Genomic DNA, 124,352 nt, shown 5'->3' with positions numbered 1-124,352 from the left:
TCTCCTAAGATATCTGCTATTTCGCAAACCAATGTCCTTAAATTACTCCAACCATCATCTGCATTGTCAAATTCTAAATTCTTCCCAATCGGAGAGTGACTCTCAAATTCTTACTATAGATTGTGTTAACGTCATAGACCGCTGAAAGGTAGTTATTCTTCCTGAATTTCGGCTTTAGGTTGGTTCTAGACGCTATCACATGATGTTTTTCACTTTAACCTCAAAAACCTTATTATACTCAATCTCCTAAACACCCTAGATTGATCATGCAAATCTTTGATTTGTTGTGACATAATCAATAAAGTTAGTTGTCTTACTATTATGTGAGTACCATGTTACCAGTGAGCCATTTTATGGTCAAATACCGCATTAGTTATAACTAAATTATTTTGCCCACAAAATTGAAGTGGTCTATTACCATCACTATTTTGCTTCTCCTATCAAATTTTCTTGAGCTAAGATAAGATCTATCCCTATTTGTACTAATCTGGGCATTTAAGTTCCCTAACCAAAACATCATTTTTTGACGTGGAATCTTGTTTATTTGTTCGTGTAAGAAATCGACATCCTGCACGAGCCATCTCATGCCTATTCCGACTCATTATAGATTCAAACTTGTGAAAATTATCACGAAACAGGTAGGCAACTTTTATAATAATGTAGCTGGAAAGAGGCTATTCAGTCCCAGAAAGTCCACCAAAACAAACCTAACCTAGAAGAATTATCATTCACCAAATTCAAGTGAAATGGTTTTTTGTTTATTAGACTATAATTTCCCCCAGAAGTAACCCTAGTAGCGTTTACCCTGCAGTGTTCGCTCGAACATCACTATGCCGCTTTACTAGCAGAGTTTTACTTCCGAGGATGGGGATGGAAGAGGAAGTCTATACGAGAGGGGAGCTACAGAGCCATATTACAACACTGGAAACCTTTCAACATATTATTCCAGACTCTTCTTTTCAGGGCATTTTTCAAGGTTAAAATTCGAATTTTGGCCGAATTTGACTTCTTAATAAATCCAAATTCTAGTATAGTTTAAGTCAAAAGTTCCTTGGCATAGGCTACGAACGTCTCGAATTCTTATTTCCACTACTTATATAACTTTCCGAGAACCAAAAATTAAGAATAAAAAAGCCAGCAAATGGCAAATCTTCAAAAGTTTCATGACCAAAAAAATAAAATAAATAAATAAATAAAAAAAAAATCTAAACCTTGCTATCTTCTGAAAGGACCTGACCTTTTTCAGTTCTCTAGTTTTATTTTCAATTTATTTTTTGCACCCTTTAGGCTGAATCGTTCCCTCTAAGTCTTGAGACGTTATTAAGCATTTTAGAAGCAGTGGCCCCCGTAAGGCATACAGAAAAGTTGAGAAAGATTGTTAAGCTGAAGCTGCCACCCGGTTTTCCTGTGAAAATAGGTAAGACTCCATTTCATATTTATGAATGATCCGTAATTAAAGAAAACATGTACATAGTTTTGAATGTACAATGCTTTCATGTAGAGCGGATAAAAAAATGCTATGGAATTGTATTTTACCACTGAGCTACACAACAAACTTTCTGTACATGTAGACATGTCTGGCCCTCAGGTGGAAAGGAGGAAGTATTTCTCTTAAGGAAAAACGAACTTTATATGTTTGTACTTGAAAGTGTAAAAGATTAATAATTTTGGCTACTATTTCTAATTTTTTGAGGGAGGGGAGGGGGAGAAGTTGGATGTTGGGGTGAGGGTCTCTCTTCTCCCTCCGTTTCTTCTTGTGTGCGCATATACCTTGCAAATAGTGTATGCTACTAAGAAATAATCAGGATATACCTTCTTTTATTTGTCGGCTGAAAAAGGTCCCTAGGACCTAGTACTACCGATGTCTCATTGAATATCAAAACAACAAGCATATTTCGATATAATCAGTGTAATATTATCTAATAAAAAATCGGCTAAATTATCGCAAACACTGCTTGGAGTTGTGGCTGGAATGCCCGTTTCCTTGTTCAAACAATTTTAGAAATTTCTTCATCTACGAGTTAAAATTTCATTATAAGCCACTTGGTGCATCTATAATAGTAATCAAAAATAATTTGGTCCCAAATTATCTCTTTTTGTATAAAGTTTGGTTCTGATCGAAGAATGTAAATTTGGCAGAGGCCCATTAGATTTTACTAATACATTAAAAATGAGGTTTTATTACTAATTGTTTTATTTTTGATGGATAGATAAGTGTTTATCATTATCATTTGTAGATTTCTTCCATGAAATCTAGTATTAATCCAATAACTATTTATTATGATACTTAAACAAACTCATAAGTGTACCACCATTTCAGATGTGCCAATTTGGCCCACAGTCACAGCACGTGTCACATTTCAAGACTTCAAGTTCTCAAACACGTTGTCCTGCTCAGATTTTGATATACCTAGATTTTATACGAAGGATGTTACTATGTAAGTAAGATTAGTCAATTGAAATGTTCTATTATTTTTAAACAAAAACTCTAATTTTAAGAGAACTATTTTGTGTGGCCGCGTCTTGTACACCGTGTGCGGTACCCAGGGCGTATCTTTGTCATCCAGCTTGACTTTAAAGTAAGCCTCGTTGGTGCGATTTATAAATCCTCTGATGTTCTTCCTGTCCACTGACAACGTGTAATCTCAGCAAATGTAGCAGAAAACATCCCTGAATGACCTGATGACCTCTGATCATCCTGAATGACCTGATCATCACTGAATGACCGTCGCGCCGAAGCCATGCCAATCAACTGAAAGAAATTGAACGATTTAGAATCAATTTGATTGGTAAGGGTTAATCAAATAACCTTGCAATCACGCATACACATATGCAGCTACTTTAAAGAATTAAGTTAACGAAGTAGTTCGATATATTCTTCATGGAAAAATATGATTGAACTCAGAACCCCTAATATTAGCATATGTACAGCTCATCAGGTAGGCCTATAGCTGTATCTCAAAAAGTGACCTGATAGAGCAAAATGAATTTGATATTCGGACTCAGAACACCATTATTAGTCTAAATCAACTAAGAAACCCCTTACGATTTTTTGGCTGTTACCCAGTTTTTTTTTTAAGCAAAGACTCTAATTTTGAGAGAATTGTTTTGTTTGGTCGTGTACTGTAGCGTTTGAAATAATTTTTTAGGAGATTTTATCCTATATAATAACAATAATAATAATTTATTTATGTCCTCTTTACATACAGAAGATGTACACAGAGGAGTATGAAAAGAAAACTGAAAAATATAAAAATTACACTTCTAATGAAAATCAGTAGATCATAGCTGGGTTTTTTTTCACATAACTCAAAAAACCATTCACAAAACATGAACCATAAACAATAACATAACTCACAAACATAACTCATAAAACAGCACCCATAAACATGACGCATAAATATCTATTTTATTAAAGAAATGACGACAAAATTGTTTTTCCATTAAATGAGACAATTAAGGGGAAATTAATTCTATTTTCTCTATATCGTCTAAGAAATCGGTCGTATTGTTGATCCATTTTAACAGTAATATCAAATTTCCCGAATTTTCGTATAATATACCTATTTATTAACCATAGTGGAATTCCAAGAAAATATTTGCAAAGCCGGAAAAAGTAAACGCGGATACATTTTTTATCACGTTTACTCAAAAATTTCATAAATGGAACAATGAAAAATACATGAGGTGCAAATAAATGCAGATAGAATGCGGAAGCCAATTGTTTTTGGTTAATTGAAACCATTACAAGGTGAAGATTGTTTCGGTAGATAGCAGAAAAATGAAATTACATGTGATACGTGTTTTTTCTTAATGCTTTTTTGTTGTGAGATGTATTCTGTGGAATTGACGAATCGAAGTCCAAAAAAGTTTAAAGTCGGAAAACAACATGTGAAAAGACGTTTTAAAACCATAAAATAAAAACAAAAGTTATTACGATAGAACCATACATTCTTGGTGGACCCTTTTTACGGTTTGGGAATCAAATGCCTCAAAAGGGTATTTTGAACCAAAATTTTGAAAGCTTTCCCAAGGGAGGAGGGATTTTGGTAAATTTTATGGATATTTTCCTGTTCATTCATTTGTTATCACTGTGTCTATGATGTTTTGAACTATAGAAAATTATGATTTTACTCATACGAATATTTGCTTTTAGCACGGTACGCAATTGGTTAATCTAATCAATCGTGCTATGGTTATAATCCTGATTTTTTGTTTCTTTTTGAGCTTTTGTATTATCTTGAAGATTCAAAAATTGAAGCTTCTGATATCATGTAAGAAGAGTTGCTACAGAAATGGAGGTTCAGTTCCCTAAGTGATCTTATAAAAACCTTTTTAGCAGCATAATTTCAGCTCCACCCCAACCCAGCAAAGAATGCTGACCGACTATTAACTAAATGCTGTCCTTTGCAGGAATTTTAGGTTCCTAGACGCAACATACTCGGCCAGGACGAGTGGGTTGGTGCGCTGGATTCGGGATCCCTTGTCTGAGAGGACGCGGGTTCGAATCCCGGTGTACCCAATTCTTCAGTTTGGGACGGGGGTCAGTGGCTTGACTCTGTAAGCTTAGCCAGAGTCGACCCAGCTCTAAATGCGTACCTGGAGAAATCTGGGGAAGGTAAACAGGAAGGGTGTGCGAAAGCACAGGATGGCTGGCCCCCAACCCCCCATTGCACTTCCTGGCTGAAGGGCCAAGAAACGGAGATCAGCACCACCGGTACGGACTGTAAAGTCTAATGTCGTATCCTTTTTAAACGCAACCCATATCCCTCGAGAACAGTAGCTTCGAGGAATACAAAATAGGACTGGAAAACTCTTTTCGAGCTCCTGTGTTCAGGCTTGACAAAACCTACGCTCCGATAGAATCGGACTCTCGAGGGTCCGAAAAATTAAAATTTTAAATAAAAATTTAATTCTTATTAAATTTAATACCCATCTTCTGAGATTCTGTCAAGCCTTTCCAGTATGTAAGAACAGGAAATCACCTTTTGATGCCCTTTTTTTTCAGTTGGTTTATGCCCAAGTGATTCATTGATCTAAAACAACTAAAATTTCGCTTCTGGAGAAGTGGCTCATGTGACGGAAAATCCCATTAGGTACATACAGTGTTGGTTCCTACTTTTTAAAATAATTAAAATAAGTTTATTTCAAAACCCAAAAGAATACAAAATTCAAGATTCATTCAATAAAAACAGCTATCATAGTTACGGCTAGTGCCACAACCAATTTACAATATCTTTTGTAACACAATAAATACCAAGTAGGATGTATCAAACAGTTTGTGGTAACGAACTGTAGTAAGGAGCGACCCGGCTCAATAGTAACCAAAAGTCTAAAAAACGAAATTTTGGTACCAATAGCTACATCAAAAGAATCGCATTTTAATGCTGATTTTAAATATATAAGTTTCATCAAGTTTAGTCTTACCCATCAAAAGTTACGAGCCTGAGAAAATTTGCGTTATTTTAGAAAATAGGGGGAAACACCCCCTAAAAGTCATAGAATCTTAACGAAAATCACACCATCAGATTCAGCATATCAGAGAACCCTACTGTATTAGTTTCAAGCTCCTATCTACAAAAATGTGGAATTTTGTATTTTTTGCCAGACGGCAGATCACGGATACGTGTTTATTTGTTTGTTTGTTTGTTTGTTTTTTTTTGTTTTGTTTTTTTCAGGGGTGATCGTATCGATTCAGTTGTCCTAAAATGTTGCGAGAGGGCTCATTCTAACGGAGATGAAAAGTTCTAGTGCCCTTTTTAAGTGACCAAAAAATTGGAGGGCACCTAGGCCCCCTCCTACGCTAATTATTTTCCCAAAGTCAACGGATCAAAATTCCGAGATAGCCATTTTATTCAGCGTAGTCGAAAAACCTTATAACTATGTCTTTGGGGACGACTTACTCTCCCACAGTCCCCGTGGGAGGGGCTACAAGTTACAAACTTTGACCAGTGCTTACATATAGTAACGGTTATTGGGAAGTGTACAGGCGTTTTCAGGAGGATTTTTTGGTTGGGGGAGGGGCTGAGAAGAGGGGATATGCTGGGGGAACTTTCCATTGAGGAATTTGTCATGGGGGAAGAAAGTTTCCATGAAGGGAGCGCAGGATTTACTAGTGTTATAAAAAAAAAACAATGAAAAAACAAATATGAAAAAGTTTTTTTTCAGCTGGAAGTATGGAGCAGCATTAAAACTTAAAACGAACAGAAATTATTACCCATATGAGGGGCTCACCTCCTCCTAATACCTCGCTCTTTACGCTAAAGTATTTTTAACAATTTCAACTATTTATTCTACGGTTTTTGTGATTAAGGGGTCATTCTTAATGAATTGGGACAAAATTTAAGCTCTAGTGTAAAGAGCGAGGTAATGACGAGGGGGCGAACCCCCTCATATATGTAATAAAAACATGAGAATAAAAAAAAACTTCTTTACGTAAGCTAATTTATAAGTTACGTATATCTTTTACTAATAAAAAGATTCGTAAAAAATTTAAAGTTCTAGTTGCCTTTTTAATTAACCAAAAAATCGGAGGGCAACTAGGCTTCCTCCCCCGTTCTTTTTTTCTCAAAATCGTTCGATCAAAATTATGAGAAAGCCATTTAGCCAAAAAAAAAAAAAAATGCAAATTTCGTTTTAATTATTTCTCTGCGGAGAGCCAAAATCAAAACATGCATTGATTCAAAAACGTTCAGAAATTAAATAAAAAAACAAGTTTTTAACTGAAAGTAAGGAGCGACATTAAAACTTAAAACGAACAGAAATTACTTCGTATTTGAAAGGGGCTGCCTCCTCATCAACGCCCCGCTCTTTACGCTAAAGTTTTTTACTGTTTTAAACAGAAGAGTTGAGAGAAAGAGTTAAACTTTAGCGTAAAGAGCGGGGCGTTGATGAGGAAGCTTTTTGCTGTTTTACTGATGATGAGTTTTTTACTGTTTTAAACAGAAGAGTTGAGAGAAAGAGTTAAACTTTAGCGTAAAGAGCGGGGCGTTGATGAGGAAGCAGCCCCTTTCATATACGAAGTAATTTCTGTTCGTTATAAGTTTTAATGTCGCTTCTTACTTTCAGTTAAAAAAACTTGTTTTTTTTTATTTAATCACATCAGTAAAAAAATAACAAATGAATTAGTAAAACAATTCATTCTGCAGTGCACTGTTTCAAGCTTGTTCTTGTGGCATATGTCTCTGTTGACTTCAGCGGCAGGGGGTAAAAAGGAATAGTGTTTATCACTCAAGAGCACCGAGTGTTCCAACTTACATATGGTATCTGCGTAGGATTGGGATTTGTAGAGGTATGAGGGCAGATTTGTAAGTGATAATCTTGGCTCTTAGCATGATTTTTAAGGGTCTTTTTTGCGCTGTTTCAGTTTACTGTTGAGGTAGTCGCACTTGTGTTCCCCAAGCTCGGCATGTGTGTTCAAGCATACGATATAACAAGTGTATGTGAGCAGTAATTGCTTTATAGAAAACCCGAATCGAAGCAATTTGGTTGAGAACTGCAGATCGTAGTTACCCTTTCTTACAAGGCTCGTAGCGTGTGGACTAAATGCACAATTGTCACTTAATATCACACCAAGGACAACGCCAGTGGAAATGGTTGGGTACAAGGGGTTAGGGTAATCAGTGTCTCTTTTCAGAGAATTGAATCTTATCACTTTGATCCTATTAACTTTATTCTGAAGCCTATTTTAACCTCCTTGATCAATGAATTTGTCTTTTAGGTTACTATCGAACATGGGCATTACTTAATACCCCTCAATGAGGTCGTATTTCAGCAGGGCTGACGAATCATTCACAAATCTGTATCTTTCGTCAGTATTGCCACATAAAACATAGGTAATGCCGACTAGAAACAAGAGAGCAGCAAATTTATGTGGAGTGCCGTATGTTATTTCCGCCCATTTAGAGTCAAGATTCCCTGAAAGAAAGTGCATACACGCACTGATGTCGGTGGCTCAGGAAGTCTATTATCAGCAGTAGAATGGCACTTCTAGCGCCCATCCGTTTCAGGTTTTGTAAAACTATGTTGTAGCGTATTAAATTGAACGCCTTGCTATAGTTGGCTAAAAGCAGGCTTATTTGTCACAAAAGTTCATGCTGTAAGAATTAATCGGTCACTTTGGCTAGATTGGGGATTATTGGTATGAGTCAGAGATCATCACAGAATTATGGATATTTTACCATAGGAACAAGGCAACAAGGAACAACATAGGCACAAGGAACAAGGCATGCGTAGGCTTTCTTCTAGGCTTGCGGAAACTTTTGCCCTTTTAAACATCGCCAAGGAACTGGACAGGCAGCTCACTTGGCTACGGAGCACAGTTTCTTTTCGGATTTTAAAGCTCTTTACTTACCTTATATTTGGATATTTCTACAATTCGTTCGTCAGGAAAGCCGTACGAGAGTTTTCAATATGTTCTTCAGTGAATGACGGACAAGTGGTACATATTGCTGTGAAAAACAAATTTACTTCAGTTGACTATACTAAAGAATCATACTCTTTCTGAATCTTCAAGTTACTATTAATGATTTTTCTTGAGAAGTGTTTTACATCAGTGCGCCACTTACGAGGGTTAGTCGTCAGTAATGTAGTCACTTTATGACGAACATATGCTTTTTTAGCGGCTCTCTTTACTTATATGATTACAGACCTTTTTTGCTGATGCATATTCGTCTATTGAGTGGAGCTGGCATCGGGTTCTGATTAGCCTTTATCCAAGGCTCATCACTGTCACTCATAATAGTTTTGACTCAACTTTGAGAGCTTCAACTTTGAGGCTAATATCTGATATTTAGAAGATATCATCGAAGTCAAAGGTTTTGATCCAGTGTCCGAAGGAACAGATACTTTCTTTTGTCGAAGGTCGGGTCTTTACATTAGTTTTCTTCGCTTTTGGGATGTTGGCTTTAGTCTCCCAGAGAATTACAAAATGGCTGGAGTTTTGCAATGGGCCTAGCAAACATAGTGGTAACTAATGGCTGGAAAGTTCCATCAATATTAGGTCCAGTATGCTCCCACTTTGGTGGATAGGAATTGTCACTACTTGTTTCAGGTCAAGCATATTCGCCATCCACTCCTTATTTGGGCTTACTGAAGTCTCTGGCAATAATAAAAGTGGAACTGCATACTGTTGATGAACATCGTCTACAAAAGCTTGTAGAGATTTAATCAAATTTTTCCTGTTCTTTGCACTCTCGGGATAATACATTACCGCTAAGATGAGACACGAGAACTTTCTTGACAAAAATAATGGTTTGCACTCGGCCAAAATCACGTCGTAACAGGAAATATTAGACTCACTTAATAAATTCCTGTTAATGTTTTGTCGGATATACAAACCTCTACCTCTGCCACGGCGCTCTAGATCGCGATCCTTTGAGACAGCAAGTTTGTTTCAGCAAGACTTCAAGCTCGTCCATTTTATTGTTCAGTGAGCGGGCGTTGCTGCGTAAAATGTTCGGTAGTCTTGCCTTCGCTGAAAAGCGCTCTGTTTTAAGTGTCGGAGGGTTTGCAGGAACTGGAGGAAGCATCGGTTTGTTATAATATGGTCGATAGAGCTGGGGAAATTTCATAAAGTGGTTTACAGTTAACTAGGGTCACAGTTTTTGACCTATAAAAGCAAAATAAAGAGCTGGTAGTTCAACTATAAGTTTTCAATTTATTGACAACTGCATGGTATAATTTTTCTTTTACAATAATGCTTCTGGCTTGAATTTATTTGAGGTTCAAAATTTTGCTCTGCGTAAGTAGAAGAATCATCTTGCTAACTTCAGTGTTATGATTTATTGGTAAAATATAAATGAGCTCCCAAAGTTTGAACTGCTATTCCTTCGTTTTTCACAGACAAGCTAATCTTTATTTATAATCTCTCTTTGGGGAGACACAGTAAAATACTCCTGGTGAATTTGTGGAAATTAAAATCTGTATGAAGAAAAAGGAAATATTAGGATTTAAGGAACAGTGGGACTGTTTCACATTGCATGTTTAAAACATAATCTTATATTTCGATTATATTTGATCGTAATTTATCTTAATCTTATCTCAATCAGTCTGTTATTAAGATTTAACTATTTTTGAGATTTGATCTGTTATTAATCTAATAATTAATCTAATATACTATTAATCTATTTATTTTCTCAAGCTATAATTAATCTTTATGTTTATTTTAATTTAAAATATATGTATTGTTGCTATCTCTTTTGTCAGAATTACTTGTATATCTCCTTAAATTTAGCGTTTTTTCTAATCTATTTCCTAATTATTCTTTTTTCTTCTTATAGGTTTAGAATGGGCTGACTAACATTCATCGATGTCTCAACTATAAATTTTCGACGAAACGTGCAGGCTGTAGTGTTGAATTTTGAAGGATTTTTTTCTGACTCGGAAATCACACTATTGCTCGACTAATTATTTTCTTCTCTTTTTTTTTTACTTTTATTTTGTGAGGTGTATCAGAAAAATGGACTGTTAGCTCGGTAAACCCAAAAATTATTTAAACTAAAAGTGCATCGAAATTGAAATCATATTGTTTGTAATTGTTGGTTTATTAGCGCTTTCTATTCTGGATTTTTGCATAGGGAAGTCAACAAAAATATGTCTGTAAAATAAAACGAATTGAAAATGGCTTTTAATTAAATCGACTTTTTTTAAGAAAATGTTGTTGATTCTTACCCAGTGACTTTGTCCGCTTAACCTTATTTAAGAATATCTACTACTAGACTTCAAGTAATAATTAATTTTTTATATAAAGGTGTTTGTAGCTATACTCTAGGCTCAGTTACGCTTCTAGAATGTGCAGTGGTGGTGGCCAGTTTGTGTAATTAAACATCTCTACAATCAAGTCCATTTTCATAATCTTCTGTCTAAATTTTTTGTAAACTCTCTTTAGTTTACTGCGATTTGTTGCATTTTTGAAGGAGTGAAAATGTGTATTATGCTGTATACCGTCGTTGTTTTCTGTTATAAATATGACCTTTAAATTAATTATGTAACTTAAACCTATTATTATTTCTATGAGGCAATATACTGCTGAAGCCAATTTAGAAGGGTGACTTATTATAAACTAAGTACTATAGTGAATGTGTGCCATTTAATTAAGGCTTACTATATTAAAGCACATTAAAACCTTAAATTTCGGGATACTTTTTTTCTTTCTTTTTCCACTTTAATTTCAAACATTTTTTTTTCTATAACCAAAACGTCTGATGGCGAAGCCAGTCATCTCACCAATTGCCTGGCCTTTTGTCGATCAACTAAAATAGATGTTTCGGAGGAAATTTGGGATGTCATGGTAAAATAGTTTAAAAAAAAATTAATAATAAATACTCGTTTCTTTGGGTGTTATGTTTGCAATAGAAACAATTGAATTTTGGAACGCTTAGAGAAGAGGGAGGGGCTCCTGTTCCATGTGTAATATTCATCTGTCTAAGACAGATACATCATAACCTTGCTATCAAAAGCCCCGGAGGGCTGATTTCAAGTTTCGGTGTCCATAAATAGAACAGGTTATATATGTCCATAAACTGTCCATAAACAGAAGATTATATATATATATATATATATATATATATATATATATACATAGAGACCTCAAAAGGACTTTTAAAAAAAATAGAAAATAAACGAGGGAAAATATAAAACATTGGCTGCTTCTATACCAAGTACCAATACGACAGCAGGTTCCCAATCATGAAGCCCCCATTTTGTAATGTTGCCAATTTCACTCTATGTTTTCGTATATTTTTCAAGTAATTCTGTAATCCTTTTTCATACATTTGGGCCATCCCGAAAGTATACCTGCCCCTACCAATAAAAGTTGTGTCCGTTTTTGTTATTTATTCTAGTCAATCAGGATACAAGTAACAGGAGGTCTTGTCTGGAAATTTAAGTGGATGCAGTTTAATTTTGGTTGAGCACTTACGGAAAAGGGGGGTGGGATACTATTTGCTACCATAAATGGTAGAATTTTATGCCGCTATTTTTAGGGTGGGTGGGCTAAGGCTGGCCTCGCATCAATTTACAACGTGTGTTATTATCGTTTTTTTCCCTTTCATTATCATATTTAGTTTTGGAGTTGAGCTTTGGAGTTTTAGAGTATAATTCCTGTGCTTTTGTTTGTCGTTCTTTGTTTATCTAATTTATGAAGAATTAAATGTGTCCGCTTTTCATTACCCTATGTCTTCCTTAGACTTAAACATAATTCTACTTACGTCGGCCGGCAAACAAGATGACAACGATGCCTCTCCATGACAGCCTTTGTCGATTTTTTGCCACAGGTCTTCTATATATGGTATCGCCCATTTAGAATCCTTCTTTAGACATCGGTGAAGTGCCGCTTGCCGTGCAAGTCTTCTATTATCGGACTGGGGGCAGCACTAAAATCTTAGGGTATTCTGTTATTATCCATATGAACTATTGGGCTCCAGTGCCACTATCTACGACTCTGTTGGCTAATTAATGGATACTTGTGTTTTTGCACATGACGGTTTTCATAATTCTGTGAGACTAGTATTTTCTTGGGATACGCCAGAGACAGTTGTTTTTAAGACCTTGACTTCGTTTGTCTAGCCGTTTTTTAAGTAGCCAGGCCTCGCATCAGCATATACGTCTTTCAAGTCGGGTCGTCATCAGTGCATCATCTGGAGACATAAAAAATAATTTTACAATAGAAAAATGGTTATATATTTTGTTCCTGATTGTAAGCAATGTACCTTGAGAGAGCAATGCCTCTTTCTGTTGGTTTCCTTAAGATGAAAAGTAGGAAAAAGTGTTTGCTATGCAGGAAATAATTTAACTATTTACTGAAGTGCCGTGGCAGTGAATGGCAACAGTAGAAAGGAATCTTACTAGGAATTAGACTTTCACTCAAGAAGGGTAGTAGGCTATGAAGTTTAAGTTTTCACTTCCCAAAAGCTGCTTAATAGTCAATTAAGAATAAAAAAAAAGATTTGCTTCTGGTTTGGGTTGGTCTAAACTATTATCGCCCAATTGATACTTACTCACAACTGTTAAGTGAATTTCCGAAAATGGATTTGGGGCACCACGTGCAGCTTACCACAAGATGATTGGTAGCACCTTCTGCTAAATATCATGAAACAGGTACTTTTTTAAAAATCGTCATCTTAAGAAATATATTTATGTTTCGTAAAGCAATGTGATGAACAGATAATTAGATTTAATAACTACAGAGTCTTGTAACTTGTTCCCTTCCCCAAAACATTTCCTCCCCTTTTTTTTATTTCGTGTGAAATTTTTATTTTCATTATTTTTCTTTCAAAAAAATTCTTATTTAATTTCAAACAGTGTTTGGCAATGAACTGTAATTATGGTGAGGAGCTGTAAGTACACTCCTCTTGCTGTGCACATTAAATAATCACAAAGCTGACATCCCCTTGAATTAGAGACCAATCCCAATGAATGGTGGCAATCAGCCCGCAGTCAAACCAAATATCAAGAATCCTATCTGAAAATGCATGAAAATAAAATCTAAAAATAGATAATATTTATCAGAATTAGCTGATTTTCCTGTTAAGATTGTTCTCCCTCTGAAAAAAGAAGAATTAACGAAATAAAAGGCCACACATTCGCCTGAATGTGATCATAGGACTGTAAGCGAAAATCTGGCTCTTGGTTTTTGATAGTCAATAAAAAGAGAAATTTGGCGATGAAATGAAACAAAAATCTTGGTGTTCAATAATCGATGAAAACGAAAATTGTGCCGTCATATCGTCAATAAAAAGGACCAAATCGTTTCCCATAATTGGTGGATTTTCCAACTAGATTGAAACATTTTTTGTATTATCATAAATTGCCTCCATGTGTCTAAACATGTTGTAACTAAATTACTGAATTTAACTGTTTTGATTGACTTGGTTTGTATAATGAGCTAGTGCAAAATTTTAAGTATGAGCACAGTAAATCCTAACTTTGACGAGATACTTGTTTTTATGGTTTTTTTTTATTATTTCATAAAATTTGAAACTGCGTTTCCTTTTTTGCGATACAGTTTGATAGACATGTTTTCTAAGGGAGTCATCAGCCACACCCCAAACCTTCCTCCGGTCTGGTCCATTTTACAATTTACCCCATAATTGCCATGGATATGGCTTGCTTAGACACATTTGATCCCCATCTCCTCCACTCATACATCCCGTAAGTAAATTGTGGTAGTTCTTTTATCTAGTTATAGGATTGTCAAAAACAACTAGACTGATTTAGCATGACCGTCAAAGAGAATGGAATTTCTAAAACCTGATTGTCAATTTTAGAATTAATTACACCAAATAGTGTGTGGTAGCAAACTATAAATTCCATGCTGCAACAAGAACCTTCTCTCCCTTCCCAACTCCGTATATACGGGATAATTTTCAGTTACTTTTAACTAAGAGTTTCGTTTTAGCTAAGGTTTCGGCTAAGAAAAGGCTAATGGCTTTGTCCTTTGTAATATATATATTTTTCTCAGAGATGAACTGCTTATCTTTCGTATCCATAACATGTATAATCTAAATATTTATATTTTTCACCTTATGGATAAAGCTACGCTCGGATCAACCGAAATCGTGGTTCAATCCCGCGTGTCGCAAGGAGTTTTATCATTGGCCGTTGGTGCTTATTCATCTAAAATATTTTTTTACTAGAATATCGAAAATAGTGATAAATTAAAAAAAAAATGTAGGCAATATTTGTGTTTAGGTGTATAGGCTGCACTTGGCTCTATAAATTTGCTTGGTAATATTAGACAACGTTACAGCGGTAACTTCAACTTAGTAAAGGATGAACCTTTGTAACCATTTCAGATAAAAAACTGCTCGATGAAAGGGTTTTCTCCCATATATAACATAACAACCAAAGCCCGAAAGAAATTCAGGATTTTTTTTCTTAGAGATTTAATGACTAGACTAGAAGACCAAGAGATTCAACAGTGAGGTGCTGCCACAGTTGCTTCGGCTATTTTTTTTCTGTAGAATTTCTGAAGAGAGTTTTGGTAAAGAATTTTATATCACGCTAAATCTACCAATTACATATTTCAGAATTTGGATTCAGGTGCGAGCTAATTGTCTACCAATTTTAACAAATTGGAGGGATATTACTTTAGATTACAAATTTGATCGCTATCAGTGGCAGTTCTGGCACATCTTTTACCCGGGACAAATTCTTTATTAGCACCTCCCACCTCCCTCTGTCTCCGACTAATTTTCAAGTCAAATTCTAGTAAAATGTTTATTTATTAATAAGTATTATCCAATTATTTTAATAAAAATAAATTTCAAAAATTGCAAAATGATCACAACCGTTAGATTGTTTATGTTAAATTTTGCGTCCCTATAATTTCTGCGCCCGCGGCAAGTGCTACCTCTGTAACCTCCCTAAAACCACCTCTAGGGATGAAAATTGTGTCTTAGAAGATATTTGAGAAGCAAAAAAAGACATGTAAAACTAAATATGTTTAAAATCTAATTTAAATCTATCAGTCTGTCGTGTATATATTACTGCACTGTTCATCCAATCACCAAGAAACTTTGAGAAATTATTGAATACAGTCTTGCATAGGTTTTAGGCATACCCCCCCTCCCCCTCCCAAAGCCATCTAAGTACTTTTGAGGCTAAATAAAATTCGAGACCCCTGAACACAGATGCTCAACAATGTCTTTAATTTTTCATACTTTTAAATTAAAAACTACTATTCTTATTTTAAATGTGGGGAATTTTTTTGGGAGGGGGCTATTGGTGGGGGGTCCATATGGTAAAAGTTTCAGGAGGGGATATTCTGTGTGAGTTGGGGGGGGGGAATTTACAGATTAAAAAGAACTTGGTTTGGTTATCTTTTTCTTACTCTTTGCATATGGAATAAAATCAATTAATTAGACAGTTTATATAAATGTGTGGTAAGAGAAGCTTATTCTGTCTTGGAGAAATCTATTTTAGAGAGCAAGGAGTTTGAAAAAAGTCGATGTTCGTGTTTATCGATTCAGTACATCGTCATATTTTTCAATTAATGGATTCCTATCCCTAATAAAGGGAAATTGTCGGGGAGGATTGGGGGTTCATTGGAGAATCATTTTGCGTGGAGGGAAACGTGGCGATATTCTCTTCATGGGAGGGAGGGGGATTTTGATAGCCTAAAAATAAAAAATGAATGGAGATTCATGCGGTGAGCTAGATCATAAAACCGTTGTGTGGCTTGACATGTTGCAAAAAATCTGTTTTAATGATAAAAAAGATGATCGTTTTTTTTGTATAAATCCCAGATGTCCAAACCAAAAGATTTCTCTCGGCAATCCTGTTCATGTGTAACAGATCCTTTAAGTTTAAATACAAAAAAAGTCCTTTGGGAAAATCGTACAATAGTTCATTTCTAAACATTACTGACAACTGCGTAAAAACGGCTTTGGAAAATCTTTTCCACGTATCTTCAGGCAGGATTCATTATATTAGGTTTGAATACGGGATGGTGGCCATCATGCAACAGAATTGGTCGCGGACTCCAGAGGATGTCAGCTTTGTGACCGTTCCAAGTGGAATTATAATATTGTGGATTCGCCAAGCAGGGGTAGCCTCCTTTGTCCATCTCCTGTTCTAAATTTTCATTTCGTTTATTTTCATTGTTTTGGTTTATAATAAAGCAAACAAAAAATTTTATATTAATAAAATAAAATTTTGTTAGTTTCCTTGTTTGGTAGATGAAATATGTTTTCATGATGGGTTGCCTTTGATTCGAGCTTAGCCTTCGGTTGGCTTTATTTGAATATTCCCGTTTGTTTATGTAGTGTTAAGTAAATTTTCAAATCTTGATGAAAAAATGAGATAAAGAGAAAAAAAATGACGGATTGTGGCTGCCATAGCTTTGGTGCACAAAAGTGTTAAAAATTTGAAAAAAATTGAAATTTCAAAATTTGAAATTTTTTTTAAAAATTTAAAATTTGAATTCGCTTGTGCTATGGGTATTGCTTAGAAAAATCGATATTTGATATGATATCATGTGATATTTTTTGCTCAAGCCACTTCATACTGAACATATATACAGACAAACCAAAAATTTCCAGTTATTCCTAAAAATTCTCTCAATATGCCATACCCTTACAAATCAATCTACAACTATTTTTATGCTAACGGAATTTCTGATTTTCAAAACCCCAATAAACCCTCTTTACCTTTTTCAACGCCAAACATTTCCTTTCTCAGACCTCCCAACTCTACACAATCAAAAAAAATTGAATAAATCTTCACCATTCTCTCTATACATCGGACAACAGTAACTACCATTTTTAACCCTTCTGCTATTCTTATTACAAAATGATAAGCAAAAGTAAATAGTCATTAACTGTTTTATACTGTACTAACTTACTCGACACACGTTTCTGTAATTTCAATTTAAAATTCCCCCATGGTTAATGCCCTCGCATGTTAATGACGATCATATTTTTTTTATTTGAAAATAATTATATCACTCTAGGAAATCCCCTCTTGGAAGATTTCCATGCAGATCCTCCTACTCATCCTCCCGTAAAACACCCCTTTGCCTGGAAATTGAATCTATTTTCTTGAATATCAAGACAGTGCAGTAATACACGAATAACGATTTTTTTATTTCAAATGTCATGCTTTCCACAAAACAGTTACCCTAAGCTAAATCAATTTATCCTTTACCCTTCAGTTATGTAAGTTACCCAATGAATTTCTTGTGATTACATATCCAAAAAGTCAGAAATAGAAATACATATAAAATCAATTTTAATATGGAAAATAATTCATAATAATTCATAATTACCCGTCATGCATTGCTACGATCTGAAAAGACAGAGAATCAAAGGAAAATTTTCCGATGAAGATCCCCACATAAAATTCTCCCCCACACAAGATTCGCCCTACCCGTATTAATAACGATTGTATTTTTAAATTTAAAAGTTTTTTGTAAAATTCTACCGTGGCCTATTCTGCCAGAAAATTCACCAGAAAATTCCCACCTATAAAGTTCCCCACCGCCTTGAGAACTATCAAACCCCTTTCCCTATCCTTGGAAAATTCCCCTTCAGTGGTGAATCAAGTTCATAAATCGAAAAATTCTAATGATCACAAAACACGAAAATGTACTGAATAGATTGATAGTTGCATAATATTTTTTTAAACATCAGACTTTTTCCAGCACTTGGGACCTTGGATGTTATAAGGCTCGAGATTTCAACTTGTGAAGGGGGGTCTGCTGATGTAACAGAGTGCTTGCAAACCGGAGAGTACCACTGCATATCTCCAATGGTTGACATCTCTGTAAAGAGTTCATACTCTGGGATGGACATGTTTATGCATTCTATACACAGCCATTTTACACATCCAACGCATAATACGGCTTTAGATTCTGGCTCAAGACCTTGTTTGCAGCCTGCGCAGAAATCTAGAGACTTTTTTGGACTGGATAATTTCCGTTTGCGGTCTCGTTTAGGAGCCATGTTTTTCGCGCAACTTTTTGGATTCACGCTCTTGTTGGTCTTTTTCTTTATTTCTTATTCAGTGGCTGGCGTAAAATAGATCGCAGCGCGAATGAAAATGTAGCGCGTATGAAAATGCAGCACAAATGAAAACACAGCGCAAAATTAAAAATTAATCGCCGTCTTTAAATACTTACTGGATTGGACGTGTGAGAAGTGCAAATACCCGAATCCCCTATCCCAAGCAGTTTAAGGACAAGTATCCAACCGGTACCAATATGGCCCTTCGTGTCCGTTATTGCTCTCTTCTGCACAGGTTTATCCAAATAAAGAAGATGAGCGGCTCAATTTATGTAAGCTGTGGTTCTTTAGAAAGAAACAAATACTTTTTTCAAATTGCCGCTTGCAATTTGCAACCGGCAGCACTGTATCGGTGAAGGAACAGAAGATATGATAATGTTGACCACCAGATTCTCTTAGTTAAACTTACAAACCTTGGAATACCCCCCAAACTTGTATCCTTCATAAAATCCTTCATAGAAAACCGAAGTTTCATTATTTGTGTAGGTTCAGCCTCTTCACCCAAAACTTCAATAACCAAAGGCCTTCCACAGGGTGCAGTCCTGAGCTGCCTCCCATTTTCACTATTTCTGTGGGACATGAACCTCTCACATACCAATCTACAGTACGCTGACGATCTGGTATTACGGGCAACTGGCAATACCTTCGAGATTGCGCATTCAAAGCTGCAAAATGCACTTTTCCAATTTGAAAAGTTCTCCCAAAAGTCCATTTTACCTACTGCACCCACAAAGTCAAAAATTATCCAATTCCACCATAAGCGAAATCATTATAATGCAAGGCTAACATTAAATGGAATACTTATCCCAGAGGACAATCAAATTAATTATCTAGGGCTCATACTTGACCAAAAACTAAACTTCCACCTCCACATCACAAACACAATAAAAAAGTGCTATAGAAAAATAAGAATAATTAAAAGGCTACTAGCCACACCTTGGGGCTGTAATGAGAAAACACTACTCCAATTTTATAAATCATATATAAGACCCCATATTGATTATGGCCTCATAGTTTATGGTGCTTGCGCTAAGACCCACATGCAAAAAATCGAAACGACGCAAAATGATATAAGTCGTCTTATATTTGGTCTTAGGAAACCAACAAAACTAAGTTTCTGCTTACTGACAGTGGACTATCACCAATAAACGAAAGAAGAAGATCTCTACTAATTAATTACCTTACAAAAATTGAAGCCAATGATTCTCATACCCTGCATAACTGGTTAAGAAATCCATCTGTGTTTAGAGGCGTTGCAAATGAATATGCAAATATCCAGAAGAAGTTCCCAGTGCCAGTAAAATCTATTGCACCCACATTCCCCCAAACCCCCCCCCCCTTGGAATTGGTCAAACCCCATAATAAAGACTGACTTCTCAAAGTGGACCAAAGAACTGACCCCCATTTCTTTTATTCAGAAAAAATTTGCCGAGCTAAATAATGTTGCTTATAAAAACTATTTCTAAATTTTTGTAGATGGGTCCAAAATGAATGGGAAAGTGGCAAGCGGAGCATTCTTCCCAACCCATAATATCGCTTTAGGAGAGAGATTACACGATAATTCATCTGTAATGTCTGCCGAGCTAAATGCCATAATCATGGCATTAGATTTCCTCATGGTTAACGAATATATGAGTGTTAATATTAAAAATATTATAATATATTCTGACTCTTTGTCAAGCCTTGAGCTTCTTTCGTCAGCTTCTCAAAATAAGATGGATATTGACACATTTCTTTGTCTTAGGATTATTGATATTTTTGCTTCAAAAGGTATTTTAACTCATACTCAGTATATTCCAAGCCACTCGGGTATAATAGGTAACCATAAGGCAGATGAAATAGCAGAAAATGCTTTAAATATTGGCCAGCCAAGTGGGAGACCAATCCCCATTAGATATATTTACCGCTGGTGACTTACAGAGGTACTGCTAAATAATAAGAATCCTACCCTATCACCTTTCCCAAGTAAGCACCTTTCCAAGATTTATCATAGAATTCGGTCAGGTTCAAATGGGCTAAATTTTCTGGCATTTTCATATCAGATCGATAATTCAAGTGGCGAAGTTCCCTCGTCCCCCCTTTCCAGGTCATGTAATCTTAAGAATGAAACAATAGATCACTGCCTATTTGAATGTAATATGCTGACGTCTGCACAGTACACCCTGCGATGTAAAATGTTAGTTCTCCCAAAAGTCCATTTTACCTACTGCACCCACAAAGTCAAAAATTATCCAATTCCACCATAAGCAAAATCATTATAATGCAAGGCTAACATTAAATGGAATACTTATCCCAGAGGACAATCAAATTAATTATCTAGGGCTCATACTTGACCAAAAACTAAACTTCCACCTCCACATCACAAACACAATAAAAAAGTGCTATAGAAAAATAAGAATAATTAAAAGGCTACTAGCCACACCTTGGGGCTGTAATGAGAAAACACTACTCCAATTTTATAACTCATATATAAGACCCCATATTGATTATGGCCTCATAGTTTATGGTGCTTGCGCTAAGACCCACATGCAAAAAATCGAAACGACGCAAAATGATATAAGTCGTCTTATATTTGGTCTTAGGAAACCAACAAAACTAAGTTTCTGCTTACTGACAGTGGACTATCACCAATAAACGAAAGAAGAAGATCTCTACTAATTAATTACCTTACAAAAATTGAAGCCAATGATTATCATACCCTGCATAACTGGTTAAGAAATCCATCTGTGTTTAGAGGCGTTGCAAATGAATATGCAAATATCCAGAAGAAGTTCCCAGTGCCAGTAAAATCTATTGCACCCACATTCCCCCAAACCCCCCCCCCCCTTGGAGTTGGTCAACCCCCATAATAAAGACTGACTTCTCAAAGTGGACCAAAGAACTGACCCCCATTTCTTTTATTCAGAAAAAATTTGCCGAGCTAAATAATGTTGCTTATAAAAACTATTTCCAAATTTTTGTAGATGGGTCCAAAATGAATGAGAAAGTGGCAAGCGGAGCATTCTTCCCAACCCATAATATCGCTTTAAGAGAGAGATTACACGATAATTCATTTGTAATGTCTGCCGAGCTAAATGCCATAATCATGGCATTAGATTTCCTCATGGTTAACAAATATATGAGTGTTAATATTAAAAATATTATAATATATTCTGACTCTTTGTCAAGCCTTGAGCTTCTTTCGTCAGCTTCTCAAAATAAAATGGATATTGACACATTTCTTTGTCTTAGGATTATTGATATTTTTGCTTCAAAAGGTATTTTAACTCATACTCAGTATATTCCAAGCCACTCGGGTATAATAGGTAACCATAAGGCAGATGAAATAGCAGAAAATGCTTTAAATATTGACCAGCCAAGTGGGAGACCAATCCCCATTAGAGATATTTACCGCTGGTAACTTACAGAGGTACTGCTAAATAATAAGAATCCTACCCTATCACCTTTCCCAAGTAAGCACCTTTCCAAGATTTATCATAGAATTCGGTCAGGTTCAAATGGGCTAAATTTTCTGGCATTTTCATATCAGATCCATAATTCAAGTGGCGAAGTTCCCTCGTCCCCCCTTTCCAGGTCATGTAATCTTAAGAATGAAACAATAGATCACTGCCTATTTGAATGTAATATGCTGACGTCTGCACAGTATACCCTGCGATGTAAAATGTTAGAATGCTTCAAACACCACAAAATTCCACTAACAGCCAAGAGTCTTGCTGACCACACTCTCTCGCAGAGCACAGAGCTCAATATATATTCTCTTATAATTCAACTTCTGGCATCAAAAGATATACTTCAAGAAATCTGAGCAGATAAAAATCATATAAGACAAACCAGCTCCATAGCTCTGTCGATCCCACAGAGTGAGCCAAAAGGAAAAGGGCTAAATAGTATCGACTGAAAAGCCCGTCTGCTTAATAAGAAGAAGAAGGATGCACAACTCCCAAGAGATTTGAAAATGGATCAAATGACCTAGAAGTCTGAATAAATAAAGTCCAACACTGTGGTAGGTCCCTTAAATTAACACTTAAGGTTCCACAAGATTAAGAATAATGCAAATAATAAAGAAAAACCGTTTTATCTCACAGTTTAAGATATATTTATCCAGGGTTCAAATTTCTGCAGCCACATGGGTTTGTTATTGTTGATATAGGCTTAAATGCTTAAAACTTAAATCTCATATCTTTTCTGCACAGATTTGTGTTCTTTTTGCGTCTTCGTTCTAAGATCTTACAGCTCACTAATGCTATTAAAAAGTGTGAAGAACATCATTTTTCTGCCACATAAAGCTATGATGAGAGTACTTTGATTATATACTCATCATTGTTCTTGAGCGCTGAGCAGAATGATGAAAGATGTTTACAAAAAAATACCATAAGATGTAAGATCTTAGTGCTAAGATTTCATCTTTCAAAAGATGTAAGATCTTAGGACAAAGATGAGTAAAAGTACAACCCTAATGATTTTGTGGGTTTCTTATAACTAACGCTACCTATAATGATTGTATAATTAAAGCAAATTATTTGAGATTTTGTACACATGTTATGACACAGGATATTGTATGATTTGATTACTTACTTTATAGATGCTGAAGAGAAATTACTTGTCAACTAGATGGAAAAGGAATAGTTTTCTGGGGCAAAGTTTTTCATCAACAAAGTTGGTCAATAAAAATTTTTTCTGGGGAAAAGTTACTTGCCAACTAGATGATTAATTGAAGTGTTTCTGTGGAAATGTTTGTTTCTAGCTAGTTGGAAAGAAAGTTTTGCTGGGGAGGAATTACTTGTCAACTAATTGGAAAAGGAATAGTTTTCTGGGGCAAATTTCCTTGTGAACTAGTTGACAAATTTAAATATTGGTATAGAGATTGCCAAATTATCCAACTAGATGGCAAAAATATTTGTATTTATAGAGAGATTGGATAGTACCTTTTTATATAGGCTTACATGCTATTTTTTTCATTTGTCAAAGTGTGGTGTCCCTTACTTTATGACTATGGTAAAATTCTAGTTAATTGACTTCTAGCTATCTCAGAAAGGGCTTAGTTTAGGAAAATGAAACTTTCAGGGATGAATCTACAGACTAAAGTATGTCCCAGGAATGTATTTTGAAGCAACTACCTCTAATCCTTCTCCCTCTAGAGGGCCTTCACCTTTGATGACCTTTAAAAATATGTGTGTTATAAAAGTGAAACCTTGCAAAATAAATCTTCTTCTTAATTAAAGTACAACAAAATTGTTTTCAGCTTCATAACTTTGCTCAATTCCATTTTGTAAGGTTTTAAAGATATGCAAATACATTTCCTAATTTTTGAAAAAAAACATTGATATGGCTCAAAATTCTACTCAAATAACAGGAATTGCATTTTCAGAACTAAAGGCAGAGAAAAAGCAGCTAGTAGGCCTAACTGAAAATGAAGGTAAACTGTTGTTTTGTCAAAATTTCAATAGGTACCTGTCATGTAGCCAAATTTCAGGGCCTTCTAGAGGGAGAAGGAGTGGAGGTGGGTACTTTAAAATACCTTCCTGGGACATACTTTAGCCTGTAGAACCATCCCTGAAAGTTTCATTTTCCTAACCTAAACTCTTTGCAAGATAGCAAGAAGTCAATTAACTAGAATTTTACCAATTCTAGTTTAGCTACTTTTTGTTACCTCAAAAAGGTGTTAGATTAGGAAAATAAAACTTTGAATAATGAATCCAGGTCTAAAAACATATTCTGGGAAGGTGTTGCTAAGTTTCTAGGTAAACCCTTTTCTTATTTCTAAGTCTTTGAAGTTTGATTTTTTGACAAGTCTATACAGCTCCCTTGAAGGCCTCCACACTAGGGGGTATGACTGCTTCATCACTTAGGGATTTTCAAAGCCCTACAACTCTATTCAGGAAGAAGTTTCTGCAGCCTGGTGTTAACTTATTTGCAGTACAGCTTCATGGTGTGTCTCCTATCCCTTGTTGACTGGTTAGGTTGACTCTGACTGTTTTTGCAGGGCTGATGATTTTTGAATCATCAGCATAAAGGTTTATTTTTGATTGATTGTGGGGCATTGTTAATATTACCTTAATTACCTTAAATCACAATTTGGAGCAATATAAGGATTATCCATCCTTGTGATGCTCCATGAAAAAAAGAATTTGTTTGGTGTAGATTGGGGCTGTTAGATTAGACTCTTGTGGAGGACTCTTCAGCTTCCCAATTGTAGAGGAACTCATGGCAGAGCCATTCCCTATCAAGATGGGACTTGAACATGTCAGTTCTAGTAGCAGGAACTGTTTCTTCAGAGAGCTGGTTCCACATATTGATGATTCTTTGGCTGAAGAAGTGGCTTCTATGTCTACTTGTGGAATGCTGCATGGAGAGCTTCAATGAATGTCCTCTACTACCAGAATGCAAGGGCTGTGCAAATAGACTGGGAAGGGTGTTTTTAGAGAGGATTTTTTTGGTTAAAATAATGTCACCCCTTTTCCTTTGGTGGGTCAGTGTTGGCAGCTTCAAACGACATAGTCTTTCTTAGGATTAAGCAACTTATGAAGCTGAAAGAAGGTTTCTTGTGCTTTGTGTAAGCAAAAGATCCTTTTTGTAAGGTTTCCTTTCATAACACAAGGATTTTTAAAGGTCACTGCCCTCTAGAGACAGAAGGATTAGAGGTATGTATTTCAAAATACCTTCCCTGGACAGTGGTGTTTCTGAGGGGGGCAATGGGGGCAGGTGCCCCTTCAGTAATTTGAAGAAAAAAACTATAATTTATTAAGTAGTTTTATAACTGTTGCTTGTTTTAAGTGTCAAGTCTGCTCTTTATTTTGAGCAGATAATTTTTTTTAATTAATCCATGCTTTTTTGTGACATATGTAAAATGAGAAAAATAGTAGTCCATTACACATAACATGTTCTACATTAATATTTTTCCAAATAAACTGCTTTTGAAATTTTATCAAGTAAAAACTTGAGCCTTGTTAATTACAAAACTAAAAAAATTTCTATGCTTCTGGTTTTGCCACATTTGCTCAGGTCAATTTCATCCCCTGATACCCTGAATATTGAACATTTATCAGTTCAAAATAACATTCTCTTGTTTTAAAACTTGCAGAAGTGGAAATAAGTATAGGCTCTACATCTGCAAATAGGACAGAAATGGAATCATTGAAGAATAAGGAGGTATATATACAGTGAAAATGATTTCCTGGATGAAAAAAAAAATCATCTAAAAAGAAAATGAGACTTAGCACTTCTTAAAATGCTGATAGTATATCTAGATAGGTCAAAACAGTTGTTTGGACTTGAATTTGGTAGATGGGGGATCTGCTCCAGGAATCATTTAATTTTTTTAATTTCTTCCAGGATTTAATTGAAACTCTTCTCTTATTTGTAATTGAAATGCCTAATAAGAGCTGATAACTTCCTATTCCTTATGTTTTGGATTCACATACTAACCTGCAAATGTTGGGCTGCTGCTATGTAGCCTACAATACTATGCTGACTTCTCACTATTTTTGCTTTTCTAATTATTCCTTTTAACCAACTCTGAAAAAAGAATTGACATAAATTTGCTAAGAATCATGACTGAAATTAGTTGCATCTGACACAACGCCAATGCTACTTGTGGGACTTTTAATCTCAGCATCGGCATGCTTTACAAAATGTCTGCTGAGAATAGAATACAGTGAATTCAAACGAAGCATGTATCTTTTCCTCATAATATAGTAAAGGTATGTGCATGTATAAGCAGTGTCCAACTCTTTGTCTTTTTCTATTGTTATCAGTTATGTCATGCAGCAGTAAGAGACCAAGCTTTGCTGGCAGAGGGAATTATAGACATAAAAACAATATTCAGTCTAATCTCTTCCAGAAATGTATACCACCCATGCCCTGGTTTACACAAGACAAACTTTGGCATAATTTTTATAGAATTTGTTTTTTTAAACAAAAATACAAAGGTTTTTTAAACAAAAATACATGTTCATGTTTTCTGGATTTGTTCATATTTTTCCTTGTCAAACAATACCCAATGGATAACTTTAACTTTTTTGAATACTTTTAAATGTTAAATGTGGGGAATATGTATATGTAACTATATAATGTTACATAATCTGTTGGTAATACTTTGACTTATCCTGTATCTTTACTTAGACAGTGCTATTGCACTTCACATGATTTTTATTTTAACTATGTGGGCTGCTAATCAAACCTAATCAAACCCCACAAAATGTGGTTAAATTAGAATTTTACCCATTCCTTCATGTTTCCCTCTCTTTTTCTGATTTTTGGCTCATCATAGCCTAGTTGATTCAACTTACAGGGGTGAATTTGTACTTTGAGCATAATTTGGCTAGGATGATAGTGAATGTATCACTTGATGCTTTTGTAATTCATTTGTTGCTTCTGGGGCAAATTCCATTTTTAGCCATTTAAGGGCTAAAACACTGCAAAGCAGCTAATAGTCACCAAAGTCTAAAAGCATGTTTAAAAAGAAAACTGGTTAGTGAGAGTAGATTGCGATTTGTAGCTGATTCAGGAATGGTAATTATTATTTATTAATGGTAATTATAATTATTGTTATTATTAAATAAAAATTAAACAAAATGGCTATCTCAAAATTTTGATCTGTTGACTTTGGGAAAAAATGAGTGTGGGAGGGGGCCTAGGTGCCCTCCAATTTTTTGGTCACTTAAAAAGGGTACTAGAACTTTCCATTTATGTTAGAATGAGCCCTCTTGCAACATTCTAGGACCACTTGGTTGATACAATGACCTCAGGAAAAAAAAACAAAAAAAACATGCACCCTTGATCAGTCTTCTGGCAAAAAATACTATGTTCCACATTTTGTAGTTAGGAGCTTGAAACTTTTACGGTAGAGTTCTCTGATACGCTGAATTAGATGGTGTAATTTTCGTTAAGATTCTATGACTTTTAGGTGGTGTTTCCCCCTATTTTCCAAAATAAGGCAAATTTTCTCAGGCTCGTAACTTTTGATGACAAAGACTAAATTTCATGAAACTTATATATTTAAAATGAGAATAAAAATCCGATTCTTTTGATGTATCTTTTAGTATCAAAATTCTATTTTTAGAGTTTCGTTTAGTATTGAGCTGGGTCGTTCATTACCACCAACTGTTTGATATATATATACATATATATATATATATATATATATATGTATATATATATATATATATATATATATATATATATATATATATATATATATATATATATATATATATATATATATATATATATATATATATATGAATCGTATCCCAAAATTTTAGGTTTTATGGGCTTTAATATTGTAAGCCTTCATTAAATGGCACACATTTTTTAATAATTAATTTAATAATTTTTAATAATTTTAATAATTATTGAAATGAACAGAAATTGCTCCGTGTATGAAAGGGGCTGTTGCCTTCCTAACGCCCCGCTCTTTACGATAAAGTTTTTTACTCTTTAATAAAGTAGAATTGAGAGAAAGAGTCAAACTTTAGCTTAAAGAGCGGGGCGTTGAGAAGGGAACAGCCCCTTTGATACACGGGAATAATTTCTGTTCGTTTTAAGTTTTAATGTCACTCCTTACTTTCAGTTAAAAAACTAGTTTTTTTATTTAATATATATATATATATATATATATATATATATATATATATTAAATGTTTTTTTAGAAGATTTTACCCGCTCCTTAATTAAACTATTATAAATTGAGTTTATCCTAAAATCTTCTTCATCTCTATTAATGCTAATACCCCAATAGATAATATTTTTTATTTCTATAATTTTTCTGAAACTTTGCAAAAGTCCTTCAGACATATCTACAATTTTTGTCTGATCAAATAAAATACTGTGATGAGGAAAATGAAATATTTGGTCTGGTACAGCTGCTTCTAACGTTTCTGGTTTTTGATTATGTTTTAGAGAACAATCTATGGCATTTTTATGTTGCTTAACCTCATTTTCTAAATTCTGCTGCTTTCTTCCTGCATCCCACAAGAGCATGGAATTTTGTATGCTCCCTTTTGTATGTTTCTTAGAATCTTGTTTTTTCCGTTATTTAGCTCAGAGTTTGTCCTGATTTAAATGCTGTTTTCTATTAAGTTTTTTAATTCTCTTCTTAATTTCTGTGGTAACATTGGGATATAAGGCAAAGCTATGTAATTTGTTTCTAGAGTTGACCCATCTTCTCCTAATATTATTATTATTATTCATCTAATTTCTTGGGTAGACCTTCAACCCTGCTTCTTGTATGCACTCTATTGCTTTTTTTTTAATGTGTACCTAAGTGCTTCTTTAAGAGTCGCTAAAGATGACAATATTGTCCAAATAGGCACAAGTAAATGCCTTTTGGGGCTCTAAAACCTTATCTGTACAGCACTGAAAAGTCTCGGGAGCACCATTGTAAGCCGAATGGCATGACCAGAAACTGATAGATCCCGGAAGACATCTGTAATACTGTCTTTCCCTAGCTACCTTTCTCCAGCTCAATTTGCCAATACCCTCTAACCAAGTCAAGGACACTAAATATTTTCTTTCTGCCAAACATCTCCAGGAGCTTGTCTATACGGGGTAAAACGAGATATTTTTTTAAGCCCATGAAAATCTAGACAGAAGCATAGTGATCTGTCCGATTTTTTTTTACCATGATGACTGGAGAGCACCATGAACTAGAAGATGGTTTGATGATGCTCAAGTCGAGCATACAGTTGACTCTCTTTAATGGTGACCTGCCAGATTTGTGGGATGCGATGTGACCTCTGCCTTGGAAGTCGTCACTCATTGGTATCAATCTGATGTTTCACATTCGTAGTTCTTCCCAGTGTCCTTGAGGAAGTTTCTCTGAAATCCACTGATACACAGAGACCTGAACAAACTTCGCTGTCACCACCAGATGAGTGTTCATCCAGTTTGCTGTCAGTGGCTGTCATCAAAATTTCTGGTAATCTCCTCTGGAATCTCCACAGAAGGTTGATGTGAAACACTGTATTTCTTCCTCACTTTTGGCGTAATTGACCTGTAATTTACTCGGCCAATTTCTGGAGGCTTGCCACCACATTTTCAGCTTGTGGCTACTTGCTGCCAAAAGCACTAGGACTCCATCTCCCACCTGAAGTTCACGAGGCTTTGCACGACGGTCATAGAGCTTCTTTTGTTGGCTTGCTGCTTTTATCCAGTTTTTTTTTAGCTTCCTACATCAGTTTTTCAATGCGAGAACGTACTTGCAATAGCTCAGTAGTTGATCGATTTTGTCTTAGAGTCGTTGGTGCTACCACTGTTCCTTGAGGATATCCAGTGGTCCTCTTGGTAGCCCACCATACAGGAGTTCGAAGGGGCTGAAATCCAGCGAAAACTGAACCGTTTTGCGATGCACAAACAAGCCCATTGGTCTGCAGATGATACAGAGAAGTCTTTATCGCTTTTATACCAAGCATTTTATAAACTTCCCTTAAACTTTTGGACAGAAAGTTTGATCCTTGGTTGGTCAAAATCTCAAAAGGAACTCCAACTCGCCAAAAGAACTGTTCAAGGACCTCCGCAATCTTTCTTTCATTGGCTGTCCATAGAGGTAGAGCTTCTGGCTATCTAGTGGCATAGTCTGAATTTACCAGCAGAAACCGACGACCATTCTGTGATGTTTTTAATGACCCAACAGTGTCCAAAGCCATGTGGCAGAAGGGCTCTTTCACTATGGGTAAGGAAATTAGGGGTGCCTTCTCCTTTGCATTCAGTCTAGCGGTGAGCTCACATGGTTCACACGTTTTAAAGTATTTTCGGACATCTCCTCTTGCTCTTGGCCAGAAGAAACGATGCAAAATCCATCACAAGTCTGCTGGTTAACAGAATGTCCTCTTCATGGTGAGTCATGAGCCAGCTTCATGATGAAGGATCTGTAAGATTAAGGCACAACAAGTTGAAATACCTCCTCACCCATTGACGAAGTCCTCTTCCTATACAACAAGCCATCAAGGATCTCATAGCTTTCACGTAGCAGGGCTTGCTTAAAACAACATACCAAGCTTTTGTCATCCTTCTGTAGTCGTCTGAGTTCATCTGCTTTCAGCTGATCTGGAATTATCTCCTCTGCTGCACCCAACAGAACAGGCTTGTACAAACCAGGCTCTATGCGCTTCTCAGGCCAGAACAGAAGTTGCAATTTACAAAAAAAAAAAAAAAAATACAAACGAATGTGTTTTGTCAGTTTAATATACATACGCTGATATTTATTCATTTAAATCTTAATAATTTTTAATTTTATTATGGCACTTGGTATTAACCAACTGACATATAGCAATCGCAAATTCTGTCAGTCTGTCTGTCTGTCCTTCCCGGTTTTACTACTTTGGGCACCGGTTTTGCTACTTCGGGCGTATCGGGGACCGGACCAGATTAAATTAGGAATAGCCGTTTTCCCGATTTGACCATCTGGGGGGGGGAGTGGGGGGCCTGTCAATTTGGAAAAAATTGAAAAATTGAAGTAATTTAACTTACGAACGGTTGATCAGATCTTAATGAAATTTGATTTTTAGAAGGATATCGTGTCTCAGAGCTGTAATTTTATATCCCGACAGAATCTGGTGACATTGGGTGGGGGGAATTGGGAGGGGGAAACCTAAAATCTTGGAAAACACTTAGAGTGGAGGCATCGGGATGAAACGTGGTGGGGAAAATAAGCACAAGTCCTAGATACATGATTGACATAACCGTAACGTATCCGCTCTCTTTGGGACAGTCTGGGGGGGGGGGGTTAATTCTGAAAAATTAGAAAAAATGAGGCATTTTTAACTTACGAACGGGTGATCGGATCTCAATGAAATTTGATATTTAGAAGGATATCGTGTCTCAGAGCTCTTATTTTAAATCTTGACCGGATCTGGTGACATTGGAGGGGGGAGTTGGGAGGAGGGGGAAACCTAAAATCTTGGAAAACACTTAGATTGGAGGGATCGGGATGAAACCTGGTGGGAAAAATAAGCACAAGTCCTAGATACATGATTGACATAACCGGAACGGATCCGCTCTCTTTGGGGTAGTTGGGGAGGGTGGGGTTAATTCTGAAAAATTAGAAAAAATGAGGTATTTTCAACTTACGAACGGGTGATCGGATCTCAATGAAATTTGATATTTATAAGGATATCGTGTCTCAAAGCTCTTACTTTAAATCCCGACCGGATCTGGTGACTTTGGGGGGAGTTTGGGGTGGGGGAGCCTAAAATCATGGAAAACGCTTAGATTGGAGGGATCGGGATGAAACTTGGTGGGGAAAATAAGCAAAAGTCTTATATACGTAATTTACATAATTGGAACGGATCCATCTTTTGGGGGGGGGATTAATTCTGAAAAATTAGAAAAAATGACGTATTTTTAACTTACGAAGGAGTGATTGGATCTTCATGAAACTTCATATTTAGAAGGACCTCGTAACTCAGATCTCTTATTTTAAATCTCAACCGGTTCCAGCGTCATTGGGGGGAGGGGGCAGTTGGGGGGGACCGGAAATCTTAGAAAATATTTAAAGCGGAGAGATCAGGATGAAACCGGATGGGAAGAATAAAAACCTGTCTAAGATACGTGACTGACATAACCGGACCGGATCTCCTCTCTTTGGTGGATTGGGGAGGGGGTTGAAAATTGAGGCATTTGTAACTTACGAAAGGGTGACCAGATCTTAATGAAATTAGGTATTTGGAAGGATCTTATGCTTTAAAGCTCTAATTTTAAATTCCGACCAGATCCTGTGACATTGGGGGGAGTTGGAGGGGGAAACCGGAATTCTTGGAAAACGTGAAAATTGGAGTAGGACGATGAAAATTGGTAGGCGTGTCAGGGAGCTGCACACATTGACTTGATAAAGTCGTTTTACCAGATTCGACCATCTGGGGGGCTAAAGGGAGAGGAAAAAATAAAAAAAATTAGGTATTTATAACTTACGAGGGGGTGATCGGATCTTAATGAATTTTGATATTTAGAAGGAAATCGTGTCTCAGAGCTCTTATTTTAAATCCTGACCGGCATTAAGCCTCTGATTTTCCTTTTAAATCAATCTATTGATTCTTAGAATTTTGTTAGAGCTCATACCATATGAGCTCTTGGCTCTTAGCTCTTCTTGCCTCGTCAAAAGTGCCATATGAGCTCTTAGCTGTTGTTAAAAATATAAAAGTGAAAATATTTAATTTTTTTGGTAAAGTGCGAATCTAGCCTTGAGACGGCATAGGAGTTGTGAGCTCTGCTCATGTTAATATCAGCCGGTTTTGAGTTGGACTTGGTTCTTTATTTTATTTCTTTTCGTTTTAGGTTTCATCTATTCATACTGATCCGTGATAGTTTTTCCTTTGGTAGATCCTTTGATTCTGTTTTTGCTCAGCTTTGGTGTAATGGACTTATGTAGTTTTCTTTGAAAAATTATTTTTCGGAAAAAGATTACATAATTAATTCAACCACAAGAACAGAAATTACTAGATATATGAACTGGAAAGTGATCCTCCTTTTATCCCAATTATAGCGCAAGTGTCATTTGTACTTTACTGAAAGCAAACATATTTTAAGCAATTTCAAAGCAAAGGCCAAATAAAAAATGGATATTTTGTCAAATAAAAACTCAAGGCTGTATCCAGAGTGAAGGGTTTACCAGGCTTAAGCTCAACCCCTCCCACATCACCCGAAGTATACTTGTAAAAAAACTACAAAAACACAAATAAACAAATTGTGATGTATTTTTAAAGTATTTGTAACCCCCATTGTACAAAACATCCATAAAAAGAATATAGAGCAAAGGGAGCTACAGACTTGAGCCCCCCCCTTCTACTTGCCCAACGGCTTAATTCTACTTCTAAAAAAAGCCACAAAAATGTATATATACAAATTTTGATGCATTTTGTGAAGTTTTAATTTTTGGGGGATGGTTGCCCTCCAATCAATTTTGACTCTTCAAAAGCAAACTAGAAATTTGAGTTTAAATCAAATGAGCCTTCTCCAAAGCTTGTAGAACCATCCGACCATAAAAACTTTATATGTTAGCAAAGGTAACTGGGATATCTTATATACCTTGCCTTGGGGCTGTGGTGAGTTTTGTCAATCCATGAGACATTGTTGTTTGACTTCTTAACTTGTGGGGTGGGGGTACCTGTCCTCCGGCAAAACTCGTAGAAAAGGACTCCGACTCATAAAAAGGACACTAGAACTTCTTATTTCCTATCCAACAAACCCCCTCCAAAGTTTATGCAATTATCCCTTCCATAAAAGCTTATATGTTAATAATTGGCAACAACAATAACTTATAACTTTTTCCTTGAAGGTTTTTTTTTTTTGGGGGGGGGGGGGGTTGACACCACCAAAAACATAATTACTGGACCTTTCAACTATGCTGAACAAAATGACTATCTCAAAATTTTGGTTGAATGTGTTTAGGAAAATGTTGGGTTTGAGATGGTGGCGGGTTGCCCTCCAATATCTTTTGACTCTTAAAAAGGGCACTAGAATTTCCATTTTCCAATTAAATGAGCTCCTTCTGATGTTTCTGTGACAACTCTTTCTATATAAATTGCCTTGGTCAGAACCCCCCCCCCCCAAAAAAAAAAGAAAGAAAGAAAGAAAGTAGATAAGACATTTTACCCACTTCCCTCTTTACATAGGCCTTGCTATTGTGCTATCTATGAAAAGGTACTTGGAGGTATCCAGTCCCCTTTCCACGGCATTTTCAAACTTCCTCCCGCAAATACATCTCAGAAAATTTTGAAGCATCCACTTTGTTCAAAATAATTGAAAGGGTTCAATAGCTTGGCCTCCAGGGGTGGATTGACTCACCAAGACCTTTGGGAAAGGGCTGTAGATCATAAGAGTTGTCAGTTGTTTACATGTATAATTCAGTATTGGAAAAGGGGTTAGTGCTTGATCCTGGGTGTGTCCAAAAAGGTGACAGATATAAAGGTAAAACTTCAGGGAGTAATGAAGTAGGCGTTGAACTAAATAAAAAGAGGCTATGTGCATGCACATTGTCAATACACTGTTTCTACATTCATTCATTATCTTAGGAAGATCCTTGGCTTCAAATTGAAACTTTCAGGGAATGTTGAGGGAGATGTAACGCTTAAACACGAGATACTGCGTGCATGCAAATAACAAGAACAGTGTATCTGCAATACACTGTAACAGCTTAGGGTACTAAAATGAAACTTTAAGAGGATGTTCTGGCATTTATGGAACTAAATCAAAAGTCATCATGCTTGACATCCGTTTTATTCAAAGATGTATCTGCATTATTTCAAGAGCAACTAAGGGTTTCAAGTTTAAACTTCTAGAGAATGTTGAACTAAATCGAAAGACATAATGTGCTTCCTAGTGGTCAAAGAGCAAATTTGCAATATCTCAGAGATTAAGAGTTTGACTCTTTCTCTTAACTCTACTTTTTAAAACAGTAAAAAACTTTAGCGTAAATAGCGGGGCGTTGACGAGGAAGCAGCTCCTTTCATGTACGAAGTAATTTCTGTTCGTTTTAAGTTTTAATGTCGCTCCTTACTTTCCGTAAACTTGTTTTTTTTTATTTAATTTCTGAACGTTTTTGAATCAATGCATGTTTTGATTTTGGCTCAAAATAATTAAAACGAAATTTGCATATTTGTTTTTTTTGGCTAAATGGCTTTCTCATAGTTTTGATCGCATAATTTCGAGAAAAAAAAGGAGCGAGGGAGGAGGCCTAGTTGCCCTCGGATATTTTGGTTACTGAAAAAGGCAACTAGAACTTTTAATTTTTTACGAATGTTTTTATTAGTAAAAGTATATACGTAACTTACAAATTAGCTTACGTAACGAAATTCTGTATTATCATGTTTTTATTACGTATATGAGGGGGTTATCCCCCTCGTCAGTACCTCGCTCTTTACGCTAAAGCTTAAATTTTGTCCCAATTTCTTAATAATGACCCCTGAATCACAAAAGCCGTAGAATAAATAGTTGAAATTATTAAAAATACTTTAGCGTAAAGAGCGAGGTATTAGGAGGAGGTGAGCCCATCATATGCGTAATAATTTCTGTTCGTTTTAAGTTTTAATGCTGCTCCTTATTTTCAGTTGAAAAACCTGTTTCATATTTATTTTTTCATTGTTTTGTTTTAATAATGCTAGATAATCCTGCGCTCCCTTCATGGAAATTTTCTTCCTCCATGACAAATTCCTCCAAGGAAAGTTCTCCCAACGTATCCCCCTCTTCTCAACCCAACCCCCCCCCCACCCAACCGGTAAAACCTCCTGAAAACGTCTGTACACTTCCAAATAACCATTACTATATGTAAGCACTGATCAAAGTTTGTAACTTGTAGCCGCTCCCGCGGGGACTGTGGGGGTCTAAGTTGTCCCCAAATACATAGTTATAAGGTTTTTCGACTACGCTGAATAAAATTTTAGAATTTTGATCCGGTGACTTTGGGAAAATAGTTAGCGTGGGAGGGGGCCTAGATACCCTCCAATTTTTTGGTCACTTAAAAAGAGCACTAGAACTTTTCATTTCCGTTAGAATGAGCCCTCTCGCAAGATTTTAGGACCACTGGGTCGATATGATCACCTATGGGGGAAAAAACAACAACAAACAAACAAATAAACACGCATCCGTGATCTGCCTTCTGGCAAAAAATACAGAATCCCACATTTTGATAGATAGGAACTTGAAACTTCTACAAGAGGGTTCTCTGATACGCTGAATCTGATGGTGTGATTTTCGTTAAGATCCTATGACTTTTAGGGGTTGTTTCCCTCTATTTTCTAAAACAAGGCAATGTTTCTCAGGCTCGTAACTTTTGATGGGCAAGACTAAACTTGATGAAACTTATATATTTAAAAGCAGCATTAAAATGCGATTTTTTTTATGTAGCTATTGGTATCAAAATTCCATTTTTTAGAGTTTTGGTTACTATTGAGCCGGGTCGCTTCTTACTACAGTTTGTTACCACGAACTGTTTGATTCCTTGCCCCTTTTCTTTGCTTTTGAATACATTTGTCAACAGTACCGGTAACAACATCTGAAATAATCCCATCATCTTCAAACATTGTCATTCAATCAACGGGTGCGTTCTCGGCTTAGTCGTTTGAAAAAAGATTTTTCTGTATTTTTTTTTGTCCCATTTCTATAGGAGCCTTTCACGTTGGTGCCCAGGCGCTTAGATTATCCATTCATCTTATATTGCAAACTTACCTCATTGTGATGGTATCAAAGAACAATCGAAAATATTACAACTTACCGAATGCAACAGGCAACGATTGCATAACCTTCCCTTTGACTGGGGTCGCCCCTGATTGGCCAACGGATATCGACGTTTAGTGGCAATCTCGAACTCGACACAGCTTCCCAATGCCTTGCGAAAATAGCAAAGTAAACAAGTTGATGTCTCGTTGCGTTACATAACATTGATAGTAAACCCATCGTTAATTCAATTATTTTAAACAAAATTGAATGGGCGGGATGATGTCCCACTTTCTTCTTTTGGCACTGCCGCCCCTTTCAAATTAAGGCTCTGGATCCGTGCTTGGTTTGTGGTAATTTCTTTTTGTTTCAAGTTTGCCTGTTATTCATTGTAATTTCTAGCTGTTTATTTTAAGTTTTTGCATATCTGTTCATTATAAATTTGGACGATTATTTGAATTTATTTCTGCTTAACTTTGGCTTATTGCAGCTCTTTTAAATTTTTTTTGAAAAACTTTAAATTTTTTTAAAATTTAATTTATGTTCCCTTTTGATTGGCAATGTTTCTTCATTGATTTATAGAAGAAAATTGCAATAAATTTTAATCAGAATTTTACTGAAGAACTTTGGATGGATGGGCAGCAGGAATATTGTTCAAATAAATTAATAGAAAATCTGCTTTATTTATGGCCTTCTACTAGGCTGAGTTAATTCTAATTTCCATTTTGTTGCAACTTTAATTTAGAACAAGAGCTAAGAGCTCATATGGCACTTGTGACGAGGTTGGAAGAGCCAAAAGCCAAAAGCTCATATGGTATGAGCTCTAGCAAAATTCTAAGGATCAATAGATTGCTTTAAAAGGAAAATCAGAGGCTTAATGCCGGTCGGGATTTAAAATAAGAGCTCTGAGTCACGAGGTCCTTCTATATAATAAAATTCACTAAGATCCAATCACCAACTCGTAAGTTAAAAATACCTCGATTTTTCTAATTTTTCCTCTCCCTTCAGCCCCCCAGATGGTCGAATCGGTAAAACGACTTTGTCAAGTCAATTTGTGGAGCTCCCTGCCACGCCTGCCAAACTCGTCCAGAAGCACCAAACTCGCCAAAGCACTGAACCCCACCACCTAACTCCACCAAAGAGAGCGGATCCAGTCCGGTTACGCCAATCACGTATCTACGACATTTATAAGTGTTTTCCAAGATTTCCGGTTTCCCCCTCCAACTCTCACCAATGTCAAAAGATCTGGTCGGGATTTGAAATAAGAGCTCTGAGACATGGATTCCGTCTAAATATCAAATTTCATTAAGATCCGGTCACCCGTTCTTAAGTTAAAAATACCTCAATTATTCTGATTTTTCCAAATGAACCACCCCCAGCTCCCTCAAAGAGAACGGATCCGTACCAATTATGTCAATCTCGTATCTATAACTTGTGCTTATTCTTCCCATCAAGTTTCATCCCGATCTCTCCACTCTAAGGTTTTCCAAGATTTCCAGTTTCCAAGATTTCTGTTCTCCCCCTCCAACCTTCTATGTCCCCGGATCTGATTCGAATTGAAAATGGAGCATCTGAGATGTAAGATTCTTCTCTATATCAAGTTTCATTAAGATCCGATCACCCATTCGTAAGATACCTCGATTTTCATGTTTTCCAAGAATTCCGGTCAAAAATACCTCTTTTTTTCTAATTTTTTAGAATTAACCCTCCCTCCAACTCCTCCAAAGAGAGCAGATTCGTTCCGGTTATGTCAATCCTGTATTTAGGACTTGTGCTTATTTTTCCCACCAAGCTTCATCCCGATCCCTTCACTCTAAGCGTTTTCGAAGATTTTAGGTTCCGCCCCCTACTTCCCCTTCACCGGATCCGGTCGGGATTTAAGATAAGAGCTCCGGGACACGATATCCTTCTAAACATCAAATTTCATTAAGATCCGATCACTCCTTCGTAAGTTAAAAATATCTTCCTTTTTTTCAAAATTAACCCTCCTCCCCCAACTCCCCCAAAGAGAGCGGATCCGTTCCGGTTATTTCAATCACGTATCTAGGACTTATGATTATTACCACCAAGTTTCATCCCGATCCCTCCACTCTAAGCGTTATCCAAAATTTTAGGCCCCCCCCGACAACTTTACCCAATGTCACCGGATCCGGTCGGGTTTAAAATAAGAGCTCAGAGACACGATATCCTTCCAAAAATCAAATTTCACCAAGATCTGATCACTCCTTCGTAAGTTAAAAATACCTCACTTTGTGTAATTTTTCAGAATTAACCCTAGCCCCCCAGCTCCCCCAAAGAGAGCGGATCCGTTCCGGTTATGTCAATCACTTACCTAGGACTTGTGCTTATTTTTCTCACCAAGTTTCATCCCGATCCCTCCACTCTAAGCGTTTTCCAAGATTTTAGGCTCCCCCCCAGCTCCCCCCAATGTCACCGGATCTGGTCGGGATTAAAAAAAAGAGCTCTGAGACACGATATCTTTTCAAAATTTCAAATTTCATTAAGATCCGATCACTCCTTCGTAAGTTAAAAATTCCTCATTTTTTCTAATTTTTCAGAATTAAACCCCTCCTCCCACCCCCCGAACAGAACAGATCCGTTTCGGTTATGTCAATCACTTATCTAGGACTTCTGCTCATTTTCCCCACACATTTTCATCCCGATCCCTCCACCCTAAGCGTTTTCCGAGATTTTAGGTTCTCCCCCCTCTTCGACTCCCTCTAAGGTCATGGAATCTGGTCGGGATTTAAAATAAGAGCTCTGAGACACGATATCATTCCAAAAACCAAATTTCGTTAAGATCCCATCACCCGTTCGTAAGTTAAAGATAATTCTCTTTTTTCTATTTTTTCCGAATTAACCGGCCCCCCACTACCGCCCCCCTCCAGATGGTGAAATCGGGAAGACGACTATTTCTAACTTAATCTGGTCGGGTCCCTGATACGCCTTGCCAAATTTCATCGTCCTTGCTTACCTGGAAGTGCCTAAAGTAGCAAAACCGGGACAGACCGACAGAATTTGCGATCGCTATATGTCACTTGGTTAATACCAAGTGCCATAAAAACATTAAGTGATCATTCATTACAAGAATCTTATTGTGTTATATTTTGCTTTAACTGCTTCTTTGTTTAAATAAATGTATTTTGAGCTCACTTATTAAAAAAAGTTCTCATTAGGTATTTAGAAAATAAAATCAGAAAATCAAAAATCCATGCAACGAGTTTGTTTTCCAGTTGAGGTTCCTATGCTTCTGAAACTTTAATGAAGGTGTCTACAGTGCCTTAAATTTTAAGCAGATAAACTTAAAAAAAGAATATTTTGCACTAAGAATCAATGCAATCACATTTTTCTTCAAACATCCTTTGTCCTTAATCAGCTCCTCTTGGTCCCCCCAAGGGAAAATTTAGACTTTGCCTGATTTCTGCTCCCCCAATATTGGCTCAAAGTTTCAGTTGGATTACATTGACTTTGTTTATACCCTTAGCCTCATATATTGCAGATAACCCTTTTGACAACCTGGATGCATATCCAGGCTGAGGTCACTATCAAAGAATAAATGAGATCCAAAACAAGCAGAAATTACAATGAATTATCAAGGCAGTATTGTAACAAACAGAAACTACATCAAAGAAGAGTAGGGCTATCGCCCCTAAGGTGTCCCTAGACACCTTAGCTTCAACAAAATAAGAAAAGATAAAATTGTCATAAAAACCAAGATTACTGACAAGACCTAATAAAATTTGACTGACGGTTAAATATATTATAATATTCATTCCTGGAAGACTCGACAGTTTTCGATTTGTTAACATTACAAGAGAGAAAAAGTTTAAAATATATTATGTTTTCAGTAAAGCACAAATGACGCTTTGGCCTTTGGAAAGCTTCGAGGCGTTAGCCCTGCTCTTATTTCTGGTGATTTCTGTTCGTTTATATATTTATTTATTGATAATGATTCATTTTATTTTAACTTTGAATTATAATTTTACTTTATTTCTGCTCATCATGGGTTCAAAGTAACTCTATACTTTTCTTTGAGAAAGCTTTTTTTTTTTAATCAATCAGTGTTAAAAGACATCAAGCAGTATCTTCATTGTTTCGTTCGCAAAATTATCAAAACATTGATACATTTTTTTGCTTCTGATGTCCTTTTTGATAAATATACATTGTAAAGCAGAAGTCGGATTAAAGAAAGCAATAAAAAAGGCTGTATAATTCTCCGTTTAATGCACTTTCGAGATGGGAAACTTGCTGCCATCAAAATTACATCCCCGCCCCCTCCCTCTCCCCCTGTTGGACCGGCTGTAGCCCAAGGTTATTTTTGAAACTCTTGCCTATTGTTTTTTTTCAAATTAGCTTTATCTGAAATTACGAACCAACTTTTGATTAGAAATAAGAACAAAAATAATGCAAAATTCTACACTTCTATATCCTACCTCTATAAACTTCTATAGCCTTCTGCAATATGTAGTCTCACTAGAAGGGGAAGGGGCTGAAATTCAATTGAGGCAGTAGTTATTATAATTTGGAAAAAATAACAATTAATGGGGAATTGAACTGTATATTCGTTTTTTCTGTCTGATTTCTGCCTATAAAATAAATTAAGTATTCCATTTTAAGAGGTGAAAATAATTGAAAGACAATCAGCCCCCTCGCAAGCCGGTTGTCGTTACGCCAGCTTCTATAACCCCCAATCATATACGAATGGAATCACTAAGATATCCGTCTTTCTCAGGATAGACAAAAGATCAAAATAATATGTCTCCACAATGACATAAAACCCACCACCCCTGTGACAAAGGTAATAAATTACTAGAATTTTGATGCTAAAAGATACATCAAAAGAATTGGCTTCTAATGCTGATTTTAAATGTATAAGTTTCATCAGATTTAGTCTTTTTCATCAAAAGTTACGAGCCGGAGAAAATTTCCCTTATTTCGGAAAATAGGGGGAAACACCCCCAAAAAGTCACAGAATATTAACGAAAATCACACCATTGCATTCAGCGTACCTGAGAACCCTATATTAAAAATTTCAAGCTCCTATCTACAAAAATGTGGAATTTCATATTTTTTTTTGCCAGAAGTCATCGTATCGACCAAGTGGTCCTCGAATGTTGAAAGATGGCTCATTCTAACAGAATTGAAAAGTTATAGTGCCCTTTTTAAGTGACCAAAAAAAATTGGAGGGCACCTAGGCCCCCTCCCATGCTCATTTTTTTCCAAAGTCAACGAATCAAAATTTTGAGATAACTATTTTGTTCCGAATAGTCGAAAACCATAATAAATATGTCTTTGGGGATGACTCACTCCCCCAGAGTCCCTGGGGGAGGGGCTGCAATTTACAAACTTCGACCAGTGTTTACATATAATAATGGTTATTGGGAAGTGTACAGACGTTTTCAGGGGATTTTTTTTTGTTTTGGGAGCAGGGTTGAGGGGAGGGGGCTATGTGGGAGGATCTTTCCTTGGAGAAATATGTCATGGGGGAACAGAAATTCAATGAAAAGGGCGCAGGATTTTCTAAAATTACAAAAAAAAACAATGAAAAAATAAACATGGAAAAGTTTTTTCAGTTGAAAGTAAGGAGTAGCATTGAAACTTAAAACGAACAGAGATTATTACGCATATGAGGGGTTCTAAAAATACTATAGCATAAAGAACGAGGTATTTAGGAGGAGATAAATACCTCGCTCATTATGCTATAGTATTTTTAGTAATTATACTATTTATTCTACGGCCTTTCTGATTCAAAGGTCATTCTTAAAGAATTGGGGCAAAACTTACGATTTAGTGTAAAGAGAGAGGTATTAAAGAGGGTACAAACCCCCTCATATACATAATAAAAATTTAAGAATATAAAAGTTTGTTACGTAAGTAGTTACGTATATTTTTTACCAATAAAAACATTCGTTAAAAATTAAAATTTATAGTTGCCTTTTTATGTAACCGAAAAATTGTAGGGCAACTAGGCCTCCTTCCCCACCCCTTATTTCTCAAAATTGTCTGATCAAAACTAAGAGAAAGCCATTTAGCCACAAAAAGAATTAATATACAAATTTCATTTTAATAATTTATGTGTAGAGAGCCAAAATCAAACATGCATTAATTCAAAAACGTTCAGAAATTACATAAAAAACTAATTTTTTTTTTTAACTGAAAGTAAGGAGCGACATTAAAACAAACAGAAATTACACCGTATATGAAATGGGTTGTCCCCTCCGCAATCCCTCGCTCTTTACGCTAAAGTTTGACTCTTTGCCACAATTCTGCTTTTTAAAACAATTAAAAGCTTTAGTCGTGTATATGGGTGGACCCAGATGCACGGCGTGAGATGAAACGGTAATTGACTCGCTACCCAGCAGGAGGTTTTGAAAACCAGACCGATTTTTCGGTATTCATCACGTAGGATCGAGAAATTCGATTGCAGACCCCTAATAGACCGACTTAGATTTAATAGATCGTCCGCGTATGTAAGTAGCGACACATTTATATTCTTGGAGATACATTGGAGAAACATTGACACATGCTTGGGCATTTAAAACACTGTTACTGTACAAACTTGGGGATAATAATGAACCTTGGCGGACACCTTTCTTTACTGGAACAACCTCTGATGTGATGCGATTACCTATCTTTATACGCGCTTCTAAACGGAAATACATATTGTACAGTGCGCTAGTAACACGGAGGTTTATACCTTGCTGGTAAGCGGCTAAAAGGGCCTGAGCCTGAATCGACGAATCAAACGCTCTTCTCACATCAAAAGCACCAATCACTATAAGGTCACCTGATTCGTGAGAATCTGCTAGAATAGCGGCAAGACTGAAGAGAGCGTAAGCACAACCCAGACCCGGTCGGAAACCGAACTGTTGGTCAGGCATTCGGCACGAATATTGAATTTCTTTTGAGGCTAAGATCTCTAGAACTTTACAGAGCACTGGAGCAACAGTGATTATCTGGTCTTGATAGTTGGATTTAGAACGAGTATATATTTCTGTTTATTTTCTGCTAATAGATATCAGCAGAAAATCTGTATATACAACCAATCATTATTAATGAAAGTTTTATTTGTATGAAAATAGTTTCAAGCGCTTTTTATTGTTTGCCCTAGTTATGACCAGATTTGTTGATATTCAGCAATATCTTGTACATAATTTGCACATCCTCATCCATGTTGCATTAGGCTCATTGCTGCTATTTTGTATTCTGGTATTGCAATGTTCAGTTCCACTAGAGCTATTTTTTGTTTTAGCTTTATTTCTGCGATACTAATTATATTTGGTTTCTTTCAGATACAAAAAGTCTCAGTTCCTCAATTTTATTTAAAAGCTGCTCAGCATTATAAGTGGATTAGTTGTATTCTATTTATTTTTCTGAATATATTTTCTGGTAGATTTGTCACTAGGTCTGGTATGAAAAGCTGAAATTTTTTCCCCCGTTTTCTGATACAGAGCAACTGCTCATTGTCTTTTTCGTGTTGAGTTTGCTGGTCTACTTTGGGCAGGGTCTGCAGGTGTTGACACTCTTGTTTTTTTCTAGGGTAATAGGGAATGTTAGGGTGATTCCTGTTTTGTCTAGGGTTTGTCAATATATATATTGTATATATATATATATGCATATATATTGTATATATATATATATATATATATATATATATATATATATATATATATATATATATATATATATATATATATCAAATATATGCCAACTGTTTTAAAAAACGGTTGGGAGGCTCCCTCTCTTTTCACAAGACATTCGAATAATTTATCTTTTAAACTTAATTTCAAATTGAGGCACTTGTATTAATAGTGGTGTGTTGTGCAGTTGATTTTCTGGTGTCCTTTCCTTTCCGCCAAGTCTATTGGCTTTCATAATTATAGGAGGTGAGAGTTGCAGATCAATTTCAATTATACGAATTAGTTGGGCAGTATCGTTATTTCCAGGTAAACATTTTTACTACAGTATTCATTGCTCTCAGTTTTGTTTCCAGTTGATAAAATATTTTCTGTCTCACAGTAATTCCTGTCTTATCAGTTTTTGTGCGGCCTTTGGGTGCAGTTCTGCAATTTTTCCTAATCTGGCATTTAGGTCGAAAAGGGTGGGATCTACACGTTGATGCATCTCGTCAAAACTTGCTCTCATGGCTAGATCTGATTATAGTAGGTTAATGTTGTTTTTTTAGATATCTGTTTGGACTATTGAAATCAGGTCATAAACAAGAGCCAAGAGCTCATGTGGCAGTAGTGAAGAGGTGGGAAGAGCCAAGAGCTTCTTCCCACCAAGTTTCGTTACGATCTCTTCACTCTAAGTAAGTGTTTTCCAAGATTTCCTGTTTCCCCCTCCAACTCCCCCCAATGTCACCAGATCTAGTCGGGATTTGAAATAAGAACTCTGAGACATGAGCTCCTTCTAAATATCAATTTCATCAAGGTCCGGTCACCCGTTCTTAAATTAAAAACACCTCAATTTTTCCGAATTAACACCCCCCAACTCCCTCAAAGAGAGCGGATTCAGTCCGGTTATGTCAATCACGTGTCTAGGACTTGTGCTTATTCTTCACACCAAGTTTCATTCCCATCTCTCCACTCTAAGCGTTTCCCAAGATTTCCCGTTTCCCCTTCCAACTCCCGCAATATCACCGGATACGGTCGGGATTTAAAATAAGAGCTCTGAGACACAGGGTCCTTCTAAATATCAAATTTCATTCAGATCCGGTCGCCCATTCGTAAGTTAAAAATATCTAATTTTTTCAATTTTTCTTCTCTATCCAGCCGCCCAGATGGTCGAATCGAAGAAACGACTATTATCAAGTCAATTTGTGCAGGTCCCTGACACGTCTACCAATTTTCATCGTCCTAGCACGTCTAGAATTACCGATCTCGCCAAAGCACTGGAAATCACCCCCAACTCCCCCAAAAAGCGCGGATCTGGTCCGGTTATGTCAGTCACGTATCTTAGACTTGTGCTTATTCTTCCCACCAAGTTCCATCCTGATCTCTCCACTCTAAGCGTTTTCCAAGACTTCCGGTCCCCCCCTCTATGACACTGAATATGGTCGGGATTTAAAATAAGACATCTGAGTTACGAGGTCCTTCTAAGTATGAAATTTCATTAAGATCCAATCACTCCTTCGTAAGTTAAAAATACCTCATTTTTCTAATTTTTCAGAATTAACCCTCCCCCCAACTACCCCAAAGAGAGCTGATCCGTTCCGGTTATGTCAATCACGTATCTAGGATTTGTGCTTATTTTTCCCACCAAATTTCATCCCGATCCGTCCACTCTAAGCGTTTTCCAAGATTTTAGGTGTCCTTCTCCTTCTCTCCCCAATGTCACCGGATCCGGTCGGGATTTGAAATAAGAGCTCTGAGAGACGATATCCTTCTAAGTGTCAAATTTCATTAAGAACCGATCACTCGTTCGCAAGTTAAAAATACCTCATTTTTTCTAATTTTTCCGAATTAACCGTCCCCCCCCCCCGATGGTCGACTCGGGGAAACGACTATTTCTAATTTAATCTGGTCTGGTCTCTGATACGCTAAATTTCTTTGTCCTAGCTTATCTGGAAATGCCTAAACTGGCAAAACCGGGACAGACAGACCGACAGAATTTGCGATGACTATATGTCACTTGGTAAATACCAAGTGCCATAAAAAGACAGAAAACACCTTCTAATAATGCCCAGCAAAATCATAAACTTAATTATAAGAATCTGAATATAATGTGTGTTTAATGCAATATAATGTTATTTTATTTCGTTTCACTTTAACTTTCGGTATTTGTTCTTATACTCCTTTTTTCTTGTCTTTTGTCAACTTTCTAATTTAGACCTAAATATCCAGAAAAGAGTTTGAAATAACGGTATCTGCCAACTTTCAAATAGCTTCATCTTGGATCCAAAACAGTTGAGATCTTTTATTCACATCTAAATTTTAACGCATTCGAATTATACCCAACTCTGCTGGGTAAAATTCCACTGTCAGAGTGGTGGTGGGAGGGGGGGCTAGTACTTTCAATTACTTCCAATGTTACCATTAATCATGATTGCCTCATTTTAGTTCAAGGTACTTGTATCATAAAAGAAGTTGTTTGCATTTATTTTTATTTTTCTTCTGCTATTTACATTGTCGGACCCTTTTTATGTTATATCCCATTTTAATTTTCCTTCTTTATTATTTTTTTCGGAGCTTGATTATTCCTTTTTGAAACAATTTATTGTTTCATGCTAAATATTTAACCTTTAGTATATTAAGAAAAATAAATATCTTTCTTACTCAGAGTATATTCTTGTTATTTTTCAGGTCCTGTAAATTAGTCTATTGCTGTCTAAGAATGATGAGACAAAGCAACTGCTGAAAAACCGAGTATGGAAGTTGAATATGTTGTTGAGGACGATTATGAAAATGTTCGACTTTTAGCTGGTGAGCTAAATGATTGTACTTAATATCTGCGAATAGATTGTTAACATATTGCTTATAAATTTTGGCTTGTTTGAGAACTGTTGTATCAATTAGGATTCTTATGAAAAATTCTCATGATATTAGGTTTGAAACTTACTTTAGCAGTTCTAAGTCTGTAAAATTGAACGAATTTTCTATACAGGCTTTTTGAATAGATATTTTATGTCTTTGAAAACCATTAATAGCATGATTTGTAAGGTGCTTTGGTGTCTCCAACATGAGGTGGGACATCAACCTTTCAAAGTTTGAAATCTTGAAAAGAAAGTTGACTCCAGCAATTGTAATAACAATGAAACACTATAAAAAGTGTACATATGTTTTGATAACTGAATATTAAAAAAAGATTGACATTTATTCTTTTTCTATTGCATGTTGGTAGGCATCGTCAAAGATTTAAGTCATTAACCCCTAGTAAAATGTTGCAAGTTTATATACATTGAGATGTTTTTTGTAGAATAAACAGGTTTGGAAAGCTTTCCAATTTATAAAAATAAAAGCTTGTCGAAAATTGGCACAACGAGTGAAAAATCAGCCAGTAGGTCAAATTAAAAACTTGCGATTGGAGAACATACTGCCGGTAATTTTACAGAAGGTAAGTATGTTAAAACTTCCAACAGAAAGGGGGTTGGTGACGTGAAAAGGTTTGAAAAGGAAAAAAAAATTCATATCACAAAATTTAGCAACTGTTTGCAGGGTTGTTTTTGGTCTTCTGGATTAGGCTATAGCTGAGAATAACTTCTCAAGAAATTTTTGATATCACGCTCCAAATTTATTTTTATATAGAATCCAATTATTTAAAATGTTTCATCTTGGGCACAGTGGCTTTGATTCGAGGGGGTCTTGTATCTCCCCAATATTTTTCTCTCCCGCCCTAGATTTTTAAAAGTCCCCTTCTTATATTTTAATTGAAATCTGTCTTTTTCTATTAAAAAAAAAAACAAACTACAAAACTATCTCCTAGATTTTGAAAAAAATATGTATGTATATGTCTAAAATGTTTGTTTTGTCCCCATTTTTGAAAATTGATGACTGCTCGGGCACCGTTTTAGATTTTCAAGATAATCTAAGTGTCCTATAAACCACGTGTTTCACAGTTGTTTTTTTTTTAAAGCAAAATCATGTGTGTCATTTTCATATGATTGAAAAATGAACAATAAATCAAATTAAATAATAAAACAAACAAATAAATCCAGTGTTTATTGTTTTTTTTTTCACAATAAAAATCGGACGAAAATCGATAAAATGGAAGTCATATATCTTGTATTAAACAGTTCACGTGGTAACGAACTGTAGTAAGGAGCGACCCGGCTCAATAGTAACCAAAACTCTAAAAAATGGAATTTTGATACCAATAGCTATATCAAAAGAATCGCATTTTAATGCTGGTTTTAAATATATAAGTTTCATCAAGTTTAGTCTTACCCATCAAAAGTTACGAGCCTGAGAAAATTTGCGTTATTTTAGAAAATAGGGGGAAACACCCCCTAAAAGTCATAGAATCTTAACGAAAATCACACCATCAGATTCAGCGTATCAGAGAACCCTACTGTAGAAGTTTCGAGCTCCTATCTACAAAAATGTTGAATTTTGCATTTTTTGCCAGAAGGCAGATCACGGATGCGTGTTTATTTGTTTTTTTTTTTTTGTTTTTTTTTTTTCCCAGGGGTGATCGTATCGACCCAGTTGTCCTAGAATGTTGCAAGAGGGCTCATTCTAACGGAAATGAAAAGTTCTAGTGCCCTTTTTAAGTGACCAAAAAAATTGGAGGGCACCTAGGCCCCCTCCCACGCTAATTATTTTCCCAAAGTCAATGGATCGAAATTCTGAGATAGCCATTTTATTCAGCGTAGTCGAAAAACCTTATAACTATGTCTTTGGGGACGACTTATTCCCCCACAGTCCCCGTGGGAGGGGCAACAAGTTACAAACTTTGACCTGTGCTTACATATAGTAATGGTTATTGGGAAGTATACAGGCGTTCTCAGGAGGATTTTTTTGGTTGGGGGAAGGGGTTGAGAAGAGGGGGATATGCTGGGGGAACTTTTCATCGAGAATTTGTCATGGGAGAAGAAAATTTCCATGAAGGGAGAGCAGGATTTACTAGCATTATTTAAAAAAAAAAACAATTAAAAAATAAATGTGAAAAAGCTTTTTCAGCTGGAAGTAAGGAACAGCAATAAAACTTAAAACAAACAGAAATTATTACCCATATGAGGGGCTCACCTCCTTCTAATACCTAGCTCTTTACGCTAAAGTATTTTTAGTAATTTCAATTATTTATTCTACGGCTTTTGTGATTCAGGGGTCAATCTTAATGAATTGGGATAAAATTTAAGCTTTAGTGTAAATAGCGAGGTACTGACGATGGGGCGAATCCCCTCATATATGTAATAAAAACACGAGAATACAAAAGTTCTTTACATAAGCTAATTTATAAGTTACGTAAATCTTTTACCAATAAAAAGATTCGTAAAAAATTAAAAGTTCTAGTTGTCTTTTTAATTAACCAAAAAATCGGAGGGCAACTAGGCTTCGTCCCCCGCTCTTTTTTTCTCAAAATCATTCGATCAAAATTATGAGAAAGCCATTTAGCCAAAAAAAAAAAAATGCAAATTTTGTTTTGATTATTCCTCTGCGGAGAGCCAAAATCAAAACATGCATTGATTCAAAAACGTTCAGAAATTAAATAAAAAAAACAATTTTTTTAAACTGAAAGTAAGGAGGTATTTTTAAACTTGGAAATGCTTCGTCTTACAATAATTAGTGCTATAAAGATAATTCGCCTAATTCAGATTCTAACTGAGTGAAATCAAGCCCTCTGGCGAGAACCAAGGCCGCCAAATTTCACTTTCTCGTGTTCATGCCTTGTTTTAAATAAAATCAAAACCACCCTATCAAAAAGAGATCTGTAGTCTGGTCGCCCTTGGCACAAAATAGCGTCATGTTCATCTTGGTATTTTTGAAGAGATGACGATTAGAGACAAACTTCACAATACAGGCTTCTAAAATAGGCAAAATAGGTGGAAAACTGCATTCAAAATTTAGAGCATGTGGTTAAAAGCTTTCACATTGAACAAATTGAACATTGTCAGGAAGAAGTTGATTAATATCCTTTTTGACCAAGTATTTTTCTTGGTCTATATATTAGGTTTAGTGCCTTATATATATTTTCTTCCATTTTTTGTTGTTGACTGAATGTCAAAACTAGATGCACCTGGCCTCCTTGTGGAAGGGGGTCAATCCTGGGGGGAATGTAGCACATCTTTTCGATGATGAAGAAACCAGTCATGATGATACCACAGTTACTATGATTGCTGTTGATGTCATCTCCTCTGGTACCAGTAAGCAATCTGATCCCTATGATGGTTATCAGCTATTTGAAAGCAAAATAAAAAGAAATTCTCCAATACTCCACCTAAGATTGTCTCTGAGCCAGAAAGGCTGAGATTAAACCTGAAACCACCCATAATCTCCCCCCTTCTGAAACCCCTTGTGCATTTCACTCATGTTAACAATTCACAACTGTTCACAACTAAAGAAATTTTGTAGATTAGGATGCATGTTTACAAATTATTAAAATGCAATTTTGTTGCAAACATTACAAGGGATGGAGTCCTAGATGTTTTGTTACTGGATGTTAAAGATGCCTAAAAACCTTAGAAATCACTTGCATCAATAACATATGTGTTACAGCTAGTCTAACCGGCGGAAAAACCACAAAAATCGCGATACATAATGTCCGGTCTGAAATACCAATAGCAGACTTTTAGGAAGGCCTAATGGATGTTAAAGATGAAGAAATACCAGTGCTAGAGGCCCACTGACTTGGTAAGCCAAACGAAGCTAGACTTGTTCTCAGTAAAAGTGTCCTGTTTATTTTGCCTGTCTGAATATTGGTATAAAAAATATTTCTATTTGGCCAACCAAAACATTTTAGATTTTACAAAGAAAAGCCAATGCACTGCACTAAATGCATGAAGCTGGTTCATGACTCCGAAAATTGCAAGTCCACTGAAGCCCCATGTGATGTTTGTTTTGAAGAGCACTCACACCCATCCTGCAGCTCTGAGCCTAAATGTGCCAATTGCAAAGGAAATCATAATTCAGTCAACAAAAAAGGTTGTCCCAAATACCTAAAAAGAAAGCAACAAGTGTTGAAAATTTCCTAGAAAGAAAACCTGCCTGTTGGAATAGTTGCAAAATCATACAGCACTATTTTCAAGGAAAACTTTTCCACTTTAAGGAATAGTACTAAGGCTACATCAAGGAAATGGGCCGCTTGTACAATTAGCACGCCACAACGGAGATCCTCTACAAGCAGTATGGCATCTCCATCGACTAGCTCTAAATCACTTCTGGCTGACTTAAATTTCACCGCTTCAGGAGTAAGCTACAAAACTAGTAAATCTAATTCCAAGGCTCAAGAAATGAACTCTGTCCCTTCACCATATGTAATTCCCACTCCTGCAGTATCTACCAATGCTCAGATTTCATTATCCAAGCTGATCCAGTACTTGATCTCAGTCACCTTCATTTCCCAAACAGCAATCCTCAGTATCTTACGGCCACCATTCTTAAAGAAATGGTTGTACATTACTTCTCAAAATCATTTGTTGAAGAAACAGAGTTTTATATTATTAGCATCCTCAACCAATTTGAGGCTCTCCATTATCTCACAGAAAAAACTGACTACTGATATTTCTGTTCCCTTAAAGATACTTCAGTGGAATTGTGCATCAATTAATACAATCAAACCAATGAACCTTTCATATTAGGTTGCACGGATTAATGTTAATATAGTGTCTTTAAGAAACAAAATTTACATAGACAAAAAAAATAATAATCCTAACTGGATATAAGTGGTTTTGTAAAGACAGGGATACAAATAGAAAGTGCGGTTGTGTAGTATTTTTTGTAGATGATACTATTACTCATTTCTCTTTGCCTTCAATTTTTTTATGATTTTGAAGTGGATGTGAATAGAGTATCTGTCAAGTTAAGTTCTGGAAAACATATCAATATTAAATCCTTTTATAACCCACGAGGTGAAACAGATATCCTTAATATTCTTTAGAAAGGAACAAATAGAGGCAATAATCTTATTATTGGCGATTTTAATGCTTACAGCACATTATGGGAAGTAACAAATTATGAAAATAAAGCTGGGAAAAGTGTAGAGCAGCTTCTGGTAAATGATACAAGTTTTTCTGTTTTTACCCATTCGTTTACAGACTTGACTTGACATTTGTAATAATATTTTTTGCACTATTGATCTCCAGATTGGTCCCATGAGTCTTTGTGCAAAGATTCATATTACGAAGGTCCCTGAACTTCTAACAGATCATATAGGCTTTCTCACTTCCATAAGTAACACACTATGTGTGTCCACAAATCCCAACCCAAAGTATAATAAGAAAAAAAGCAAATTGGTCACTTTTTCCAAGATATACTAGCTTCTGAAAATTACTTAGAGGTGTATAACGAGTTGGACACAAATGAAAAAGCTCAAAAATTATCATCATGTTTGATTACTGCAGCACATGCTGCTATTCCGAAGTATAGTAAGAAGAAAAGGTTAAATCTCAAGAAATTGCCTAAGACATGGTGGAATGAAGACTGTGATTTGGCAAGACAAACTAGAAAAAAACGGAAAACATTTCCAGAAACAACCCTCCCTTATCACACATCTTGAACATAAACATGCAATTGCAAAGCTTAAAAGAATATGCAGAAAATAAAAAAAAAACAGCATGGGAAAGCTTATGCTCCCAGATAGACCCCCAAACTGCTGCAACTAAAATCCATCTATATATTAGTAAACTCAATTGCTATAATATACCTATTGATGATAGAAAATATAATATATATATCAATAACAGGTACATTCTTAGTGACGGTGAAAAGACTAAACTGAACAATATAAAGACTAAGCAGAACAATATAAAAAACAAATCATAAGACAGACCCCAAGACAACCTCCCTTTTGCGTTGTGGCAAAATCCTGCTAACATAAACTTTCTCTTGAAAAACCTTTCCTCTTTGAAGAGTTGGAGCGGGCAATCTGACTTAGCAACCAGAGGTCAATTCCTGGACATGGTGACATCCATATGAAGTGGATTACACAAGCTCCAGAGATATTTAAATTTACTCTTCTGCACATTTATAATCAAATATGGACCCATCCTTAAGCCTAACCAGCCGTCAAACAATATTAAATCTTATAGACCAATTTTTCAACATAGTGGAAAAACCTAATAACTAATGTCTTTGGGGACGACTTAATCCTCCACATTCCCCAGGGAGGGGCTGCAACTTACAAACTTTGACCATTGTTTACATATAGTATTGGTTATTGGGAAGCGTACAGACGTTTTCAGGGGGACTTTTTCACGTTTGGGGGGTCAGGGGGAGGGGTTTAAATGGGAGGATCTTTCCTTGGAGGAATTTGTCATGAGGGAAGAGAATTTCCATGAAGAGGACGCGGGATTTTCTAGCATTATTAAAAAAAAAACATTGAGAAAATAAGAAAAAAGTTTTTTCAACTGGAAGTAAGGAGCAGCATGAAAACAAAACGAACAGAAATTATTACGTATATAAAGGGTTCGTCTCCTCCTCAATAACTCGCTCTTGACGCTAAAGTATTTTTTGTAATTTCAATGATTTATTCTACGGCCTTTGTGATTTAGGGATCATTCTTAAAGAATTGGGACAAAATTCAAGCTTTAGTGTAAAGAGCGAGGTATTGACGAGGGGGTGAACACTCTCATATACGTAATAAAGATATACAAATATAGAAGTTCGTTACTTAAGTTAATTCGTAAGTTATGTAGTCTTATTACAAATAACAACGTTCGTAAAAAAAAAAAGTTCTAGTTGCCTTTTTAAGTAACCATAAATTGGAGGGCATCTAGGCCTCCTCCCCCACCACTTTTTTTTATATCAAAATCGTCCGATCAAAACTATGAGAAAGCCATTTACCCAAAAATATTAATATTCAAATTTCGTTTTAAGACAGGACGGGCTCTCAAGGAATCTTCCTATGGCTCCAATGTTAAACTTTTGGAGTTCACCTGACATTCCTGAATTAGTGATTTTGGTGTTTTTTATTTTAACAGATATAAAAAAATCTGGTGAATATTTTGATCTAGTCAAATCTAAAAGCCGATAATTTTTTTTTTTTTATAATTCCGAAATAATTATAAAACCTGTTTCGGGTATGCATTCTGTATTGCTACACTTGACACTTTTGTAGTGGGGTATCAAAAAATTGAGCAAAAAATATTCTATTCAAAAATCAGAAACTTATTTCTATAATATATACTTGCTGGCTGCAGTCCCTTGAAATACTTTACATATTTTTGTTCCGAAGTAAAAAATTTCCCTCAAAAGATTAGATGTAGCTGTAATCAGAAGAATGAATAAATTAGACCAAGGGACTAGCCACTTGGATTGTTCTTGAGCGATTCAGTTAAGTATTATTTTGTTGTAACCGGTTTAAACAGAGTCTGGAGAATAAGTAGCGTGCAGACACCAAACTGCCGGTTAATAAATATATATATAAAATTAAAATTGTATAAATAATTACAAGAAGAGTTGCTAAGGATAACCTGCGTCTAATCGTAATTTTGAGGGAGAAACCCCATAAGTTCAACCTTCTCATGTTTATTTAGTTGAAGCAATGAAGAAAACTGATAACTTTGTCTTTGACCGAGTTGCCGCCTCTGAAAAAGAATTGAATAGGGAGTAAAATTCTTGGACTTCCGCTAGGCCTTAATTATTCAAGTGCTGCCACTGGATCCACCGACTTTGCAAAGTTGTGAAGAAGAAGAAGAAGGTGTTCACTGAATCCGCTGGAGTGCAAACATAGTTAAGGACTGATTCTAAAGAATATTAAATAAAAAAAACACGTTTTTTTAAATGAAAGTAAGGAGCCACATTAAAACTTAAAACGAACAGAAATTACTACGTATATGAAAGGGGCTTTTCCTCCTCAACGCCTCACTCTTTACGCTATAGTTTGACTCATTCTCTTAACTCTATTTTTAAAACAGTAAGAAACTTTAGCGTAAAGAGCGGCGCGTTGAGGAGGAAAAGCCCTTTTCATATACGGAGTAATTTATGTTCGTTTTAAGTTTTAATGTTGCTCCTTACTTTCATTTAAAAAATCTTGTTTTTTTATTTAATTTCTGGATGTTTTTGGATTAATGCATGTTTTGATCTTAGCTCTCCGCACATAAATAATTAAAACGAAATTTGCATATTAATTAATTGCAGTTAATCGGAAGATTTTGAGAAAAAAGGAGCGAGGGAGGAGGCCTAGTTGCCCCCCAATTTTTTGATTACTTAAAAAAGCAACTAGAACTTATAATTTTTTACAAACGTTTTCATTGGTAAAAAACAAAAGTAACTTACGTAACGAACTTCTATATTTGTATGTTTTTATTGCGTATATGAGGGGGTTCAACCCTCGTCGATACCTAGCTCTTTCACTAAAGCTTAAATTTTGTCCCAATTCCTTAAGAATGAGCTCTGAATCACAAAGGCCGTAGAATAAATAGTTGAAATTACTAAAAATACTTTAGCGTAAAGAGTGAGGTATAACGAGGAGGTAAACCCCTCATATGCGTAATAATTTTTGTTCGTTTTAAGTTTTAATGCTGCTCCTTACTTTCAGTAGAAAAAAACTTTTCATATTTGTTTTTTCTTTGTTTTTTCAAATAATGCTAGAAAATTCTGCGCCCCCTTCATTGAAATTCTCTTCCCCTATGAGAAGTTTTTCCATGGAAATATCCTCCCACGTAACCCCCTCTCCCCTCAACTCTCCCCCCTAAACCAAAAAATCCCCCTGAAAACGTCTGTACACTTCCCAGTAGCCATTACTATATGTAAACACAGGTCAAAGTTTGTAACTTGCAGCCCCTCCCACGGGGACTGCGGGGGAGTGAGTCGTCCCTAAAGACATAGTTATTAGGTTTTTCGACTATGGTGAATAAAATGGCTATCTCAGAATTTTGATCCGGTGACTTTTGGGAAAAATGAGCGTGGGAGGGGGCCTAGGTGCCCTCCAGTTTTTTTGGTCACTTAAAAAGGGCGCTAGAACTTTTAATTTCCGTTAGAATGAGCCCTCTCGCGACATTCTAGGACCATACAGTCGATACGATCACCCCTTGAAAAAAAACAACAACAACAAAAAAACAAATAAACACGCATCCGTGATCTGTCTTCTGGCAAAAAAAAATGTGAAATTCCACATTTTTGTAGATAGGAGCTTGAAACTTCTACAATAAGGTTCTCTGATACACTGAATCTGATGGTGTGATTTTCGTTAAGATTGTATGACTTTTAGGGGGTGTTTCCCCCTATTTTCAAAAATGAGGAAAATTTTCTCAGGCTCGTAACTTTTGATGGGTATAAATGATCTTGATGAAACTTTGATGAATGCGATTCTTTTGATGTAACTATTGGTATCAAAATTCCATTTTTAGAGTTTCGGTTGCTATTGAGCCGGGTCGCTCCTTACTACAGTTCTTTACCACGAACTGTTTGATTACAAGGCATTCAAAAAAGGAAAATATCCCTTCGAATCACTAACATAAAATCGCACTGAGACAGATGATATCGGAAGGATCTTTTCGAGCTATTAATCTTTTAATGCATCGAACAAAGAAAAATTTTAGCCTCATATTAAATTAACGCAAACAACTACAAAAAAACAGTAACTGAGCCAAAAATGAAATAGAACGTCCACAGTTAATTACGTCCAAGGTATTTAAACTGGACAAGTTAAGAAGTTAACTCTTTGGACAGGCTCCAGAGTTCACAAAAGTTTTTTATAAAACTAATAGTGCATGGTTATCAGAAAGTCAGTCTTCAAAAATCTTTTCTAAACCGCAGAAACGCTAGTTTTCTTTAGTATACCTTTGCCTTTATGGCTATATGACTCATTTTTCATTTTTCTCAGTCATTTTCACATGACTTGGGAAGATCGGCTCTAGCTTCGCCCCCACCCCTCCAGGATTTTGATGAAGTTACACCACTAGACCTAAGATTGCTGAAACACTTCACGTTACCCAATGACGTAAATCTGGTTATTATCATTTTTTATAGACACAATTGAAGTCGCTGTTTTAGAGGCTTCAAGGATGACATAGGCTGAACCAATAAGTATACAAGTTGAACAAGATTTAAACCTCAATACATAATGAAACAGCCCATATAGAGTACGGTTGCTGGCGTATCCCCCACCCCTCCTGCCGAAAATCCTGCACCAAGGATCAAAGTCACTATTCATATATTTTCATGAACGGTTGAAGTACCAGATTTGAAAAATGGTAATTTCAATCCTGACAATCATATGCTGTTTTCAGTTTTGTTTGACAACCCTTTTTCACTCTCTGGACAGAAACATCGCTATGCTCGGAGATCTGTTCATGAATTCACAGCTTCATAATTAATTAGTTCATCAGCTTGGCAAACCTAATGGCATTCTCAGAGTTTTGCTAGATTTTTCTTTAGTTGGGTCCGTGTTTCCATGTGAATTATTTCGGTGCTTAAACAATATTAGAAATGTAATTTGAAGGGAAGGTAGAAGAAAATGCCAACTGAAAGTTTGTTTTAATTTTATTTTTTACATTTTTTACTAGGCAGAAATTGGACCCTTTACCGAAAGGTGGCCTTCTTTCATAATCGTGCACAGCACGATATGTTTACTGTAGTGAGGGTTGAGAAACCCCTCATTTTTTGTAAGGGGAGCCTCAAGTTTCAGTTTGAAGGGAAAGAATGGACTGTATTTGAAAAATAAAATGTTATTTGTATTGCTATTTTCATTGTTATTGTTATTTTTATTTGAATTGTACATTTGCAATCGAGGCTATTCGCAAAATTTACTACTCAAATAGACATGGTTTGGTGCATGAAGAATATTTTATATATATCATGACCGAAAACAAGGCCTTTAATATTTGGCTTCAAATATTTTTTCAACATCTTAAAATACAGTGAATGCCACCTAAAATTGGACAATTCAAAATAATGAATTCCCAACATAAAGTTTAAGGCTTGTAAAATAATAGAAAAGTATATTTTTTAAACTTCTTTTTGTTCTTGCAAATAAAGTTTCATATTTAAGACGTTCATTCTATGAACTTTACTCTGTCAAAAATTCAGCTCTGTCCACAGACAAAAGGTATGCAATATCGAAATACCTTTTGTCTGTGATTCTGTCTTGTCAATTTTTTCTAGCCCAAATTGTATTTAACCCTGTGGTAGTACATTGGAGTGATGCTCTACTTGACAAAGTTTGATGACGGACTTGCTGCATGTGCCTGAATATCCAGCAAATCAAATGTCGACTACAGGTCTTATGCACCATCAGTGGCTATGGAGGATCTTTGTCCATCTTCTTTTGTTTCCTAAAACGAATTTGACGCTTGTGAACTTTGGATCCAGTTATTCTATTTTATTTTATGTTTCTAATTTTTTTTCCAGGCTTTGTTTTAAACATAATATTTAGCGAGAATTAAAAGGTTCTTAAAGAAAAGCGACTATTCTTTAAAAAATTATATAACCAGAAATATTTACTAATAAAAGTAATTAAATGACTATGATTGACAGGTGACATGATTTCTAATCTATTTCGTTTGTCTCGGCAAATTATTTTAGGCGCATAGACGAAGACCTCTCACTAGTTTCTAATTAATAGTCAAATAAGGAAGATGATTTCAGAGAGGGACTGTTACAAACAGAAAGACCAAGGTATTTTAAAGTAGTAACCTTCCTACAAAAGACTTAAATAATAATCAAAGTGCTCCACAAAAAATCTGCCATTTGTGGGACATCATTCCCCGCGTTGCCTCTTAAGAAACTATTGCAAACCTCTCACATTTTATACATCTGTCGATAATCTGTTGTCGCAGAAAATTCCTCGTTGTAAATTTACTTGAGGAAACCTAAGAGATATGTGATCTTTAGAGGCTGTGCTTGGAGGCCCTCCTGTGTATGGGTATGGCTCTTCAGTAAACAGTAGCAAGTACAAAGATTAATATGTCAGTATTTTCCACCATCGAGTAGTGGGCGTGGGATCCAGCTAAGAACAAAGTATTTAAGTAGCTTTTTTATATAAAGACATCATGCTTGTATTTAACTTTCTCGATCTTTGGAGGTTGACTGTTCACTCAAATTATTCTTAAATAAAATTAAGAAAAAATTCCTTAAGGAATAATTTCTCTGTCTGTGTAACAATGTACTTGATATCCCAAAAACGTGAACATTAACGTTTACATGAAACCTCTTGACATTTTCCAACATTACAATAACATTTCCCAAAATTTTAAAGCTTTACTTTTTCGTATAATTACTTATATTTCCATGTAATTAGTCTGTTTGGGACGTTTTGGCGAAGTTGCGTCATCCTGCTAAATAAGTTCTCATTTTCGTGCCTAGACCAGTGTCATAGATGAAGGTTAATTAATTAGCTGAATTTTATAAGTCTTAATTAGCCGTAATTGGGCTTTCCCTACGGAGCTACAATTTTTCGTGCATAGAACGGATGAGCATTTCCGAAAGTATAAAAGCCACTTTAACTTTGAACGGCAAAAGCTCATTTTTGAGATGTCAATTAGGAATATAAAGTTAAATAAAGAATCATCATGGATATTTTGATTTTGAATAAAAAAATATATATGCCTGAGTACAGACATGCGCCAAAAAAGATTATTATGGAGAATTTTAGGAAAAGCTTGGGAAAATGACAAACCGGGATTTTCAAACAGTTTGTGGTATCGAACTGTAATAAGGAGCGACCCGGCTCAACTGTAAACGAAACTTTAAAAAACGGAATTTTGATACTAAAATATACATCAAAAGAATCAGATTCTTATGCTGATTTTAAATATATAAGTTTCATCAAAATTTAGTCTTCAGAGCCTGAGAAAATTTGCCTTATTTTGAAAATAGGGGATATCCCCTAAAAGTCATAGAATCTTGACGAAAGTTACACCATCGCATTCAGCGTATCAGATAACCCTACTGTAAAATTTCCAAGCTCCATCTATAAAATTGTGGAACTTCGTATTTTTTTGCCAGAAGACCGATCACGTTTATTGATGTTTATTTGTTGTTTTTTTCCAGGGGTCATTGTATCGACCAAGTGGTCCTAGAATGTCGTAAGAGGGCTCATTCTCACGGAAATGAAAAGTTCTAGTGCCCTTTTTAAGTGACCAAAAAATTAGAGGGCCCCTAGGCTCCCTCAAACGCTCATTTTTTCCCAAAGGCAACGAATCAAGATTTTGAGATTGCCATTTGGTTAAGCATAGTCGAAAACCATAACAACTATGTTTTTGGGATGACTTACTCTCCCATATTTCCCAGGGGAGGGGCTTCAAGTTACAAACTTCGACCAGTGTTAACATACAGTAATGGTTATTGGGAAGTGTACTGACGTTTTTCAGGGGGATCATTTTTGTTTGGGGGGTGGTTGAAGGGAGGGGGCTATGTGGGAGGATCGTTCCTTGAAGGAATATGTCATGGGGAAGAGGAATTTAATGAAGGGGGTGCAGGATTTTCTAGCATTAATATTAAAAATAAATATGAAAAAGTTTTTTCAACTGGAAGCAAGGAGCGACATTGAAATTTAAAATGAACAGATATTATTATGCATATGAGGGGCTCATCTCCTCCTAAATACCTCGCTCTTTACGCTAAAGTATTTTTAGTAATTTCAACTATTTATTTTACGGCCTTTCTGATTCAGGGGTCATTCTTAAAAAGTTGGGACAAAAATTAAGCTTTAGTGTAAAGAGTGAAGTATTAACGAGGGGAAAAACCCCGTCATATACATAATAAAAATATAAGAATATAAAAGTTCGTTACGTAAGTTAATTCTTAAGTTACGTATATTTTTTACAAATAAAAACGTTTGTTAACCAAAAAATTGGAGGGCAACTAGGCCTCCTCCCTCACCCCTTTTTGTCAAAATTGTCTGATCAAAACTAAGAGAAAGCCATTTACCCAAAAAGGAATTCATATGCAAATTTCATTTTAATAATTTATTTGGGGAGAGCCAAAATTAAACATGCATTAATTCAAAAACGTTCAGAAATTAAATAAAAAAAACTATTTTTTTTAACTGAAAGTAAGGAGAGACATTAAAGCTTAAAACGAACAGAAATTACTCCGTGTATGAAAGGGGCTGTTTCCTTCTCAACGCCCCGCTCTTTACGCTAAAAAGTTTTGCTGTTTAATAAAGTGGAATTGAGAGAAAGAGTCAAACTTTAGCTTAAAAATCGGGGCGCTTAGAAGGAAACAGCCCCATTCATATACGGAGTAATTTCTGTTCGTTTTAAGTTTTAATGTCGTCTTTGCTTTCAGTTAAAAAAAAACTAGTTTTTTTTAATTTAATTGTAGAAAGAACCTTTGGCTACCTGGCAGGTCGCACTGAAACTTTTTCTTGATCAAGCGGGTTATGTCATTTTCGGAGGGAGGAGTAATAAAATTGGTGGTAGAAGCTTACTGGCTCTCTTCTTAGACTCATGGGAGTGTAACAGTTAAGTATTGATTGTTCGTGACTATGAGTTCCAATTTGTTTCTGGGATGAACAAGGAAAAAGGCTATTACATAACCATTATACTAAAAGAAATAAATAGGGCTATACAGCTATTAAATTACACTATTATAAGATAGTAAACAATAGTGTAAACAGCTCTTAAAGCACCAAGGGAAAAAAGGAAATCTGTTTGTTTGAGAGGGTTTAGTGGAAACTTACAGAACATGTATATCTTTAATAAAATTAGAAAAACTGGGAAATCAATTTTTAACGAAAAAGGCCTCAATTTGTAGTTACGCAGTTTTTGGTAGTAACGCACCAAATTAAACGAAAAACTTGAAGGATAAATCCAGCAGAAGTCAGATACAAGCATACAATCTATTTATTTTTAGTGTATAACGGGCAACACTGACGAAAATATGGTATTGCCCTAACAAGTTCATAATTTTGAAACAACCAGCATACAATTTTTTTAAAATTGGGAAGGTCAAGTCTTTATAGACCTAAGATGGGTCTAGGGGCAAAAAAAAGGTTTTATTTTGATGTCCTCGGTATATTAAGCTTTAAATCCGATTCCTCAGCCATTTACCTTTTTCACACACCGTCCTATAGCAAAAAGAAGCCAGTATTTTTACAAAATCGAAATTTTTCTGTTACTTTTTAGTTACTGCTTCCCCGGTGGGCAAAAAGTTGGGTAGCATAGTCGCAATGCTACTTGGCAGTTTTCAGATTTTGTCGGGAAATTCTGTTGTTATATATAAAAATACTTTTTTGCTCAAAGAAAGCTGTCAAAACACAAGCTATGCTGCTAAAATATCGGTAGCTTTTGGAATTCTGTTGAATTCTAGTACTGGCAGCTTTGAAACTTTTTCCATACCTGCTGCCTATGGTTTAAGAACGCTGATATTCACTTGCTAGGATTTACCTTAAAAAGGGTTTTAAGCTCAGAAATGGTAAGACATAAGAATTTGATTATTATTTCCTTTGAAGAACGGAAAATGTTCATTTTCTGTTTTATTTCATTTTAGTCTTTTTCCCAAAAAACGTCTGATGTAATGAACATTTATGGCGAAAGTCATATTAATTTCAAAAAAAACTATTTTGCTCAGTGTAGCTGAAAGTCACAAGATTATGGACCCTTCCCCAGCTTTTGAAAGAAGAATTTTTAAATTCTGAGTTGTCATCATCATATCTAAACAACACATGGATTTATGTGCCCTAATTGTATTTTCGTTCACTAGTACTTCGTCTCTTTTATACTTTATCTGCTGATTATTTTGTAATTTGACAAATAATAAACCACTAATGATATTTTTTTTCAATATATGCAATAAGTAAGTTAAAATTCATAGATTATCTGAAATACTGTAGCAGTCTTTGTTTCTGAGCAATGGCAAATTAAATTTGCTTGACTGTTTTGGCTTTTTGCTCTCTCTTTTATTGCCAGAAAGCTCTGTTAGTTCTCATTTCATGTTAGCTTTCTCTGGTTTAAAAAATTTTTTAGCAAAAGTATCCCAATCTGATTGATGACTTACTAGAATAGATAGCACGTGGTATTTTTCGTACTAATTGTATTGTCGTTTTAGATGAAGATTTGGATCTGAGACAAGAAAATGATGAAGACAGAGTCGATTATGAAGATGCCATTGAAGCTACTGGTAAATGCTTGTCCTTATCTGTAATTTATTGAATTTGTTTTTTATAGAGGAAGTTTTCTAAAGAAAAGTAATGAGCTACTCTAAGTCTAAGACGAGTGAAAATAAAGTCGAATAGTAATTCAAATGTAACAATAACATCAATCATTATCAACAAATAAATAAAAACCGAAACGAACGGAAATTACGACGAAAAATCATGTTAATCTTAAAACGATTAAAAATACAATAAACAGGAGTAGAGCTAACGCTCCCTATGCCTTGTAAAGACCAGAATGTCACTTGATATTTACAGAAAATAGTTCTCATTCAGAGCTGCGTGTTTCATTTGTGATAACATAAATGTTTATGATAATGTTAATGTATGAAAATGTTAATGTTTATGATAACATAAAACATAAATTAACCAAGATTACTCGGAAGACCTACTGAAGTTCATATATATATATATATATATATATATATATATATATATATATATATATATATATATATATATTTAAGTTTATCGTGATTATTTCTGTTATTTCTATTCTATAATTTATTCTATTATTTCTCTTCTTTTTGGGTTTCACTTATTTATTGATAGTGGTCTATGATCGATCAACGTTTTATTTCCGCTCGTTTTAGGTTTAGTGCAGCTCTTTACTTTTCTTAAAAAAAAACTTATTTTACGAATTTTTTTAATTGATCGGGTTTTTTTTAATTGAAACTTTTTTGTAATTGGTTAATAACAGTAGTAATTGTAAAATTTCTTTCGGTTTTTCTCCTTAAGAATCAAGATTTTGGCTTGCTATTTACTTGTAGAAAAAATTTTTGACAATTTTTGTACTATAAAACTTGGAAGGATAAGTACGTTGCATATTATTCAAATTAATAGATTGAAAATCTACGTAATATTTGCGCTTCTATAGGGTTGAAACCACTTTGGCCACCATCGTGTTACAAACCTGAGTATAGGCGAATGTTAATCAACCATCCTCCTTATCATGATCTAAAAGTTCAGCTTATTTCCCTTAAGCATTCCTTAGACATCGTAGATAAACCCTTTTGACAACCTTGAATGCACATAATGTCTTTTCATTCAATTGATCATTCCCTTTCAATAAGCCCTTCAGACTTTAACTCAAGCGATGTGATCAAACAGTTCGTGGTAACGAACTGTGTGGAATTTTGTATCTTTTGCCAGAAGATAGATCATGGATGCGTGTTTATTTGTTTGTTTGTTTTTTTTTCTCTCGCGGGTGATCGTATCGACCCAGTGGTCCTAGAATGTCGCGAGAGGGCTCATTATAACGAAAATTAAAAGTTCTATTGCCCTTTTTAAGGGACCAAAAAGTTGGAGGGCATCTAGGCCCCCTCTCACGCTCATTTTTTCCGGAAGTTACTGGATCAAAATTTTGAGATAACGATTTTGTTCAGCATAGTCGAAAACCTAATAATTATGTCTTTGAGGACGACTGGCTCCCCTACAGTCCCTGGGGGAGGGGCTGCAAGTTTCAAACTTTGACCATTGTTTACACATAGTAATGGTTATTGGGACGTGTACAGACGATTTCAGGGGGACTTTTTTACGTTAAAGGGGGTCGGGGAGGGGGTTACGTGGGATGATCGTTCCATTTTGGAATTTATCACGAGGGATGAAAATTTTCATGAAGGAGCCGCAGGATTTTCTAGCATTATTTAAAAGAACAATGAGAAAATAAATAAAAAAGATTTTTCTGGTGGAAGTAAGGAGCAGCAATAGAACCTAAAACGAAGAGAAATTATTGCGTATATAAGGGGGTTCGTCTCCTCCACAATACCTCACTATTTACGCTAAAGTATTTTTAGTAATTTCAATTATTTATTCTACGGCGTTTGTGATTCAGTGGTCATTTTATTAGGTGGTCCTGCCATAACCTGTAGAGTTTGAATAAGAGATCTGAATAAAGCGACAGAAAACTAAAAGCCGACTCCTATGCTGGAGATAGAAATATTCAGGTTTAATTAAATCTGAATAATTGGAAAGTGTGAATTTTTTTTTCGATTCAGTGGATCAGAATTTTCTTTTCAAAGTTTAAAAAAGGGCAGCCCCTTAGATGTTCTTGCATAAATGCTAGGAAAATGTTAAAAATCGGTGGAAGTTGAAATAATCATTGCGGAAGCTTTGGGAGTTCCATATGGTTATATCCGCTTTGATTGAAAACCTTGCCGACACAGGAAATATATATTATTTATGCTGTATGTGCATTGAATAGGCAGTAATTTGCTTAACAATTAGAAAAGATTAAATTTTCTTTATTCTAAACTAGCCTCTCGTTAGCTTTTTGAATTGTTAATGTATTCAAGATATCCTATAAACTTTTACTAAAATTTTAAAGAAATATTATTTGAGTAATTAGACAGCTTTGAGAGTTCTAATGTAGTATTAGAAAATTCCCTAATGGTGTTTTTGTCTTTGAGATGGTCAGCCGACACTGAGGCTCGCAAAATTGTGAGGTATAGTATCTGCATAATACCCTTAGCCATTCTTGAGATATTGTAGATACATCCTTTTGACCGTTTTGATGCACATAGGGTCTTGCGATTTCAACAGGCTCCAAAAGTTTCACCTTATTACCTTTAGCCTTATTAATAGTTGTAGCAGTAGATGTACTAGCAGTAATAGTAAGCAAATAGATAGATAGATAAGTGTATTTCAAAAGCCCAAGGGCCATATCCACAAAATAAATAGCAAACAAGCAAGGAAATTAAACAACAGTACAGATTATAAGCACGCACAGAAACAGAATACAACGCGAAAATACCTAATCCAACGACAAAAGAAATTAATCATATAAACTTTTTTTTCTTACTAAGGATTTATCTATATACACTCCCCCTCAAAATATTGTGGCTGGATTACTATTTTGCAGAATACCAGGAAGCATCAAATTAATCTCATTCAAATAATTTTCCCGTAAATCAAAGAACACCGGGCATTTCCGGAGAAAATGATCCAAGTCTTCATTTTCATCTGTACAAAGGGGACAAACATACCGCCTATCAGAACCAACTATCTTTTTTCTTGGCGAATATTAGCTTCGGTTAGTTCAATGTCACCCTTAACATATTCTAGAGTTTCTACAGTTATAGGCTATAGAGTTTTTTCGGGATATTCTAGAGTTTTACTATAGCTGACAGTTTTCATGGAATAATTTTTGGTATGAAGAACCAAAAACTCGTAGAAGATCCATAATGAAAAACAGTTGGCGATCGACAAATTCTGATTTATTTTTTTCTGTTCACCATAAAAAAAAATATGTACCGAAAACATTAGGCAGTTACGATTTTTTTTTTTTTTTTTTCTTTTCTTTTTTTTTTTTTTTATCCTCCAAGTTTTACGAGAACAGAAAAAAAAAACTTCCCAAAAACATGAGAACTGTGCGTGAAGACAACTTCCTGATTGTTTTCTTTTTTCTATCTTAAAAACGTATATTGGAATTGCGTTTTTCTGCTATTCAGCCATCTTTTTTTTTCTATTCTATGTTTTTTTTTCGGTGTTATATAAAGCAGATTCTCATTGATGCAATCCATATACTAATAAAATTCATAGAAGGAAGAGCAAAGTCACCCATCCTATAGATTTCTTTTTATGGAAGTTTGCAACCTACTGCCTAGTCTAGTGTCTTTCAATAGTCTAAGCCTCAATTTCAAACTCTTTCCAAGTAAATTGTCTTTGTTGCGACTCATTAATCTTGCAAATGTTGCAGGATATGGAAGGTTTCACTATTTACTGCTACTCATATGTGGTTGGGCAAACGCAGCGGACGCTGTTGAAATCATTTGCGTGTCCTTCCTTTTACCATCAGCAGAATGTGACTTGAATCTCTCCTCTCAAGACAAAGGTTGGCTCAGTGCCATAGTTTTTGTTGGTAAGTAGATCGTTCTCAGACAAGCACAACAAACCTAAACAGCGATGGTAAGAAATATAAATTGATGAAATAGGCATATATATAACTTTTTCAGACAAGGGAAACAAATCTAAACAACGATGGTAAGAAATATAAATGATGAAATACGCATATATATATATATATATATATATATATATATATATATATATATATATATATATATATATATATATATATATATATATATATATATATATATTTATTTATTTAGAAATTTGTAACATAGTGTATTTTTATACAAAGGTATACGCTTAGTATGGAAAGCCGATTCGTTTGATGAAAAGTCTGAGCTTAAGGTGAAATTATCTATTAACTTCGCTCTCATTCATCTGCGCTCAAGCAAATTGTAAATATTGACTCTTTTTCATCAATAACATGCAACTAAAAAAAGGTACTACCTTACAGTTTTTATTCTTATTCTAACTTGGAGGAATGTTTTATCTTTAAACAATATATTCAATTAGGACCAAAACTTTGCAAAGTGTAATCTGCATAATATGTGGTGAATTTCAGTCATTATCACTTTAACAGTTCAACGAATTATGAAGAATAATGATATTTTTACGAGGGCATTGCCTTTCTTCGGTATTACTTGTTGATTATTTTAGAACCCTCATCTTTGTTGTTGCTTTTTTCTCGTGTGTTAAATTTTTTATTAAATTGTAGCACTGATAAGTGTGACAGCTATATGATAAGTATATATGTATATATATATATATATATATATATATATATATATATATATATATATATATATATATATATATATATATATATATATATATAATAGATATATTTATATATATATATATATATCTATACAAATATATATATATATATATATATATATATATATATTATATATATATATATATATATATATATATATATATATATATATATATATATATATATATACATATATATATATATATATATATTACATATATATATATATATATATATATATATATATATATATATATACATATATGTATATATATATATATACATATATATATATATATATATATATATATATATATATATATATATATATATATATATATATATATAGCTGTTGGGGAGGCGTTTCGCGCCCCCCCCCCCCCAAGCCCCCCCGCATGCGTAAGTCGTTACGCGCCATCTTAGTTACGCGCCATTGTAGTTGTGTCCTTGTGTCCCACCTGTGAATATAGATAAAAGAGAAAAGATTTCTCTTTTCGTTATAGATATATATATATATGTTTTTAACTACGTAAAACTTGCGAATATACAACATTCTTCGATGTCCCATTGTCTGTGCATATAATAGATTGTCAGGTTTACCGACTCTTGAACATGCAATATAAAATTGTCCATGGGAAAACAATCCTTATTCAGATCTATACCTCATTATTCTAATGATTGCCCTTGAGCTTTGTTGATGGTGATTGCTAATTGAACATTCCCTGTGTCCCGGTCGTCATTTATATTCCTAGTATCCCGGTCGTCATTTGTGTCCCAGTGTCCCAGTCTGTAATTTTTCTTTGAGCGTCCCGTTCGTCATTTATATTCCCTGTGTCCCGGTCGTCATTTGTGTCCCGGTGTCCCGGTCTGTAATTTATCTTTGAGTGTCCCGGTCGTCATTTATATCTCCCGGTCGTTATTTGTGTCCCAGTGTCCCAGTCTGTAATTTCTCTTTGAGTGTCCCGGTCGTCATTTATATTCCCTGTGTCCCTGCTTTTAGTTTTCTTTTTCTCCTTTATTTTTCAGTTTTTTTCCTTTTTTTAGTTTTTTTTTCTTTTTCAGTTTTTAGTTTTTTATTAGTTTTTTTATTAGTTTTTAGTTTTTTTTCTTTTTAGTTTTTCTTGTAGTTTTTACTTTTTTTAGTTTTTTTAGTTTTTTTTTCTTTTTTAGTTTTTAGTTTTTTACCTTTTTTTTGTTTTTTTTAGTTTTTTAGCTTTTTTAGTTTTTTAGTATTTTCTTTTTAGTTTTTTTGTAGTTTTTACCTTTTTTAGTTTTTTTCTTCTTTTGTATTAATGCTAAATCCATGGTTCAAACCTGGAGTCTCTCGGACCTAGAACCTGAAACATAACGCTTTACCAACTCAGCTACTTCGGCGTGAATACATTCGTTTTGAGCAGCTTCCTCGGGTGTTGCAATTGTAGGTTCTTCAGTCATTTTACAATTAGAAATTTCTCTTTCAACGATCTTCTTACAATTAAAAATTTGTCTTTGAACGATATTCTTAAATACCTGTGTCCTGGTCGTCATTTATATTTCCTGTGTCCCGGCCGTCATTTGTGTCCCGGTATCCCAGTCTGTAATTTCTCTTTGAGTGTCCCGGTCGTCATTTTTATTCCCTCTGTCCCGGTCGTCATTTGTGTCCCGGTCTGTAATTTCTCTTTGAGTGTTTTTTCGTTTTAGTTTTTTACCTTTTTTCTTTTTTCAGTTTTCTTTTTCTTCTTTATTTTTCAGCGTCACTATGAAATACATATCACCGAACCTTTGTTTTTTTAACTAAAATCTGGTAGGGATTGATGACCTTATCCAAGTCAAAATCCCAAACCCAATCATCATCGCTATCATTTTCAGTTTTGATATGTTTTGACTCTCGCTGTCCAGGTGGATTTTCATCTAACTGCGCGGTTTTGCGTTCTTCAGCCGCAAGCCTGTTTTCTTGCTGTTCTTGTGATTCCTCGACACGCTTTCTTTTCTTACTTTCTCTATCAGCCGCAAGTTTTTTTTGGCATATACTCTTTGAGCAGCTTCCTCGGCTGTTGCCATTGTATGTTCTTCAGTCATTTTACAATTAGAAATTTCTCTTTCAACGATCTTCTTACAATTAAAAATTTGTCTTTGAACGATATTCTTAAATACCTGTGTCCTGGTCGTCATTTATATTCCCTGTGTCCCGGTCGTCATTTGTGTCCCGGTATCCCAGTCTGTAATTTCTCTTTGAGTGTCCCGGTCGTCATTTATATTCCCTCTGTCCCGGTCGTCATTTGTGTCCCGGTCTGTAATTTCTCTTTGAGTGTTTTTTCTTTTTAGTTTTTTACCTTTTTTCTTTTTTCAGTTTTCTTTTCTTCTTTATTTTTCAGCGTCACTATGAAATACATATCGCCGAACCTTTGTTTTTTTTAACTAAAATCTGGTAGGCATTGATGACCTTATCCAAGTCAAAATCCCAAACCCAATCATCATCGCTATCATTTTCAGTTTTGATATGTTTTGACTCTCGCTGTCCAGGTTGATTTTCATCTAACTGCGTGGTTTTGTGTTCTTTAGCCGCAAGCCTGTTTTCTTGCTGTTCTAGTGATTCCTCGGCACGCTTTCTTTTCTTACTCTCTCTATCAGCCGCAAGTTTTTTTGGCATATACTCTTTGAGCAGCTTCCTCGGCTGTTGCCATTGTAGGTTCTTCAGTCATTTTACAATTAAACATTTTTCGTCCACGATCATCTTACAATTAAAAATATGTCTTTGAACGATTTTCTTAAATACTTTTAATGACGTCATCGTCATAACAAACATGACGACAACTAACTTCATGACGACATGATGACATGACTTCACTCGACAGACCCACAGACAAACAATTTATTTATATATATATATATATATATATATATATATATATATATATATATATATATATATATATATATATATATAATATTTTTATATAGATATATTTATATATATATATATATATATATATATATATATATATATATATATATATATATATATATATATATATATATGTAAAATTTATGGATATATATCTAGCTCTACGGCAAGAGCTGCAGGGTCATAATACAGAAGGTCAAAGGCTAGGTCACATTGCTACAATTATTAAATTGTAGCATCGATAAGGGTGACAGCTCTCTCCGCTCTTTGTTAATCCAGGTCAGTCAAAGAAAAAAATTTCTGTTATTGTTCTGTTGTTTTATATCTAATACTCTTACTAGAATGTCTTACTTGTTGGTACTAACAGAATTATGCAATAATTCTGAAATAATTCCAATAATCCGATTAACTCTACTAATATGAATTAATTCCCCTGTGTGATCCTTGCAAGCTGGACTATGTAAACTTTTAAACACTTAAAACGGACGTTTACCATGTAAACGTCCTTCATTAACTTAGTAATCTTGAAACGAGCCGTTTTAGCTAATGGTTGGCACGTTACACTTGAAATCCTGTGTCCGTAAAGGTAGGAGTTTCAGTCCTCGTCTTGCTGATTATTTTGTTTGGAACGGGCGTCAGTTTGTGATGGCACGTGATTTCTTTAAATCAAATGCACTTAAAATATTTACAAGACAAAATTTGGCGCGAAAATTAAAGAAGAAAGGAAGATAGAAGTTTCTCGGCCATTCAATCAAACACTATGTGCTGGCAGGAGTCCAAATTTTATGTAGTCAAATGAAAAGTAATTTTTCTCAAAAATGAATCGTTGAACAATCGAATGAAGACTGAAGGCAGGATTTTTCTTGTGATTGTTGGATAGGAAAGGTTGGAGTAGTTGTTTCCTTATCAGCGGTTTTACCAATATATTCAAATTCCAGACTTGATTTTTTTTTATTTTTTTTTTTTACACACAAACCTTTCCATTTTCTTTGAATATAGGAGGTGGTAGGGAGGTTTGGTTGGTTAGTGGTGGTACGGAAAAGTGGACGGATGGGTGGTAGTGAGGGAGTAGGGTTGTTGGGATTTTTTTTTTTTTTTTTAGGGGTTTTAAGAAGGAGATTGATCTTTTTTTCTTCTTTTTTTTGTATATTTTTTTCTTTTTTTGTTAATATGTTATTAAAACTTATGTTAATATTATGTTATTTTTGGGTGTGTTTAGAAAATGGTTAATCTTAACTACTGCAGACTAACAAAAACGTATGTTTTTCCATCATTGCAGTAGATGTATAAAGTAAAGACTTATAATTGTGGTTATTAATAAAATATCGTATCGTATTTTAATATCCGAATTTCTAGCGTTTAACTCTCTGCTCAAAAGACGTAATACATCATCTAAACCTAACTTACAGACATTTTTTTTATTTTGTAGGAACGATGGTCAGTGGATATCTTTGGGGAAGTCTTGGAGATGCTCAAAAGACCCTCAAAGATGCTCAAGGATTTCTATTTGACTTTTTCTTCCATATGCTTCTTTCTGTATGCTAAGATTCAGGGGTGTAGCTCCAGCATTTTTATCGGGGGGGGGGGGCAAGAGAGGTCTCCATCAAGAGAGTCAAATGGGATGGGCGATAAAAAATTTCTTCTCCTAATTATTGGGGGGAACTGCCCCTTGTGCCTCCCCTCTTATAGTAAACTTAAAAACATTTTTCCATTTTGTAGGAATGATGGTCGGTGGATATCTTTGGGGAAGTCTTGGAGATGCTCTTGGCCGTCGCGGTGTCCTTATGGCAGCAATGTTCGTCAACGCTCTGTTTGGAGCAATTAGCAGTCTTTCGCAAGATTTTGGAACATTCCTTACATTTCGTTTCCTTAGTGGTGTTGGGTAATGTTTCTTACATTTTTTTTTTATATTTGTATCAGTCCCTTCGGAATGTAGTATTTACAGTCCCTTGTTTGGTTATAACATTTTCAAACTATATCGCTTGCAATTCCTGCTAATTCCTAGGAGCAGTAACCTTTTTTAAACGCCGGTGTTCGAGCTCATTTCTAATAAAAGCTGCAAACGAGATTGTTCATTCAATCCAACCTCATGTACCTATTTTCAGTTCAATATGATACCTGTTGTTTTCCCTCTATTAACAGTATCCTTTGCTTCATCAATTGTCCTCTTATTTTTGTCCTCTGTATAATTTTTCTCGGTTTTCTTTTTTCGCGTTTTGGATTTTTTCACTCTTTGCCACTTAAAATGTTTTCTAAGTTAAAATTTACGTTATATTATTTTACGTAAGTTATTTAGTAAATTCCTAATAAAACATACCTAAAGATTTTATGAATTCCGATAAATGCTCATCTATGGTCTTTTTCTTTTTTCTGTGGGGGAACTGGGAACGATTGGTACAAAAAGTTAAACTAACCGAATTTACTTTTAAAGTCAGGAATATAACGAAGAGCAACTTAAGTATATGCATACGAAACCAAAGAAAAAAAGCAAACGCAACAAAGGTGATAACAATAATTAAGCAAGGAAAGTACTCAAACTCATAGACATTGAGAAAGAAAACGAGAACAAAAGAGGGGGAAATGATATATAGGGTGAAGCAATAAGCGGTAATTTAAGCGAATAAAGAAGATTGCGTAGGGAGGAAAAAACATAGGTACAGTGTTGAGCCAATGAAAGGCGAATGAGGCTGTGCTGGAAGCACATTGTCGTTTAAAACGTAAGGTTAATAGTGCGCAACCCCTTGGTTTAGCCAACTCTATAGAATTATCTTCAAAGTGACTCTTGTTCTAGTAAAATTAAAATATATTTGAATTCTGTACAACGATTATTTATAGCCTCCCAGTTTTTTCTTGGGGGGGGGGAAGGGCTCAACCCACGGACTTGCACGTTAAATCATTTTCATTTGCACTGGGTAGTACGAAGAAAGACCGGAGGTGCATACATGACAAAATAAGTCGGCTCACCCATCGAAAAAAGTTTCTCTTGAGTTCTTATGTCCGTTTTTTGATACACATCTCTATTGTGACTGTTACAGCTGATTTTGTCATAAATGTTTCTATTTCCAGACACAGCAAGAAGTGACAGGGTCTAATCGCTATTTAGTATATTCCAGTTAGTTTAATTCCTGAAATTTGAGTGTTTTGTACCCATTCCATATTAGAAACTTTGCTGTGTCAACTCAGTGGCAACTAGTTTTTCTACCTTGTTTTTCTAGTAGATGTTAGATGGCGCAGGAAATCCTTGGAATCAAATTCGGTCCTGTTGTGTGTCTTATTAGCTGTCTGGACGATTGTTTGAACTTGAACCTCCTGTCTCTAAATCGGAAAAGACCCTAAGACTCGGAAAAGACTTTGAAGCATCTAAATAGCAAAATCTAACTATTTTCTCGAATGCACTTTACTGGCACGTACGCAGGGGGGGGGGGGGCCTTCGGGCCCGCCCCCCCGAAATTCTGTGAAATGTTTAATTTCCCCATGGTTTCTTGGGATTTCTGGCAAAAGTAGAACACTTATTAGGAAACTAGATACATTTGTGAAGCATTTTTTGGGGATTTTACAGCATGCAATTATCCGGTCAAGTCACTGCCCAATTATTAACCCATTTTTTGTCTGACTTTTTACCCTCTTTGAAGTAATTAGCGATTGTACTTTTTTTTTCGTAAAGAGAGTTTGCTTTCCACAACAAAATAGAATTATCCTTGATATTAGGGCGTTTATCCCCCATTTCAGGATAAAGTACAGCTTTTAATGGATCAATTTTGGAAGAAGGATTTAGTCTTCTTCCTCCCATCCGCTACAATACTACAGATTAAAGTTAATCTGTATTTTCCGATATACGTGCTTTTTGCATTTTTTTAGTTACTAAATAAAAAAAAAGTGCTACTTTATATCTGCTGTTTCGAAGGTTTTGGGCCCCCTCCGAAAAAAAATTCGTGTGTACGTGCCTGGCACTTTAAGATTCCTTACTCAAAATTTGATTCCCCGGCTATTTTGAACCAAAAAAATGTCTTGTTGTAACGTTGAAAAATTGGATGGAGTTGATGTTTTCAATGCTTCTGAATTATATATATTTGTTTGCTCAGAACGTTATCTTGTTCAAATAACAATATATAGGTTAACATGTCGCTCCGGTATTTGTAGTTTGCTTGACATAAACTTATATAGGAATATTTATTTTTGTTTTATATTTGTTTTATATTTGAAAAATAAAAGAGAGGGAGGGGAAAGTGGAACCATCGATTAGAAGTGTAAAATTCCCTCTCCTTTTCACCAATTTAAACGATTGATAATCTACTTTGCTGTTATTTTTTCTTATTTTGAAACGCTGCACAAATTGCAAAAATATTTTATTTATGGGAGCAAACCATCACATTTATTGATGGGGGAAGGGGAGGAATCATAAGAAATAGATTGTTTCTCGAAATATATAGAGTTCATTTTTCCAGAGGCCAAGCCCGCAATGAATTTGTGGGACGGTATGGGAAAGTTGATAGGAAACTTGACTTTTTCTTTCTCTCTGTTTCAGCTCAGAATTCGGATCTCAGATTCAGCTGAAGCTGAATCTGTTTTGAGTGGTTCTCTGCTCTTTTTTCCTCTTTGATCAAATGGTAAAATATTTCAGTAAAGACGGTACAGCCACTGGGTTTTTAACGTTGCACTACCTTATATAGATTGGGATGAAGGAGGAGCGTGTGTAGCTTTTGCGAAAGAATTTTAAATCGAATGCAAAAGTAAAAGAAATAGTATGAAATAGTATTTTTAATATAAATTCAGCAAAAATATTAGAACAGAAAGGAGTGACCTGGTTGATGCGGAAACTGAGTTGGAATGTCAGTAGCTGTGTATCTTTAAACTTCTAAGGCTGTTTTGAACCAACTATTTTTCTTTTTTAGTGTTGGTGGTAGTATTCCAGTAGTATGGTCCTACTTTGCCGAATTCCAACCAAAACGTATCAGAGGAAATCTACTCAGTTGCTTAGCAGCATTCTGGATGTTAGGCAACATGGTTGTAGCTGGTACTTATTTTATTTATTTTTTCATTTTCATTTGCACTTTTATTTTAGAAACTCTCAAATTATACAGATTTGAGTGAATTGAGTTATTTTCGATTATTTTCAGTTCTTTTCTAAACTTCGGGCAACATGGTTGTAGCTGGTAACTCTTAAATATTTTTACATTTATTGCATTTTTTATTTCTATTTGCACTTTTATTTAAGAAACTCCAAAATATTACAGATTTAAGTATTTGAAAATGGAGCAAGAATTCAGGTTTTAAAATTGTTTCCCCTTTCACTTTGTTTTGTATTCAAGGCACTTCCTTGACCATTAATTGATTGTATACAAATGTAAATAGTACTCCTAAACGAGAAAAAACAAATTTTAGTCATTAGGCGCTAAATTTAAACAATCCATTGACGAATTTTTATAGACGAAGAGGTGAAGAAACACATTTTTTCTTTTTTATCAGTTTCTGCTTTTCTGAGCCTGTTGTAAAATTTGACGTTGGTTTTTTTGGCACTTGGTATCACAATATAACGATATGGCGATCGCAATTTCTATCCGTCGGTCTGTCGGTCCCGGTTTTGCAAGTTCGGGCACTTCTAGATAAGCTAGGACGATGAAAGTTGGCAGGCGTATCAGGGACCAGGCCAGATTAAATTAGAAATAGTCTCTTCCAAAATTCGACCATCTGGGGGGGGGGGAGCGAGTGAACGAGATAGTTGAGAAGAATGTTTTTGCCGATAAAACAAATGATTGTTCTTCTTAAGTGGTGCTTGCTTTTCTAGGGGTATGATTCTTGCTAAGGGTGAGGGTTGTCTCAGATTCGAATCCCGGAGCACCCCAATTTTTACATGAAGAAGATCCGAAACTTGATACGTGATCAATATAGCGATCGCTGAAAGTTGGCAGGCGTACCAGGGACCGGACCAGATTAAATTAGAAATAGTCGCTTCCCCGATTCGACCATCTGGGGGGGGGGGAGTGGAAGGACGGTTAATTTGGAAAAATAGAAAAAATGAGGTATTTTTATCTTAGGAACGGGTTATCGGATCTTAATGAAATTTGGCATTTAGAAAGAATTCGTGTCTCAGAGCTCTTATTTTATTTTCCGACCGGATCTGGTGAAATTGGGGGTAGTTGGAGAGGGAAACCGGAAAATTAAGTAATACTATAGTTAGAGGTTGTGACTGAATTTCACTTTGGCTGCCAGGCTGTAGACACCAGGCGATGGAGCCCACCAATTTAGAAGAGGGACTTTCCCATTCTGTCGTTTAAATTGTATTTTCCCATTTTTTGTGTACTCTGAATATTGGAATTATTATCTTTTTGCTCTAGATAACGATTCTTAAAACTAATAAAGATAGGACATGACTTATCACACTGCATTGTGAAGTTTGAATGGTTTGACCAGTATCGCCTTGTTTCAATACGTTTTGTATTACTAATCTCTAGGTGGAGTGAACACTTCGTATCAATGAAGAACTGATTGGAAAACACAAAAAAAAACGAGAAACTGCAATAGCAAATTTGATTGGATCATTACCATAAAAGGTTATAATAACAGAGATTTCACACATAACGTCTCACATTATGATTAAAAAGGGCTGACTAAATAGAAATAATTTCCTTTTTGAGTTTCATTTTCATGAAAACTGTTCGACAGCATTAAAGACACCGTTTTTTATATTAAGAAGGTAGAAATAACCTATATGATTTACTAAAGGTAAAGGTAAAGAATGTGGCATTGGACTTTACAATCCCTAACGGCGGTGCTGATCTCTGTTTCTTGGCCCTTCAGCCAGGAAGTGCATTGGGGGGCTGGGGGCCAGCCATCCTGTGCTTTTGCACACCTTTCCGTTTACCTTCCCCAGATTTCTCTATGTACCCATTCAGAGCTGGGTCGACTATGGCTGAGCTTACGGAGTCACGCCACTTACCTCTGTCCCAAACTAAATAATTGGCTACATTAGGATTTGCACCCTCGCCCTCTCGAATAAAGGATCCTAAATTCAATGTACCAATACACTCGGATGGTTTACTATATCAGTACAATACTCATATACATGATCTATAGTCCTTTATGTGTTTGGGGTTTAATCATTCAACAATAAATTTACATCAACAAAAACGAAATCAACGTAGTCTCCTCTGTAAGGTTGTATGGTCAGAAAAGAATTTGGGACAAAGAATACCAACAAAAATGAAAAAAAGAATACGGTGTCGCCCACCTCAAAAATCCCCGCAATCACAAGCTAGACAGGGTAGTAGTGCCTGATTTCACCAACGATCTTAAATCCTATAATCTTTGTCCATCTCTTCCGGTGGTGGGTTTATTCGGGTGTCATTAATGCATACATTGTTACAAAATGTTAAATTTAATTTTGATTGGCTTTAAGAACTGAGATGGTACCTTGCATTCTCGGGCATCCACTTTTAACAACTTCGTTTGTTAAAAGTATTGGATGTAATTACTTTACCAATTATGCTTATTTCCGTATAAAGCAGCCAACCCTGTAAATGGAAGGTTGGGAGCTCCTTCCTAAAGACTCCCTTCCAGGAAATTCCAAAAATTTAGAGTACCAATGTACCTCTGTAGTGTAATGCACCTCAAGCCTCTGTACTTTATGCACCTTTGCAAGAAGCTATCCAGTCACTTGGGTGAATAAGTGGGCTATATTTTGGTTTCATGCGAGCTAAAATTTCTTTTGACTTACTTTTTTTGCCAAAATATTTGTTTTCGCAAGAAATGATAAAAACTACTGAACAACCATGTTACGAAAAACGAGATGCTGCATTTGCACTAAGTTATCGCCGTACCTTCCTTAGATTTTTATATCAAACATCGATATGTAAAATCTGAAAGACTATTTGTAAAATTTGGGAAATTTTTTTTACTCCTACCCCTTCCCAACCCCCTTACGAATCACTGGGAATAGCTCGGTAAGACAGAAAAGCTTTTGAAGATAAGAATAATTGTAATTTCTTTCATTTTTACAGGCCTTGCTTGGGCTGTTATTCCACAAGACCTGGGCTACAGCGGTGAAGGCTTTAAATACAACTCCTGGAGGATATTCACTTTATTGTCAGCATTGCCTAGTCTTACCGTCTGCATTGCCTTATTACTACTCCCAGAAAGTCCTAAATATTTATTGGCACAAGGGAGAGACAAAGATGCTCTCAAAGTTTTCAGACGTATTTATTCAATGAATACACGAAAAAATGAGGATTCATACCCCGTGAGTTTTCTTCATACTTGCTCATGTTTTAAAGAAGGTGTGATGGTGAAATTGGCATAGGGTGGGCTCAAAGACGTAAAAATACCGTTGAAACCAAATAGTCGTCAGGGCCAAACGCTCCCCATGTTGCTAGTTGTCTTTAACGTTTTACCTTGATATCTGAGCTTGCTCATATATATATATATATATATATATATATATATATATATATATATATATATATATATATATATATATATATATATATATATATGTATGCTAATGTCAACAGTCACCCATGTTACCGTCTTCATTGCGAGAAAAAAGCTTGAAACAAAAATTGCAATAGAAAATAATGACTAACATCAGATAACAAAAAGCAAAGTAAAAAAAATGTACATGAACGTTAAAAAACGTTAATAAATTGAAAATAAAAGAGCCAACTCCGTGCTGTCAAAAAAAGATACTGCTATAGAATGCAAAAGGTACTGACATATGCCCCCCCCCTCTATAGAGCGACACATGTCATTTCTTTATTTATTAAATTAAAAAAAGTTTGTTTTTAAACTGAAAGTAAGGAGCAACATTAAAACTTAAATCGAACAGAAATTACTCCGTATATGAAAGGGGCTGTCCCCTCCTCAGCGCCTCGCTCTTTAAGTTAAGGTTTGACTCTTTCTTACAACTCTACTTTTTAAAACAATAAGAAACAATAAAATTTTCGCAGATAGGAGCTTGGGACCTCTACAGTAGGGTTCTCTGATACGCTAAATCTGATGGTGTGATTTTCATTAAGATTCTATGACTTTAAGGGGGTGTTTCCTCTTTTTTTGAAAATAAGGTGAATATTCTCAGGCTCGTAACTTTTTATGGGTAAGACTAAAATTGATGAAACTCATATATTTGAAATAAACATAAAAATCCTATTCTTTTGATGTATCTGTTGGTATCAACATTCAGTTATTTAGAGTTTCGGTTACTATTTTTTTTGTTTCGGTTACTTTATTATTTAGTTTCGGTTACTATTTTTAAAATCATACTATGATTTTTTTTTTTCAGAGTAACTGTGAACCAATTCCAGCTGTGTTGATTTTTGTCTTTTGCTTTCAGCTATTATCAGAAATCTATTTCGGATTTTGCTTCAAATTGGTCCAACGCTTATGTCCTGGCATACAAACAAAATGTTTTTCCGAATTCTGAAAAATCTTCGATAGCTGTGTATCCCATTTTACGAAAAAGTGAAAATTTGTTTCCTTTTTAAGAATAACAAAGTTCTAAATTATTGGAAGAACATACTTTTGGGTTTGTTTTAAAGTTCAACTCTCAATTTATCCATCAAATTAACTTATTTCTGCTTGTATTACCGAAAAATTATGCTCCACTTCTAATTGCGTTTGGATCAGATGCGATTCGGATGGATCGGGTCCAGATGCATCCTGAATTTCCGGTTTTATTAAATTTACCCGTTTTTTAGCCTCTTTTTCTCGTTCTGCTTTCTCATCTTCTGATTCTTCTTCACTGAGAATCTAAAAATAGTGATTAGTTGTAGGGAACTGAATAAAAAGGCACGCAATTATATAACTGCAGAGAACCTGACAAAAAGATATGTAGTGTCTTTTGAAGTCGTTATCATGCCTGGCATTTAATTCTAGTTCTGGATAATGGTTTTCAGGCCAATCAAAGCCTATTTAATAAGCATCAAGGGACTGAGAATTTTCGAATTTCTGGTCAGTTGGATCGGATTCAGGTGCATCCGAAATTTTCTGTGAATAAAAAAGTTTAAAAAAACAAAAATGCACCCTTGTGACTAATGATAAAAATAATTCTGTAAGCTAGTAGCAAGCTATGCTTTTTGAATATTATTTTTAAATACGAAAAGACACAAACCTTGGTCAGTGGGCTAAAGAATCGTCAGAAAGAAGAAAGCCCTTGAAAGAGATAAACCTTTTATATAAACTATTTTTAACGAACTTTGTGTTGAAAATTAGCAATTATGTAAGCCGCCATGTTTGGTATCTTTATTATATCTTTAATTTATCTCAAATTTATGGTATTTCCTTCTAGTATACAAAATTTGTTGCTGAGTTTGACAGTAACAAGTTGATTTACAAAGAAATGTCACTCTTCCATCGGATTAAGATAACAGTCCTCACCGTATCCAAGAAGACAGCTGCCATTTTCCGTGGAAGAGTCTTGCGACCCACACTTTTGATGCTAATAATTAACTTCTGTATTCAGTTTGGGTAAGATAAGATAAGATAAGATAAGATTTATTTGCAAAAGAACTATCACAAGCTCTAAAGAGCCGAATTCGCTTTATATGTCACTAAAAGCTAAGAAAAAAATCAAAATAGTACATTAAGTCAAACACTTAAAATTAAAAGGAATTAAAAAAGTAAAATCATCAAAGATAAACTTAACAATTAAATTACAAAAACATTGCAGTAAAAAGGGGAATTTGGCAATTACATGATCACGAATTATTATTAAGGTTTTTCAGAATAAATGGTATAAAACTTTTGCGAAACCTTTCTGTAACAGCATGAATCGGAGAGTAAGTTGGGATTGCTAAGGAGGCTGACCGGGGGAGTCGGAGTCTAATGGGATTGTGAAAATCAGGGAGTAAGTCCTCAGTGCGGGGATTGGAAATGACTGATTTAGCGAAAAGCAGGCAAATTTTTTCCCTCCTTTCTTTTAAGGTGGTAATGCGCGCAGCTTTAAGGAGGAAGGAGTATGGAATTTTGCCTTCTTTGGAAATGATCCTGAGCGAACGCTTTCAGGATCATTTCAGGGTAAGAATTCGGTCAGTTCCTTTCTAAAGGTAGTGAGGTTAAGAACATAAGAACTACCATTACTAAAAATGTGTCGTAGTTTTAAATCACATAAAACTTAAACATATGGAATCTCCAACTTTTTTGAGGATGTAGTACAAAAGTACTATAAACTAGCGAAAAAACATATTGAATCTCCAACTTTTTTGAGGATGTAGTACAAAAGTACTATAAACTAGCGAAAGAGTCTGTCAAAACACCAGGGGCATAACAGTAGCATTTTTATTGGGGGGGGGGGCAAGAATTTTATTCGAGCGCTACTGAAGAAAAGTTACCGAAGATGCTACTAGTTAAATTCAAAATATTACACAATACATAATAAACAATAAACACACATTAAATAAACATAAAATTAAGTACTGTTGATCAAGTATTTACTAAGATTATCAGCTATGAGTTGCTGCAAGCGACATTAGTATCGTTTAAAAAAGCTTTCTGTGGGCAAAGGGGAATTTCATGTACATTTGGCTTTTTTCAGCAGGCTTCACCACTAATGTTGCACAATGTATCCCCCTCCATTTCCCCAACATCGCATCCCAGCACAGGACACTCAATCTCATAGTTGAACAAAGCAATATTCTAACAGCCCTGTGTATTTTGCTATTCAGTTGTACGCAGTTTTGAACAGATTTTAACTCTGTAAGATTATATTTGTTGTGCTAAACTTTTACTATGCGTGATTCATTGAAATGTTATTTCTAACTTTTTATTTAATGGATTTGGAAGTGGGCTCACTGCTTTATATTGATAAATAGCATTGAAATAAGCGGGCCACATAAAGCAAAACCGGTGATACAGGATAACTCCAACTTTTATTACATATAATCCGGGATACTATACAACAGCTACAGTCAACATGTGTCAACTACAATTATTCTACACATTATGAAGTAGATCTAAGAATTGTTTTTTAACATATGTCCTTCTCAACCGCCTCAATTCTAGACTTGAAAAAATTTAAGGAGGGGTACACTTTTTTTCTTCTTCTTTTCCACGAAAACACCAAATAAAAATAATTTTCGAAATCAGGGGATTGGGAGATATCCAAGAGGCAAATACACCTTCCCCGTGATTGGCGCCACTGGAACTAGTTTCAATAGCAAAAAAAGCGTAATACCATTCAATATTCGGGATTTTAGGTTCTTAGATCTCTGTAGGTCTGAATTCCTTCGGCACTGCTCTTTGGAATAGCCTAGGCCAAGTATCAAATAATTGTTTGATCTAGCTTAAAACACAAAATTAAAATACCATAGTCTACTTCAGATATTGAAAACATTCGAACTTGTTTCTCACTATAATGTATTTCAAGCACTAGACCTCCCAACCCCAAGAAGAGCAAAATTCTCCCTGATCGACGTTACGCTGAGCTTATATAAGAAGCAGATTACTTATTTCCTTGATGATAAAGACTTTAAAGGTGGAATATTTGCATGAATATTAATGAGGAAGCACAATGTACCCCTGTTTTTCGCGTTTTTTTTACATTTTTTACATTACCCCCCCCCCCAAACGACGCCACTGCAAAACGCAGACATAAAAAAACAACCATGGTCTATACTCTTTTACGAGAAAAGAAGAAAAAAGGTTCAAGCACCTGACCCCTTCCCTCTCAAGAACAATTTCCTGAAAGTTTAAATTTGATATCCCAGTCTTAAGATTAAACAAGATAAGCTTACCAAACTACATAGAGGATTTGCCACTTTTAGCAGAATACACTAATTATGTGCATTGTGTATAATGAAAAATACTCGCATACCTTTAGGCATACAAATAAAAAAAGTTTGTTCTCTTGCTGTGACAGAAAACCAAACAACTAATTAGAAGAAAACACCGGGTTAATACTGGCTAAAATTATTTATTGTGTGGTCGTGTGGGATTGGCTGGGTGCTGCAGCTACTTACCAATTATATAGTAGTGGAGTAATCTCTGTCTTCAAAATATAGATCCTCTGTATCCTTCCACCTAAAGCTGTCAGATTACATTAGTACTCCGAAAAGGTACTACGCAGAAATTAGCTCTTACTTTACTCCAAGTTTTCTTGAAGTTCATTGACCATTCTGATATTTGTTTTGATCACAAAACTCTAATCACTGCTCCCTCTCTCCAATTTGCCACAGAGGTACACTCGCTCTTCCTTGTCATATACTTTACTTGAAATCTGACAATCTCTGCATTTGAGTGTCCTGAAGATTAAGATTCTACAAAGCATCCCTCTCCTTCCTCCATATATGAATATTGATCGTACCTGGACTTGTTTTAATCTGTTTGTGGGCTTTACATGCATGTGAAATGTCAGAAAATTCCGTAAAAAAATGAATAAAAATAGTAAAAATTTAGAATTTGGGATTCAGTTTACTATAATTTTGTTTATTGTAATTTGGAAGGGTTGCATAATCTGGATTTTGGTTCTCAAATAGTACCAGAGATAGACATTGTATTAGAGGTGCAGCATTACATGATAATGGAGAAGATCACTTTTAGACCTAGGCAGTTTTGTTTTGTTTCTTGTTGTATAATATAAAACAGGGTGGTTTTTTTTAGGAGGGAGGGGTGAAGACACCAATAATTTTGCCAACTTGAGAAGTTTTTTTCTTCTTCACATCAGGATCACCATATTGAAATAATACCTTCGAATTTTTATCTCTTGCTGTTTTTAAGCTAATCGCAAAAGAATAAACGAAGAAAGCACAAGGGTTTCTCTGTAACATTATATAAATTTTGATTATTAATATTTAAGGGAATTTTTCCTAGTTTTTACTTCCAATGAACTAGAAGTAGTCCTGTTTTTTCCTTTTTAATATTAGTCAAGTGTTTCATAAAGTTTTTTTTATGATCGAGATTGTTAAGAAGCATCTTCTTCCGTTGGCAATCGGATCTAATGGTAATGCTAGGCTCCAGTTAGTATAGTAGACTTAGTAAAAATTTGTACTAAAAATACAGTTGTAACACTCTAATTTTGAGAATATGGGTGTTAGATTTTCTTAGACCCATTTTTTTTTTGCTGCTAAGATCTTATTTCTGGTCCTAGAATGTGACCTTCCAAAAGAAATTTGATTCTCTTCTCTTGTCTAACAATGCTCCTCCCTAAGAAATATATTTGTCTGTTTTTTACTTTTTTCTAAATAGAGTGAAGATACTGTAGTCTATATGTTGGCTGTTGGCTGTCTCTTTTTTTTGCTGGTCCATCCGCTACTATCTTGCTTTCAACCGATCTCTGCTACGATCAACCAATCTTACATTATCCTGCTTGTATTTTAGTTTGGCGCTTAATCAACGTGCAAAGAAGTTCTGAAGAAAACAATGTCGTCTATCTTAATCAAATGTCTATGTACGATTTTCTATTATTTCGTACATTGTATAGGCTTGTAAGTTGTTTGAATTCATGACTACTTCAAAAGAGATTCAAAATTTTATTGCTTTTTTTACAGATATTATGGACTGTGGCTATGGTTTCCCGAACTGTTCACACGCTTAAGTAGCGTCAATTATTCAGTGTCAATTTGTGAAGTCACTTCTTTGAGTAACACAACTGACTCAACCCCATCGCATTGTATAAATCAAACACCTCCGAACGATGAAGTTTTCATTAATGCTTTTATCACAGCTGCTGCACCACTGCCGGCCAATCTGTGGACTATGCTTATGATGGATAAGCTTGGAAGGAAATTCTTTCTTGGTAAGTATAAGTACCTTTCTTATAGCTAAATTAATCTTAATTATGCTTTTAATTAGGCATAGGCTTTATTATAATTAACAAAGGAACAATATTTGGTTGTTGTGGCAATTTAATGGCTGACTTTGGTAATGCTAGCTGCTTTGCCAAGCAAATAATGAAGGTCAACATATATAAAAGATGCAGTTATTATGATAATCTTATCCCGGCTGTAAGGGATAGTAGTGACAACCTACTTGTGGGACCCCTGAGAATAGTAGGTATAAATAGGAGCCTACAACTGCTACTTTCAGTCACAATTCAGAAACTGATTGTCCTGCCCAGTGTTTGACAACCAGGCAGGGCTATTTGTGGAATACGTTGCTAAGATTAGATGAATCGAAGTGAGTAATAGTTGCCTTACTCATGTGTGGGGGGGGGAGGTTAATCCGTTAGATTTACCTTCCCAAGCTAGTTGAAAGTGACCGAGTGGGTTTCTCGGGATGGGAAAAAAATTGGTGAGTACCTTAACACTACCAAGAAATGTGATTCTATGAAGGCAAAACAAATAGGTAACTCCTATCTCAAGGGCTACCAATAGACTATTGGCTAATGGGGCTATTTTTAAGGCAATAGACCTTTGTGGCCTGGGCTTTAAATTTGTGAGTCGGCCTCGGAGACCAGGGCTATAAAAATTGGATAACGTCATTAAATTATGTTAATACAATGGCAACTAAATTGTCGGTCATAGCAGCTTACTTTTCGTGTGCATAGCACTTAAGTTTGTTTAAGAGTTAGACCACCGTAACGCTTTATTTGAGCCTTACGGGTGCGTACATTTGCGAACGACAAGCTGTTCTTTTTCAAAACCAAACCGGTGCTTTAGGAGTAACAATTTTAAATTTGTAAAGCTCAGACAATCAGGAAGAAAATTTTAATGTTTAGTTAAACCCTAAGCATTCCAAGTTAGATTTCCTGAGTTTTTACCTGTGCGATAGAAATTTCCGCAGTTTATAATTAGAAACGTTTAGTTTTGCCAAAAAATTGTCAAAATCAAATTCAGCATTTAAATTTCTACGTTGAAAGCTGGCTAAAAATACCCTCGTATTAATAAATTAAAATTGACTTTTGTAAGATGTGTCTTTGAAATGTCCTGATAGCTTATAAGGTATAATGTTAATGACTTAGATGTTATATCGATGATCTTTAATTTATTTAATTATTTAATTATTAGTATTCGGGAGGAGGGGGGCTGAAGCGTTCTCCCTGAGAGATTTCCATATACTAAAGAAAACTCATGTTCTAATTAGGATTTGGGTGTTTTTTAAATAGGGCTAGATCGCATTTCTACCTATTTGAAAGATAGTCCAAAAGGTCAATGTATTGACAAATTACTATTGACTTTTGTAAACTATTTCTTTGAAATGTTTCTACAGCTGTAAGATGTCATTTCAATATCTAATTTGTTATTTATAAGCCCTTTTTATTCGTTTGATTACTTTATCATTGGTATGGAGGAGAAGGAGGAGCTGAAACCTCTCCCCAGTGAAATCTCCTCAATGCTATATAAAAAATTTATGTGCTGGTTAGAATTAGCGTAAATCCAAAATTGATAAAAAAAAAAAAAAAAAAAAAAAAAAAAAAGGCAGCTCTCGCGAACGTTCTTGCTTGTACTATATAGTACAAAAATAAGGAATAAAATAATTATTTTTTCTGCTCGTTATTCCTAATTATGTTAATTCTGTCTATTTGTAGTACTCCTGTTCCTGTAGAGCCCTGTTGTTCTAATCTCTCCAGCATCAGGGAGTACTGGTATTTCTGTTACCCCATGTAGCAGCAAAAATGTTCGTTTTAAGTTTGTATTTTCATCACTGTTAATATAACTTAAAAAGTGTATCGTAAAGATAAGTAAGTTTAAGTATTAATCATTGGAATGAATATTTGAAATACTAAGAGTCATGTTTTGTTGAAATTACGCTTTATAAATGGAGTCGGGGAGTCAATGTGCCTTATTGCTAGTTACTACTCCACGCCTCGTTTAGAAATTAATTTAAAATACTCGAGATCAGAAGATGTATTGCCGGCACTTATTGGCGGATGACTTCCATTATTAGATTATTTGTATTAACATCTTTAGACTTATTGGCAGGCTCAGATTTACCAATAGGTCCACTAGGCTGCTGCCTAGGGGAGTTCACAATGCCAGGGGGCGCAATAAATTATCACTGAGTGATTGTTTGCTTAACAAAACTGGACTAATGTAATTTATCGTCAAGTGCCAGGTGCAATCCGCCGCCGCACTGCCTATTAGCAGAAAAGCGATTTTTTATAAATAACACAGGAATTCCGTGGTTACATGTAAACTGTCAGATATCTCCCAAGAATGGCAGCTGAGAGCTCGGTATCACTTCTCTTTTTCATCACTTTCGGCTCACTAGTTGCATTCCGTTCAATGCTTCAGCCCCCAAGTTTTTGGGGGTTTCTTCGAAAATAGATTGGTAAAAATGCTTGGGGTAGAAGCGTCAAAGCTTTGAATCTGTCTCTGCTTATTGGATGTTTGCTTCTTGCGTACGGAGAGGTGCTGTTTAAATTCTATTTTATTTGCGCGCAGTGGGGTTGTATGACATTTGTATATCTAATCTACAATTTTGGCTTATAAATATGGACATGATGAATTTTTTAGATATTGAACCTCCGCACAGCAGGTACAGAATATCTGTGATTTTAACCCCGGGTGAAGACGGGGTGGTCGGGTTCGAGGTAGCTCTCCTCCCTATCAGCCTAGTGCACGGCACCTAGTCTTCCCAAGTTAATTATGCCTAAACATTACTGTCCTGAGTGTTGAAATCCAGTAACTAGCAGGCCGGTTCAGTGAAAAACCGACAAAAAGAAATTAAAAAAATACAAATAAAATTAAAATAGAAATAAAAAATAAAGAAAAAATTTCCGACAAAAAGAAATAAATCCCTGGTATTTATTATATTATTACAATCGCATGTATGAAAAGCATCCATAATTCGGGTATTGTGAATATGCGTGTGTACATCTCAGCATGGATTGTTCCGATTTGCTTCAAGTCCCCTCTCACACCCTTATTGCATGGAGTTCAATTTATGAACGTTGAAAGTTCAGATAAAAATTCAGAGACAGAAATAAAAAAAAAGAATGGTAATAATTATCTCAATTTTTGGATGGTTACTTAGATTTGTAGTTAGTACTTAATGTGATCGTAAATCTAGATATGTTTTTTTCTTCTTTCACATTTACTATATTGCGCTTATTTCTTTCAGTAATAAGTATGGTGGGCTCTGGTCTTTGCGCCTTTGGAATATACCTAGTCAATAGTGAAGTTGTTTACCTAATCATATCTTGTCTATTTGGAGCTATATCTACAATGGGATTCAACGCTTTAGATTGTCTCGGTGCAGAACTATTTCCAACCTCTTTAAGGTATGTTTAACCTATTTAAGGTATGTCAAGACTAGCAATTATTGCTTATAAAATAATAGCATAACGAACAGTATTTTTTAAACATAAATGTGTTCGTATTACGACCCTCACATGTACCTCATACATAACAATTCGGGAAAAATTGGCTGAGGTTTCTACCGTATGCTGTTTGATTATGATTACGTATATCTGTGTTTGATTATGCATTCTAGAACCATCCCCTAGATTATATAGTCAACTAAAAAGAATAACTTTTGTTTATGTTTATATTGGAGCTATAGGACCTGTACGTTTTTTGTGACGTTCCTTGAAGAGCGTCTGTTTTTGTTTCTAAAATGCCTTATACTGACGCATTTAAGTAAAAGATAACTTTTGGGCATTAAAAAAATGTCCAAAGGTTAGTATTTTCTTCTCTTGAGAAAAAAAAACTTTTTCGCACGCTGGCCATGGTCTGCGTTGCCCAGGTACCGATGCCCTGATTCAGTGCCTTCAGTCGGGAGTGCAATGCATGGTTTGGGGCAAATAATCCGACGCTTTCCATGTTTTTCCTCCAGATTTCTCCAGGTACCCATTTAGAGCTGGGTCAACTGAGCTTACTGGGTCACAGCATTGACCTTCATTCCTAACCAAATAATCAGCGGCATCAGAACTCGAGTCTCCTACCTCAGGATCTCAATTCTTTGGCTTTGTTTTTGGAAAAGATTTCTATTGACACTCTTGGATGAGAGTCAAGCTGCCGTGTCGCCTGTTCTTGGATTATCCTCATGCAAATAACTGAGCCAATAAATAAATAAATCAGGTGCTATACCAAAGCGAACCGTACAAAGCCATTGAGTATTGGTCTTATTAGACACTTCCCAGTTTAAAGGATTTCCGTCCTCTAACTTGAAAAGAAGCCTTCCCTATTTGAAAGTGTAGCAAATTTAAATTTAGGATATGTTTGTATTCCATTCAACAAGGATAGGACTGATGAACGATTTTTTGTCAATGTGTGTAGAGATGAATTAATTTCATAAATAACATAGAATTGAATATCAAAATTTACCCAAAGAAAGTCCTTTATAACAGAACATCCATCTATAATTTTTGTTCTTCGACAGTAGCCGATTTTATTAGATTCCCAAAATCAACTACGGAGGTTTCAAAGACTTCAGATTGAGAAAAATATTTATTAAAGTAAATTTTATCAAAACTAAGCTAATCTGTACTATCAGAATGGTGTTTTAATCAAAATAGACAAAAGTAGTCATATTCAGCTATTGTGGTCCAACATTAAAGTATCGTCTATTCTCATTTGAAATTTATGTTCGATCAATTACTATTTGTCTACGTACATGTTTAGGTCTACATTATTAATAATAATTTATTATTATCCACAAAAACACATTACAGGCTGCGGGACAAGGTATATTGTGCTGTGGGAGTAACACCTTGATTTCTTCTACTCCGCCAATTCCAGCTCTTTGCTAGAAAGTGGTAAGGGCATGGTTACCACCATGGTCAGTTCCTAAAGTGCTACAGTAGCACTTTTGTGCTACAAGTGGCAACCCTGAGCACGTGCTACTTTTACTAAATTCCCAAAATTGACTACGGAGATTTCAAAGACTTCAGAATTAGAAAATCCCAGCTTTTTGCTAGAAAGTGGTTAGGGCAGGGTTTCGACAACGGTCACGTCCATAAAGTGTTTTAGTTGCCATAATTTACATGCTACACAGCAATTTTCTGTGCTACAGTAAAAAAAATCAACTGTAATAGCGTTAAAATAGGGCTGCAACAGCCTTTTCGTGCTACAGGTGGCGCCTTTAGCATGTGCTACAGTGCTATACATAATTCAATGGTACTAAAATAGCACTTTCGTGTTGCAGGTGGCAACTCTGAGTAAGGGTCTAACCTCTGCGTTTTTACGGAAAAAGTAGGCCTTAGGCCAGATTGATGAATACGACATTACGTTGCTTATTGTTACATTGACATTGCTCTGCATCAAATTTTACGTTACGCTAGTTTATTTTACTTTTATATGAAAGTCAACGTAGTAGCAACAAAACAAAAAATCTAGATGAGCGATTTATAAGTTTTAGTAATACATAATTCTTTTTTGTAGAAAGCCTTTCATGCTGGATTAGAGCATGAATCACCATTTCACATTTTAATTTTTTTTTTTTTTGAATAGTTTGCTTATAACGATTGTGACAATTCTACGATGATTATAATAGCTTTTAATTTTTTACGTTATCCTAGTGTGAAGTGGCTTGTTTGAATTTGAAAAGTTATACTTAGCCTAACGTAACTTATCGACTTTGCACTGCTGCAAGAATAGTATTTTGGTTTGTAACCCCCTCCCACCCTTGTCAGCTGATTTCAGCTTATTGCCAGAAAATGGTAAGTGTCTGACATCTGCAATTATACGGAAAGCGTGGTCCTTAGATTAGATTCATGAATATGACATAATATAAATTTTTGGCTGGAGAGAAAAATTTCGCTAGTAGTTTAGCTAGAGCATATAATGTATGAGCTGATGTGAAGTTTTATTGTCTATGTCGGAGTGGACTATCTCAAATTGTTCTGCAAAGCTCTCGTTCCGTCAAACCATGTTTTTGCTTTTGATTGGAAAGCTCCATTTTAGTAGGCAAGTAGATATGTACTAGTTTCAGATCATAGTTCGACGAAAAATTTTAAGGTGTGTAATCTTAAGCTAAAGGCTATCTGGCCCTATCACCAAAGAAATTGGGGCTTACCCTTTGATCCTTTCTAAGTAGTGATATTAGAAAGTTGGTCTGTGGCGAGAAAACCAACTTTTAAACTAGGACATTTAGATATTTTTTTTTTTACAGTGATTAAAAGTTCGATGAGCTGATCAAAATATGATATTAGAGACAATATCATGATCAAAATATGATATTGTCATAAAAAAATCGTTCATGCAATACACCCATTTTGAAAATTTTGAGGGTTGACAAAAGCTTCGGTGTTGCGAAGCACACACACAACAGACCAACACAAACATCCGGTTCAAGTTTCATGACAAAGTAGGGACATGTAAGTAACAATTGACTGTTATACGGTGAAAGGCTGGTATCTTTTGCTAGTTGATGCCCTATTATTTACCTATGATGCATTTGAGGTTACAAAAGATACGGTTCCTTGTAGAAGAACTGAGAAGGAACGTGTAAGTAAGAATTATTTTTGAGAGCATGGTCACCTTCTTGGTTAAGAGATTAGAAACTTGTTCAAATTAGTTTACCTATTCTGTTATTAAAGAATAGGGAAAACTGGATTGAAAAACAAACGATGGAGTTTTCACTGAGAATCAGTTGCTAGACCGGTCGCCTCCGGTGACAGGGGATATGGACTTTTACTGACTAATGTGCCTTTTTTACTGTCAGCTGCGTTTATCTATAGTAGTTTGATTATGAAAAGTGACGGATATCTTTATAATACCAACCAAGTTCGATAAGATTATATTAAAATTTCAAGCTCTTTCATGAGATATACCATTTAAATGGTTTTGAGGCGCTGAGAACTTAACTTTTAATGTATACGTTGAATTGACTTCAGGTTAAAAGTCTGACACAATTTGGACACTTGAAAATAACATTTCGTTATTAGACTGTAGTTATCTTTCTCGATGTGAGGCTTCTCACTTTTCCTACTTGGTGTACCTATTATTGGTTCGCGATATGTAATTTAGCCTTAGACAAATATTGTGTCTACATTTCCCTTGGGAGGGCGAGAGAGCTCACCTTCATGTGGCTAAGCAGCGATTGTAGACACTAATGCATCATTATGACATGGTTTACCAACAATTTTAGTAAATTGTACCTTCAGAAACATGAAAGTCATGATCGGATGTCCTTGCAGAAAAGGGACATGGGAGAGGTGTTAGTTGCTCCAATCTTTGTGGTCACTTGGTACGAGAACTTTTAATTTTCGTTGAAATGAACCCTCTTCTGATCTTCTATGAACATTGACGCGATACGATTTCCCCAGGGAAAAACAACAAATAAGCACGCCTCCGCTAAAAATATCTGGCTAAAAATCTTCTGGCTAAAAGTAGAAAAAATCTACATTTTGTAGATAAGAGCTTAAAGCCTCTCTCTGATATGCTGAGCCTTATCGTGTGGTTTTCTTTAAGATCGCTTGACTTTTTAAGTGAGTTGCCGCCTTTTTTGAAAATAAGACAAGTTTTATCAGGCCGCTAGCTTTTCATGAGCAACAATAAATCTTAATGAATTTTATATATTTGGAATCAGTATAAAAAAGGTAATTCTTTTGATTATTATCAAATACTATATGCTTTATTATACATAGTGTTAATTGCTATTGAAGTTCCTCTTTTTTTTAGAGTTTTGGTTACTGTCGGGCTGAGTCGATCCTTACTTACAGTTCTTTACCACGAACTATTTGATTTCTCACTTTTATTGTTTAAGATAAATTAAGCTTATTTCCCTGCGTGGCTGGAAAAATACTCGTGCAAAGTTTTTCAATGTTCCTTTGATCTGAATCATTTCATACCAAATAATTTTATTTTCATAGATGACTGGGAAAAGGTTTATCTTATTTATAGGCCTGGAAAGAGACTTACTTCAACTTTAGGTTGTCCGATGCTCCTTTGCTCTTCATAAAACAGTGCATTTTTTATAAAGGCTTGTAAAGTACTTGCTTAGTCGCTTTCGTTATTACTTTGGTTTGAATCCCTTTAAGTAAAATAATTTTTTCTTCATTGATGGCCGATAAAAAAAAAAAAAAACAAAAAAAAAAAAAAAAAAAAAAAAAACCCCGAGTTCTCTTGATTTATTCTGTAAAACGGTTGCAAAAATTCAAAGAGGCAAAAGATGCCGAAGCATTTATATCAGATTATCGGATCCTTTAAATGCAGATAACAAAAACGAAAAAATAATTTTGTGTAAAAAAAAGATCAATGTTAAAAGTGGAATTCCAAGTTTAGTTTTTGCTATTAAAATATCATAGTCTCTTTTTAGAATCAAAAAGAATCCGTTATCTAATCAGCTTAGCGAGATCTGCCATTTTCTGATCAGCCTAGAAAAGAATCTAGTGATTGTTTTTAATCGTTTTTTTTTTTTTTTTTTTTTTTTTTTTTTTTTTTTTTTTTTTTTTTTTTTTTTTTTTTTTTTTGTCGCTCCGTTGAAATATCTCGAATATTTCTAGTAAGCTGTCATGAAGTTGAAATATCAAACGAAGAAAGATGATCAATCCTAACATAAAAAAACAGCGTCTCTTTTTTGCAAATAAGTTGTGTTTGTAGTTGAAAAGTAAGTTTAGATTTAAACTATGTGCTTAACCCACCTCAACTTTCTAAATTTCTGTATTAAGAATTATGAGTAGCCTGGATCAACCATGCTGTCAACTTAAAAAAAAACTGATCACAATCATGATCATTTGATAACAATCAAAGGCCAATGATCACAATCATTGGCCTTCCTTAATCGTGATTTGGTTTTGGGGTGATTTAAACGTACTGCTCTTTAGTAGGAACATAAACTACCTTCATGAGAAGGTTATCTTCAAATTTATTCTGTTACAAGTTAAAAAAGCTAACCTAGTCGGCCTTGCTCACTTACTCTTAGTTCCCACATAGCAGGTTTTGTTGAAAATCGCAATGATTTTTCGGAATGCGAGTTTTTTACCGATAATTTTGCAGGAACACGCAAATCTGTATGTGTTGAAATTGTCCAATATATGCGCGAAAATATGCTCTGGAATTAAGTGAATAATAAGTTGTTAAAAACTAATTATTTCTGTCAGGTTCAATGAGGTTTTTGTAAAAATAAATAGGTTTTTTTAAATACTTGTAAAATATTTTGGATTTTATTTTCAGAGGAACTGCCATGGCAGTAACATTAGCAGCTGCCAGACTTGGAGCCATTCTTGGTAATCTACTCTTTGGATTTCTCGTTGACGTGGCCTGTGCAGTACCTATTATTTTGGTCGCTGTACTGTTGATTGGTAAGAAAAACTTTTTTCTAATTCATTTTTCTCTTTGTTTGTCTTTTTAAAGTAACAAGGCAACGTAAATATAGTTTTGATGTAAAGGCTGTGTCGAATAAGGTATCTTCAGCAGTAATGAGAAAGAAAAAGAAACAAAAGCAGAATCAGCAATAAATTTAAAAAAAGTGGAACAAAAAGGAAAAAAACAGAAAGGTAAGCTTAAAGACGCGAAATTATAAACAATTATTTACCTGAATTATTACCACCAAATTCAGGCAAAAACAAAATATACAAGTTGAGTTGCCTTAGTCACATCTAGAAAGTCAGCTTAATTTGTCATCGATTGTCTGTAGTACTTATTTAAAGTTGCTTAATATATATTTTTTTATCTTTTCCTAAAAAAAAGTTTCCAAAGAAAAGTAAAGAGTGACAATAAACCATATTGCGGTTAGAAATTAAGACATAAACTAATTCAAACCTAAAACGAGTAGAAACCACTATAAATAATATATAAAATCTAAAATGAACAGAAACCAAAATAAATAAGTCAAATTCTAGATAAACCCAGATTACAATTAAAGAGGAGTATCCCCCCTCCCTTAAACACTCTAAAGGCTAGTCATTTCTTCATTACTAAAAAGAACTTCTAATTCTAATAGTGTGTTTCTTAACAATAACAATAAAAAACGGAAATCAGAATGCTATTCCAGGTTAATCATATAAAAAACACGTGTAAGTTCTGCTTTACTGATCAATTATGTATTTTGCAGTGTTCTTGTTTGTTGAACTATCAAAAGAACAAGAAGAAAACTATTATAAAAAATCAAGCTTACAGGTTAGGAAAAACAATTTTCTTCGAATAATTGCATTCTTGTATCATTAGATTAACTAATATTTTTATTAAATAACACTTCTTTTGTTAAAACTTTTAAAACTACCCCCCCCCCAATAAAAATGCTGGTGCTATGCCCCTGATGAATGAAAATGCTGGTTTTCAATCAATCATTCATGGATTGGTAACCTTTTGTTGTAAAATGGCCGAAATTTTACATGGGGATATTACGTGGGCCGCACTTAACTCTAATGTCATTACATTGTAATGTAGTATTGTAGGTATAACATAATGATTAGAGTATATGTAAAATATTTATACATACATTACAATCAAATATTATCCATAAAATATAAATTATACATAAATGTTATACATAAAATATTTATATACAAACATTTTAGGTTTAAAAATAAAACGTTTAAGCTGTATTTGTACGATATTTATTGTAGTTAATGCAATCAATGAAATTTTTGTTGTTGCATTTGACGTGCAATTTTTTTTTTTACATTAGCTTGCATTCTTGTAGTAAAGACGCGTAGTAGTGCGTCTAAATGTAAATCCGATAACCGAGAACAGGGTTTTTTTTTCGATAATTCAGAATTAAAAAAGTTTGGTCCCAAATATATGTACTACCAAACATAGTAATTATTTGTGAGCAAACAGTTTTAAATCCTGGCCGCTTTCAGAGGGCAAACCTCCATAGAAACCCAACAAGTTAGTTTTTTCATTAAAAGCTATTTTAAGTGTGGTATCACTTTGCAAATTTATTGCGTTGATTTGCAAATCATTTGGTACATTACTGGCATCCACTGCGAAGGGGTTTTTGGAAATATCCATCTTACGTGACATCTTCCTGAAATCATGCAACCGGTTCTCAAATTCAGTTTAAAGTTGAATGTAATACCCTGTTCATTCTAGTATTTTACCAAACAAAGTTTATACCAGCTTCTTATACTGGTTTCTTGCAATTTGGAAAGTGGCCGTTTCATTCTTTCATCATGCTCTTGATCATGCTTTCTTTCATTGATATGCTTGATAAATAATGTTAGTTTCATTCCAGATGCCTTAACATCAGAATACATCTGGCTTGTAAATTTATTTTTTGCTTTTAAACTTGTATTGAGTAGATTCAGTTCTTTAATCAAATCAGTTGAAAACCCAAGATCTATAACTCACACGTTGCTGTAAAGTTTGGATATTGCCTTTCCTTTCATCTCCATGAAGTTACAAATTTCTTTCTTTAAACAAAAGATCGTTGAAGTCCCGATCCTTGGCCTAGCCATCTTACTTCACTGTAATGCATCACGTCACCAAAATTAATAGCAGATATAACAGTATCCATTATTTCTCTACACGATAAAACATTGCAACATAATGCTTCTTGATGGAGAATACAGTGAAATGTATATTGAACATTAGGTTCAGACTCTAGAAGTTTGCTGATGACTCTTCCAACGACATCTTTATTATGACCGCTCATGTTTTTTTTTTCACGGTCCGTGATGATGCTGATTAATTTATCCCAACTCAAGCTGGCAACTCCTCATATAGATGAAAATCTTCATCAATACCTCGTACAATTATTAGGAATTGTGCCGCATCCCACACGTCCGTACTTTCACCCATCGCAAGAGGAAGTACGTAAAAGACTGTACTTTGTCCTTAAATTGTTCACAAAAGTTAGTACCCAAGTCTTCGGTGTGGCGGGTGTAAGTTCTAGTAGAGAGATTAACGTTTTCAAAATATTTTCCTGTTCCGGACATACTTCCTCTGGAATAGCTAAGACACACTCTTTGACAATTCCGCTGTCGGTAAATGAGCGACCTGTTGTTTTTTTGAGATTCACGTCCAAGACAGTCAAATTTAGTTTTCTGCTCAGTATCGTAATGTCACTTCGCTTTATTCCTTTACTATGGAAATACTCTTTTAAAAGATTAAACACAAAGATTTTTTTTAACTTAAAATAAAAAAAAAATATAAATTTAAAAATATAAATATAAATCTGTCCATGCTTAATTAAAAATCCGTCTTTCATCAACGGTCTTTCATTTTTGCGAAGGCGTCTTGGGTGGGCAAAAATAAGAAAGAAAATATAGGTCTATTTATATCTATTTGTTTTTACGGAGCCTACTAGCCAATTTATCCCTGCCTCTTTGGCATTGCTCCAGCTCTTAGTAATTGATGCAGTTGATCCAAAGTAGTTAATGCAGTCCAGGTCACGGGGACTGGCAATCGTAGTTACAAGTAGTTGGAATTTTAGTCGCAATCAGTCACAATCACAAGTATTTGCAGTTGTAAGTAGTCATAAATTAAACAATTAAAAGTAGTCACGGCTTGAATAAGTCACAATTGTAGCAGTACTAATTGCATAAGTAGCCCTCAAAGGTTCAATTTATTGCTTTCAGCTTTTCCTCAAGTATTGTTCATATGCCCTTTTGACAACCTGCATGTATAGAGTGCATCTTGATTTTATTCAATATACAATGCAATATCCCCAAATAGTTTCACCTTAATGCCCTTAGCCATCCTGGATATATTGCAGATAGGCCAATTTAACATCCATATTTAGTTATAAATCCCCCTCAACAGGTCCTGAAATTTAAATTTACTACCTTCATCTGTTCCTAAGATGTTGCAATATGCCCTAATGACAAACTTGGATGGACATAGTGTCTTTTGATCTTGTTCAACATCCCCAATTTTTATTCTCTGGAAGTTCCAGCGTACCCTCTTTTTTTCCTGGGATATTGCACTAACATCCTTTTCATAATCATAATTCTGTTCCTGAGGCATTGTATCTATGCTTCCTTGGCAACCTGGATGTGCTTGAACCCTTTTGATGAAAATTAACTTTAGAAGAAAAAATCCGTGGATTTTGTAGATGGGTGTCATCTGGTACACACTGTTATATGTCTATAATCGAAACCTTATTTCCTGTCCCACTACCGCTATACCAGATGACACCCATCTTCAAAATCAAGCGTTATTTTTCTTTTGAATATTTTGCCACAACATGGCCGGCCACATAACATGACCAGATAATTTGGATTTCATTTGGTACCAAAAACACTAAATTTTACTGAACTAAAAAAGAGAAACAAAGAAAATCTAAAGGCAAAATGTTTTTGGTGGGTATTTCCCAAACTTTGAGGTAGGTTTTCTCAGAAAAAATTGTAGCATACCAAAATAATTGGTCTGGATGGTTGAACATCAAACTAACTATGCTAGATGGTGTTTACAGATTTTTTTTAAGAATGCTAGATGGCAGAATGCTAAATGATTCCTCCTTTCACTCTGTTTGGTATCGGTAGAGTGTGTAATATGGTCCGACAGATGTGTTGCGGCGAGGATCTGGTAGGCTGCACCAAGACCCTTCGCAGGCCGCGTGCGACCCGCGGGTTGCCGACGTATGAACCATTTCGTTTGAAAAATGATCTTTATCTTGCATTTCCAGAAACCATAGTCCTGACAATTTGTATCTCTTTTAGATTTGAAGGCAAAGTAAACATCGAAGCCTTTGGGCAATGCTCAAAATAACAATTGATTTATTTGAAATATAAAGTACTTGAAAATTGACTATTAATAATTATTAATTTTATTATTTATTGTTACAGTTATTTTTTAATCAACGTAATTAATTATTGTTATTTATAACTATTATTTTAATATTTTTAATTATTAATCATTTATTATACATTATTAATTATTATTCATCTATATAAAATGTAATATAATTGTAATTTTTTCTGGAAATAAAACTTTAATCTATGCAAACTACTGAGATCCCGAGACATTATTGCTCTAAGTTTGCTAATGTGCACTTTAAATGACAGAGATGGACCTATGTATACACATAAACATCTAAAAACATTTACCTTTTTTAAGAAAGTAGTCCCAAAGTTAGTATCATCGAATATTGCACAATGCATTGACTTCGAACTTCAGTTCATGACCATAAATATTCGCCAGGATTTGGAAAGGCCCATTCACAATGAAATTTTTACTAACACTAAGATTTAGCTAGCGCCTTTTTGGGTCAATAAGAATTTTCCAACCAATCAGAAAATTTAAAGAAAAACCTGATTGACTCAATTTAGCCACAGCTAACCTGGTATTATGATTTTGAGAAAAAAATGAGCGGGGTAGGAGGCCTAGTTGCCCTCCGATTTTTTGGTTACTTAAAAAGGCAACTAGAACTTCTAATTTTTTACGAATGTTTTTATTAGTAAAAGATATACGTAACTTACAAAGTAGCTTACGTAATGAACTTCTCCGTGATCTGCCTTCGGGCAAAAAATACGAAATTCCGCATTATTGTAGATAGGAGCTTTAAACTTCTACAATAAGGTTTTCTGATACGCTGAATTTGATTGTGCGATTTTCGTTAAGATTCTATGACTTTTAAGGGTTGTTTCCCCTATTTTCTAAAATAAGGCAAATTTTCTCAGGCTCCTAACCTTTGATTGGTAAGACTAAACTTGATGAAACTTATATATTTAAAATCAGCATTAAAATGCGATTCTTTTTATGTAGCTATTTAGTATAAAAATTCCATTTTTTTAAAGTTTTGGTTACTATTGAGCCGGGTCGCTCCTTACTACAGCTCGTTACCACGAACTGTTTCATCTTAAATACGTATTTGTTTTTTTAGTAATTAGTGCAGTTATTAGTTCACAAGAAAGTTCGTATAGTTATAGAAAACACAAGGGAAATAACCTAATAAGAGGAAATTTCGGTAAAAATATGCCATCAACTTGCGATTGTATTGCAAGAGTATCCATGATCTGATATATGAACCGACTATAATCAGAAATATTCCCCCTGAACGGAATACTGGTAATATCTGTATTTTCCCCTGAACGACTATGTTTTTTGTGTTGTATTATAATTTTTTTTTTCTCCGGGAGTGATTGTATTTATCTGGTTTGTCTTTTTCAAAGATTTAATTTTTTACATTTATGAAGTATAAAGGTGTCAAATATATTAGTTTTTGTTATTCAAAATTAAATAGAAAATATTGAATTATAATTTTTGGTTTGATTTTCTTAATTTTCGCTTTAATGTTTTACTTTGAACAAAGTATTTTGATAATGCGTTAGTTTTTATAAACACTGAGTTTAAAGGCATTAAGTATTTTCTGTGTTTGATAACCAAGTTCAAAACTGTCAATATTGTTAAAAAATATCCATCCAACGCTTTGGAATTGCTCAACAGAACTGAATAATGGCAGTTTATATATTATTTTTTGTAAGAAGGCTATTGCTTTGGGTATTTATTTTAATAACTTACTTTTTCGATTTTTATGTACTTTACTTTAATTAACATACTTCTTATATTTCCTTTAGAAAAATGTTTGTCTCTAAGCTTCATTAAATAAAAAAAAGTTTTTTTCTTTTCAACTTAAAGTGAGGATCGACATCCTTAGATGTTGATCCTTAGAAGAACTGAAATTATTACGTATATCAACACCTTGCTCTTCACGCTACAGTTTTTCAGTACTTTAAAAAAAGTTACTTATTGTTCTAATTAAATAACCCTTGTGTATTAAGAGTCGTTCTTAAATTATTGGGACAGAATTTAAACTTTAGCGTAAAGAGTGAGGTGTCGAGGATGGGGCAACCCCCTTCATATACGTAGTAATTTCTGTTCGTTTTTAGTTTTAATGTTGTTCCTTACTTTCATTTAAAAAAGCTTGTTTGTTTTTTTATTTGATTTTTGGTTGTTTTTAAATAACCCCAGGATACTCCATGGAGAAATCTTATTCTCCACAGAAATATCCTGCGGACAATTAAATCCTAGTGAAAATTTACAATGTGGGTTTAGAAAGAACAGATCTACTATAGAAGTGTTACAAATGTTTGTAAATACTAAACATCTTTCAAAGTGTTTGTTGTTTCCACTTTCCATGTAAGCCTCTCCTTAGCCATTCGTTTATAGACTTTTCCTAACACAGGTAGTAGAGTAATCATCCTTAAGTTTTCAATTTTTGAATTATCTTTGCCTTGTTTAGGAATCATAGTCACTACCCCATCCCTCTATATATTTGGAAGTTTTCCGTCTTCCCAGGCTTTGTTAATAATTTCTAACAATGTTTCTATCCACTTGTCACTTAAATGTTTGATATACTGTGGGTAAATCATGTCTAAACTGGTGCTGTTAATGGTGCTACTAATGGCTGTTAATGGTAGCTTCTGAACCACTTTCTTTAACTCCTCTACTGTAAAATGTTTATTATAATCTACATCATTCTTTTTTTTAGAATACATTAGCAAACGTAAATTGTTCGTCATCATTAAAATCGTCTGGTCTTCCAATCACTGACTCTACAAAATTTGCTGTTTTATTTGCTTTCTCTTGTTCTTCCACTAACTCCTCTCCATTAACAGTCAAGGGTGGGTTACCATCTTCTTTCTTCCCTGTAATCAGTTTTTTCACTGTTTTATACAGTCTACTTGCAGGTTGTCCAAAACCAAACTTCTCCAGAACTTCTCGATACGAAAGTTTCTTTGCTTCCACTGTTTGGTACCTAAAGGCTGCATATCTTCTTTGACACATTAGAAAATTTTCAAAGTTTGGGAACTGCCTATACCTTCTTCTTGGCTCTAATAACTGTTTCTTTGCAACTATTCATTCATTGTTCCACCAAACACTCAGTTTACGGTGAACAGGAACTCTTTCACTTTTTGGAGCCATTTCTCGCGCTATTTCTAACAGTGAATTTTAAAATGCATCAATTTTTTCATTGACATTTTTCAATTTTTTCAAATCTCTACCAAAATGGGAAAATGATCGCTATGTAGGGTGGATTCCTTGTCCCTTGTTATTGATACTTTGGGTGCCAATGAAACTGATCCTATGGCCAAGTCTATGGTCACTGATCTTCCTGTTCTGCTATTGATTCTAGTTGGTAAATCCTTTGGAGTAAGCAGGCAGATATAAGAGTTTTTCATTAAAAATTCAAAGATTGTTCTCCCATTTCTGTTGTCATTTCCACATCCACACCAAAGACCATTGTACTCATTTGAATCTCCTATAATCAATAAATTCTCCCCTCCAGGCACTGTTTCTATAATTTTCTAAACCACGATCACTTAAAAGTTAGTTACCATCTGGCATATAGATATTGAATGTATTCAGCTTTACTTTATTTTTAAGATGTAGTTTGCATGCAACAACCTCCCTTTGTTAATCCTCCTGTATTGACAAATAAATTGGGATATAATTAATTTACTTGTGATGCATTTATATATGGTTTCAAATAAGTCTCTTGAATGCAAAACACGTCAATATTATTCTTAATGCAATTATCTAGTACTAGATCATTATTCACTTTAGCCCATAATCTTGCGTTCCAAGGCATAATTTTTATGTATGGTTTAACAGTCATCTATTCATACACTGATTCAAAATAAGGCTGCTATTCATTTGCATGATTCCCAAACTTTCAATAAAATTACAGAGTTTATCTACTTTTTCTCTGATAGGCAAGTTCTCTAAGCTCAAAATTTCTTGTGTGAACACTAGACCAATCACAATCTTGTTTATAATATTACTCACTATTCTTTGCTGCATCTGACTAATTTCTTTAGCAATAAGAGACACGTTGATTTTTGCTTGTTCTTTATATGCCTGTTTGTTAGTCAGTTCAGCTTATGGCCTATAAACTATTTCAGCTCTTCTAGAACTCATTTAATGTCTTTCGCCAACTTTTAGAATCTCGGCATTTCTTTGTATGACACTATATTGGATTGAAGTTGATGGGTGGTTACTATAACAATTGATTCATTTGTTTAGTGATGTTTTATTTTTAGATTGTTGTTCTTCATTTAACACAGTCCACATGTATGCTTTCCAGCATATCGTAGGCAAATTTCTTCTTTTGCTGAGCAATATTTTTTTTTTTACATATCTGTATCTTTGGCACTTATGACATTGTAGCAATTGTCGCTTATATTCATGTACAATCCGTCTCCCCCTCCCCCCCCCGATCCAGACCACAAAAGGAAGAAAATTATTTTCAAATGTTAGCTATCTTACTGAACTGTCTTCCATTTTTCTAGTCTCTCTATTAAATCTTTTTTGCCTCTTGGCCTCAATTATTGCAATTGGGTATCTAAACTATCTAAAGTATCATCCTCTGAAACTTCAGGGGGCACTCCCTTTATTATCCCTCTTACTATCTCACCTCTTCTCGTGGCCTCTATTGTCAAACCGCACGCTTGACTTTGCTTCAAAATTTTCTCAGCTGCCATCTCATTTTTCATAAAAATAACCATTTTTCTTCTTTCAGCTAAAACTTTGAACTCAAGCTTGTTTTCCTTTAATAGTTCTTTCATGCACTTTGAGAGTCTGAAATCTTCTGGGAATCTTCTTGATTCTTCTTCATCCTTTACTTCAATAACCATTCCAATTTTGAAAAGTTCTTCTGGGATTTCATGTTCTTGATTGATATTTAATTTTGTTGACAACCTCGATCTCTGGTTTGGCTCTATATTTATCCCTTTCCTTCCATCTTTCGGAACTTGGGATGAAAGTCTACCATTATTCACTAAATTATACTTTTTCGTTTGAGTTTGTTGACAGTCCATATCTGTAGCTCTTCTTTTTGTAGCTGATTTGTTGTCTATTTCAGTGTTCACACCTTCTGCAATCTAGGGGTTAACACAATCAAACATGTCTATTTCCTGTTCACTATATGTTTCTCTGCTTCTTGGTAGGGGTGGATACTCCTGATCAAGTAGTGGGCTATTTTGCGTGGGTACCATTAGTACATAGGATGATATTAGGAGATAGGATTGGTATAAACATTTGCCCACACTGGTTAACTACAGGCACTATTGTTAATCTTTGCATATTTTGGTAGCAATAGGGGATTTTCACTGGAGCCCCTGATAGCTCCACATTGTCCACTTTCCTCTTCTTGCAAAATATATTCTTTAAGCCTTTCCAAATTAACAGTATTTTATCTCCATCCACGCCACAACTCTAGTCCGTCCTTTTTGAATTCTATGGCGATTGAATTGAAAAACTTTAAAATCTCTAAAATTCACATTCAATAATTTGCTTTAATCTTTTCTTCGCAATGACATTTGTTTTATCAATTTTGTCTGCACTTGTAGTTAAAAGCCAAGGTGTTGTAAATTGAGAAAAACGTAAGTATAATCCGTATAAACGGCATTGTCTGGAGTCTTGTAATATAAAACTTTCTGCAGCAAGCTGTTTTAAGGTATTTTTGCCGTCCAAAATCAAAACTAGCATTTTAAAAGTAAACAAAATTGTTATTAAGCCTTAGTAGAGAAAATAGACTAAAACTTGGTACTTTTGTTTTCTGCACGTAATTTTTCTGGGGATCCCCAGGGATAATCGTTGCAGGATTTTAGCTGAAAACAAAGTACAAATGCTTTAATTGTCTGGTAGATCCTATAACTAATCATGGGTGGTGGTTTTATGATGTATCTTATTGTGCTTTCTTATTTAGAGGGGGAATCTTTTTAATATAGAAATTGAACTTAACTGTTTCATAATATCCTGATTAAACTGGGAAATTTTTTATATTATACGCAAATATTGTGTATAGTTTGTGATATACAATATTATATTAGTGCTCGTATGTTAGAACATCAGCAACAAGATTAATCGACTAATACTCGGAGTGAATAGTCGCTTCCTAATATATATGGCTGTTATTACAGGCTGGGGCGCTTTAGTCGTTAATTATACCCTATAAAGTGTTGCTTAAGTGAAATATAAATCGAATCATATAAATTAAATATATTAGCATTGATGTTTTATCATTATTATTACTTTGAAAAACTTTTTCTATTTGATGTTACCATTACTGTCGGCATTTTTAATTTATCTAGCGTAATTTCAACCAAATTGATTATATTTGAGGTCATGTCCCAATTCTTTAATAGAGGGGTGGGGAGAATGCCTGAAATCTACTAAAACAACTTCTAAATGTCAACTAATATTCTTATAACTATATTTATCCAATTAATGTATATAGTTTGCACTGTGTGCCATATATAATAGGAAGAGGTATATTTAAGAGGGTAGAATGGAAGTACTATCATGGCTGTATCCAGGCGAGGGTTTAGGAGTTTGAACCCCCCCCCCCCAAAAAAAAAAGAAGGTTTTTTTGACTCGTAAAAAAGTAATAAAAATGGTAAAACACATTTTGATTTTTTGGTGTTTTTTTTGTAATCCCCCCTCCCTCCGAAAAGAATAGCTTGCGTAGTATATTTGCTGTCAGTGATATTTTGTCCAGAGGTAAGAGTCACCTATGCTTGCTTTGGATTTTTGCCCATGAGAAGTGTGATTCTGAACGTTTTACCTGTAATTACTTTTACATGCTTTAGAAAGTTTATCATTTTGGAAATTTAGTTGTTTTTATGTTAGACAAATAAATCTTGACCATCATGTCTTTTACGTATAATTCTGATTGACAATAATTGATAATTCTGATGTATAATTCTGATTTCATGGATATTTCTGATGATTTAGGCCCCAGAAAAGCTTTCTGTTTTAATTATACGTTTATCTTTTTAGGTGGTGGTTTGCTCGGTCTTCTTCTTCCCAATACCACGCGTGAGCCATTATTGTGATCTTGCTGAGCTTCTTTAATTTGTATTTATTTTGTTACATAACCTTATGTATAAAAATGACAAGTTTTGATTCAATCTATTATCTTTAAATAGTACCTTGGCTGTTAACCACTCTTCACTAGAACACTAGAACACTCTTCACTAGTGCACTAGAACAGCAGTGTTTTAGTGTGTTTGGAACTAGATATTTTAGATTAATGAAGATTGTGTACTTTGTATCTTGTAAGGTGTGACAATCCCCGTCTTATTTGAGCAATCTAGTCAGAGACCTATTTTTAGATACTGCCAATATTTCAGATTTGAAATCTTATATAAGCTTATTTCTGCTTGTCTTCAGTTTTGACGTTGCTATTTAATTTTTTTGGAAGAACTGTTTTTTTTGTTTTTTTACCATGTGTTTTTACACTGTTTTACTGTGTTTTTTTTTACTTGTTGTGACTTTAGCATAAAGTAGTGGAACCACTTTTTAGAAGAATAAAACTAGTACTATATATTCTAGTACTATATATACTAGTACTATATATTATACCTATATTCATTAAAGTTTCAAAAAGGCCCATGAAGCCTGACATTTAAATGACGTTGCTTAAAGTTTTTTTTTTTTGCCCAAAGATAAAAGGGAAAGCAAGTCCACTTAGCCGTGACCTGCATCTTAAATCAGGTCTCAGAAAGGAGTTTTCAAGGTCAAATCAGAACAAACCGTATCGTAGCTTAGTTACAAATGGTATAGGGAAGGAAAATAGAATGCTGGGTGTGTGGTAATAGATCGCCAGATCTTCACCAGCGCAATTTTTTTAGGAGTGCTTTTTTAACGTTGAAAGGGAGTATTATCATGAGTATTATCATTTCCGGGTATTTTTCCTGATAAACTCCAGAACTAGAACTTGAGAAGAACTTTTCAAGAATTGTTGGATCTGAAACTAGAGTGTTTAAAATTTAACAACGTAGAAAATAGATGAAGTAATTTTAGGAAGATAGTTTCTGAAATAACAGAAGATATCTTAAGGAGGGAAGTTAGGAACCCAGCGAGTTTGAATGAAAACGTTCTAATTTTAGTAGAAGATAAGACCTTTCTGAATGATAAAATCTGACAGGAAAAAGAGGAAAGTAAAAGAAGAAGAGAAGGCTTTAAATGTGAATTAAGGAGATGCTAAAGAGAGGCCTTGGATAATATTGTCGAGGATTTGGAACGTGGAGCCAGACGGTGTAATAGTAAGATATTTTTTGTTTCGTATGTTAAGAAAATTTTGAAGAAGTAGTCAATCTGGACCTGTAATTTCGAAACCTGGATTTAGATTCTTTCTAAAATGGGAAGTTATAGGTAAGAACAGTGCCTTAGTTAGTGAGAATAAAAGTGTTAAAGAGAGATGGACTGAACATTTTGAGGATATGCAAAACCGTGACGAAGCTGTATGATAGGATATAGAAAAGAATGAAAATTTTTTGGCAATATAGAAGTGAAAGAAGATTTATTTTGCAAGGAGGAGTTTCAAACAGAACGGAAAGGATTGAAATAATAAGGCCTCAGATACTGATAGTATGATAGATAGTTAGAGACATAAGCTTCTTTCCTTTAGAAGAAATTTTACTTTGCCTGACGATGTTTGTCATAAAGTTCGAGGAAACGAACTGTAAGTAAGGAGCGACCCGGCTCAATAGTAACCGACACTCTAAAAAAAGGAATTTTGATACCAATGGATATATCAAAAGAATCGGGTTTTTACGCTGATTTCAAATATGTAAGTTCATCATATTTAGTCTTACCCATTAAAAGTTACGAGCCCGACAATATTGCCTTATTTTCGAAAAAAATGGGGAAACGTGACCTGAAAGTCAAAGAATCTTAATGAAAATCACACCATCAGATTCAGCGTATCAGAAAACTCTACTGTAGAGGTTTCAGGCTCCTGTCTGCAAAAATGTGGAACTTCGTATTTTTTGTAAAAAGAAGGATTACGGATGTGCGTTCTTTGGTCCGTTGGAAGGCAACTAGGTCCGCTCCCCCGCTCATTTTTTTCCAGAGTCCCCCGATCTAAATTTTGAGATAGCCATTTTGTTCAGCATAGTCAAAAAATCTAATAACTAGGATGGCAGTCCCCAGGGGAAGTGGTGCAAGTTGTGAACTCTGTTCATTGTTTAAATATAGTATTGGTTATTGGAAAGTATACACACATTTTCAGTTTTTTTTCTGGGGGGGGGGGTTGGAGTTAGAAGGTTACGTGGGAGGATCTTTCCATGGAGGAATTTTTCATGGGGTAAGCGAATTTTCCATGAAAATTCCGGATTTCCAGCATTATTTAAAAAACGATTAGAAATTAAATAAAAGAACATGTTTTTTCAACTGAAAGTAAGTAGCAACATTAAAACTGAATACGAATAGAAAAAATTTCGTGTATCAGGGGGTTCGCCCTCTCGTAAATACCTCGTTCTTTAAATAAAGTTGTTTTAGAACTTTCATAAGAGCTATTCATTGAAATTATACTCTTAGTGATTCAGGGGTCATTCTTAAAGAATTGGAACAAAATTCGAACTTTAGCGTAAAGAGAGAGGTATTGACAAAATGGCGAACCCCCTCTTATACGTAATAATATAAGAATACAGAAGTTCGTTACGTAAGTAAATTCGTAAGTTACGTATATTTATTACTAATAAAACCTTCGTAAATAAAATTAAAAGTTCTAGTGCCCTATTTAAGTAAGCAAAAAAATGGAGGGTAACCAGTCCCCCTCCCCTGCCTCTTCTGTTCTCACAATTGTCCGATCAAAATTTTGAGAAAGCCATTTAGCCAAAAAAAGAGTAAAATTGATACGCAAATTTCGTTTTAATTGTTCGTGCACGGTGAGCCAGAACCTGCATTAATTCAAAAATCTTCATGAAAGGGCTGTCCCTCCTCAAAGCTTAGATTTTTGCACTAAAATTTGACTCTTTCTCATAACTCTACTTTTTAAAACAATAAAAAACTTTAGCGGAAAGAGCGGGGCGTTGAGGAGGGGACAGCCACTTTTATGTACGGAATGATTTCTGTTCGTTTCAAGTTTTAATGTTGGTCCTTACTTTCAGTAAAAAAACTTGTTTTTTTGTTGTTTAATTTTACACTAAGAAAGGCTGTTGATAAACTTTTAACAAAACAAGAGCGTGGTTTTAGGAATGATAAGAATGCATCTGCCAGACTTTCACTTTTAGATTAAGAATTTAGAACTGTCTCAACCATTATACCCTTATTAGTCCTAATTGTTATAGATTATGAACTGGTATTTGATTCAGCTGTTAGAAAAGCTGAAGTGATGGTTTTTTCCTTTCACGGTGCACCAGTTAAGTACATTAAATTGATTAGTATTATGTACAAGAGCTGTGTTGCTGCGGTAAACGTAGAAAATGAGGCTACTAGTTTGTTTGGTCTGGAATCACGAGCCCATCATGTCTGTGTGCTACCCTTGTTTATATTGGTATTTTGATGGACTTCATTCTGAGAAATACAGCGAAGGCTATGGGAGAACACGGTATCAAATGAGAAGATAAAACCCCCCGAAACTTAGATTAAGCGGGTTATTTCTGCGTCTTAGATACAAGTATTAGTAAAATAAATGAATTTTGAAGATTTTAAGAGTTCAGGGTGGAAGAATAAGTTTGAAGACTAATGTTAAGGTGACGAAATCTCTTAGACTATGAATAAATAGAAAAAAAGGTTTAACAATGTTAGGTAGACAGAAAGTCGATATAGCTTCACTTGCCTGGGTAGAATTATTTTTAAAGACGATGGATGTATTTAAGATATAAAAAGTAAAATACCTAATGCGCAGAATCTTTTTGACAGTTAAAAAAAAAAAAAACTCAAAAGAACCGAAAAATAAGCCTGCGAAATAAGATTAGAATATCACGGTACACGGTAGTAACATTGAAGATTTCGTAGTATTTTTCCATAAGAATTGTCCAAGGATAGTTTTATTTTCAGCAAAAAAAAAAACGTTCTCCACATCTTTATTTGGGAAAATGCATTATTTTTGTCTCTTTGTTAAAAAAAGGGAAAACCCTTGTCCCTTCCCCTACTACGTTGTGTGAGTTGGTGCTGCCGGGTTCTTGTATTCGCTTGACTGACCTTATGTCGAACAGTATACTGTACGAATGATTTGGTACAACCTCACTCTCTAAGGGTACAATGAAAAAAAGATAAAGGAAGCTAGGCCACGCTTTACTGATAAAATGGCCAAAAATTGTGCTTGTTGGCCAACTGTCTATGCCAAAAAAAAAACACGTCGCCTTCAAATGCAATCAGAAGAAGGATTAAAATAAAATTGGAATTTCACAGGAGGAGATAAAAACTGTTTATTTCTAAAATATCGAAGCGGAGCAAGAAGTATTGCAGCTTTGTTGGCCTCAGGTACCTTGTTGTTACAACGAGTTGTTAAAAGTAGTAGCAATAATTGTCCAAATAAACGTGCATTTAACTCTACTTTTAACATTTGGGCTTCTGGACGTGCACTCCTTCTGTAAATTAGGATTAAATCATGAGAAATGTTTTGTGAATTACCCTGTTAAATAAGGTTAAATCATGTTCTTCTAGATAGTTGAATTACACCTCTAGATTGCTTTGATTTGACACCTAATTGATCTATGTTTGTCAATATAAAACGTTGTGCATAAAAAATGCATTTGCTTGGTTTTGTTATCTTTCTAAACTCTTCATCCTGTAAGTTTTATTTCCTAGTTCTTCTTAAAGTTTCCAATTAGGAAAGTTCCCCCCATTCCTGTCAATTGAATTTGAGTTTAAAGTTGACAGAATACATTTTTTGAAGCGATTACAGATATTATAGACTACTATTCTTCGTCCATTCAAAGAATCAAAAGGGGAATTTAACCCCTTTATTTTATATTTTGCTGCAACTATATTTCAGCAATGTTATATTTAATTAACATTAATTTTTACTAGGATCTTTCTAGCTCTTTTTTGGTTTCAATTGTGTCTTTTTTTAGACTTAAATAGCTGGGTAGTTTGGTTTATGAAAGATCTTGCTGACGAAAAACATGAACTGAACTCAATAAATATATAAGCCGCTGGTATGTCGTCTTGCTATTCTACCAATGGTTCTGGAATGGATTATTTTATTGGAAAAAATGTCTCGAAAAGTACAAAAGTTATTTATATAAAGAACTGAAAATAATATCATTTCCCAATTATTTGAATACTAGTAGATAATATTGAATATTGGAGACAATTGTGCTTATTTGGAATGCAGTCGTATCCAAGAAAGAACCGACTGAAATCCTCCTCCTACTTCTTCCTCCTACTTGAAATCTTCCTCCTACTGAACTACTGTTTAAGTATAACTGACAATCTTTAAACAATCTTTTAAACCTTTTTTCAATCTTTTAAACCTTAGTTGGACCTAATATGGTGATGCTGTAGGGTACACAACCCCCAGATGTTCTTAGGAGTGTTCTATTTCGTCTAATATGAATTTAAAATTGTTGTTAAAAATTGTGTCGCGTAGACACAGAGGATTCTGTGTAGTTGTGTAGGAAACATGTGGCCGTGTAGGAAAACATCATAAATTAGGCTCTGAAAGTGATTTTGGATAGTCTTAATAGAAATACTTGTCTTTTATTCAGTTAAATTTTCATCAATCTTTTGCAATTATTCACCTTCTAACTAAACAGCAATAGCAACAAGAGAACTATTCTCTTCGATTCTCCGTTTACTTTAATATTTTTTACGTAGCAATTGCCTACCCGACCCGCACTAAAAAAGGTGGGTGGGCTCATCCCCCCCCTACAGATAAAAATTTTTATCAAATTTACGTTAAATTTTTGCTCGGATTGTCTAAAAAAATTACCCCCCCCCCCAAACAAAAAAGATGATTATGTACGTACCTGCTTTTACTGATTTTATTGGTTTGCAATTATTGTCTTTAACTTGTTTCTCATTATTGCCTGGTTCATAATATTAATTTGAAAGAAAAAAAACAGCAAAACCAACATAATTTTGTAGATGGATTAGGGCTAGGGACAATTTGGTCCCTGGCTGGGACCAAGTTATCACAATTACGAGCATTGCGCTTGGAAAGATCGATGAATAAGAAATAGAATGGAATCCCTATTTTGTTTTATTGTTGATATAAAGTCACTTTGGCCAAAACTCACTGACCCTTTTTATTTTTCAATATCTTTTTTATTTCTTGATATTTTTTATTTTCTTAACATTTTAATTTTTTCAGATCCTGGAAATTAATTATGGAGAAATTTAGTATCGTACAACGCACACAAATTGTAAAATTTTACTATCAAAATCAAGGCTCAATAATTCAAACCCAAAGAGCTTATCGAAGACATTTCAATGTGAGAGATGCTCCTAGTATGAATGCAATTAAGAGCATGGTTAAAAGATTTCAAGATCAAGGAGGTGTAAGTGATCTGCCCCGTTCTGGAAGACCTAAAGCTGTTTGTACCGACGAAAACAAAGAAAGGATACGTGAAAATCTTGAAGAAAATCCAACAACTTACACCCGAAGACAATCATTGGAACTTGGAATTTCTCGAAGATCTTTAGGAAGGGTTATGAAAAGTCTAAATTTTTATCCATACAAAGTGCAACTCATCCAAGAATTGAAGCCACAGGATATTGAGACTAGACTACAATATGCGGTTCGATTTCGACAACTTGCTGAAAATGAACCAAATATTTTGGATAAACTAATCATGTTTGAGGAAGCCCACTTTCACCTAAATGGGTTCGTCAGTAAACGAAACTACGCTTTTGGATTGTGAAACTATCACTTCACCCTGTAAAGGGCACTGTATGGTCCGCCATAACTTCGAATGAAATTATCGGGCCATACTTTTTTGAAGGTGAGGATGGAAATGCTGTAAATGTGACAGAAGAGAGGTACAGAGCGATGCTTCAAATTTTCTTATGGCCAGCAATTGGAGATTGAGTTCAAATGTGGTTCCAACAGGATGGAGCAACAGCTCATACTGCAAGAGAAAGCATGCAATTACTCCGGCAACGTTTTAACGGAAGGATAACTTCTTAATTGGGTGATGTCAATTGGCCGTCTCGTTCTCCTGATCTCACTTGCCCAGACTTTTTATTTTGGAGACATCTAAAGGAAAAGGTTTATGTCAACAAGCCGCAATCTTTAATGGAGCGAAAGGAAAACATCACTAGGGGAATAAGAGAAATAAGCCCAGAAATTTTGGAAAAGGTTATGGTAGAGGTAATCGAAAGAGCAGCAATTTGTGCAGTAGAAAATGAAAGGCATATGCAGGATGTTATTTTTCACAGTTAAAAATACCTCTTTCTAAAGAGGTATTTTTTCTAAAGCTAATAAGTTTCTAAAGCTTACTAAAAGTAAATTTGTGATAAGAATAAAATTAAGTCTGTGACAGAAAATCAAATCAATTTCTATCGCCTTGACTTTATGATACTAAAAAACTGTTAAAATAAAAAGTTATTCAAAATTGAAATGGGTCAGCGACTTTTGGCCCACCCTATAGAAGGGGAGTGATTGCGCAAGATTAAAATTCTTCTTTTAAAAATTTCAAATCTTGTGCGTCGAATCTTGTGCAATGATCTTGTTCAAATGTTTCAGAACAACAAAGCAGGAATCTTTTTGTAAAAGACTAAGTGTTCATTTTAAAAGCACTAACAATTTCATTAATGAAAAGTTTAATGTTATCATCAAAATGTAATAGCCCGATAAAATTTGTCTGGTTTTCTAAAAGTGGAAAAACATCCAACTGATGTTCATGAAAACCGCACTATTGAATTCTGGATATTGGAGAATCCTACTGTAGAGATTTCAAACTCCTATCTATGTGTGGAATTTTATATTTTCTGCCAGAATAAATATCCCGCATGCGTGTTTGTTTTTTGTTGCCTTTTCTCCCATGGGGAATCGTGTTGAGGCGGGAGAGAGCTCATTCGAACGGAATTCAAAAGTTCTAGTGCTTTTTTATGTGACAAAAGAAGCTACCGCTAATATATGTAGTCTATTTGGTAAGTATGGCTAACCAAACTAAATTTTCATTCAAAAGTTAAGTTCTGTTGAGAAATGGCAACGAGAAACTGTGGAACCGTTATGAAAGAAGTTGCTGTTTTCGTTTAAAAAAAAGGACAACATTTTTTGTTGAAACAAAAGGTTTAAGACATTGATAACTACAGCATTTATTTGGTAGCAAAAGTTCAAAATTAGAGTGTTACTCCAACAACACATTCGTCGGCGGACCAAAGGCTGCTGCAACACTTGGCGCAATTATTAAAGAAAAAAATTCGCTTTTTAGCCTGTAATTTTTCTGCTGTCACTTTCTTTTTAATAAAAATAAGTAAATAATAATCAATCTTTAATCCCTTATGACAGTTTTACTTTATCTCTCATGACTTTAAATTAAATAAGCTATCCTATTCAGGAAACTTACGGTCCCCTGTCTCGAATAGCAAGGAAAATCACTTTTTTGCATGGGTAGCACTTTTATTTTCCTACTTTTTCTCCACTGCACACGGGGCGAAGGAGCATTATAGAGGAATACTGAATGAGTCATTTGAATTACTACCTTATTGCACTTCTGTAATTAACAAATAATAATGTTAAAAAGGAAACCCTTTTTTGACAAAAAACTACATCTTCGTATGTAAGATGATAAATGCTTGTTTTAAATAACAGCGATATGGCTTCTAACTAAAATAAAAATGCATGTACTTTTCACTAAAATTGGGCTGAAGCGATAGCCAAACTGCAGCATTGGTTCATACTAAAAAAACCAGCCACGACTCATACTAATCCTTACATGGGGCCCGCCATACTAAATCACAGTCAAAGCCCTCCATTAATTTGAGCTCAGTTGGGGTTAAGAATTAATTTTCACCGATGTGAACTTTTATTACTTTTTCCGGAAAAAAAATGCCTCAATAATGTACAATGTACACTTAAGATTAAGTAAAGCCGAACATCAATCTATAGTAAGCTGGAATCATTTCCAGTAAAACCCAATTAGCAAATGTTCTGTCCGGCTCAGTAGTAACCGAAACTCTACCAAGAGTTACATCAAAAGAATCGCATTTTTGTGCTGATTTCAAACATATAAGTTTCATCAGGTTTAATCTTGCCCATCAAAATTATGAGCCTGAGAAAATTTGCCTTATTTTAAAAAATAGGGATAAACACCCCATAAAAGTCATAGAATCTTAAAGAAATCACACCATCAAATACAGCGTATCAGAGAACCGTACTGTAGAAATTTCAAACTCCTATCTACAAAAATGTCTAATTTTGCATTTTTTGCCAGAAGACAGATCACTGATGCGTGTCACGGCTATCAGGAAAAAGATATAACTGAGCGAAACAGTAGTACCGGCACCCTAAAATTAGCTTTTTCTAATTTTAATCCTACACCACCTCCAGAAAGAAAAATGTGCACAGCCCTACTCTATATATTAAAGCAAACTTAATATCAATATGTCGTTTTTGTCTTTTTTATTATAATAATTTCAGAAACATATAACAATTTTACAACTCATTCTCGAACTGACCAATAATTTTTAGTTGTATATATTTTGGAACTCTTCCTCTCAAACTGGATAATTAAAGAGCAGCATAACAGCAATCACGTTTCTGCTAATTTCTTCCAGTATAAGAGGATTCGCAGCAGGAACTGTCTTGCTTGACGAGCAGGTTCACGCCACTTGTTTTTATAAAAACTGAGCCAACAGGATCCTTTATGTCAAGTTGAGTGCAAGTCACTGTTTTTCCCTGTAATAATAATAGTCATTAATTTTTAACCCACTGTAAAATATGTATAAATAGCAGAGTAGCTAAAAAAACAGACAAAAAAAAAAGAAAAACAAATCCACATAGATGTTCAATGGAGACATAGGTAAGCTAATCAGGTCCAACTGGGGTACTTTTTCGTTAATTTAGTTATCAGAAAAGTGCTCGTTTTTCAGAATTCTAGAAATTTAAGGCATTACTACGGGTCAGTTTATTTGACCCAGTTTTGCAAATGTTATTGCCTAAACTGCGCAGCAATAATTTTTAATCATAATTTTGTAGACTGTGCAGCAATAATGCATATTACTATAATTCGAAAGCATTATTTTTCTTTTTTTATGTTGATTTCTTGGTTTATATGTTGAAGTATTTCAATAGCCTTCTTGTTGATTTTTATTTTTGTATATTAATAAGATATCGGGTATTCCAGTATTTTGAGAATACTACTTCTATATTTTCAAGGAAGTCATCTTCTAGTATTTTTCTGGTTAAAGGTTTTTTTTAATGAAAATAGAGAGTGACATGAAAACTTATAATAATTAAATTGTAACTTATAACTTATAGCGTGATAAATTATATAATATTAATAGTACTAACTTTTAATTCATAAACTAAGGCGTATGATTTGAACAATAAATCTAAAACGAACAACAATTTCAGACTCTTTTCTACTAAACAAAAAATATATATATGAATAAAATAATAAAAAAAATGACCCCAGAGAGGCGCGAATGACTAATTGTTCTACAACTAATCCCGCTAGCTGATTTCGCAAAAGGTGCTTGCACGTAATGTTTTATTCTTAAATTTTAATTTGTATGCTCAGTTAAACTTCGGCTTTATTTATTGATATAGTCATCTGTACCAGCGGTAAATTTTCTCAAGAGTTAGGGAGAGGAGGGAGGTATTTGTTCGGATTTTTAAAATGAAGTTGAAAAAACTTAATGAGCAGTTTCGGTATATTTTGCTTATTCTTAATATCTGAAAGTGGTCTAGAAATGGGAATCTTAAGATAAATTAAATTGGACTATAAAACGCGATGGACATATATGAGTTAGCAGAGTGTATAAACAAGTAATAAAAAGGTAGAGTTAAAAAAAAATCCCTTGTCCAAGTCCTGAACAAAGATATTACCAAAAAGAAAGACAGAAACTGATAGAAGCTTATATTACCTATAAGAAAGATAGAAGCCATCTAGGTATTTGCACAAATACCACCCTCCGAATTCTTGAATCCTCCAAGGTTGTATCTTCGCCATCCACAAATTGTACACATCAAAAGGGCCAAAAGGAAAATTTACTGCAAATCGAAAATCTTCTGGAAAGACAGGTACTATTTCTTTTGGCTCAGCTACCCTTCTTTGTCTTTTGAGAGCTGCCAAATTTCGCTGTAGAGCCCTTTCAGATGTAACAACATTATCGCCACTGTAAGGGTTAGGCCTCTTCTCTTTTTGCCAGTCAAGCTCATTTTTGTTTCTATCTGCCTTGAACACCTTGTCTCGGGGATGAATTGAAGTTTTTTCTTCATAGCTTTGCCTTTGATGTGAGGTTTTTCTTCCTTGGGACATATATTCTTCACTTTCCAATATTGGCTGGTATTTCCCATTTTTTTCCTCATCAGCTACGTTATTTTTGTCATTGTATATACGTCTTTGACTCATTTTTGAATAGCCTCTTGCTCCAATTCGGAATATAAACTCTTTTTTCTTCAATATAGGCTGGAATCCTTTCATTTTTTGCTTGCCAACGCCTTTTAACTTTTCTGTAGTTAAGTTCAAGCAGTTTTGAGCACTCAGTCCTTCAGTTTTCATAATACCGTAGTATAATAATTATGTTTGATGTTTTTCAGTCCAACTCTAGTGTGTGTATGATGAAAATTGAAGTGCCCGGCTCCTTTTTATCTGACGTCATCTTTACTCAGCCCTATTATTTCAGTAATTCTGCGCAGCTGTTTCTCATTCATACATGACGTCATTTTTTCTTGTCGATCTACGGATCTAGACTCCACCTACTTTAGAAATTGTATTTTGATACCAATGTCCAGGTTTTATATTACATTTAAGTACCAAAGTGATGTCTTTTTATTCCATTATCCTTACCAAATAAATATAACATAATTTGACTGGAAAATATATATATATATATATATATATATATATATATATATATATATATATATATATATATATATATATATATATATATATATATATATATATATTTATAGCCATATTTACCTCATACATTGATTTACAGAGTCGCTTGCTCCTCCCAACTCATGAAAAGTTCTGGAATATAAGAGGTTTGCTTCAAATATAAACTCAGTCTGTTGTGTATTACGTATGATTTATCAATTAGTTCGTTGTAACGAACTATCAATACGGAGCAACACGACCCACTAGTGAAGAAAACTCAAAAAAAGAAATTTGATAGCAATTAACATTTAAAAAGAATGGATTTTTAGTGCTGATTCCAAAAATATATGAAGTTCATTAAGTTTAATGTTGCCCATCAAAAGTTACGAGCCTGAGGAAACTTACCTGATTTTTGAATAAGGGGCTAAGCACCCCTACCGAGTCAAGTGATCCAAATGAAAATCATGCTGTCAGATTCGGCATACAAGGGGAGCCTACTGAATAGTTTTCAGCTCCGCTCAACAAAAATGTGGATTTTGTTGTTTATGCCTGGGATTTTGGGATTTCGTTGTTCATGAAGATCATGGGTGTTGTTTTTTGTCTGTTGTTTTCCCAGCGATAATCGTATCATAGCAACGGTCCTAAAAAATTGGGAGAGGACTCAGTCGAATAGAAACCAGTCAAGTGTCCTTTATAAGTGACAGAAAATATTGGAGGGTAAATTGCCAGAGCGAGGCATTTCCACGGGGAAGGACAGTTTTCCAGGGATAAATCTCAACGGAGGGGGGATGAATTCCCGGAATAATTTTTTCCAAATCAAACAGCTTTTTTAATCGAACACAATGTGACAACAAGTCTCATTAAAGCAAAACCAAGCAAAAAAAAAACATCAAAAGCGACCGATTAGATATCACTAATGTAGGAGTAAATTTTTCATGGGGAAATTTTTGTGGGGGAGGAATACTCTGAGGAAATTGTTCTCGGAGAGGGGAGGCCAAATTCCTGGCATGAATTGAACAATGATCAGAAGTGAAATAAAACAAGTTTTTTTTTTTCAACTGAGTGTAATGAGCAATTTTAAAACTTAAAACGAGCAGAAATCATTCAATAAATGAAAGGCGCATCCCTTTCCTCAATCTGGCTCTTTAAGATAAGGTTTTGCTTTTGGCCCAGTCCCATAAGAACTACTTCTGAAACAAAATGGTCGTTTAATTTGAACAAGAGGTTTGTAGCAATACAATTGATGGTTAAGGAATTAGTAACCCCGTCATATTCAGAATAAGGAGTTAAGAAGCGGCTTGGCTTAAATCAAAACTAAAAAATATATATGATTTTGATAACAATAGACATACCAAAAGAGTTGGTTTTTTATGCTATTACAAATACATAAAATTTCTTTCGCAAGGCTAAAAGTATTAAGATGAAAATTTCAGTGAATGCTGAGGGGGGAGCTAAATTTAATAAAAACGCACGCCGTGTATTTATGTTGTCAAAGGGGCGTATCAGCAAATATCAAAGGAACGGGTTAGTGTATCCAGGTGAAACTTTCTGGGTATGTTGAGGGGGATGTTGAACTACCCAAAAGACCCCGTGTGCACATCATTACTACTTCTACTAGGGTTAAGGGTATTGAGGTTAAAATTTAAGAGATGCTTGAAGAGACGTTGAACTAAATCAAAACCACACTTAGTTGCATGTAGGCTGTCAAAAGAATGTCTCAGAAATATCCCAGGGACAGATAAGCTTATTAAGCTGAAAATTTCATGACATGTTTAGGGGGATGTTTGACTCATCAGAAGCTAATATTGGCATACTTCTACCTCTACTTTCTCTAATGCTGCTGCTACAACCGCTGCTACTACTGCTGAGGCTAAGGGTATTAAGGTGGAGCTTCACAGAAAATCTTAGGGGCTATTGAACTAAATCAGAACACAATATGGGGACGCAGGCTATCAAAAGAGCATGTCAGCAATACCAGAGGCAACACTATAGCATTGCTTATAGTAAAGGCCATACGGATCCCCTAATAAATTTTTTTCCAGAGGCACTTCACATGGGAGTTGTTGTCGTATAAACTTCAGAGATAGATCATTTGATTGAAAATCGAAAATTCTAGTGCCCTTTTTAAGAGTTAAAAGCGATTGGAGGGCAACTAGCCCCCTCTCTCCGTGCCCTTTTTCCCCAAATATATCCGACAAAAAATTTTATATAGCCATTTTATTAAAAATAGTTCAAATTTCATGTAAAAAAACCCCTGAGTCGGCCCCCCCCCAGGGCCTGGCGGCAGGTGTTGTAAGTTTTGGCCTGGATGCATATGTGGTTCTTATAGAAGGGATAAACTTCATACATCCGATAAAAATTTTGAGATAGCCATTTTGTTAAAAATAGCTCGAAGGTCATATAAAAAAAAACCCTGGGGTTGACACAAACTCCCATACCTGGGGGCAGGCGTTGTAAGTTATGCCTTGGGGGCTTATATGGTTCTTATAGAAGGGATGCTAGTAAAAACTACAGATAGGACTCATTTGGTTGTAGCTCACTTTTTAAGTCTCAAAAGAGATCAGAGGGCAACTAGCCCCCCCCCCCTCCCTGTATGCTCTTTTCTCCCGAAATCCATCTGATAAAAAATTTTGAGATAGTGATTTTGTTAAAAATAGTTCAAAAATCAAGTAACAAAAACTCCAGCGTCACCAAACTCCCAGGATTCGGGGGGCGTTATTCCCATTTATTGCTTTATATAGGTGATGGTAATTGAGATGCTCACTTCCTAAATCGGTCTATCAGGGTTAACGCAAGAGTGTTGACTAAGTAAAGAGCGATATGTCTCCCATGCTTTATTTCTTTTTTTAATGGCACCCTCTAAAAGGTATCTTTGTTGAAACTTGGAAGGAGGTTGGTACAACTTTGCACAACTTTTGTACCTTATTAAAACCGCGATCATGCAAAGACTTAAAATTTGTATTGCTGGAGGTACAGGTTGGTTCCTGACCTCTCTCCTTCTGCCACCAAGTTTTAGTTGAAACGCAGGTATATTACGTCCTGTTTAAACTAGGAAAACCAAGGAAACTAGGAAATCAGCTTGGTGGAAAACCAAGCTTATTCCAAGACGCAGAATTTTAGTGATGAAGTGCAGAAACCAACTAAGTAAGCTAATACATGACTCGTATTTATGACGGGCAAGCTAATTAAAATGAGCGAGCTAATTCAAATGAAGTTTGTGATAGAAAATCAATCTCTATCGCCTTGACTTTATGATACTAAAATTTTATGCATATAACTGTTAAAATAAAAAAGTTATTTAAAATTGAAATGGGTCAATGACTTTTTACCCACCCTGTAGAAGGGGACTGATTGCGCAAGATTAAAATTCTTCTTTTAAACACTTCAAATCTTGTGCGTCGAAATAATCATTTTTATTGTCTTTTCTTCTTGTATAAAAATTATATCTCACATAAAAATACTCGACACAAACGGAAGTCATATCTGTGTTTGTTCTAAGGAATAGCGTTGGCTTTTTTTCCTGCAGCTTGATTAGTATTGCGAATATTTTTTTTTTACTATGACAAACAAAAACTGAGCGTTGTCAACTCTGGTAGCTTGTAATTTTAGGCAATTAACTGTAAGTTAGGAGTGACACCGCTAAATAGTAACCAAAACTGTAAAAAAACGAGTTTTAATAACAATAGATTTGTTAAAAGAATTAGCCTTTTATGCTGATTCCGGATATTTAAGATGAGTATCAATTAATTAATTTACCCTTCAAAGGCTACGAGTCTGAGAAAATTTGCCTCATTTTCTAAAAAGGAGGGTCTGGCTGTTATGTTTTTTCTCGCATTCAGTGTAATTTCGGATTTATGGTGCAGATTCCACAGAATTTAAAAATATTTGGTTGCCCTCCCCTCCCCACTGTTGCGATGCGATGCCCCTGTCTGTAACAATGGAGATAGAAGGCAGAATAAATATTTATTTACATGTATTGCGGCTTCCATCGTTGAAATTTTATCCTAGTTGAAGCCTCTAAACTGATTCAAATTTAAATGCTGTAAGGTATTTGTAAGAAGTAATTTTATGATATTTTTCTCCCTCTTCTCTTGGACGAACTGAGTTGGAACTCCTTCTGTGTTCTTGTTGGTACAACAACAAGTATCACAAAACGCAGGGGAAAGTGAACGGTAGTGTTTATAGAAAACAAGAGCTTAAGTTGTGTAATAGAAAAATATGATTCTACGAATTTATGAGTGCTGTTTCTTGGGTAGTGTTTTCCTCGAATTTACGCGTGATCTTATGTAGTGCGTGCCTTCGGAGTTTTAAAGGGTCGTAACAGACTTGTTAGTTTAAATCGATTTGAATAATATGTAACACGCGATTTTATGAACAATTTTGAACATCCTTCATAATAAAAATGGAAATAAATCAGCAGAAGCCGGGGGTACGCCGCCCATTTCCCTAAGAATCAGCCATTCGCCACCGAAAAGAAACCCGGCACGGTGTCTCGATTAACTTGAGGCAATTTTTCATTATCTTGATAAATGCTGGAGGACAGTTTTGTGATGTTTATTAAACGAAATCAGTTTATTATAACGATCAGTAGCCTTGTCTTGATCGTCATCATTCACCTTGTCAACAGTGGGGCCAGTTTCGTGGACAGCCAATCGTAGACGCTGGAATGTTAGAAGGTTGTCGAGCTATATTGCTGCTGGCAAAATAAATGATGTCAATCCAGACGAGCTTGCAAGAATAATCTTACTTTTAATAGGTAAAATCTTTTAAGAAAAATCAAAGCAAAAGGACGCAAGTGCCAAATTTATTTGTTAAATAAACCAAAAATTTAAATGCACATTTGCCTTATATACTTGGTGTCTCCGGTTGAAACTAGCGTTATAATATTTTCGATAGCTCTGTTTTCAAAGCCTCGTTCGATGTACTTTACTAGTTAACTAATAAGTAAATATTGCCACTTTTTTTGTTATTCTTAGTTAACTTCGACGATTTTTTTTCAGACGAATGGACTCTGAGTTCACTAAAAAGTTGACTCAAACTACTATCAAGAATTCTTGGCTCTTAGATATCTACAAAAAATTTCCGGCAAGAAACTTGACCTCAATGCTTTGACTTCAAAGATGGAGATGCAAAATTTTGGCTAGTGACCTTCATGGGTGGAATACTCTATGGTAAAAATGTTGCCTCTGGCAAAATATGATGATCCATTTTGGGTTTCTCAGATTGAATGATGCAGCTGTTTATTGAAATCACAAACTCAGAGTGGGTCTATTTAATGCTGGATTTTACTTTTGTTCTTTTAAAAGGATACAAGAGGTGGCAAATTTTTTTAGAAAATGGTTGATTTCTTGTTAGTCTAGATGATTTCAACCTACATTATTATTTTGACTGTTTTGGATGTCACCTTCCTGAGCCTGATGGCCTGTTTTTAATTTCTTGCACGGCACACGTTATGCAGCGTCAAAACTTCTACAAAATGTCCCTTTCTATTTACAAAAGCCTGGTAAACTTTCTAATTTCAATTTCTGGCAAATGAAACGCTATGGTGCTCCCACTGAGTTAATAAAACTAATAAAGTTGTCCACAAAGTTAATAAGCCGTTTTCCTCGCTTAAGTTAATTAATTTTATTGTTGTCGGAAAAAAGTTTATCTTTATTTTACTTTTTCAAGAATATCCACAAGGTTCAACCAATGGCAAAAGACGTGTGGAAATTTCAATTAAACAACATACAAATTAGTGTCTGCAAGTATAATAGTGTATACTTGTTTTAATACTTTACTTGATAAAAATTAACAAAAATATTTTCATTTATCAATAAACGATGAATATTTAAAAAAGATATTTAAACGAGAATATTTAAACGAGAATATTTAAAAAGATGATTTTATCAGCTACATGTCTGACTATTTCAGTTATCATCTATAAAAAATTGCTGTAAAGTCAAAAATGTGAAATCCTTGTGGTAATGAGACAAACTCTATGATTCTCAATTTCATGAAAAAGTTTTTTAACTTTATTGACCCCAAGGGAGTTTCACATAAAAGCTAAAAAAAAATATG

The 124,352-nt window shown here is 34.9% G+C and overlaps 4 protein-coding genes across 9 annotated transcripts in view; 2 read left to right on the top strand and 2 right to left on the bottom strand.

Annotated features, from left to right (window-relative positions):
- LOC136034877 (ankyrin repeat domain-containing protein 13C-like) overlaps positions 1 to 12,170 on the top strand; it is a gene marked incomplete in the record, with an annotated part of 34,397 nt that extends 22,227 nt beyond the window's left edge. Inside the window, 3 exon segments of the mRNA XM_065716362.1 lie at positions 1,288 to 1,417; positions 2,321 to 2,438; positions 10,281 to 12,170. Coding sequence (XP_065572434.1) covers positions 1,288 to 1,417; positions 2,321 to 2,438; positions 10,281 to 10,296 — 264 coding nt within the window.
- Positions 12,171 to 22,407: 10,237 nt separating this feature from the next.
- Positions 22,408 to 106,472, top strand: LOC136034876 (synaptic vesicle glycoprotein 2C-like). 6 transcript variants are annotated; one of them, XM_065716356.1, is made up of 12 exons: positions 22,408 to 22,506; positions 46,955 to 47,074; positions 63,242 to 63,313; positions 67,045 to 67,206; positions 72,581 to 72,743; positions 75,754 to 75,875; positions 78,859 to 79,097; positions 81,141 to 81,319; positions 85,336 to 85,583; positions 88,850 to 89,009; positions 94,846 to 94,973; positions 106,342 to 106,472. In XM_065716356.1, the coding sequence occupies exons 2-12, from the start codon at positions 47,020 to 47,022 to the stop codon at positions 106,395 to 106,397; spliced, it is 1,584 nt and encodes a 527-aa protein (XP_065572428.1). In that variant the 5' UTR covers positions 22,408 to 22,506; positions 46,955 to 47,019; the 3' UTR covers positions 106,398 to 106,472. The 6 variants fall into 6 exon arrangements, with proteins under 6 accessions (XP_065572428.1, XP_065572429.1, XP_065572430.1 ...); XM_065716357.1 differs by lacking the exon at positions 22,408 to 22,506 and adding an exon at positions 23,012 to 23,059; XM_065716358.1 differs by lacking the exon at positions 22,408 to 22,506 and adding an exon at positions 23,141 to 23,159.
- LOC136034310 (uncharacterized) lies at positions 43,082 to 43,531 on the bottom strand. The gene has a single exon (XM_065715447.1). It carries the CDS (start codon positions 43,529 to 43,531, stop codon positions 43,082 to 43,084), a length of 450 nt encoding a protein of 149 aa, XP_065571519.1.
- Positions 106,473 to 115,806: 9,334 nt separating the features above from the next.
- LOC136035105 (uncharacterized) lies at positions 115,807 to 118,008 on the bottom strand. Its single transcript, XM_065716686.1, has 2 exons — positions 117,331 to 118,008; positions 115,807 to 116,140 (listed from the first exon to the last, which is right to left on the bottom strand). Exons 1-2 carry the CDS (start codon positions 117,966 to 117,968, stop codon positions 116,128 to 116,130), a joined length of 651 nt encoding a protein of 216 aa, XP_065572758.1. The 5' UTR covers positions 117,969 to 118,008; the 3' UTR covers positions 115,807 to 116,127.
- Between the last annotated feature and the right edge of the window lie 6,344 nt (positions 118,009 to 124,352).

The sequence above is a fragment of the Artemia franciscana genome, chromosome 13 (assembly GCF_032884065.1).
Source record: "Artemia franciscana chromosome 13, ASM3288406v1, whole genome shotgun sequence".
Classification (NCBI taxonomy): Eukaryota; Metazoa; Arthropoda; class Branchiopoda; order Anostraca; family Artemiidae; genus Artemia; species Artemia franciscana.
The sequence above is the reverse complement of the archived record's forward strand: the minus strand, read 5'-3'. Positions and strand labels throughout refer to the sequence as shown.

Bases quoted from the DNA above. Each gene is read 5' to 3' on its own strand.
- LOC136034876 (XM_065716356.1), top strand. From the start codon at position 47,020: ATGGAAGTTGAATATGTTGTTGAGGACGATTATGAAAATGTTCGACTT. The intron at 63,314-67,044 runs GTAAATGCTTGT...CAAATGTTGCAG, and splicing joins AGATGCCATTGAAGCTACTG to GATATGGAAGGTTTCACTAT. The intron at 75,876-78,858 runs GTACTTATTTTA...TCATTTTTACAG, and splicing joins AGGCAACATGGTTGTAGCTG to GCCTTGCTTGGGCTGTTATT.
- LOC136034310 (XM_065715447.1), bottom strand. From the start codon at position 43,531: ATGCCTGACCAACAGTTCGGTTTCCGACCGGGTCTGGGTTGTGCTTAC.
- LOC136035105 (XM_065716686.1), bottom strand. From the start codon at position 117,968: ATGAAAACTGAAGGACTGAGTGCTCAAAACTGCTTGAACTTAACTACA.